At 43.2% G+C, this 125,947-nt stretch overlaps 3 protein-coding genes across 5 annotated transcripts; 2 read left to right on the top strand and 1 right to left on the bottom strand.

The window, feature by feature from the left end:
• Positions 1-1,953: 1,953 nt before the first annotated feature.
• haox2 (Hydroxyacid oxidase 2) lies at positions 1,954-7,506 on the bottom strand. 3 transcript variants are annotated; one of them, XM_082966889.1, is made up of 8 exons: positions 7,488-7,506; positions 4,870-5,022; positions 4,585-4,736; positions 3,865-4,148; positions 3,312-3,536; positions 2,503-2,661; positions 2,345-2,414; positions 1,954-2,212 (listed from the first exon to the last, which is right to left on the bottom strand). In XM_082966889.1, the coding sequence occupies exons 2-8, from the start codon at positions 4,998-5,000 to the stop codon at positions 2,157-2,159; spliced, it is 1,077 nt and encodes a 358-aa protein (XP_082823015.1). In that variant the 5' UTR covers positions 5,001-5,022; positions 7,488-7,506; the 3' UTR covers positions 1,954-2,156.
• Positions 7,507-33,141: 25,635 nt separating this feature from the next.
• Positions 33,142-107,320, top strand: LOC106582036 (tryptophan--tRNA ligase, mitochondrial). Its single transcript, XM_082967295.1, has 4 exons — positions 33,142-33,222; positions 95,138-95,440; positions 106,516-106,597; positions 107,231-107,320. Exons 1-4 carry the CDS (start codon positions 33,142-33,144, stop codon positions 107,239-107,241), a joined length of 477 nt encoding a protein of 158 aa, XP_082823421.1. The 3' UTR covers positions 107,242-107,320.
• Positions 107,321-116,936: 9,616 nt separating this feature from the next.
• On the top strand, positions 116,937-118,073 carry LOC100195675 (T-box 15). Its single transcript, NM_001140704.2, is given in 1 exon segment — positions 116,937-118,073. A coding segment is annotated over 1 exon segment (369 nt). The 5' UTR covers positions 116,937-117,217; the 3' UTR covers positions 117,587-118,073.
• Positions 118,074-125,947: the final 7,874 nt, after the last annotated feature.

The raw sequence follows: 125,947 nt of genomic DNA, 5'->3' as shown, positions 1-125,947 counted from the left end.
ACTGCAAAAAATGTTGCAAAGCAATTCATTTTTTGTCCTGAATACAAAATGTTATGTCTGGGGAAAATCCAATACAACACATTCAGCGTCTTTCAGGATAAAAGATTTACAGAATGGAGCTAAGCAAAGTCAAAATCCTAGAGAAAACCTGGTTCAGTCTGCTTTCCACCAGACACTGGGATATTTATTCACCTTTCAGCTGGACAATAACCTAAAACACAAGGCCAAATATATACTGGAGTTGCTTACCAAGAAGACAATGAATGTTCCTGAGTGGGCAAGTTACAGTTTTGACTTAAATCTGCCTGAAAATCAAAGGCAAGACTTGACAGATCTTGAAGAATTTTGAAAAGAATAATGGGTAAATATTGTACAATTCAGGTGTGCCAAGCTCTTACAGACTTACCTAGAAAGACTCACAGCTGTAATCGCTGCCAAAGGTGATTCTAACATGTATTTACTCAGAGATGTGAGTGTGAATTCTTATGTAAACTTGATATTTCTGTCATGCCTGATCCCACTCTTCCCCCCCCCGGCGCTCAAGGGGCCAGGCTGCCCTGCATTACGCACTCCTGACACCATCATTACGCCGTCCCTCGTCACGCGCATCAGCGATTATTGGACTCACTTGGACTCAATCACCTGTTTATTACCTCCCCAATATTTGTAAATTCCCTGATGCTGCATTGATTGTCATCTGTCTTTGTGTCTCCCAGTTCTGACGCTGTTCCTTTCCTGTTACATGTCCGTTCCTAATTAAATACCAACTCCCCGTACCTGCTTCTCTTCTGCAGCGTCGTTCCGTACAGAATGCAGCCACCATCAAATAAAGCATCAGGGAGTGCTGGCGGTTCAGTTGGTGGTGACGTTGGGTCCGGGGGTTGGCGCCGATGGAATTGGGGGTGCTTTAGCTGGATTGTTGGGCTTCCATGCCCTAGCCGGCTTGCTAGGTTTCCTTGCCCAGGTTGGCTCGGAAGGCGCATATCCCACGTCAGGTCTCAGCCGGATCGTCAGGTTTTTACGCCAAGCCGGCTCATCAGGCTGCTACGCCTCAGCTGGATCATCAGGCTCCTACGCTTCAGTGGGATCGACAGGCTCCTATGCCTCAGCTGGCCCGCCAGGCTCCCACGTCTCTGCTGGTTCGTCGGGATTCTACCCCCAGCCGGCTTGTCCAGCACCCGTGTCTCGGCCGGCCCGTCAGGCTCGCCCAGGTGGGACGCCGGGTGGTGCCCCTAGAGGGGGGAGGGTACTGTCACGCCTGCTCCCACTCTTCCCCCCCGGCACTCGAGGGCGCCAGGATGCCCTGCATTATGCACTCCTGCCACCATCATTACGCACATTTGCTTTCCTTCGTCACACGCATCAGCGATTATTGGACTCACCTGGACTCAATCATCTGTTTATTACCTCCCCTATATTTGTCAGTTCCCCGGTGCTGCATTGATTGTCATCTGTCTTTGTTTTTCCCAGTTCTGACGCTGTTCCTGTCCTGTTACATTTCCATTCCTAATTAAATGTCAACTCCCCGTACCTGCTTCTCTTCTGCAGTGTTGTTCCTCACAATTTCTTTATTTAGTTTTCACTACATTTTCAAAAAGAAATCTAAAAGCACGATTTCACTTTGATATTATTGTGTAGATGGGTGAGAGAAAATATATTTATTCCGTTTTGAATTCTGGAAGTAACACAACAAAATGTGTAATAAGTCAAGGGGTATGAATATTTTCTGAAGGCACTGTATTTTAGTCACCATATTCTCTGCCACCCCTGTTCATCAGAGACACAATATCAGGCCTCTCTCACTCATAGATGGGTTGACAGGGGGCCGGCAGCCATTGAGAGTTAGGAATAGCTGAGTGAAAACCATATTTTGTTGCTTATATCATATGGAAGATGCTTATATTTAAATATGTCTGGTTATTTTTTCACAAGAACTAAGGCAGCCACATTGGATAAAACTATTCAGATTTATTATGATTTCAGGATTTATTTGATTGATGTCAGATTCAGTTTCAGTTCATTATGATTCACATGAGAGGTTTCATTTTGTTGTCCCAAATTCTGGTTTAATTGGAAGTTCTATTGATTGAATGGATAGCGCTGTATTGCTTTCGTCGTTATTCGTCAAGCTGGTTCTGGCGCCCCCTGCTGTCAAGTCACAGTTTGGAGAACTGGATGAGGTTCCTGTTGATCTCAGCCACGTTCCTGCACCCTAAGGGAGGAAAGACCAACAAAACATTAGTGTTGCAATGTTATGAGGTTGAGGTAATGATAGCTAAGCAAGGGGTTTGAATCTCAGACTGGAAAAAATATGATTATGTAAGAAGTTTGGTTCCTCATTCACCAGACAGAGCCATTGACAGACGGAACTCATCGTTGAGGATATGAAGTACCTCCTTCAACCCCTCTTCACCCTGAAGGAACAGACACAGGCAGCAAGACAGTTTGTTATTCTCAGTTTCTCAAGTTAATAGGTTGATCTCACACAATGTTAATTGTTACCTTATAGGCGAGGCCCCACACGGCAGGCCTGCCGATGAACACACACTTGGCTCCCAGAGCTACAGCCTTCAGCACGTCACTACCAGTGCGGACGCCCCCGTCCAGATATACCTCGATCCGCCCCTGCACTGTGTCCACAATCTCAGACAGGGCATCTATCTGGGTGGTAGAGAAGAGAGCAGAGGAAACTTCCTATGGAATATTAACAGTATCATTTAAAACAACTGATATTCAAATCAACATTCTATGATGTGTGGACCTCCAACCATCTTTGTGGTACCATTTGAAAGTGAACATTTATATTGGATTCCCTTTTAGTACATTTATCAGCCAAAACATGACACCCACCCTGTATTCAAGAGCATGCTGTATCTAAACAGATGGCTGGCACAACACAAACACTTCAGATTATGTAAAATAGGGTCTAGGCTAGGAAATAAAAAAAAGTATAGAATAGTTTGACAACCCTGTTTCTAAGATCTTCAATGATAAACTCAATTGTTTATCTTTTCCAGTGATGAGGACACGGATGTCTCATGGTATGGTGGGTTTTGCAAAAAGGGTCAACTTTGAGCACTTCTATGTCTTGAATGTGTGGGCATTCAGGTCCAAAATTTCACTTCTGACCACTTCTAAAATGGGAAAATATGTATGAAAAGGGTTGTGGTCAAAAGTGATTGAAATCAAATGGAACGACCTTGTCCTTTAAAATCAACATTTCATAAACAAAATGGTGTTTGGCTTGCTGACTGTAGGGTCAAATAGAGGTGAGATGATGATGAAGTGATATACTCTGTGCCCATTCTTACTGTGGCGGGCCCTCCGTCCAGCTGGCGTCCTCCGTGGTTGGACACGATGATGCCCTGGACGCCATGCTCCACGGCCAGCTCAGCGTCCTCCTTTGTCAGGATGCCTTTGATGATGATGGGCAGGCGGGTGAGAGACTGCAGCCAGTACACGTCCTTCCAGCTGATGGAGGGGTCCAGGGTGTTAGCAGGGACCCCATACTCCTCACCCGCAGGACCTGTAGCCTCCTACAGAAGTAGTCAGAGGGACACCCACCCAGACACGACAGATGCATACAATACAGAACACAATACAATACAGGAGACAGTACAGTACAGAACAAAACACATACACACAGAAGGAGGCCTCATGGGAAATACATTAGTTGGATTATTCTTAAATAATTCTAGAGCAGCTACTGTCTCGCTACTATGGCACTATGGGCTGGTTTCCCAGACACAGATTAAGATTCTCCATTGACAGTGTTTTTTAGTCCAAGACTAGACTTAATCTTTGTCCAGGAAACCATCCCTATATGATTTTACGGTAAAAATCATTACTGTTAAAAATATTGACCTGGAAGACACCGTCAAAGTTCTTGACCTTGAGGTGTGGCGGGAGCTTGAACTGGTTGCGTATATCGTTGCGGCGCTTCCCAGTGTAGGGCACGTCGACGGTGAGGACCAAGGCCTTGTAGCCCAGGGCCTCCACACGGTGAATGATTGATTCAGACAGCTTCCTGTCCCGGTACACATAGAGCTGAAACCAGCGGTAGCCGTTAGGCGCTGCAGCTGCGATCTCCTCCACAGAGCAGGTGGAGTAGGTACTGGTGATGTAACATGTGTTCACTGCCTCCGTAGCTGAGGAGAGAGAGAGTTTCAAGTAGAACATATATATTTTTTTGCACAAGTATAATACAGGAAGGCACAATTTATTTACACATGCATCAGGGAAGGGGGTTTTGGGGGGAAAGTGTTTAAATTGTGCAGTATTAGCAATAGTAAAGAAGAGCAATAGTAAACAAGAGAAAGAGATTTTGAGTGGACCACCCCTTGGATACTCAGTGACAACAAAGCTATTGGTCTAAAGAGCTCTACAGCTGTTAAAGCCCTCCTAGTCCTCACCCCTAAAGAGCTCTACAGCTGTTAAAGCCCTCCTAGTCCTCACCCCTAAAGAGCTCTACAGCTGTTAAAGCCCTCCTAGTCCTCACCCCTAAAGAGCTCTACAGCTGTTAAAGCCCTCCTAGTCCTCACCCCTAAAGAGCTTTACAGCTGTTAAAGCCCTCCTAGTCCTCACCCCTGGCAGTGGCCATCTCTCCCTCATGCCAGGCCAGGCAGTGGAAGGCAGTGGGGGCGATGCCCACAGGGAAGCTGATCTCTGTGCCCTGCACCGTGGTCCTGGTGTCACTCAATGACACGTCCCGTAGAATCCGTGGTCGCAGACGGATCCTGGGACCGAGACAAAGTGATTATTTTGGATCTTCCAAGCACTACAGTTTGAGGTGTGCTGTTATTGAGTGATGTTAGTGACCGACATTGAATCGTGGGTACTGTAGTTTGCAGGATTGGGAGAGGTACCTACCGTTTGTAGGCCAGCAGATTGTCATCCCTGGTGCAGCACTCGTCTGCTCCGGCTGCGTAGTAGTCCCATGTGGCCTTGGAGAGGTGCTCCTTCGCATACTCCTCAAAGTCTGTGAGACATACCATAGCCATCTCAGCACAGCAGGTCCCCTCTCTGTAGGATATATGATCATTGTCAGGGACAGCAGTTGTAAAGAAATGCTATCAATATGTCAATTACACTATCAGGTAATCCTGTATTAAAAGCGGAATGGATAAATACTTATGGCATTTGTGGAGATTTAAAATAGTAAAAACACTGTTCTTTGTTGTAGGCTGAGTTGTAAATTGTGCAATTTAAATGCATACAATAACTGCAAACATCTTCTGGTGCATATTTTACACAAATACACAAATACATTCAGTGGCGTCACCAGAACCTGGGGGTGTCACGTATACTCCCTCTCTGGCGCTCTAGGTCACGAGGCTGCTCTTTACGCACACCTGTCACCATCGTTATGGCACCAGCGACAGCATCAGACTTACCTGGACTCCATCACTTGCCTGATTACCTTCCCTATATATGTCACTCCCTTTGGTTCCTTCCCCAGGTGTTATTGGTTCTGTTTCAGTTTCCTGTCTGTGTGTTGTTCGTGTTTCTTGTTTGGTATTATGTTTAGTTTATTTATTAAATTATTCACTCACTGAACTTGATTCCTGACTCCCAGCGCACACGTTACAGAGGGCTAATGCTGCGTTCGTAACCAAGAAGGAAGTGGAAACGTAACACATACGACTGGTAAAAATCCACTTGAATGGTCCTCCATGTAGACAACTCGTCTATCATCCTGAGCTCCCACTTCTCCCACATGCTGACCTCTGATTTCACCTACTAAGGAAATTAACTCGATAACAAATGCAACAACAAAACATTATGTATAAAAAACAATCTATTAATATTAATTACAAGCATGATAGTTGTACTTTTAGTTTATGGTTTACGCAGCTTTTTGGCCATTAGCCAATCTGCGTTTCTCAACGAGTTCAAAGCATGTGAATGCATCCAACTGGTATTTACGACTTTACAACTGGTAAAGTCCCACCTCCCACTTGGTTACGAACGCAGCATTAACCCCAAATGATTTTGGGATTGGGATCTTGCATGTGGGAACACCCCGAGCATCCCATTGGTTACTGCATGAACACCCCCCTCCCTTGAGCATCCCCTTCATTCCCCCCCACTCCCCGAACATGCCATCTTCATACTTGTGTGACACTTTTGATGTTCTGGAGTTTCCCTGATTGTCTATATGATTATTTTTATCAGCCTGCTGTGTACCGGCGTCCTAGCTCGCTAGCACACGGTGTCCTTCACTTCTGTCTGCCAATACCTGACCTCGCTGTTGTTATGACATACCTGTGTCCTCGCTAACTAGCTACCGTTGTCATCCCTGCCTATTTTTCTTCTGTAAGGTTTATCGGAGGTTGGCAACCAACGTTATTGTGCATTAACTCCACCTACTGTACTGGATCGCCCCCGCCTCCCGCCTGTGTACCGGAGTCCTAGCTTAAAAATGGACCAATATATGTATAAAGAGGAGTTCCTGCAGATGCAGGAATGCCCACATGCAGGAACACCTTGAATTGTGGATTGCAATTAACCCTTCTCAATAAAACTAGGCTACACTGCATTACAAACTGCATTGAAAATACAGCTGGGCTTGGATCGGTGCGCACAGGGATGACCTCAAATTACCCAAAGAAAATTAAGGACAACATACAAAACTAGCCTACTTGTCAACACCAGTTTTTTTTTCATTTGTAAAAATGCCTACTGGACTAGCACAATACTAAACAATTACCATGACAGAGCAAGAAATCTACACAATAAATGTGTTATCCAGAAAACATAACAGTGCAGTCACTTTCATCTTTTTTCCTTATCAAACAAAATTACTACAGTAGCCTATGAATCTCCTTTCCTTCAGTTGAGTAGCGTAACTAGTTTGCCGCGTTAACAGGCTATGTATTCACCTAGTAGTTGTCATTTCACGAAATGTCAATCGGTGTCTGGAAAAAAACTTATTTCGATGCAAACTTAAGTCGATAGAGGTGCACACGAGCGAAACAGCAAAGAATGCAACACACACAGCGACGACTGAACACAGACAGACAGAGGGCGGGGTGTAAAACTAAAAATAATGTACATCATTTATCAATGCAGCAAAAGTATTAGGGGAAAATATAGACCTACCTTCTCACACATTGGCTATGGTGAATGATAACACAAATAGCAACCCTAGCATGCCCTAAAAACCAGGCAACTGCTTATTCTGAAAAGAGCTCTGTAAAAGTGTCAACAAACGGTTAACAGTATATCTCTCATCTTGGCAGTGTTGTACTATGAACCCCATTAAATATTAACCATTTTCAAGAGACTGAGGCCATCTTAGTCCATTTGTGAAACACCAATGCACCCAAACACATTTTGATTGGCCTAACCTGAGAATGAACCTCATAACAACATAACGGATTGTAATTTTAGTAGATCTCAACAACATTTCATCAATTCCACTTGCTTCAAAATACATTTAGGTATTGAGTTGGAAGGATCTACTAATATCATTCTCTATTACTCACCACTCTAGTCCTTATGACACCAACTCCATTCTGAAATGTCTGGTGTCTGACGATGCAGCTCATAGTTAGTTCTATTCCTATTGTGTGATTGTATGCTTTTGTGTGAGTTCAATAAAACTATCACAGAGATTAACACTGACAGTGAGTGTGACCCCGCAGAGGCTAGAAATGTGCTGATGCCACAGTGATCCATAGAGAGGGTGGGGGGGGGGGGGTCGCACATTACATACTACAGCACAGATGGGGACATACATACTAGGCCTACATATAAAACACACAGAATGTGGCAAACAGTACCATGGTCAGTAACACACAGCATTACAGTAATAGTACTGTAACAGCAGGGTGGTCAGTGACTTCTATAGACCTACTGTTCATCATACACAATAACTTGCAGCGTCACTGTGGCCTACATACCAAATGATCACAGGGTTGACAGTGTATAAAACTGCCCTAGGTTTATCTTTGAGTTTGCCTGACTGAGATTATTACTCTACAGTTTTTTCTGAGTATACTGTATGTGACTGTATTTGACCCGCTGACCTGAGCAGCCATCCATGGAGGACCACTCACCGATTACAGCTGAGTCTCTGAATGGCAAATCATAAAAACTCATTCAAGTTTTTGCTATTGTGCAGAGCGTTTATCTTTTGGCCTGTACGTCTCCAATGCTATGTGATAACAATGTGATCTATGAACACTTGAGGGCAGTGCAATACTGAATAAAGGTATTATACACAGAACTGTTCAATCTCAACCTGTATAATATCCCAGGCCATCACACATTCAGTGAGAGAACATGACATGTACAGTACCTAATGTTCAGCAAGTACACTGAATTTCCATTCAAATGAAAATGGCCATTGACAATACTATATGTCAGATGCATAGGGACCTACTGTAAAATGCATTGTGTTGAATTTAGATTAGTTTAGATTAGTTGTTCAATCAATGATCATACTATTTCTGATCAATTCTGTCTTCTTTAGAATGTGCAAGATAGACTTGCATGTGATGTTCAGATCCGACCAGGCCTATGTTAACGTTTCTCCACAAATAACAGTTGAAGTAAGATGAACACGATGTTAAATTAATTTTTGCCTTTGTCCTATAGATTATGAATGTTAAACTACCTACAGTACCTCTCTACACCTGTCAATACATACAATACCTTTCTAGAAAAGCAGCTGTGTGTATTATAAGTAAAGAAACACGATGGAAATGTGCAAAAAAAATTATATATATATATATATATATATATATATATATATATATATAAATATATAAAAATATTTTGACTATTTATTTCAAGATTTGGTTTACTGAAGATCACACCATGTACATTATTATGACTTCAGATGTTTTGATACTAATCAAAGAAAGAAAAGCTACAAAAATAAATAGGAGGTGATGGTGTTAATGAGTAATGTACATCGGAATTTTGCCTACAGTCTCTCTCGCTCACTCCCTCTCCTCTCTCTCCCTAGCTCTGCTGTGTTAATTGGCTGTAGGCCTAACTGATATAAAAAGGCCCTGGGGGCAACCACAAACGAGGAAAATATGTGAGGTGTCTTACCTTGTCCTTTACCCTGGCCTGGTTTTCTCTTGTAGCCTGTCACCTCTCATGTGACACCTGTGCAGGGCAGGGCAGGACAGTGTCAGGGGCAGGGCAACTCTAGCTCCACACCCTTTCATTGGGAGAATCCCTTTGATACCGCCCCCCACTGCCCACTCACACACACTGGCTCAACACTAGCCTCCCCTGTCAGCAGTATCTGTCCTTGAGCAAGGCACTTAACCCTAATTGCTCCTGTAAGTTGCTGTGGATAAGAGTGTCTGCTAAATAATTTAAAAATGTAGGAGTGAGTAAGGCGACAGTCATATTGCTCACTGAACGGTGTGTGTGCATGTGTATCCTGGATACAGTCGAATGATTACCGCTTTTTGTAATTTTGATTAATTATAATCTTCATCTTGTCATGTGCACAATACCCCATTGACTCTAAATCATTACTGTCAAAGTCCTGTGGAAATGTTCAACTTGTTTTCCAACGGACTTTGTACACCCACACATACATCTTTTCATTACATAAAAAGGATGGAGTAGAGAGAGAGAGGAGAGAGAGAGAGAGAGAGAGAGAGAGAGAGAGAGAGAGAGAGAGAGAGAGAGAGAGAGAGAGAGAGAGAGAGAGAGAGAGAGAGAGAGAGAGAGAGAGAGAGAGAGAGAGAGAGAGAGAGAGAGAGAGTGAGAGAGAGAGAGAGAGAGAGAGTGAATTCAATAAATGTCACAGTGTCTGAACTTGCCACGAATGTAACAAAACGCCATGAAACGTTGTTCAAGCGTTCTAAAACAGCAGTGGGTGCAGTGGTGCTAAATTCGATTTTGTCTCTCTATTTCATTACTACTTTGGAATTTGATTTACTCCTAGTAAATGTATCTGCTGCAGTAACAGAGCCTGGCCTCTTAAAACAGCTCTTTGTAGTGTTTTATTTGGTTTAAACTCAAAGACTGTGAAGGTGCAGGCCAGGGGCTTGAGTTGAGGCTGAGGCTAGGACTGAGGCTGGTGTTGAAGCTGAGACTGGAGACCCTTCTAAGGGCCATGGGGAGGTGGCTCTGTTACCTACTCTAAGTGAAGTGTAAATTGTGTTAATCCACAGCTGGCTCTGATGCCTATCACTGCGTCTATCTCACTCCCACTCCTCAGACGTGTTAGGAGAGGACGGGAGAAAACCTCTACCACATGCTGCTTCTCCCTCAGGCTACGGCTCGGCTAGCCCAGGACATGTGTGTTGGATTGTTAGGGTGTTATCCTGCCCTGGCTAGCATTCACTACTCTTTTTATACCTAAGGCTCTCTTTTTCACATTCTGAGACAAAATAAATTACATAGGTGTGTAGTCTCAGGTGTTTGGGTCTCACTGTTTCGTTCCACCTTGCATTGAGGCCATAACACTGGCTGCTGATCCCAGTCCTTAGAACAGGGAGGAGCAACCTGTATGTTTGGGCTCCCGAGTGGCGCAGTGGTCTAAGACACTGCATCTCAGTACAAGAGGTGTCACTGCAGCACCTGGTTCAAATCCAGTCTGATTCACATCTGGCTGTGATTGGGAGTCCCATAGGGCAGTGAGCAATTGGCTGGGGTAGGCCGTCATTGTAAATAAGAATTTGTTCTTAACTGACTTGCCTAGTCAAATAAAGGTTACAAAAAATATGTGGTCAAATGTGTGGCAGAGTTGCCACCCAACAGGTTATGAACTGTACTTGTTTCTTACTACACTGAACAAAAATATCAATGCTACAAATAAAGCATTAGTCCCATGCTGAAATAAGAGATCCCAGAAATGTTCCTTATGCACAAAAAGCTTATTTCTCTCAAATGTTGTGCACACGTTTGTTTACATCCCTGTTAGTGAGCATTTCTCCTTTGCCAAGATAATCCATCCACCTGACAGGTGTGGCATATCAAGAAGCTGAACAGCATGATAATTACACAGGTGCACCTTGTGCTGGGGACAATAAAAGGCCACTCTAAAATGTGCAGTTTTGTCACACAACACAATGCCACAGATGTCTCAAGTTTTAATGGTGTGGACAATTTCTATTTGTATTTGTATTTATTAGGGATCCCCATTAGCTGCTACCAAGGCAGCAGCTACTCTTCCTGGGGTCCGAAAACATTAAGGCACTTACATTACATATAAAACAAAAGATAAAACCGTACATCATATAACATTATTACACTACAATACAAAATGTATAATACCACCATACAACAATCTTACAATGTATGTGTTTGTGTTTGTAGAGTGAGTGTGCTAGTGCTTGTGTGCGTATGCGTGTGTCTGTACCTTTGTGTGTGTCTCTTCACAGTCCCCGCTCTTACATAAAGTGTTTTTTTAACTCGTTTTCTTATCTGATTCTACTGCTTGCATCATTTACCTGATATAGAATAGAGTTCCATGTAGTCATGGCTCTACGTAGTAATGTGCGCCTCCCATAGTCTGTTCTGGACTTGGGGATTGTGAAGAGACCTTTGGCGACATGTCTTGTGGGGTATGCATGGGTGTCTGAGCTGTGTGCTAGTAGTTTAAACAGACATCTCGGTACATTCAGCTTGTCAACACTTCTGACAAAAACAAGTAGTGATGAAGTCAATCTATCTTCCACTTTGAGCCATGAAAGATTGACATGCATATCATTAATGTTAGCTCCCTTACTTTTAAGGGCCAGCCATGCTGCCTTGTTCTGAGCCAATTGTAATTTTCTTTGTGGCGCCTGACCACACTACTGAACAGTAGTCCAGGTGCGACAAAACTAGGGCCTGTAGGACCTGGCTTGTTGATAGTGTTGTTAAGAAGACAGAGCAGCGCTATATTATGGACAGACTTCTCCCCATCTTAGCTGCTGTTGTATCAATATGTTTTGACCATGACAGTTTACAGTCCAGAGTTACTCCAAGTCGTTTAGTCAAATCAAATTGCCCAATTTCCACATTATTCATAAAAATATTTAGTTGAGGTTGAGGGTTTAGTGAATGATGTGTCCCAAGTACAATGTTTTTAGTTTATTAAATATTTAGGACTAACTTATTCCTTGCCACCCATTCTGAAACTAACTGCAAATCTTTGTTATGCGTTGCAGTCATTTCAGTCGCTGTAGTAGCTGAGGTGTATAATGTTGAGTCATCTGCATACATAGACACACTGGCTTAACTCAAAGCCAGTGGAATGTCGTTAGTAAAGATTGAAAAAAGGAAGGGGCCGAAACAGCTTCCCTGGGGAATTCCTGATTTATTTTTTTAATTTAACTATTCAAGTCAGTAAAGAACAAATTCTTATTTATAATGATGGCCTACACCGGCCAAAGCCTAACCCGGACGACCCTGGGCCAATTGTGAGCTGCCCTATGGGACTCCCAATTTAGTGCTGAGATGCAGTACCTTAGATCGCTGCACCACTCAGGAGCCCATAAATGATTCTACCTGGATTATGTTGGAGAGGCTTCCATTAAAGAACACCCTCTGTGTTCTGTTAGACAAGTAACTCTTTATCCACAATATAGCAGGGGGTGTAAAGCCATAACACATACATTTTTCCAGCAGCAGACGATGATCGATAATGTCAAAAGCTGCACTGAAGTCTAAGAAAACAGCCCCTACAATCTTTTTATCATCAATTTCTCTCAGCAAAAAAAAAGTTGTCATTTGTGTACGTGCAGTGCTTGTTGAATGTCCTTCCCTATAAGCGTGCTGAAAGTCTGTTGTCAATTTGTTTACTGTATAATAGCATTGTAGTATCTGGTCAAATACACATTTACGGAATTCAAAAGTACAATGCTTATCTTTCATTATTTGGTCAGATATACTTGGATGTATAGTGTCAGTGTTTGTTGCTGGCATGTCATGCCTAAATTTGCTAATCTTGCCAATGAAAAAAATCATTACAGTAGTTGCCAAAATCAGTGGATTTTGTGATGAATGAGCAATCTAATTCAATGAATGATGGAGCCAAGTTTGCCTTTTCTCCCAAAATTAAATTTAAGGTGCAACAAAGCTTTTTACTATCATTCTTTATATAATTTATTTTTGTTTCATAGTATAGTTTATTTTTATTTAGTCTAGTCACATGATTTCTCAATTTGCAGTACGTTTGCCAATCGGTTGGGCTGCCAGACATATTTTCCATACATTTTGCCTCATCCCTCTCAACCATACCATTTTTCAATTCCTCATCAATCAAAGGGGATTTATCCGTTTTTACAGTCATTTTCTTAATGGGTGCATGCTTATTAGTAACTGGAATAAACAATTTCATAAATGTGTCAATTGCAGTGTCTGATTGCTACTCATTACACACTACAGACCAGCAAATATTCTTTACATCATCAACATAAGAATCACTACAAAACATCTTGTATGACCTCTTATACGCTATATTAGAACTTCGGTTTTCCTAGATATGGCTACTATATTGTGATCACTATGTCCAATGGATTTGGATACTGCTTTAAAGCAAATTTCTATAGCATTAGTAAAGACGTGATCCATACATGTTGATGATTTCATTCCTGTGCTGTTTGTAACTACCCTGGTAGGTTGACTGACAACCTGAACCAGGTTGCAGGCACTGGTTACAGTTTGAAGTTTGAGTGGGCAGCTTGATGAAAGCCAGTCAATATTTTAATCACCCAGAAAATAAATGTCTATCACGTCCTGACCATAGAAATATGTTATTTTCTATGGTAGAGTAGGTCAGGGCGTGACAGTTTTTTTTTCTGTTTTCTATCTCTATGTTGTCAGGTTCTAGTTTTGTATTTCTATGATGGGGTTTTGTTTGGGATGATCTCCAATTAGAGGCAGCTGGTCCTCGTTGTCTCTAATTGGAGATCATACTTAAGTAGGGTTTTTTTTCCACCTGGGTTTGTGGGAGATTGTTTTTGAGTAGTGTATGTTTCACCGCTGCGTCACGGTTTGTTGTTTTGTTCTTTAGTTTATGTATTGCATAGTTTCACAGTGTAAATAAAATGTGTAACGACACACACGCTGCACTTTGGTCCGCTTCTCCTTACGACAGACGTGACAACATCTCTGTTGATATCACATACATTATCCAGCCTTTCACACATATTATCCAGATATTGACTGTTAGCACTTGGTGGTCTATAGCAGCTTCCCACAAGAATGGGCTTTAGGTGAGGCAGATGAACCCCTAGCCATATTACTTCAACAGTATTTAACATGAGGTCCTCTCTAAGCTTTACAGGAATGTGGTTCTGAATATAGAGCGCAACACCACCCTCGTTGGCATTTCTGTCGTTTCGGTAGATGTTTTATCCTTGTATTGCTACCACTGTATCATCAAAGGTATTATCTAAGTGAGTTTCAGAGATAGTCAGAATATGAATGTAATCTATTACAAGCAAGTTATTGACTTCATTAACCTTACTTCTTAGGCTACATATGTTAATATGGGCTATTTTTAGCACTTTTCTGGGTTGCTTGATTGTTTTTAATGACTTACTGGGAAGCTTATCAGATGTAGACTAGCTCATGTTATTTATTTTGGAGCTGATAGTGTGCGGTGAGCTGCACACAGTGGATTTCCGACGTCCAAACACACTAAGACAGTCGTGAACAGGGGACGACAAAGCCTATTCACCCTCAGGACACTGAAAAGATTTGGCATAGGTCCTCAGATCCTCAAAAGGTTCTACAGCTGCACCATCGAGAGCATCCTGACTAGTTGCATCACTGCCTGGTATGGAAACTGCTCAGCCTTGGACCACAAGGTACTACAGAGGGTAATGCGTACGGCCCAGTACATCACTGGGGCCAAGCTTCCTGCAATCCAGGACCTCTATATCAGTCAGTGTCAGAGGAAGGCCCTAAAAATTGTCAAAGACTCCAGCCACCCTAGTCATAGACTGAGACAAAACAGAGGACAAAGGCGTAGGTACCTCCGGATCCGATCTCAAATTGGAAGCCCCTAAGGAAGAAGGGGCCGAAACCTCTGGATTCAGGGCTTCAAAGCCATTTCTGGTCTATGTCTGGTCTGGGCTTAACATCTCCAAGGAGGCACCTGTTACCAGAGGACGCTTTCTTCGACTTCCACCGCAAATTACATATCTCCATGGCTGTTTTTTTGAGTCGAGAACGGGAACATCCCCCAAATCATCCAGAAGCATCCTATTACCTCTGTTCTCCAGGGAAGGTGGAGACCCCTTCGGGAAGGGATCCCCGCCGAAACGGCGGTGACACTTCCACCAGACCAGAGCGGTGTCCGGCTACTGGGGTAGAAGAAAAATAAAAAGTAGGCGGGCGTGGATTTCCCAGTAGCTTGTGGAGGTTCACTACTTGTTTGCTAAGAGTAGCCACTTCGCCCTTGTAGTCCTCTGCAAGCAAACAGTTGCTACATTAAAAGTCCGGGCGGTCCACATTGTCCCGGAATGAAGAAAAGTAAACACAGCTCCTGCAGTGTTGAAAATGTTCAATAGCGACCTGCATTTGAGACTGCCGAGCTTTTCCAACAGTCTTGAAGGAATTCCCACATATGCTGCTTTTCCTTCACTCTGCGGTCCAACTCATCCCAAACCATCTCAATTGGGTTGAGGTTGGGTGATTGTGGAGGCCAGGTCATCTTATGCAGCACTCCATCACTCTCCTTCTTGGTCAAATAGCCCTTACACAGCCTGGATGTGTGTTGGGTCATTGTCCTGTTGAAAAACAAATGATAGTCACACTAAGTGCAAACCAGATGGGATGGCTTATCGCTGCGGAATGCTGTTGTAGCCATGCTGCTTAGGTGTGCCTTGAATTCGAAATAAATCACAGACAGTGTCACCAGCAAAGCACCCCCACACCATCACACCATCACACTTCCTACTCTATGCTTCACGGTGGGAACCACACATGCGGAGATCATCCGTTTACCTACTCGTCTCACAAAGACACGGCGGTTGGAACAAAAAATCTCACATTTGGACTCGTCAGACCAAAGGACAGATTTCCACCGGTCTAATGTCCATTGCTCGTGTTTCTTGGCTCAAGCAAATCTCTTCTTCTTATTGGTGTCCTTTAGTAGTGGTTTCTTTGCAGCAATTCGACCATGAAGGCCTGATTCATGCAGTCTCCTCTGAACAGTTGATGTTGAGATGTGTCTGTTACTTGAACTCTGTGAAGCATTTATTTGGGCTGAAATTTCTGAGGCTGGTAACTCTAATGAACTTATCTTCTGCAGCAGAGGTAACTCTGGGTTTTCCTTTCTTGTGGTGGTCCTCATGAGAGCCAGTTTCATCATAGGGTTTGATGGTTTTTGCGACTGCACTTGAAGACTGCACTTAAAATTTTCCGTATTGTTTGACCTTCATGTCTTAAAGTAATGTTCGACTGTCGTTTCTCTTTGCTTATTTCAGCTGTTCTTTCCATAATATAATATATATAGTATTTTTTTACCCCTTTTTCTCCCCAATTTTGTAGTATCCAATTGGTAGTTACAGTCTTGTCTCATCGCTGCAACTCCCGTACGGACTCAGGAGAGGCGAAGGTTGAGAGCCGTGCGTCCTCCGGAAGACAACCCAACCAAGCCACACTGCTTCTTGACACAATGCCCACTTAACCCGGAAGCCAGCCACACCAATGTGTCGGAGGAAACACTGTACACCTGGCGACCGTGTCAGCGTGCACTGCACCCGGCCCGCTACAGGAGTCACTAGTGCACGATGGGACAAGGACATCCCTGCTGGCGAAACCCTCCCTAAACCGGACGACACTGGGCCAATTGTGCACCGCCCCATGGGTCTCCCGGTTGCGGGCCGGCTGCGACAGAGCCTGGACTCGAACCCAGAATCTCTAGTGGCACAGATAATACTTGTTCCCGGAAGGCCGAGTGGCGCCCTCGGGAGGCCAAGTGGTCTAGCCCTATTTGGTAAAAGACCCTACTTGGTCTTATATCAAATAGGGCTATCTTCTGAATACCACCCCTACCTTGTCACAACACAACTGATTGGCTCAAACACATTAAGAAAAAAAGAAATTCCAAAAATTAACTTTTAATAAGGCACACCTATTAATTGAATTGCATTCCAGGTGACTACCTCAAGAAGCTGGTTGAGAGAATGCAAAGAGTTTGCAAAGCTGTCATCAAGGCAAAGGGTGGCTGCTTTGAATAATCTCAAATATTTTAACGGCTGTCGTAGGAGAGAGAGGACCAAGGCGCAGCAGGTTGCGTGCTCATCATTATTATTTATTATAATGTGAACACGGAAAAAACAATAAACAAAGAAACGACAGGAACAGTTTTACAGGCTATAATAACAAGCAGTGCAAAATCAACTACCCACAATTAACAACCCCAAACACATACCTATATATAGGACTCTCAATCAGAGGAAAATAGAAACACCTGCCTCCAATTGAGAGTCCACATCCAAACCTAAACATAGAAAAACTAAACTAGACAGAACGTAGAAAAATAAAACCTAGAACATACCCAACACCCAGAACTAACAAATCACACACCCTAAACACAACCAACCACCCCGAACCAACCAAAACAAATACCCTCTGCCACGTCCTGACCAAACTACAATACAAATAATACCTAAACTGGTCAGGACGTGACAGTACCCCCCCCCCAAAGGTGCAGACCCCGGATGCACCTCAACAAAAATAAAACCCAAAATAAACCCCTAACTAAAGGGAGGGAAGGGAGGGTGGCTGCCGTCAACGACGGCACCTGTGCTACACCCCCCCTCCCCAACCCACCTATACTGGAGGTGGCTCAGGTTCTGGCCTACTGTCCTCCAGACTGTAGGCAGGCTTTCTTGACTCCGGACCGTAGGCAGATTCACTCGGTTCCGGGCCGTAGGCAGACTCATTTGGTTCCGAGCTGTAGGCAGACTCACATAGTTCAAAGTTATAGTAAACTTCATTCTGATCCGGACCGCAGGCAGACTCACTCGGTTCCAGATCGCGGGCAGACTCACTCGGTTCCGGGCCGCGGGCAGACTCACTCGGTTCCGGGTCGTGGGCCGTCTCACCTGGTTCCGGACAGTGGGCCATCTCACCTGGTTCCGGACACTCTGGACGAGACACTGTTGCCGGACACTCTGGACGAGGCACTGTTGCCGGACACTCTGGACGAGGCACTGTTGCCGGACACTGGACGAGGCACTGTTGCCGGACACTCTGGCCTGGCCTGACGCACTGGAAGCCTGATGCGTGGGGCTGGTAGTGGAGGTACCAGCCTGGGGACACGCACCTCCGGGCTAGTGCGGGGAGCGGAACAGGCTGAGTTGGACTGGGCTGACTCACTGGAAGCTTGATGCGTGGTGCTGGTACTAGACGGGCCAGCCTGGAGACACGCACCTCAGGGCTAATGCGGGGAGCAGGAACCGGCCGAGTTGGAGTGGGCTGACGCACTGGAAGCCTGATGCGTGGTGCTGGTACTGGAAGTGCCAGCCTGGAGACACGCACCTCAAGGCTAGTGCGTGTAGCGGGAAACACTGGACCGTAGAGGCGCACTGGCGGTCTCGAGCGCAGGACTGGCATCACCCCTACTGGCTGGATACCCACTTTCCCCTGGCACATGCGGGGCGCTGGTACTGCGCATACCGGCCTGAAAATACCCGGCCTCCCCACAGCACCCATCACCCCAAAGCACGAGACCTGTCCAGTCATATGTTGCCCAAAAAAGGTACAGAGATTTTGCCTGGGGCTCAACCCTCGCCCAGCCAAACTACCCATGTGCCCCCCCCAAAAAAAATTATTGGGGCTGCCTCTCGGGCTCCCTTAACTCCTCCATAGCCCTGGAAATGCTTATCCTCAGTTCTGCCCATGTCTCACGATAGTCCATCTGTTGCTCCCTCCTCCGCTGCTTGGTCCATTTTTGGTGGGTAGTTCTGTCACGCTTATCGTTGGGAATGGATGACCAAAACGCAGCCGGGATATGAATGCTCATCTTATTATTTATTTGAATAAAGAGAACACCGTAAACAAGAAAACAAATAAAGACAAGGAACAGTTTTACAGGCTATAATAACAAGCAGTGCAAAATCAACTACCCACAATTAACAACCCCAAACACATACCTATATATAGGACTCTCAATCAGAGGAAAATAGAAACACCTGCCTCCAATTGAGAGTCCACACCCAAACCTAAACATAGAAAAACTAAACTAGACAGAACGTAGGTAATACAACCTAGAACATACCCAACACCCAGAACTAACAAATCACACACCCTAAATACAACCAACCACCCCAAACCAACCAAAACAAATACCCTCTGCCACGTCCTGACCAAACTACAATACAAATAATACCTAAACTGGTCAGGACGTGACAAATATAAAATATTTGTTGATTTGTTTAACACTTTTTTGTTTACTACATGATTCCATATGTGTTATTTCATAGTTTTAATGTCTTCACTATTATTCTACAATGTAGAAAATATTAAAAACAAAGAAAAACCCTTGAATGAGTAGATGTGTCCAGACTTTTGACTGGTACTGCACATAACACTCAATTGGCATGGTGACTGCAGGAATGTCCACCAGAGCTGTTGCCAGAGAATTGAATGTTAATTTCTCTACCATAAGCCGCCTCCAACGTTGTTTTAGAGAATTTGGCAGTACGTCCAACCGGCCTCACAACTGCAGACCACGTGTAACCATGCCAGCCCAGGACCTCCACACCTCGCTTCTTCACCTGCGGGTTCGTCTGAGACCAGTCACCCAGACAGCTGATGAAACTGTGGGTTTGCACAACCAAAGAATTTCTGCACAAACTGTCAGAAACTGTCTCAGGGAAGCTCATCTGCGTGCTTGTCGTCCTTACCAGGGTCTTCACCTGACTGCATTTCTGCGTCATAAACGACTTAAGTGGGCAAATGCACAACTTCAAGGGCCACTGGCACGCTGGAGAAGTGAATCCCGCTTTCAACTGTACTGGGCAGATGGCAGACGTTGTTTGGGCGAGCAGTTTGCTGATGTCAACGTTGTGAACAGTGCCCCATCGTAGCAGTGGGTTTATGATATGGGCAGGCATAAGCTACGGACAACAAACACAATTGCACTTTATTGATGGCAATTTGAATGCACAGAGATACCATAACGAGATCCTGAGGCCCATTGTTATGCAATTCATCCCCCACCATCATGTTTCAGCATGATAATGCACGGCCCCATGTCGCAAGAATCTGTACACAATTCCTGGAAGCTGAAAATGTCCCAGTTCTTCCATGGCCTGCATACTCATCAGACATGTCACCCATTGAGCATGTTTGGGATGCTCTGGATCGAAGTTTACGACAGCGTGTTCCAGTTCCTGCCAATATCCAGAAACTTCGCGCAGCCATTAAAGTGGTGTGGAACAACATTCACAGGCCACAATCAGCAGCCTGATCAACTCTATGCGAAGGAGATGTGTCGCACCGCATGAGGCAAATGGTAGTTACACCAGATACTGACTGGTTTACTGATCCGTTTTCTGCCCCAACCTTTTTTTTAAGGTATCAATGACCAACAGATGCATATCTGTAGTACCAGTCATATAGATTAGGGCCTAATGAATTTATTTCCGTTTTTGTTTATATTTTTGTTCAGTGTAAATTGTGAGGGGAAAAGTTGGAACAAATGATGGTGAAATTGCAGGACAATAAAAGTTCCTACAAGTTTTACTTTAATAAAGTAAATCAAATGGGATACCTGTTTTCAGAAGGCATCAATCAAAACAAACACGTTATACAGAAATCCACAATGCATTGACAAAAGGTGTAATGCATCTGTTACACAGGCACAGATATACAGTATGTGTTGTTTCTCTTTTTTCTACTGTGAACAGTAACGTGAATAAGCCCTAAAATGAACACATGAATGGCTGTAAATGTAATGTAGTGGATGAGTGATGGATGTCTCCAGTGTTTGACATTTGGGAGCAACTGGGAGCGAAACTCACAGTTTAACTGACAATGAGCCTTCGTGATTAAATTAATTCTCTACTGTATTATCAGGCCTCTCATCTACAGTATGTCTTACTGCAGGGGAGACTTAATACTGCTCCCTAAGCTGTCACCGTTTTTTAAGGTTGGTTCAGGTTGGTTTCAGGGTTCTTTTCATGTTCTTGTGCTGAGAAAGGTTGATCAGTGGTGTTCAGCACTATGGACAGCTCTCATGTGGGAAAAGGGGAAACCAAAAAATTGCTCTGGCCAAAAGTAGTACAGCATACAGTATTTCGTAGTGTCTGTGTGTATGTGTTTGTGTGTGTGTGTGTGTGTGTGTGTGTGTGTTTTCTCAGGACTGTCTGTCTGGTCGGTTTGTGTCCTGTGTGTTAATGCCATCTGTGGAGACTTCCCTGTCACTTCGGGTAGTTTTACAAGAGAGCCTGAAGACCACAGTCAGGGCCAGAATCTCTCTACCCCACCCCTCCAGTCTCTATACTGGATATCAGTGCCTTCTGAAAGTTTTCAGACCCCTTAACTTTTTCCACATTTTGTTACGTTACAGCTTTATTCTACAATTGATTGAATAATTTTTTCTGCTTTTCAATCTACACACAATACCCCATAATGGCAATGCAAAAACAGGTTTTTAGAAATGTTTACTAATTTATTACAAATAAAAATCTGAAATACCACATTTACATAAGAATTCAGACCCTTAACTCAGTACTTTGTTGAAGCACCTTTGGCAGCGATTACAGCCTCCAGTCTTCTTGGGTATGATGCTACAAGCTTCGCACAACTGCATTTGGGGAGTTTCTCCCATTTTTCTGAGCACATCATCTCAAGCTCTGTCAGGTTGGATGGGGAGTATTGCTGCACAGCTATTTTCAGGTCTCTCCAGAGATGTTCGATCGAGTTCAAGTCCAGGCTCTGGCAGGGCTACTCAAGGACATTCAGAGACTTGTCCCGAAGCCACTCCTGCGTTGTCTTGGCTGTGTGCTTAGGGTCGTTGCCCTGTTGGAATGTGAACCTTTTCCCCAGTCTGAGGTCCTGAGCTCTCTGGAATAGGTTTTCATCAATGATCTCACTGTACATTGCTCCGTTCATCTTTGCCTCGATCCTGACTAGTCTCCCAGTCCCTGCCGCTGAAAAACATCCCCTCAGCATGATGCTGCCACCACCATGCTTCACCGTAGGGATGGTGCCAGGTTTCCTCCAGACGTGACGCTTGGCATTCAGACCAAATATTTCAATCTTGCTTTCATCAGACCAGAGAATCTTTAGGTGCCTTTAGGTGCCTTTTGGCAAACTCCAGGCTTCAGTCTGGCCACTCTACCATAAAGGCATGATTGGTGGAGTGCTTCAGAGATGGTTGTCCTTCTGGAACGTTCTCTCATCTCCTGTCAGAGTGACCATCAGATTCTTAGTCACCTCCCTGAACAAGGCCCTTCTCCCCCGATTGCTCAGTTTGGCCGGGGGGCCAGGTCTAGGAAGAGTCTTGGTGGTTCCAAACATCTTCAGTTTAAGAATGATGCAGGCCACTGTGTTCTTGGGGACCGTCAATGCTACAGAAAGGTTTTGGTACCCTTCCCCAGATCTGTGCCTCGACACAATCCTGCCTCGGAGCTCTACGGACAATTCCTTCGACCTTATGCCTTGATTTTTACTCTGATATGCACTGTCAACTGTGGGACCTTACATAGACAGGTGTGCGCCTTTACAAATCATGCCCAATCAGTTGAATTCACCACAGGTGGACTCCAATCAAGTTGTAGAAAGATCTCAAGGATGATCAATGGAAACAGGATGCACCAGAGCTCAATTTCGAGTGTCATAGCAAAGGGTCTGAATACTTATGTAAATAAGGTATTTCTGTTTAAAGACCTGTTTTTCGCTTGGTCTTTATGGGGTAATGTGTGTAGATTGCTTAGGTTTTTATTTTATTTAATCCATTTTAGAATAGGCGCTGTAACGTAACAAAATATGCAAAAAGTCAAAGGGTCCGAATACTTTCCGAAGGCCATGTATAGACCAGATCTCCCTCATTGTATTCAATGGAGATCTATTTGTCTGCCTCTCACTTTCAAAGTGAAAGACTAAAGCCAACCATAAACCTCACATGACTTCTTACCTTAGTCCACTTTTTTACTGGGGTGAATATTTTTGCTTGCTTCTAGAGACAGACAAAATCAAAGCAGACATGAAAGACATGGAAAAGACATGATGACACGTGACTCATTATAACTTTGTCATTTGTTGTAAATATCCTGGAATGAATCTGTCAGATCATCCAAAATCAATCAAATTTCAACATTATTTTATTTTATTTAGTATGCCTATGAAATAAGAGCACGGTAACAGTACGCCTACTCTTTCTCTCTCTCTCGCTCTCTCTACAACTTTCCAATACTTTTCATGTCGTTCGGGCTAATTTAGGAGCTTCAAGGTCAATCAGTTGCTGCTGAAATCAGAATCTACTGTGACATCTCCTCTAATCAACTCCCTCTGCACTCACATATTATGCAAATTACTATACGCTATACTGGCCAATTAGAATCAAACCCAACTGCTGATTCAAATTACTCATTGACCCTCGGCTTCCTCATCTGGAAGTATGCAAAGGACACTATCACAAGTCAAATAAAATCAAAATGTGTCACATGCGCCAAATACAACAGGTGTAGACCTTACAGGGAAATGCTTACTTACAAGCCCTTAACCAACCAGGCAGTTTTAAGAAAATACCACAAAAAAAGCAAGCGATAACAAAAACAAATAATTAAAGAACAGCAGTAAAACCTTTTGAGGATCTGAGGACCCATGACAAATATTTTCAGTCTCCTGAGGGGGAATAGGTTTAGTCGTGCCCTCTTCAAGGACAATGTGCTCTGAGCTTAGAAAAGGACTAAAAACTCAATCAAGGTCAGATTGTTATATCCCAGATTAACTTGTACACGTGACATGTGATGTGCTCCGTTTGTCTGAATCGGTCTTTTTTGGTCTCGACCATTGACGCAGTCTCGAGTCAAGGTCTGACTGCATCAATTTTATTTTATATTACTCAGTATCTTGGCTAGTCTTGGATCTTTAGTACTTAAGCTGGAGCTGCCAATATTTTCTAAACTCTTAGTTCTTTTCTAAGCACAAGTGCACATTGTCCTTTCATTCTGTCATAGTCTAGTATTTGTATTTCTCTGGCTTTATACTGTATTAATAACCTTTTACTGCAGTGGGCTAGATCAGGGTCACACAGAGTGTTTCTTGGTAGTCTTAAGCAAATCTACATTGAAACAAAAGTATACGCCTCACACACATGGTTATGTTCTTACAAAGAAGAATAAACCTGCACCATGTCAGATATATAGTTGAAAAGTATTATTGATTTTGTATCCCAATATTACACTTTATATACAGTGGGGGGGGGAAAGTATTTGATCCCCTGCTGATTTTGTACGTTTACCCACTGACAAAGAAATGATCAGTCTATAATTTTAATGGTAGGTTTATTTGAACAGTGAGAGACAGAATAACAACAAAAATATCCAGAAAAATGCATGTCAAAAATGTTATAAATTGATTGGCATTTTAATGAGGGAAATAAGTATTTGACCCCCTCTCAATCAGAAAGATTTCTGGCTTCCAGGTGTCTTTTATACAGGTAACGAGCTGAGATTAGGAGCACACTCTTAAAGGGAGTGCTCCTAACCGCTGCTTGTTACCTGTAAAAAAGACACCTGTCCACAGAAGCAATCAATCAATCAGATTCCAAACTCTCCACCATGGCCAAGACCAAAGAGCTCTCCAAGGATGTCAGGGACAAGATTGTAGACCTACACAAGGCTGGAATGGGCTACAAGACCATCACCAAGCAGCTTGGTGAGAAGGTGACAACAGTTGGAGCGATTATTCGCAAATGGAAGAAACACAAAAGAACTGTCTATCTCCCTCGGCCTGGGGCTCCATGCAAGATCTCACCTCGTTGAGTTGCAATGATCATGAGAACGGTGAGGAATCAGCCCAGAACTACACAGGAGGATCTTGTCAATGATCTCAAGGCAGCTGGGACCATAGTCACCAAGAAAACAATTGGTAACACACTACGCCGTGAAGGACTGAAATCCTGCAGCGCCCGCAAGGTCCCCCTGCTCAAGAATACATATACATGCCCGTCTGAAGTTTGCCAATGAATATCTGAATGACTCAGAGGACAACTGGTGAAAGTGTTGTGGTCAGATGAGACAAAAATGGAGCTCTTTGACATCAACTCAACTCGCCGTGTTTGGAGGAGGAGGAATGCTGCCTATGACCCCAAGAACACCATCTCCACCATCAAACATGGAGGTGGAAACATTATGCTTTGGGGGTGTTTTTCTGCTAAGGGGACAGGACAACTTCACCGCATCAAAGGGACGATGGACGGGGCCATGTACTGTCAAATCTTGGGTGAGAACCTTCTTCCCTCAGCCAGGGCATTGAAATGGGTCGTGGATGGGTATTCCAGCATGACAATGACCCAAAACACACGACCAAGGCAACAAAGGAGTGGCTCAAGAAGAAGCACATTAAGGTCCTGGAGTGGCCTAGCCAATCTGTGGAGGGAGCTGAAGTTTCTAGTTGCCAAACGTCAGCCTCGAAACCTTAATGACTTGGAGAAGATCTGCAAAGAGGAGTGGGACAAAATCCCTCCTGAGATGTGTGCAAACCTGGTGGCCAACTACAAGAGACGTCTGACCTCTGTGATTGCCAACAAGGGTTTTGCCACCAAGTACTAAGTCATGTTTTGCAGAGGGGTCAAATACTTATTTCCCTCATTAAAATGCAAATCAATTTCTAACATTTTTGACATGCATTTTTCTGGATATTTTTGTTGTTATTCTGTCTCACTGTTCAAATAAACCTACCATTAAAATTATAGACTGATCATTTCTTTGTAACTGGGCAAACGTACAAAATCAGCATGGGATCAAATACTTTTTTCCCCCACTATACATCACAGAAGACTGAAATATAACAAAACCGTTTGACGTAGAAACACCAGATTTTCAGGGTTTCAAAATATATATAATTATGAAATTATGAAAAATATGAATAACATTCCACCCATGAGGCCATTAGAGGACGATTTGGTCATTTGACAGTAGGAAAGGGGTGGAGGTACAAACGCATCATTCTCCAGCACAGTTCACGTTTTGCGATGTGACAGTAATTCATCGCAGGGCTGAGCAAAAACACAAATGATGAAAATCTACCAGTCAATTTGTTACAGCTGCACACAGAGACAGAGAAACATCATTTTTCAGAGCCCAATCACGCCCACGTCTCCAAAAGTATATTTAGCTCAAAGAGGCAAAGGGAAGTAAATATTTTTACTGGGTTTCTCCGTTTAACGATACGCAGCAGATGTGGAGGGGAGGCGGGATGCATGGGAACCCCAGCTTTCCTGATGGCCTTGTTAGTGACAAACTAATGAGAATGAACCAACTAGACCTGTGAGCTTTGCTGACGGGTCATAGAGGCCATGAGCCCACTCTCCGAGGGTGTCGGGGGGGGGGGGGGGTTAGAGTTTTGTCCCCTCTAACTTTCAAAATAAATTAGTCAACAACTGTCTTGTTATGAAGACAAATCTGTTGAGCTGCTTTGGGTTCAGTGGTGGAGTCGATGTTTTTGTGTGTGTGTGAACCAAAATGTGCCCAAATCCCACACGCCGGCTTTCACCGAAAGCTGTCAATCACCTTTAATGCTAAAAAGATGAGTGCTCATATGCTGCACGCTACTCACTCACACGCTACAGGCCTCGATACAGCCTTGGAAGCCTACCGATCTCTCCCCTCCGGAAAATAGAACCAGGGTGACAGAGACAAAAGCATATTTGCCAAATAAAAAGTGGCGCCGGATTAGCTTTACACAATTTTCTGTTTTATTCAACAAAGCATAAAATCCCCCAAATCAGCAATATCAGATGGCAAATCGAAAACATGAGCGTTAAAGAGGGTTGGAGGATGGACCTGTGGAAGGATGAAGTGTTGTGGTATGGTTTACCGTACCCAGACAGAGAAGGGGTGTTTCATTTAACCACTGGGTAGGGAACAGGCTTCCCAACGCTGTCACACAGCCAGGAAGGAAGGCTCACCCTCAGCCTTCGCTGTAAAACAGGCAGCCAGCAGCAGCCTGCGTCAGGACCACTGGGGGTGCAAATAAGAGTGGGAGAGAGTTAGCAAGGCTATGCCACGTTGCTTTGTTGAGACACATCAGCACTCTTGGAATGAATATGAATTTGAGCTTGTTTTGAGCTTTACACACCAAACATGGTATTGATGAGTACATGAACCCACATGTGCATTAGCAGAGTGAGAATTACACCGTGACATTCAAGGGGGTCTCAAAACATTTTTATGGGCAATAATGAAGACAGAATTTAACAGTGAATTACCTTTTAATGTGGTGTGAACACAACCAGGATGGGAAATAAACGTTTTGGTACTCCAGCCACTGTGGCAGGTAGATAAAAAAAAAAACATGTTTTTGCCATAGTTACAACAACAACAACAAAAAAAAAACAGATGAGCATGCTTTCTAATGTTTTTAAAACAAGTAAATGGGTCATATTGCTTCATTTCATTTCATTTTTGTGTCCTGCATCTTTTTACCAATGAACAGTATGTTAAAATAAATAATTTAGATAAAATAGTAAAAACAGATCAACAGTTCTACAACTGAGCATCAAGAATCATCAAAGTGCCTTCCCAGCCACAAAATGCTGAGGGCTTATATATTATTATAGTTCAGGGCTCTAAGCTGACATGTTTTACAAAGAGTAGGCTACACGATGTGCTCCTAAGTAGAAATGTAAAAGCACACAAATCTAGTATAACAATTAAAGTATTTGAGTGTTTTAATGATAAGAAATTACTAAAAGTTCATGAATAATTTTTTGGGGGTGTGACCCATGCTCAATCAAGCACAACCATTGGGTGAGACAAAAATGTTCAGCTGCCCCTTTTTAAGGGACGTGCCATTACCGTGGTAACTTGGGCTGTCTGTGATGAAAAAAATCTCAGACTGCCATGTCAAATATTTTTATAACTAACCCAAGATACACTATAGCCTGTCATTTCCAATGGGAGCAAATTAATTATGGTGGGCAGAACGATCAAGGAGGTGGGCAGAGCCAAGCACAAGCTAGTGAGATCGTATTTGCATGTTCTATCATATTACCATTAGGGAACGACTACTCTGTGAAGTATGCGTTTGCAATAACTCAAATGCACTCCTTCTAAACAACACAATTTTTTTAACTCTGTCAGGTTCTGACCAGTAAAGGGGTTATTTGTTATTGTAGTTTGGTCAGGACGTGGCAGGTGGTGTTTGTTTTATGTGGTTCGGGGTTTGTTGGGATATGTGTTTATGTAGAGGGGTGTTTGTTTAGAGTGTTCCGGGTTTTGGTTAATGTTCTGTTAGTATATTTCTATGTTCTAGTCTAGTCTTTCTATTTCTATGTTTAGTTGATGGGGTTGACCTTCAATTGGAAGCAGCTGCTCTTCATTGCTTCTAATTGAAGGTCTTATTTAAGAGGGGTGTTTTTGTCATGGGATTTGTGGGAAGTTGTTGTTGCACTGCTGTGTTAGCGTGCAATACTGTTCGTTCGTACGTTTTCTTGTTTTGTTAATTAAGTGTTCTAAATAAAAGATAAAAATGAGCACTCAACCCGCTGCGCCTTGGTCCACTATATACGACAACCGTTACAGAACTTCCCACCACCAAAGGACCAAGCAGCGGGGTAAGGAGCAGCAGAGGAACTATATGGACTATGGGGAATCATGGACATGGGAGGAAATTCTGGACGGGGCTGGACCATGGCACCAGGCTGGTGAATACCGTCGCCCACCAGAGGAAATAGAGGCAGCCAAGGCGGAGCGACGACGCTATGAGCACTCCCCGTGCTTATTATGGGGAGCATAGGGAGTGGAGAGCGCCGGAGTATGCGGAAGTGCGCACGATCTCGCCCATGCGCACGCACAGTCCGGTGCGAGCGATCCCAGCCCCTCGCAAGTGCCGTGCTAGATTGGGCATCCAGCCTGGAAGGAGGATGCCTGCGCAGCGCATCTGGTCACCAGTGTGCCTCCTAGGCCCAGGCTACCCTACGCCTGCTCTACGCACGGCAACCATCAGGCCTCTGCACAGCCCAGTTCGCCCTGTGCCAGCACTCCGCTCGTACAGGGCTACTATTACCATCCAGCCAGGACGGGTTGTGCAGGAGGTACGCTCCAGACCTCCAGTGCCTACTCATGGCCCGGTGTATCCAGTTCCCACTCCTCGCACTAGCCCTGAGGTGCGTGTCTCCAGTCTGGCGTGTCCAAAGCCAGCACCACGCACCAGGCCTCCAGTGCGTCAGCCCAGTCTAGTACATCCTGTTCCCGCTCCTCGCACTAGCCTTGGGGTGCGTGTCTCCAGTCTGGTACCTCCACTACCAGCCCCACGCACCAGGCCTCCAGTGCGTCAGCCCAGTCCAGCTCGTCCTGCTCCTGCTCCTCGCACTAGCCCTGTGGTGCGTGTCCCTAGGATGGTGCTTCCTAAGCCAGCCCCATGCATCAGGCCTTCAGTGCGCAGTCCCCGTCTAGAGCTTCCGGCAACAGTGCCTCGTCCAGAGTGTCTGGCGACAGTGCCTCGTCCAGAGTGTCTGGCGACAGTGCCTCGTCCAGAGTGTCCGGCGACAGTGCCTCGTCCAGAGTGTCCGGCGACAGTGCCTCGTCCAGAGTGTCCGGCGACAGTGCCTCGTCCAGAGTGTCCGGTGACAGTGCCCCGTCCAGAGCTTCTGGCGACAGTGCCCCGTCCAGAGCTTCTGGTAACAGTGCCTCGTCTAGAGCTTCCGGCGACAGTGCCCCGTAGAGAGACGGCCCACAGTCCAGAGCCAGCAGAGACGGCCCACAGTCCGGAGCCAGCAGAGACGGCCCACAGTCCAGATCCGAGAGAGACAGCCCACAGTCCCGAACCGAGAAAGACGGCCCACAGTTTGGAACCGAGAGAGACGGCCCACAGTTCGGAGCCGAGAGAGACAGCCCACAGTCCGGAGTCGGTGCAGCGAGTCGCCCTACAGTCCGGAGTCGGCGCAGCGAGAGTCACCCTACAGTCCGGAGTCGGCGCAGCGAGAGTCGCCCTACAGTCCGGAGTCGGCGCAGCGAGAGTCGCCCTACAGTCCGGAGTCGGCGCAGTGAGAGTCGCCCTACAGTCCGGAATCGGCGCAGCCAGAGTCGCCGTTCAGCCCGAGGTCTCCAGCGACGCGCATCAGCCTGAGGTCTCCAGCAACGCACATCAGCCCGAGGTCTTCAGCGATGCGCCATAGCCCAGAGACTTCGGGAGGGGTAATATTTAATGGGTATTTCTATGTTCTAGTCTAGTCTTTCTATTTCTATGTTTAGTTGATGGGGTTGACCTTCAATTGGAAGCAGCTGCTCTTCATTGCTTCTAATTGAAGGTCTTATTTAAGAGGGGTGTTTTTGTCATGGGATTTGTGGGAAGTTGTTGTTGCACTGCTGTGTTAGCCTGCAATACTGTTCGTTCGTACGTTTTCTTGTTTTGTTAATTAAGTGTTCAAAATAAAATATAAAAATGAGCACTCAACCCGCTGCGCCTTGGTCCACTATATACGACGACCGTTACAAACTCTGGCAAAGGTTAAAGTCTATAACTAGAATCTGTTTGTTACAGATTCTAGTTTTGAAAGCAGAAAACTGTATGGAGTTCAAATGTTTAATTGATGAGTAAATTAGCAGCATGTCGGCCAAAATCCATCTCGCTTCACTCTCCCACTGCCGGCCACTGGGCTTCCTCTCATTACCAAATTTGGTAGTGAGTGGAAATGCCAACTGGATGTTTCACATTTATACATCCGGTGAAATATCTGTCTCATCGTTCCATCTGTGGCGATGTCTTCTTAGCAGCAAACAGTTGCAGCAAACTCAAACTAATATTGAAAAATAACCTAGCGTGTGAACAAAACGATGTAACTGGCCAAGAAAAACAAGGACAAAGTCACATTTCATTCACCTTTCTTGTGAATTCGACCAACTTCTACATATTTGGATGACCACCCTACACATGTGACCACCCTCCAACGTGGCTGGTGAAATACACATTCTTACAGGCAATGACAAAATGTACCCACATGTAATGTAACGCCCAGGCCAGCAGCCGATCCTTTATCCCTGTGAAAATGTAGATGCGCCCAGGAGAACAGGTAGTGGGTGCTGGCTCCCTCTCCAGAGCTTGGTGAATGTCCACATCTACCTCCAAGACCACAGAGGCTCGAGAGGAAGGGATTATGGGTGCACTCTGGACAGCACCCTCTTCCAAATCGTAGAGATGGGACAGGGCATCGGCTTTGGTGTTCTTTGAACCTGGGCGATATGGCCAGCGTGAAGTCAAATCTTGCAAAGAAAAGGGCCCACCTTGCTTGGCGCGGATTCAGCCTCCTCGCTGTCCGTATGTACCCCAGGTTCCGATGGTCGGTGAGAATGACAAAGGGGTCCTTGGCGCCCTCCAGCCAGTGTCGCCACTCCTCTAATGCCAACCTAACCGCCAGGAGCTCTTGATCGCCGACGCCGTAATTCCTCTCTGCAGGGGAGAGTTTCTTAGAGTAATACACAGACAGATACCATTTTTGTGGATAACCTTGTTGAGACAGAACTGCCCCCACGCCCACCTCTGAAGTGTCCACCTCCACCACAAAGGGTATCATGGGATCTGGGTGTTTGAGCAAAGAGGCGAAAGTGAAACATCCTTCAGTAGGTGGAAGGCCTCGTCAACTGATGAAAGTGGCACTTCCCAGCCTTGACAAACACTTGGTTATCCAGGAGGTGTTCCAGGACTACTCGGATGTGAGCAATGTGATCCTCCAAGGTAGCTGAATAGATCAGGATGTCGTCGATATACACGAGCACCTGGCGTCTGAGCATGTCCTGGAAGACCTTTGATGAATGCCTGGAAAACTGATGGAGCATTGGCTAAACCAAATGGCATCACCAAGTACTCGTAGTGACCAGACAATGTGCTAAAAGCGGTCTTCCATTTATCCCCCCCAGATGCGGATGAGATTGTAAGCACTCTGCAGGTCCAATTTGGTAAAGAACCGAGCCCCGTGGAGCTGTTTGATGGCTGCCGGCACCAACAGGAGAGGATAACGGTACTTGGTGGTGATCTCATTGAGTCCACTGTAATCAATAGACGGGCGTAACTCTCCATCCTTCTTGACCACGAAGAAGAAGCCTGCAGACGCAGGAGAAGTGAACGTGCGGATGAAACCTTGTTGGAGAACCTCATGGATGTACTCCTCCATGGCCTTGGTTTCAGTCACCGATAGAGGGTAGATGCATCTGTGCGGTAGCGCAAAGCCTGCAAGCAGGTCGATGGCACAGTCTCAGGGGCGATAAGGATGGAGACATCCTGGACGTATACCGCAGGTCCTGGTATACCTCCAGGATGTTGGGCTGAAGGGCAACCACAGGACTCTCAACCGACGTGGAACCACAGCGGACGGGAAGGCAGGTCCTCTGGCATTCGGGTGCCCAGTCCTTGATTTTTATCCTCAACCATGAGATTATGGGGTTATGGCGTTGAAGCCAAAGCAGGCAGAGGATGATCTTGTGAGCTGCTGCACTGGTGATGATGGGAATGTTCCCCTGATGGATGGACTCCATGGTGAGGGTGAATGGATGTTTGTGATGGTCCCGGGACCTAATGGCCAAGTATCGAGGGCTTGAACCGGGAAAGGAGAGGAGAGCGGGTATGAGGTGATGTTAAGAGACAAGGCAAGGGTCTGGTCAATAAAGTTCCCCCACGGCACTGGACTCCACTAACGCTGCAGACAGTACATGAGGGACAGTCAACTAGTGTGATCGACACCAAAAAGCGTTTGGCAGAAAGTGATGAAGAAGGGATACTCACACCTGCCCCAGGAGGTGGAAGATCACGTGATCGTCCCTCTGCTCTTGTGGATCCCGAGCTGGGACGTACTGGACACTGCTAGAGCCCTACTTGACCACAATAGAGACATAGCCCCAGCTGTCTCCGTCTGCGTCACTCCACTGCGGGTTGGTGTGTGACCTCTACCTCCATGGGTTCAGGCTCTGATCTAAAGTGTTCACTAAGGGAGGGAAAGAAGTGATGAGATGCCGACGCTCCCGAAGTAGGTCATCCAGATGGATGGCCATCGCCATGAGTGCGTCCAAGGAGAGGTTGTCGTCTCGACAGGCCAGTTCTGTCTGGACCCCCTTCCGCAGTCCTCTTCTGAATAACGTATGAACCGCCGGCTCATTCCATCTGCTGGATGCTGCTACTGTCTGGAAGGTGAATGCGTACTAGTTGTCCCTAGTTGTGCCAGCTGGTCGTGGTGTTGACGAAGAAGGTTCCCTGCTTGTCGACCGTCTGGGAGATGTCCTGATTTCCTGCTGCTTCCATTTTATGAGACAGTTTTCTGTAACGTACATGCTGGGAGTCGAGAATCAGGTGCAGGTGGTAAGTTTAATATAACAAAGAACATGGAACGATACAACATAGGAGTAGCGTCTTGACATGACACACAGAAACAATACTGCCTGGGGAAAGCACCTAAGGGAGTGCCAAAAAAAGGGGGAGGTAATAAGTGAGGTAATGGAGTTCAGGTGTGCCTCATGATGAAGCACAGGTGCGTATAATGATGGTTGCCAGGAACAGTGGTTAGTAAACCGACGACGTCGAACGCCGGAGGGGAGGAGCGGGAGTAGACATGACACCACGTATTTTCCAACCCTGAAAACAACCAGTCATGATGTTTTCATCAGATTATCAAACAAACCACTTTAAAAAGTAGGTTACCTGTGCATGTTCATCCCACTCCAAAATAATCCAAACAGTGCAATGCATGTACACTCGCACCATCTGATGAATGGAAATATACATCTGTTTACAAAATACCAAACAATGTGCCTAATGACATTCAGTGATTGCCATTGATTAGACCTACATTAATGCTACATTAATTGATGCGTCTTGCTGACAAATTGACCATTTTTGTAGACTGAAAGTAGGGACACCGTAAAATGTGGCTGAAACTGTCTCGGGAAAACAGGATGGTCACCCTAACACACATGGTCAATTTACTAGACTACAATGTGTAGGCCTATTACCTTGAACTTCTAATAAGCCTACCGGTAACCAGTGATGTAGTGGTACAAAAATTGGTTGGTAAACTCTGATTGCCGGTCGCGGTGGAAAAAGTTATGCTCCCTACACTTTTAATGATTTTTTTTCTGAAAAAGGTAGGTAAACTGCATTGGCTTGCGTTTATCCTTTACTATGCCTACACCACTGTTGGTAGCCTACCCTCTCAGGCAAGGCAATTTTGCACACATGAACACACACAGAACAGATAGCCTACATTCAATATAATACATGAGATGAATCAAAACATGTTTACACCCTAGTTTTAGAGTTGTCCATAATTCACGAGTTGAGTGCTTGGAGTCTTCCCAGATCGTGTGACATAAAACACCACCTTTCTTTCCTTACATTAATTACATTCATGACAGTGTTATTTGTCATTATTAAGCATTTGACAATTGAATTAGAACTTAAACCCTGTATGTCACGTATACACAGGGAGTCAGGAAGCAGGTGCAGAAGGAGAGTTTAATAACAAAGGTGCAAGGTAAATGAACAAAACAGAAGATGCGTACTGAACATGAAAACAAACTAATACTGCCTGATGAGTGAGGCTACTGAGGGCTAAATAAAGGGAAAGTAATCAAGGTGATGATGAAGTCCATGTGTGCGTAATGATGGGGAGCAGGTGTGTGTAATAATGGTTGCCAGGGCCGGTGTTTAGTCAACCGGCGACGTCGAGCGCTGGAGAGAGGGAGCGGGAGTAGGCGTGATACTGTATGATTCCTGAATCTTGGCGATCTCGGAAAGTGCATTGGAATAAAGGCTATTTTTTTTTATCAAGGGTGCATGGCAAACAACTGGCAAAAATGATCAGGTACAAAGGAACATCTATGCGTTTAAAGGAACTCAGCTGAGGCCGAAATCCAGCACTACTGAGTGGACAGCGCTTTGGACAGGGAGATGGTTTGTGCAGCCACATAGAATAAATGGTTTAAACCATGGCAGAAAGGTGGGGGTGTTCGTTTCATTTGGAAGCTTTAATTTTCATATTTAGCACTGCATTTAAACAAATAGAAGATTGGTTAAATTAGCATTATTTAGAGACACCCCCCAAGTTGGACTTTTGTTGCATTTAGGGGAGCTAATGTCTCAGTCAGGGGAGCTGAGCCCCCCCCTGGATCCCCCATAACTCGTACCCTGTGCATTAATGCAGTGTAAAAATATATATATTCTTGACTTATCCCAGAAAAATTGGTATCTGTACTTGATTAAATATCAGTCCCCTGTCAGTGGTCTGGTGTGTAACAGCTGGATAGCGAAAGATGGCGCTGACAGGTTAACACACTCAGTAGGGATATTCTCTCTCTCTCTCTCTCTCTCTCTCTTGTTATTTCTCTTTCTCTCGCTCTCTCTGGGGTTTCCTTTTCCTCTCCCTCTGTGTTAAGCAGATCTACCTGGTCAGAACTCCCCTGGGTCTCATACAGTACAGTCCAGTCAATGTCCCCCACCCCTCCCCTCCACCTCACCACCCCACGTCTCACTGACAGGTGAGGACATAGTTCCTGCAGAGAGAAAGAGTGTGCACGAGGCATCAGGTTTAACAAGCTGTCACTAGGCCTTAGAAGATGGAGAAATGATGATGATGGTGTGTGTGTGTGTGTGTGGGGGAGGGGGGGGGGACGCTCCAGAACACAGGAGAGTTGAGGGAGACCTGTTTCCAGTTAAAATCAGAAGCTCCCACAACAAAGGAATCGGCCGGGGGAGTCGTAACGAGAGGAATATCATTTTTCTTGGCCTCTGTGATCTGCCACTCTAGTGTTTCACTTTCAAAGCTCTGCTCGCTGGCAAACGTCCTCAGCGCTGCATCTCTGGTGGAAGGAAGGAAAGCTCCTATCAACTCCTCCCTGTTTTTCCAAAGAAGAGAAGAGCGGAGACATGAAGAAAAAGTGTAATTTACTCCTCATATTCAACCTGGCTCTGTGATAAAGACAGGATAAAGAATAAAGGAAGCACCATGGTTGTTTAAGGCCCATATTTCCCCTCAGTGGTCTTGGCTCAGCCAGAGAGGATACTGGGGTAATCCTCAGATGAAGTGTTTAAGGCCACTGGGCTCTTTGTCTGGTTAAGACGTCTTAGAAGATTCCCCTCCTCAGACTCAGAACGCACAGAGATCAGATAAACAGACAGACGTTGGGTGGTTGGTTGGAGCCCTCCGGGGTTGCAGCCAAAGCTGCAGTAAGTCAGGTGTGACCTCAGCTTCCGTCTGTCAGAGCCCACATCAAGGTTATGTCATTATCATAGAAATAGAGCCGCTAGATGAGTCACTAACTTTCACTGTTGCTCTTCGACAGATTCCTACTTACTATGCAATTAGTTCTCGATAATCAGCACCAATCTAGCTAGTCCATTTTTATACTGTGGGTAAGTGTTGAATGTCTTCATGCTCAATCAAATAACTGGACTTCAGTCTCTGTAGGAGGGAGTGGGGAGCTCATGTGTTGTCCAGATTGGAGGTTTTCCATTGGATTGGTATTTATGAGGAGAAGGAAAGCGTCTTTGATAGAGAGCCTCTTTACTGCTCCTCTAGAGCAGAGATACTCATGTCCTGAACCTCCTGGCTCTTCCCCTCTTCACCTTTATCTTTATTTTTATTAAACACTTGGTTACCCAGCTAACAATTGTAGGGAGAGGGAACGTTTTTGTTGTTACCTGTAGTGCTGAGCAATTAACCAAAATGTTGGTTTCTTTTCCGTTTTTAAATAACTAATTGACCAAAGTCGGTTCAATTATTTTAATTCCAAATATTAGCTAGAAAGCTAGATAAGCAGTCATCATCATGAATCACTTCTACAGTCTACTGGCAAATCCTATGAAGAGAAATTACAGATAAAACGTATCGGGGCTCATCGGTCATTGGACATAAACATTACACAACAAGTTGGAAATCGCAAATTCAACAATATGTGGTTTGGAAGGGATCATCGGCTAACTGCAAGTGTTGCAAAGAAATCACTAGCCTGCTATTCAGCGGAGTGGGTGTGTGTGGTCCAAGTCTGGGTTTAAGGGTCTCTTTCCAAGCTTAAAATTCTAAACATTCAACACCATGGGCCTGAAAAGGTTGAATACATTGGTCATGCTGTCAATCCAGCATGATTTCTGCTGCATTCAAAACAACTGGAAACTCAGAACTGGGAAATCTCAGACTTCAGTGAGTTCAAGACAACTGGGGATTCTGAAAAAAATTATTTTAGACTGGGAAAGTACGTTTTGAACGGTCATCCAACTCAGAATTCCAAGTCGGTAACTCTGGCCTCTTTCTAGAGCTCCGACCCGAAGATCACTGACATCATGATTCGACCTTGTTTTTTTCCGAGTTCCCAGTTGTCATGAAAGCACCATAAATCCAGAGAATTACATTTTATGATGACAAAGTTTGATGACAAAATGTGACCACAAGAAGAACCGCCATGCCACCTTCTGTTCAAGTGAGCACAGCACAACAAGGTGAGTCCAAAAATGTATTGTATGCTGCTGCATAAATGATCTAATATGCCAAGGAGATATGTATACTGTAGCTAAGAAAGTAATACTAAGCTTATGTTGTGTAGTAAGCTGTTAGTAGCCCATGTGCCTCACCCTAATAACCCCTGTGCGGCCTCGGGACGGACATCCAGCGAAAAATCCTATCTCCATTAGCATAACAAAATGTAATACTTTTTTTTTTTCAATTTTTTTTCAAATTATATCGTTTTATAGATACACCTCTCCTGAATCAAACCACGTTGTCCGATTTCAAAAAGGCTTTACAGCAAAAGCAAAACATTAGATTATGTTAGAGGAGTATATCGTAAAAGTAGCCACATAGCCATTTTCCGACCAACCACATGCATCACAAATAACCAAAAAACAGCTAAATGCAGCACTAACCTTTGACAATCTTCATCAGATGACACACCTAGGACATCATGTTACACAATACATGCATTCTTTTGTTCGATAAAGTTCATATTTATATATAAAAACAGCATTTTACATCGGTGCGTAACGTTGACTAACTATTTTCCCTCAAATGCATCCGATGAAACAGCGCTACAATTTACTAAATTACTATTCGAAAACATTTTTTAAATGTAATATAGGCATTCTAAGATTTATAGATGAATATCTCTTGAAAGCACCTGTAATGCCAGATTTAAAAATAACTTTACTGGGTAATCACACTTTGCGATAAAAGGGGATGCGATACTCAGAACAATAGGCTAGCAATAGCAATAGGCTAGCCATCTTGGAACAATCGCATATCAAATCTAGTCTTGTATACTATTGTCAATAATCCCTTACCTTTGATTATCTTCATCCTTAGGCACTTCCAGGAATCCCAGGTCCACAACAAATGTATTTTCGTTCTAAAAAGTTCATCCTTTATGTTCCATTAGCTTGATGTTGTTAGCGCGTTCTGAAGGCTGCACCAAAAGTTCCGACGTGCGCGGGGCTACTCTTTCAACAAAATGGTTTTTTTTCTTATTTAGGTTCGTTCAAACATGTCAAACGTTGTATAACATAAATCTTTAGGGCCTTTTTCAACCAGAGCTCCAATAAGATTCGAGGGAGACGATTGCATTGTGTTTCAAAACGTTTCGAAAGGGGAGGGTAACCAGGGGCGCCGGCGTCATAATGGTGATGGCCCTCTCCGTGTGACCACGTTCCACAGCGTGTCATTCTGTCAGTTTTCACAGTAGGAGACTCAAATCACTTTGTAAAGACTGGGGACATCTAGTGGAAGCAATAGGAAGTGCTCAATGAACCATAGCTCACGGTGTGATTAATAGGCAACGTGATGAAGTTGAGTTCGCAATTCAGAATTCCACTTCCTGTTTCGATCTGTCTCGGGGTTTTGACTGCCACATGAGTTCTGTTATACTCACAGACACCATTCAAACAGTTTTAGAAACTTTAGGGTGTTTTCTATCCACAAGTATTAATTATATGCATATCCTAGCTTCTGAGTTTGAGTAGTAGGCCATTTAAAATGGGCACGAATTCTTTTCAAAATGCGCTGTGGCGCCCCCTATCCTAGGCGACCGTCAAGAGGATAATTTGGTCCCTTTCCCCCTCATAACTTAGCCTACTGTTCTGACTTGATGGTGCACATGTAGCCTATAGCCTGTTTTAGATAAATGCAATAATTTAATATTGTAAGAGCTTTCATTGTCTGCTTAAATGCCCCCCTTAATTTATCCTACGGCTCTGACTTGGTGTACAGGGAGAATACCTTCAGAACGGCCCATGTTCTGAATTCTGTGCTGAACAAATAGTTATATTGACTACGTCCATCCTAGCTCACTCATTAATGTCTTAATAGAAATTACGGATTGCCTCTTATCCGCTCATCGCCCCCTTATGCCATAGTTTGTACATCTCAGTTGTCAGTAGAAACCACATTTGTTTAACCTCTATGGGATTGGTGTCCCTCCACCGGGATGGTTGAGCTAATGTGTGCTAATGTGATTAGCATGACGTTGTAAGTAACAAGAATATTTCCCAGGACATAGACATGTCTTATATGGGAAGAAAGCTTAAATTCTTGTTAATCTAACTTCACTGTCCAATTTACAGTAGTTATTACAGTGAAGAAATACCATGCTACTGTTTGAGGAGAGTGCACAACAACAAAAAACCCTCATCCTGAGGGTCCCAGAGATAAAATGTAGCATAGTTTTGTTTGATAAAATCAATTTTTATTTTCAAATTTAGGAACTGGGTTCTAAAGTTTGAACCCCTGCTGTGTCTGACTCCTCACCTACCCCGCCCAGCCATCTAGATGTGTGAAAGTTAGTGTATATGCTAATGATCCATCATGTGTGACATTCCTGGGAGTGTGTAAACTTAAATTTAGTATTGCCATATAATTTTTGTATGTTCTCTATAGCTATGTACTTGAAAATGTATCAATTGACCAATTCGGCACATCTGGGCAGACTTTATACAAAATATTGTCCAGTATTGCAATGCTTCACTGGAACAATCTGAAACGTTGCACACACACTGCTGCCATCTAGTGGCCAAAATCTAAATAGCGCCTCAACTGCAATATTACATTATGGCCTTTCTCTTGCATTTCAAAGATGATGTAAAAGAAAATAAAGGCATGTTTTTGGATTGTATTATCTTTTACCAGATCTATATATATTCTCCTACATTATTTTCACATTTCCACAAACTTCAAGCTGTTTACATTCAAATGGTATCAAGAATATGCATATCCTTGCTTCAGGTCCTGAGCTAAAGGCAGTTAGACTTGGGGATGTCATTTTAGGCGAAAACTGAAAAAAAGGGTCCAATCCTTAAGAGGGAAAGTCAGCCATATCAGTTAGTTAAAAAAAAGGCAGTAACTTTTTCGCTGCCAGACAAGGCTTCACTGATAGTCAGGTGTGGCAGTGGTAAGGATTCACTCCATGGTGAATCCAAAAAATGATATACACAAGAACCTAAATATTTTATTAAAGTAAAGTAATGTGAATAAATGATGGTTAGAGCCTAATACGTGATAGTAATGGGCAGTGACTACCATCATTGTTTTATTCTGTGTTTTTACAGCATTGAACCCCCATAATGCATTTATTGTTTAAAAAAAATCTAAACAGAAATTGAAAACCCTGATTATTTTTCAAAAACCAATCCGAAACCGACCTCAGAAAGCAGTACTCGCTCAGCACTAGTTACCCGTAATGTTCCCGTTATGTTTAAGCGTCCAGTTTTCTGTTAGTTAGGTGAACCTATTTAGCATGTTTTGGCGTTAGAGTTCCTTTAATGTCAAACAGAACTTACCCAGAATGTGGTTACCATGTTCTCAGATAGTACAATATTAATGTTCAAGACATGTTTCATGGGACGTTGCAAAAACATTAATAAGTCTAGTTTTCTGAGGGTTAGGAAAATATTTCATCAACGGCACACCAAACATACACAGAACATGGTTGCCATGTTCTTACAATATAAGATATGAATGTTCTTGGAACATTGCATGAACATTCTGTCCTGGTCCCCTAGAGGTTTTTGTCTAGTTCCTGGCTTGTTCTGGGGATGTCCATAAAGATGTTTTTATGTCGCCTGATGGTCCCAAAGTAATGTTCTCCTCCAACCAAAAAAGTACACATCACCCCTTGTTACTTTTGCCGAGCCCATCAAGGCCCTGATTGGTGAACCACGGATCCATTCACAGCTCTTTGCCTGTTGGCAAGGTTAGGGACATCCACACAGTGCTTTTAACATACAACCATGTTCTGTGTATGTTTGGTGTGACGTTGAGGCAGTATGCAAGCAAATACTTAATTGTTTGAAACCTGAATGTTTTACATCAAATTATGAGGCATGTTTTACCTTGCTTCAAAGTAAAATCCAACCATAGAAACATGGAGGGATTTATTTTATAAAGACTTCCATATGCCATTGAAACCAGTAGCCTATTTCTCTAATGTTCTATTGGATTACAAATCAACATTCTTTCATTGTACAGTAGCCAAAGGCACAATCCTAGTCATATTAGCAACCCATGCTAGTTGTTGCATCTTTAGATCTTCCCTCTTTCTAAATTTCAAACTGATATTTTAATCTCTGTCATATGAAACCTCTCGCAGGTGGGGTGTGATTTTGACAACAGTGTTTTCCGTTAATTACATTATGGAATGAACATTCGTGCGCAGCCTTTTAAGCTAAATGTTCTGATGTGTTGCATCAGACTTATTGCTTTAAAAAAAATAATTTTTATGTAGCCTACCTACTGGTTCTATGAATTTGGGATCTATCATCCCACAACTGTCCTTTCTCGCACAGAATGACAAGCTGACCAGTAGAATGGGTAAACTTTTCTACTATGGGGGATATTAGTATGGGGGATATTAGATTGACATAGGCTAGTGATTTTGCTGTTCGTTACTGGTCTTGTTGGCTGAGGAAAGTAAATGTGGACAGTTATTCTAACATCTTCAAAGTGTGCATTAGAATTCGATAAGAAGGACACATGCCATTGCAACCTCGAGTTCTACGTTTTGTTAAGATTAATAACAATAATGTAAATGTGATTTCTGTCATTCTGAGCATCATGGGTGGACACCCTAATCAGGGTACGCACCCAATGCATATGGGAAATGCTGCCGGTCAAATGTCCGGTGCCATATTTTCCTATCGGAAACCCTGACATGAATGTTCTTTCAATGTTCCTATGAAACATATCTAGAACATGAATATCTTATATTTGGAGAACATGGTAACCATGTTCTTTGTATGTTTGGTGTGACGTTGTTGGAATATTCCCCTAACCCTCAGAAAACTGGACACTGGAATGTTTTTGCAACGTTCAAATGAAACATGTCTAGAACATTACTATTGAATATTCGGAGAACATGGTAACCACGTTCTGGGTAAGTTCAGTTTGAATGGTCTCTTGGAAACAGACCTTGCACATCATTGGAACATTCCTAAGAAAACGTTAGGTAATGACCTAATGAGACTTACGGGAACATTCTCTAAAGAGTGAGAGGTGGTGTGGACTGGACCAGAGAGGGTATGCGAGGGTATCTACCAGACTTCAGACTTGTTTCATGTTTTGATCCTCTCTCTCTCTCTCTGATCCTCTCCTTATCTTGGGCTCCATCTCAGTCTGAAACCTTGACGGTAAACCTCACAAAAGTGTCCGATACGCCAGTAAAATCTGGCAGCTTCACATTTGAGTTTTTTTCAGTATTCTCAGATATAAATGTGAACACCTCATGCTGTGCTGAATTGGTAACTCTGGTAGCACACATCTGTAGAGCACATTGAGTATCGGGGTGCTCTGCTGCATGTGGACATCGATCTGCCTCAGGAGTCTGTCAGGCATGTGTGTGTCAGTGTGTGAACTGTATTTGGGAATGTGCTGTGTGTGTGTGTGTGTGTGTGTGTGTGTGTGTGTGTGTGTGTGTGTGTGTGTGTGTGTGTGTGTGTGTGTGTGTGTGTGTGTGTGTGTGTGTGTGTGTGTGTGTGTGTGTGTGTGTGTTTTTGTTGAACTATCTTTGTGGGTACCAAAAGTCCTCACAAGGATAGTAAAACAAGGAAAATTAAGACAAGTGGTGACATTTTTCCAGTCCCCACAAGCAAAAATTATATTTTAGGTTAAGGGTTTAGGTTTTGGGTTACAATTAGAATTAGGGTTAGAATTAAGGTTAGGGTTAGGCCTAGTTTTAGGGTTAGGGGTTCAGGTTAGGTTTAGGGTTAGGGTTATGGTTTGGTTAAGGTCAGGGTTAGGGTTAGATTTAGGGGTTAGGGAAAATAGGATTTTGGATGGGAATCAATTCTATGGTCCCCACAAGGATAGCAATACAAAACTGTGTGTGTGTGTGTTTTGTTCAACTGTTGAGATGCAGCTGCATTCCTACTCCCAGGCATCTCTTTCTTTTGTAAAAAAAAAGGTCAAATTAACAAGTCAACACGTAACCTAAGACAGGAGAACAATCCCAAATCATTTAGACAGAGAGTGAAGAAGAACCACCGTGAAAACACCTCTCTCTCCCCAGTGTCCCCCTCTATCCTCCCTTACTGTAACACGTCGCCCCTCCCTTCCCTCCCCTACTGTCCCCCCTCTCCCAAGGGGGTGACCCAGCAGTAGTGAGGAGAAATTGGGGAGATTGGAGCTGGCACCTCACACACTGCGAGAGCTCCATGGGGAAGAGGCCCTGCCCCGGGCGGTCTGTGCCCAGTGAGGGTGAGGGATCGTGGGGGAAAGGGGACCTGGCAGCTCCACTTCCTCTTGGCTCTGTGGAGGAGGCCTAATTAGTGCAGAGCCTACTCTCAGCTTTCCCCGGATCTGGCCTGGCTGGCTTGCTGGCTGGGAAGACGCTGCAGCACTAAGAGACTGAGGAGGAGAGAGAAATTAAGACCAGATGAGAACGAAGGAGGAGAGGGAGACAACAAATATCATCAGCGCTGATAATCTGCATCTATTCCCAACACACACTCCCTAACTGGTCTCTGTCAGCATTTTATGCTGAACATAAATGTAAATGCAACATGCAACAATTTCAACAATTTTACTCAGATAAAGAAAATCTGTCAAATGTTAGAGAAATGGACATCAAATTCTCTGGCAACAGCTCTGGTGGATATTCCTGCAGTCAGCATGCCAATTGCACACTCCCTCAAAACTTGAGACAATTTTGAAGATGCTCCAGAGCAACATACAGGAGCAATTAGGGTTAAGTGCCTTGCTCAAGGGCACATAAACATAGCCTTGTCGGCTCGGGGATTCGAACCAGCAACCTTTCCATTACTGGCCCAACGCTCTAACAGCTAGGCTAACTGTGGCATTGTGTGGTGGCTTTTTATTGTGCCCAGCACAAGGTGCACCTGTGTAATGATCATTCTGTTTAATCAGCTTCTTGATATGCCACACCTGTCAGGTGAATGGATTATCTTGGCAAAGGAGAAATACTCACTAACAGGGATGTAAAACAATTTATGCACAAAATATGAGAGAAATAAGCTTTTGTGCATATGGCACATTTCTGGGATCTTTTATTTCAGCTCATGAGACCAATATTTTACATGTTGCATTTATATTTTTGTTTAGTAGAGATTGATAATTGAAACATCAGCCCACACAAATCCAGCCTGCTTTTTGGAGAATTCCAGGCCCGCATTTAGGGCTTAGCTTAGATGTTACACTGATGGTGGTGACATGCTGATCCACTGAGCTGTGTTGTGGACAGGTTCCAAAGACACTGTGCTGACTCTCTCTCTCCATTTATGCCTCTGTTCCTCTGGTGTTGATTGGAGAGGTAGAGCAGAAGCTGTGGAGGGGTGGAAGGGTAGATAGGATGGGGGTGTAGATGCCTCGGTCAAGTTTTTGGTCTCACTTTCTTATCTCCTGTCTGCGATCTGGGCCTGTCATCTCGAGTGTGTGTGTGATAGCTGGCAGTTTTCCCCTCGCTCCCCATCACTGCCCTGATTGGTCTTTCCTGGCGCTGACACACACATGGGGGCTTTGAGGTTGGCAGTCCGCTACAATCAGCAACAAACACAGAGCTGACCTACTCTCCCAAGACTAACGCAGGACTGCAAAGAACATTTGGCCTACTGATCTGTGCGGGGAGAGGATTGAACATAAAACCAGAGGAGTCTGAAGAGTCAGAAAGAGCAGCAGAGGCCCCAGAGGAGGCTACACAGAAGAGGTACAGTACAGCACAGCAGGCCTCTGGACATGGCTCGGATGGAAAAAGCATGCAGTGAGCAACTAACAGTAGATAAAGATTCCTCCTGTTCTGTTGATGGAGAGGCCAGAGCCAGTCTTCCCCAACTACAGCTCCCACTGGGGGAAGCTCTTGCTATGGCTGACTGAGAGGTTATTGGGTGTAACACGAGTTTGCTTGCCTGAGTGTTTTTGAACAGTAACAATGACACTGATCGGTTGGTACGAGAGGAACACAGAAAAACAAAAAAAAGTCAACCTGAAGATAGACTGGTAGAGTTATTGACCACATATGATAAGAGGAAGAGAGAATGCTAAAGAATGAGAAGAGAGAGAGAATGGCGTTCTTCTGAGAGCAGGAGTGAGGTAGAGAAGGGAGGAAGAAAAATAAGGAATGTAGAATGCTTGAGAGCTTCCCTCAGAAAAAGTTGGACTGACTCAGAACATGCTTGTATGAGGGCATACATATATGCTGTAAGTATTCTTTCTTTCTCTCTCTCCATCTCTTTTTCTCCCTCACATCAGATTTTTAAAGCTATGATAAATACTTTGGCCAGGGCCCTCCCCCTCGCTGTGCACAAAGCAGAGAACTCTCCCTCTCTTTCTCTAGGTCTGGTTTACATTTCTGGAAAATGAAGAGGTTGTGAAAAGGACAAACTCATGACTTGTAAATCCATTATTGTTCGGGATATAACTGAGATCCATCTTTAATAGCTCTGTTTGTTTAGGATATACTCTCAATCCCCCACTACATAATCTCATTCGCCGACCAGGGTTTAGCTGCACAAATAAATACCGTAATGGATCCCTTCATATAGAGAGAGGAAGGCAGCGACGGCACCATGGTCCAATCTATTCCAGATGGCACCAATAGATCGCATTATTTACATGTACTGTATTTGGTTTCCACGGCAACCCGGCTCCATTTAGATGGCTGCTGACCCGATTCCTCTTCTTCAAGGGCCCTTGATTAGCGGGATCGAATATGGTTTTCATGGAGGGATGGGACTGCTGATGCGCAGATGTAGTGTCACACGGACGTACCTTCTCTTGAATACAGTACACCCCTCCTTCCCTCACACATACACATACACACACACACACACACACACACACACACACACACACACACACACACACACACACACACACACTTTCCCTCCCTATGATATTCAATCCCCCTGGGTTGAGAACACATTAAAGCCTGATCATTCTGTATCGTTTCCATTAGCGTAGCATGCCTTCGCTTCGCTCACCCGTAAACTGTGGTCAACGTTGGAACTCATTACCCTATCGCTCTCTCAGAGCTGCCATGGATGGTAAACTCTCTTCATGACACTTAATTGTTTCTCTCTGTCTCTTCTGCTCAGGGAAGAGCCCGGTGGATCAGGCCCTGCTCTCTGACGCACTTCTCAGTCTGGCCACTAGGCGGAGGCCTTCACACAGGAAAGATACCGTCTGCTTGTCCAGTACATGGGCCTACATGTCTTGGGAACGCCACATATTGTGTAAAGGTTTTACTCGTGATGTGTTTACTCTGTTCAGTAATCACATTTAATATTTTAGTGAAAATAATGATTTTGTAAAATTTGAATACCACTTGAATATATGGTGCATTACAGTATATACAGTACATCTTCTGCACTATTTGGGAATTGATCAAATCTGTTATTTTTCCACTATCTGAAGTGGATGATTGTTTGACATTGCTTTAGTTGCAGTAGTGCTCTGCCAAGGCTTGCTGTCTGCCTCTGGCATGGAGTCAAGGCTTCAGCCTGCTGGCACATGCATCCCTCCTAGAGAGGAAACCTGCAGAGGAAATGTGACATTACTGAGGAGAAGACAAGCAGAGAGGACTTAGGTTGTAGAAGTCTGTTAGGCCTACAATATGTCTCTGCTTTTATGACCTGACTATCTCTGTCTGACTCATGGTGCCAGAGAATATATCTGAAAAAGATGTGTGTGTTTGTGTATATTGAAATATTAAATGGGTAATATCTTTACCTTGACCTCTGATAGGCTGATAGAACCTTTAAAGTTTAGGGGTGGAGGTGGTTGGATTTGGGATTGATGCTGTATTCACGTGCCATTTGGAACTAGGAAACTCAGAAATGTCTGACTTGCTAACTGGTTGTAGTTATACAAGTACAGCATTCAACCAGTTAGCAAGTCGAAAATGTCTGTGTTTCCTAGTTCCGACTAGCACGTGAACACAGCATTAGTGTAGGACTACAACATTCGGACAACCCCAGCCAGTAGTGTCAGGAGAGACCAGCTGACCAATCAGAACCAGTAGAGGTCCCAACCTCTCTCTCCTCTTTAAACTAATTAAACTATAACATTATTAAATGTCATACCTCCATGAACCAAATAAATCACCACTCTAAAGACAAATACATTATTCAGCCGTAAGACATGAAGTGACTCGATTAAATGGGAAAATCAGGAAATGTAATTGTTGTTAATGTTTTTGCTCAGGCTGCTGTGGGCAGTAAGCAAAGGCAGTCTGTACTGATCCTCGGGCCAGAGGGTTGTGGGTGTGAATCCCTTGTGAGGTGAGAAGCTGTTTAACCTGAGGTAGGACCCAGCTGAACAAACGGCTGGAGGAATGTGGGAGATGTCTGAAATACTAAGTGAATAGAGTCATTGGGTAACATACATAACCCACATTAGAGGATGTGGGTTACAAAGGCAGGCAGGCTGTTAGGAAGCACCACTGCTGAGACCAGGCAGATGTATAGGATCCATTTCTCTGTTTCCCTTTCTGTGAGAACACGATCCCCCTACCCGTCAGTCGTTTTGAAATGTAAAAGGGCTGGTTTCTTCCGCTAGCTGACCACTAGCGGTTCTGCGGGGGGGGGGGGGGGGGGGGGGGGCGGTGCCCCTGTGACAACAATTTAGGACCCCCTTGTGGCCCCCCTAAATGTGGAGTATGAAATAATTTTTACATAACTAATTATTGCTGTCGTTCTTTTTTTTTACATCTCTTATTAGTCAGTGGCAATAAGTGAATGAAATGTATTCATAATTTATATAATAATTATATAATTTGGATTCGTCTATCAATCCTAACTGGCCACGGTCCTTCTCTTTAAAACCAGGAAAGTGTCAGCTACAGTGGCGGTTCTAAACCATTTCAGCTGGGGGGGCCAAGCTGGGGCCAGTTGTACTGTTAGAGGGGCCAGTTACATTAGACGTTATTGTTGTCATATCATTTTCTTCACTGCATTGCAGGCATTAGCAGGCAAACGACCATGTTCATAATTATCATCGTTGCCACTGTCTAATAACGTATGTAAAAAAAGAACGACAGCAAAAATTTGTTATGTAAAAATTATTTCATACTCCACATTTAGGGGGGCCACAAGGGGGTCCTAAATTGTTGTTACAGGGGCACTGGCCCTGGGGGGGGGGGGGGGGGGGGGGGCCCTGTAACAACAATTTAGGACCCCCTTGTGGCCCCCCTAAATGCTAAATATGGAGTATGAAATAATTTTAGGACCCCGTTGTGGCCCCCCTAAATGCTAAATATGGAGTATGAAATAATTTTAGGACCCCCTTGTGGCCCCCCTAAATGTGGTCTTTTTTTATTAGACTATTTCAGTTTGGTATCTATATTTTGCACAAGTAATTTCTGAAAATGAAGAATATCTTTGCAAAAATATTAGTGCAAATACAAATTTGCTCAAATGTTGTGTCCATTTTACTAATTTGAGATGTTTTATTTTCAAAAGAAATGTAATCAATAAATATATAGAGCAAAATTGAACAGTAAACTAACAAAGTTAATGCTTCAGACTGAATTTTAATTGAAAGAACAACAACCTGTGAACTTGTGACTTTTAGACAGAAACATAAACAACAACGTTTGAGTTGATGATCGTGTTAACTAATGATCGTGTTATCTGCAATGTTTACAGTTGTTTTAAAAACCTGTTAATCTGGGAGCAGTCATATTTAGGATATGAGTAGAAACTCCAGCTGGGGCAGGTATGCCTGGGCTCCTCTACGCTTCATTATTAGAGAGAGAACTGTAAACAAAGCAGCCTGTAAAAGCAGCCAGCAGATCCTGTGTCTCAGAGCCATCTGTTGTGTGCTGTAATTTCGCAGCTAATTACATGCCAGTGCTGGAGGACTGTAGGTCTCTTTCTGTTGGTGGCAGTGTTTGTCGGGCCTAAGCCTACTAATTTTCTAGGAGAGTTTTATTTGTGATTGGGCACATCAGAAACCTTGAGAGAGAGAAGCAGAGGCAATTGCAGAGAGCGACAAATAAGTATCCAGACAGTGACCTGAAATTTGACAGAGATTATTGACCTCATATCCAGTGTTAATCATGTGTTCGGGCCTTAATGCGACTTACTGTATTTGCTGTCTCCTATACTAGCCCAGCAGGATGTCAGACCTTAACAAACATTACCACAAAGGCAGATAAGAGACTGCTTGTTTGGTTCTCGGCAAAGTCAAAATACTTAACACACTTTACTCCCACAAGAATCTGATCATTACAATGTCACTTGACATTAAATCACCTGTGCTCCATGCAGCAGTCTCCTAGGACTAGACCCAACAACCATCTGGCCCCAAATCCCTGAGCCCTGACTGCAGCTGGGCATCCATCTGACAGCTGGTCGGTCCTTACTGGTCCCCCTCGCTCCACTCCCCTCCACACACTAACACCAGGTCTGTTTTCAACATGGAGAATGTAAAGAGATTACACCAAAATTAAATGCAAATTGAAATTACAGGGTTTGGTGCAGAGAGAGGGAGGAGGTTCCAGGGCTATGAGGACTTCAGTGTAAAGTGATACCCTTCCTAGACTGAAGAGCAACGTGCTGACAGCGATGGGCCCCACAGCATATATTACACATAGGCGCACAAACACATGTAAACACACGCATGCACACGTGCACAGACAGACACACGGAAATACACACAAATGTTACTAGCTTAAAACAGTCTCCATATTGATTTGTGCTTACTCATGAACGTGAACCATGAACCAGATGATGCCAGACTTTTGCACCAGGTGAGCTTGGAGCAGGTAACGTTCTAGGGACCAGTTAAATTAATGTAGATATCAAAATCTTGTTAATTAGTTGTTAATTAATCATGAATTAACCATCACTAATTCATGTAGATAATTGCAGCTGAAACTTCTCTGTAAACAGACGGAGTGTTTTGAACATCTGTATAGTGAAAAAACGTCTGAACTTTCCTTCACTCCCTCTGACTTTTAAACTAGAGAAAATGAGATGTTATAATGTTGAGGGTGTTTGTTTTTAGCAACCCTTGAACATACACATACACACACACACTCCTGCTAGTACACACTGGATTACTGACACTTTGAGGGAACAGTGTTTGCAGTGTTCTGACGCTTCATCAGTCATCAGGTTGTGAGAGAGGCGGGCGATGCTGTCGTCATTGCCGCCCTCCACCATGTGTTAATACAGGGTAATGATTTAATCATCAGAGACATATAGGCTGAGCCAAAGTAAACCCCATTCTCTAGCTGGGCTCGACCACAGTCCCTCGCTCCATGCAGAGTTCATTCACTGTGTGTGTGTGTTTGTGTGTGTGTGCGTGCCATGCAAGGCTGTTTAGCTACAACTTGTAAAAACTCTCTTTTCTTTTTCCTCCCACATTATTGAACCCACTGTCACCCAAATTGAGTTTGGCTCTGTGGAACCCAGTCTCAGCGTGGATTCAGGGAGACTTCACATCTCCCTGAATTATTTTACTGCATGGACACTAAATTAATAATGTTATTCTGACTAATCCTGGTCCTCAATTGTGGTCAAATCAGGAGACGTCTCATTCTACTAGCATCAGTCGTTTTCTGATAAACCCGAGCATTGATTTATGCAGGAGGCTGGCTTTGATTACACGCTAACTGACATGTAGTCATCCCCAGACCTTTGATATTGTGGAGATGAGCAGCGAACACACACCCTTGTGTGTTGTCTTGATCCAACTTGACACTTCCTCTCTTGTAGAAATAGCTTTCATGGAAATTCACACCTATTAGATAGGCCCATAATCTTAAAATCCCACTAGAGCAAACCTACTGGACACAAATTGGTTGAATCAATTCTATTTTCACAATATTTCAACAACAAAATATACGTAATGATGATAGATCAACGAGGAAAGGTCTTTGGATTCACGAAATGTCACCAATGTAACCCATTTTTCGAAAACAATGCAAAACAGGTTGTATGTTTCATTTTCGGTGTAGACATGCTAACATTACAGTACCTGCTCACTCATTGTGTAATGAATATATACCTATACAAAAGAGATGTTACGGTGCTGTCTAGCAGGTTCTAGTCCTCTGGACTGAGTAGCAGGGAGTGAACCCCCCCCCCCGCCGCTCTGTCAGCACTACAACAGACAACAAGACAAGGTGCTGAAATAGAACCCCCTCAGGGACCCCCTACCCCCCTCCCTCTTTTCTCTCTCTCTCTCTCTCTCGCTCACTCGCACAACACAAGTGAGAGAGAAAAAGAAAGAGCCAGAGAATAAGAGAAAGAGAGATTATGACTATCTCTCTTGCTTCATGGGGGTTGGTTGATGTCCAGGCCCAGGTGACCCCTGGTCGTGTGGTTGGTGTTCTGGTGTCAGTCATATCCGATGCTGCCTGTGACAGAGATAATTCACTTTAAGCCCCTCTCTGTCAGGCCTGGGGGGTTCTAGCCCTGTTTCTCTGCTCTGCCTGTCTCTCTCTGCTGCCTGCCTGCAGGCTACAACAGACAGACAGACATGCTGCTGCTTTAATAAAAGCCAGACCCTCCTCAGGGAAGAAAACATTGCTTTACACAAAATACTTTAGTGCAAAAAATGTTTATTATTCTTCCAGAGACTTTCACTCTAAGAAAATAATAGAAGGAGTTTGGGGAATGTTCCTGCAGGCCTTACGCGGCCGGTCCATAGAGGAACCTTCCATTAAATAAAGCAGTAATTTTCATATTTTTTTTTTCTGACCTTCCCAGCCCCCTCCTTTTCCTCAATCCATCCATCCCTCCACTCATCTGTCCATCCACTTGGGTGGCGGATACCCCGTGGTCTCAGCCGGCCACAGTGTCAGAGGGGAGGGCCTGTCTTTCAGTGTCAGGACACAGCCGTGTCGGGGATCCGTTGATCCACACTGAGGCTAATACACAGCGCTGCAGAGCCCCAGGCCTCCCAGCCCAGGCCCACGGTGGGCCGCTGCCCCCTGCCTGGGTCTATTATCACAGGTGGGCCGTCGGTCGCCACCACCCTGCCCTTTCTTTCCTCATCTCAGGAGGGGTGGTCAACAGGTCTCTGGCCCAATACATATGCCTGGACAAGGGGGTTAGGACCCAATACATAGCCTTTTGGAAGTTGATAGGGCCCCAAAATTGCCTATTGAAAGGTTGGTGATGGTCGTGGAGGAGGGTGAGGAGTCGAGTCGTGGAGGATCAAAAATAAATCCCCCAAATGGTTGTGTGGTGAAAGGACAGACAATTAGTGATCTGTGGAGAGTGATGAAAGGGTGAGGCTGTCACTCATCGAGCTGGCAGCTTCTCACAGCTTTACAGCAGGCTGCTGGACAGGCAGGAGGGGCCTCAGGATTTCTGCTGACTCCAGCCCAAAATGGTCCTTGTTGTTTTTCCCTCCATTTTCCACAGATGGACTGTCTTTCAAAATTAAATTGAAAAGTCTGCAAAAATCCTGTAGATGGCAATGTACAGTACACAGTCAATGAAGGAAGGCCCAACCTCCATACATTTACTTAAACTCAAATATGACTTGGGTGCTAATTTAACAAACCATGTGTGAGAAGAAGAGAGGAGGGCAATAACAAAAAGAGGGGATTAAACAAAACCCTCCTTCCCTGTCCCAACAGAGATGAAGTGGAAGAACCTGCAGACACACTTTGATACAAGGGGATGAAATTCTTATTGAGTGAGGGAGGAGGAGAGAAGAGTAGAGGAAGAGAGACCAACCTCACGTGGGTGGCCAGGAAATGGGGGCTAGAGCAGGAGATATGGTAGAGCAGGAGAAACCAGCTGACCTACACCGGGCCCATCACACACACACACAAACACATATACTCTAGCAAAGCGCATGCCCCGCCCACCTGAGGATCTATATTTTTCAGTCATCTATTTCCTGTGTTTGAGGGCTGCAAAATCCACTTGTCACTTAAATCTCGCTGGATTGATTGCTTTCATTTTACTCCTGCTGTGCATGTCGTTTTTTCCCGTTTACGTGACGACTGCGAAGATTGTTGTAATGTCAAACATCCTGGTAATGGCTGAAATGAGAAGATTTTGATGGATGTTAATTTCTTGTGAAAGAAATCATTTAATTCAGTTCAAATGTTTACAAATTAGATGCTCTGAAATTAAAGCAACTTCCAAAAATGAACACTTGGATTTTAGTAATATTCGCAAAAAACTTTAAGTATGTATAGAATAGATAGGTGTAATCTAGAGCCAAGCCTGTTGATTTTTAATCTGAGGGTATCCTGCTATTGACACACTTGTTGAATTATGCAAAAGAACGTGACAACAACAGTAATTAATGAGGCAGTCTCGACAGTGCAGGTAAGTGCAAAGAGGAAGTTGTTGGTGGTTGCAGCCCTGTTCCACCCCTTTACGTTAATTTATTCATATTCGCAAATTATGTAAATTAGGCACATATACAGTTGAAGTCGGAAGTTTACATACACCTCAGCCAAATACATTAAACTCAGTTTTTCACAATTCCTGACATTTAATCCTAGTAAAAAACCCTGTCTTAGGTCAGTTAGGATCACCACTTTATTTTAAGAATGTGAAATGTCAGAATAATAGTAGAGAGAATGATTTATTTCAGCTTTTATTTCTTTCATCACATCCCCAGTGGGTCAGAAGTTTACATACACTCAATTAGTATTTGGTAGCATTGCCTTTAAATTCTTTAACTTGGGTCAAACGTTTCGGGTAGCCTTCCAAAAGCTTCCCACAATAAATTGGGTGAATTTTGGCCCATTCCTCCTGACAGAGCTGGTGTAACTGAGTCAGGTTTGTAGGCCTCCTTGCTCGCACAAGCTTTTTCAGTTCTGCCCACGAATGTTCTATAGGATTGAGGTCAGGGCTTTGTGATGGCCACTCCAATACCTTGACTTTGTTGTCCTTAAGCCATTTTGCCACAACTTTGGAAGTATGCTTGGGGTCATTGTCCATTTGGAAGACCCATTTGCGACCAAGCTTTAACTTCCTGACTGATGTCTTGAGATGTTGCTTCAATATATCCACATCATTTTCCATCCCCATGATGCTATCTATTTTGTTAAGTGCACCAGTCCCTCCTGCAGCAAAGCACCCCAACAACATGATGCTGCCACCCCCATGCTTCACGGTTGGAATGGTGTTCTTCGGCTTGCAAGCATCTCCCCTTTTCCTCTAAACATAACAATGGTCATTATGGCCAAACAGTTCTATTTTTGTTTCATCAGACCAGAGGACATTTCTCAAAAAAGTACGATCTTTGTCCCCATGTGCAGTTGCAAACCGTAGTCTGGCTTTTTTTATGGTGGTTTTGGAGCAGTGGCTTCTTCCTTGCTGAGCGGCCTTTCAGGTTATGTCGATATAGGACTTGTTTTACTGTGGAAATAGTTACTTTTGTACCTCCAGCATCTTTTGTTTCCTCCAGTCTTGGCTGATTTATTTTGATTTACCCATGATGTCAAGCAAAAAGGTAGGCCTTGAAATACATCCACAGGTGCACCTCCAATGGACTCAAATGATGTCAATTCACCTATCAGAAGCTTCTAAAGCCATGACATAATTTTCTGGAATTTTCCAAGCTGTTTAAAGGCAAAGTAAACTTGGTGTATGTAAACTTCTGACCCACTGGAATTGTGACACAATGAATTATAAGTGAAATAATCTGTCTGTTAACAACTGTTGGAAAAATGACTTGTGTCATGCACAAAGAAGATTTCCTAACCGTCTTGCCAAAACTATAGTTTGTTAACAAGAAATTTGTGGAGTGGTTGAAAAACGAGTTTTAATGACTCCAACCTAAGTGTATGTAAACTTCCGACTTCAACTGTAGCTATATTTTAATACAAAATAATTTTTAAAATACCTGATACCATTATAAAATGTATATATGAGAGCGTTCTAAGATAAAAAAAATAAAAAATCTACTATAGGCCTACTGCTGGCCAATTGGATGGCTCAGATGACCATGTCTGCAGGATTGTGAGCATAAAGGAAAGCTACAGCAAAGTTTAGATCTCAAAACCACGACTAGAGAGAGACTGTCAATGAATACAGCAAAGTTTAGATCTCAAAACCACGACTAGAGAGAGACTGTCAATGAATACAGCAAAGTTTAGATCTCAAAACCACGACTAGAGAGAGACTGTCAATGAATACAGCAAAGTTTAGATCTCAAAACCACGACTAGAGAGAGACTGTCAATGAATACAGCAAAGAGCTGCTGTTTTTATGAGTGAGTTCATGTTTAAGTTCTTACTCAGCACTGTCAACACTTTGTATTCAACACTTTTATAAGGCATAAAATGCGCGTTCTTCCTATTTCCACTCAGCGCTACAACAAGCACTGCATTAGTGATGAATGAGTAGGAAAGTGTATCTATAGGATTGCGTTGTTGTTATTATTAGCAGATTGTGTCTTTTTTAATATCAATGAATATTTCAGTTTCTCTGTTCATAGGAGTAACAACATGAATTTGTGCATGAGGCAGAAATAATGCAGTGCGACTTGAGTTTGGCCATCAGCTGGAAGATGGTGTCCCTTTTTGGTCAGTGTCGGTGGATGAAAGAGAGAGCGGAGGGACGTTGAGAGGCGGACCCTCAGTCTGCTGCTCTCTTCCCTCCACTGAGACTGACCATCAGATGAAGGCACCATCAGCCCAGTAAAATGATTTGAATGTATGCTCACTCAGCTGTGCTTCACAAGTAATACAACAACAGATCTATTACTGGTGTGATCATATAGCCTACCTCAAAATGGCCCAAACAACAATGAATTCATTGGCAGGGCAATTCAAGCAAGGCCAATATGCGGTGATAATGTATTGGACCTATAGCTTACTGCACAAACCTCATTGCTACAATACTGTTTTTAATTGATTAATGTTGCACAGGCTTACGTTTAAAAAAAAATCTGAGCGGCAGATCTCGACATGTATTTGACTCAAAGCAATTTTGACTCAGAAAAGGTAAGGTGACCACTGTTCTAGAGTTTTCCCTGTTAACACTATCAACGCTTCCCTTTACTGTGGCAATTGTGATAGAATCAACGCAATATTAGCCACTTTCAATGCAACATACCAAAACAAAACTTTACATAGACCGATGTGGCATAAACCAACAGACCACTGCCATATATGGATCTGTGCCATTTACTTTGAAATGGACTGTGTTTACAGCATGAGCGGTCGTGAGTAAATGCGCTTGTTTTGAGATCAAAACGAAGGCTGCATGTAGCCATGTGTGCACATTTTGTTCATATCCTTCGCTAGTTAGTGAGTTATTAGCCCAGTTATAGATCATTTGTAGTCAGCAATAAGGGAGTAATTGCTTCCTACAAGAACACAAAACATGTATATTTCCAGACATCTTTGAAAAGGGAGTCAGGTAAAGAGCTTTATTGTCTTAAAGGGTTAGTGTTGTATTTTGAGACAGGCTTGAATAAACTAAGTGAACAATAGGCAGAGGGTAGCATAATTTGAATGATTCTCTATAATAATGGTATGGGAAAAACAATGCATTTTATTTTGTAAAGTGGTTTCTTGCATCAAACAACGCAACCACATTTTCAGTCACCTCCTTGTCTGAAGGACAAGTGGATAAAAAGGTTAATGTCAAGCGCTGCATGTTTTTTTTTCAAAGGTCTCATGGATTGTAGGCCTATGTTGAACACCACACATTGGCTGCTACGATAGGCTGAATGATAGAACAACTATTTCCATGTTAAAATGTTATGGGATGCATTTTCTCCATTGTTTTTGATGGTAGGCAATTCTGGTAGGCCTACATTATGATCAAATAGCCACAGTAGCCTACATGGCCACTGTTAAAACTGTAATTTAAAGCCTAGAGCTTCAGTGTTCACAGTAAACACGTGCTGGAAGTTGCACAGAACTTTCACAACATTTAAGTTTGTGCTCAGCAGACCTGTAATTTTCCCCAGTGCCAGAGAAAATTTGAGGGAACATTGGTTTAAAGTATCTTCATCCATGGTCCAACTGCTGCATTTATTAGAATTGTTTTTTAAACGTTTTAACCATTTTGATGACCATTGCTATACACACATATGCTGCTAGCCACACCAACCTCTAACCCAGATGGGAGAGGATCCCCACAGAGACCTTGTGCATTAGGAGCTCCGTGCCTCAGGAACTAATAATGAATATGGAATGATATTTGTGCAAATACAACCAGATGCAAAGGTGGGGAAAACCAGGAGCAGATGTTGGTTACGGGAACAAAACAAGGGGTCTGAAGTGAACTCTGAGGACTCAGAGGACCGAGCGTGCCCTCCAAACATGTGAAATCCAATCCGCCTCGGTATATAATCATATCGCCCTCATAATGAGGGAGGTATGGAGCAGAGTTCTGCAGCTGCTGGGGAAGGTTTAGGAGCTGGCCAGACACAACACCAACCAATTAGACATAGGTTTCAGTCAGAGAGGAAACCACACGTCTGTCACACAACTATTCATGTGTATAAATATGGTAGGAGGATAGCGTAAACTAAAGCATAGCCTATACTGTGCCTACCAAATACACAAGAAAAATACATGCAAAAGACAAACAACATTCAAAGGAATTGAAAATATCGTAGGGTTTTTACATAATACACGGTTTTTGTTCATTATGACATTTTTTTTTTTTACCACAGTCATAAGAATCATACAAATAGCCTGTGTTTATTAAAACATGTATCATTAAAGGGCTCAATTGTATTTTTTAACCATGAAATCATTTAATGGCTCAGAAATAATTCTATTATTGCCTACAAACATTTGCTGTCTCCCCATATAAAAGGGATAGACAAATTGAGAGCGTAGGTTAGCTTTTCTGAGCGATGACTGCGGATTCACTGTTTTAAGTATACTGGGATTGAGTCTTCATGCCTTTGTGATCGAGCACATGGTTTGAAAACGGAGTATAGACCAGAGATCCGGGAATGATTACACCACAGGGCGTAGAATGTCCCTCGAGGAGGCAAGAAAGGGATTTTGAATGGGAAAAGTGGAATATTTTCAGAAGGAGTCGGGTAATTGGTTAAGAGAGGTGGATTGGAGGGAAAGAGAGATGAGGTTGAAAAGACTGAGGGAGGCAGAGGATGGGTGTGAATTTGTTGAAGCTAGCAATAACAAGGGAGAGGGTATGTTGAGCAAGATTGGTGTCAAGTTCAAACAGAGTGAGCCAGACACCAGTTCGAGTTCTGGAGGTAAAATGAGGAGGAAGGTGTGGTGAGAAGCTCGGAGCCTGAGCCTTGCATTGATGGATATGGTTATAATAGAGATAACTTTGGTCCAGTGGGAGTGAGATTTTTGAAGAGGGTGGATCCAGGCCTTTTGGCTGATCCATGGGTGGTTTTAGGTTGGGTGTAAAACCCAGGTTGGGTGGGTCCTGTTCAGTCGATAAAGGTAACCTGAAGTGGACTTGTGATTTTTGTTTGTGTTTCTTTAGATCAGAGAGAGCAGGCACTCGGAATGACGCAAATTGGGGAAAGATCTTTGTCTTGCTTTGCGCTTAGGTGCAGGGCACCATTGAAGGGAGTGATTTCTGGGGTAGCATTAGGTGTAGAGGTGGAGCAATTGAAATGGAAGATTCCTGTGAAGCTTGTCGTTTGGTGCGACGCAGACCCGGCGGAGGGAGTGGTGAAACGGAGGTGACACATTCTGTTATTTGAGCTTTTATTTTTCTTTATGTATTTTTTTTAATTTTTTTAAGGCTTTACCTGACAAAGTAATGTTAGGATAAATTAGTTATACTGTTAGAGCTTTTGTGCCGATGTTATAGGTGTCACGTTTATGGGAATGTCACAGCAGTGTCTAGGAGGGAGATTCCAAGATGTGGGAAGTTTGCAGGAGGACATGGGACAGAGGAATGTGTCATTTCGGTGAAAACGTGTGTTTCAACTGTAGGGGTATGTTGCAGTGGATCAGAGGTGTCCTGTGCGAGAGAGACAGATTGAGGTGGCAAGGGTCAGAGTAGTGCAGAAGGTACAGAGGCTGAGGCAGTGAAGAAAGTAGAAGATGATGGATCAAGGGTGAGGGATTCTGAGAGGATCCCTGTGAATAGTATATCTGTGCCAAAACAGAGGGATTGGCCAATGTTTCAGTAAGGTTGACTTCTTAGCGTTCATAGCAATGGTTATTAACTATACCACAGAGATGGAATGTAAGTGGTGGAAAAAGTACCCAATTGTCATACTTGAGTAAAAGTATAGATACTTCAATAGAAAATAACTTAAAAGTGAAAGTCACCTAGTAAAATACTTAGAGTAAGTCTAAAAGTATTTGGTTTTACATATACTTAAGTATCAAAGCAAAATGTAATTGCTAAAATATAGTATCGAAAGTAAAAGTATAAATAATTTCTAATTCCTTAGACTAAGCAAAGCAGACGGCACTATTTTCTTGTTTTTAAAATTTACAAATAGCCAGGGGCACACTCCAACATTCAGACATTATTTACAGAAGATGCATTTGTGTTTAGTAAGTCCACCAGAACATAGGCAATAGGAATGACCAAGTTTTCTCTTCACAATTTTCCTGCTAAGCATTCAAAATGTAATGACTACTTTGGGTAGTCAGGGAAAATGTAAGGAGCAAAAAGTACAATATTTTCTTTAGGAATGTTGTGATGTAAAAGTTGTGAAAAAAATAAATAGTAGGCTACAGTAGCTGAGTATTATTTTTATTGCACTGATCAAATCATCAAAGCCAATTGTTTTGGTCACAAACACATGGTTAGCAGATGTTAATGCGAGTGTAGCGAAATGCTTATGCTTCTTTGTGACGAACGTCAAAAAGGAGTAGACCAAGGTGCAGCTTGGAAAGTGCTCAAATTTATTGTAACTCAGAACACTCAAACAAAATAACAAACCAAGGAAAAATGAACGTCACGTTCTGCAGGCTTCCTGAGCTAACAAAAACAAGATCCCACACTGAAGGAGGGAAAAGGGCTGCCTAAGTATGATTCCCAATCAGAGACAACGATAGACAGCTGCCTCTGATTGGAAACCATACTAGACCAATCAAAGAAAAAAAAAAACAGAAATATGACACATAGAATGCCCACCCCATGTCACACCCTGACCTAACCAAACAGAGAAAAACGGCTCTCTCAGGTCAGGGCGTGACAGTACCCCCCCCCAAAGGTGCGGACTTCCGGCCGCAAACCTGAACCTATAGGGGAGGGTCCGGGTGGGCATCTACTCATGGTGGCGGCTCCGGTTCGGGGCGTAGCCCCCACTCCGCCCGCTGATCCCTCTGCTTTTGTGTCGCCGGAGGAACCAGACCGTGGATCTTTGCCGGAAGCTCCGAACCGTGGATCGTCGAAGGAACCGGACCGAGGATCATCGCCGGAGGTTCTGTACTGCAGGCCGCCGCTGGAGGCTCTGGGCTGCAGGCCACCGCTGGAGGCTCTGGACTGCAGACCGTCTCAGGAGGTTCCGGACTGCAGGCTGTCCTGGACTGCAGGACATCTCAGGAGGTTCCGGACTGTAGGCCGTCGCTGCAGGCTCCGTGCCATGGATCATCACTACAGGCTCCGCGCCATGGATTATCACTGGAGGCTTCGTGCCATGGATCATCCCTACAGGCTCCGGGCCATGGATTATCACTGGAGGCTTCGTGCCATGGATCATCTCTACAGGCTCCGGGCCATGGATCATTACTGGAGGCTTCGTGCTATGGATCATCACTGGAGGCGTCGGACCATGGATCATCACTGGAGGCTTCATACGTGGAGCCGGAACAGGTCTCACCGGACTGGGGAACGTCGCTGGAGGCTCCAGACTGGGGAACATCGCTGAGAGCTCTGGACTAAGGAACGTCGCTGGAGGCCGAGTGCGCAGAGCAGGCACAGGGTATACTGGGCCGTGGAGGCGCATTGAAGGTCTGGAGCTTATGGCTGGCACAACCCGTCCTGGCTGGATGCTTACTTTAGTCCGGCAAGGGCGGGTCGCTGGCACAGGATGAACTGGGCTGTGCAGGCGCACTGGCGACACAGTGCATAGAACTGGTGCAGGATATACTGGGCCTTGGAGGCGCACTGGAGGTCTGGAGCTTATGACTGGCACAACCCGTCCTGGCTGGATACCCCCCGTAGCCCGGGAAGCGCGGGGCGTTGGAACAGGTCGCACTGGTTTGTGCTGGCGAACTGGGGGTACCATGCATAGAGCTGGCGCAGGATAACCTGGGCCGAAGAGACGTACCGGAGACCAGGAACACTGAGCCGGCACAATCCTTCCTGGCTGAATGCCAACTCTAGCACGGCCACTGCGGGAAGCTTGCACAGAGCGCACTGGGCTCTGGCTGCGCACTGGAGACACTGTGCGCATTAACGCATAACCTGGTGCCTGACCAGTCCTATTCTCCCCCAGTGTGCCCCCCCCCCAAAAAAATAATAATTGGGGGCTGCCTCTTGTGCTTGCCTCGTTGCCGGGCTAGTTCCTCTTCTTGTTGCCGTTCTGCTCTCGCTGCCTCCACCTGTTCCCATGGGAGACGGTCCCATCCAGCCTGGATCTCCTCCCACGTCCAGGATCCCTTGCCGTTCAGAATGTCCTCCCAGGTTCACTCCTGATCACGCTGTTTGGTCCTTTGGTGGTGGGATCTTCTGTGACGAACATCAAAAGGAGTAGACCAAGGTGCATCGTGGAAAGTGCTCATATTTATATTTATTGTAACTCAGAACACTCAAACAAAATAACAAACCAAGGAAAAACGAATGTCACGTTCTGCAGGCTTACTGAGCTGACAAAAACAAGATCCCACACTGAAGGAGGGAAAAGGGCTGCCTAAGTATGATTCCCAATCAGAGACAATGATAGACAGCTGCCTCTGATTGGAAACCATACTAGGCCAATCAAAGAAAAAAAAACATAGAAATATGACACATAGAATGCCCACCCCATGTCACACCCTGACCTAACCAAACAGAGAAAAATAGCTCTCTCAGGTCAGGGCGTGGCATTCTAGTTTCTACGTTTGCAGTAATATCTAACAAGTAATCTAACAAATGCACAACGACTACCTTATACACACAAATGTAAAGGGATAAATAAGAATATGTACATTTAAATATATGGATGAGCGATGGCCGTGCGGCATAGGCAAGATGCAGTAGATGGTATATAATACAGTATTTATGGTACATATGAGATGAGTAACGTAGGAAATGTAAACATTATTAAAGTGGCGTTATTTAAAGTGACTAGTGATACCTTTATTAAATCCATTTATTAAAGTGGCCAGAGATTTGAGTCTGTATGTTGGCAGCAGCCTCTATGTTAGTGATGGCTGTTTAACAGTCTGATGGCCTTGAGATAGAAGCTGTTTTTCAGTCTCTCGGTCCCAGTTGTGATGCACCTGTACTGACCTCGTCTTCTGGATGATAACGGGGTGAACAGGCAGTGGCTGTGGTTGTTGTCCTTGATGATCTTTTTGGCCTTCCTGTGACATCGGGTGCTGTAGGTGTCCTGGAGGGCAGGTAATTTGCCCCTATTGATGCGTTGTGCAGACCGCACCACTCTCTGGAGAGCCTTGCGGTTGAGGGCGGTACAGTTGCCCGGCAGGATGCTCTCGAAGGTGAATCTGTAAAAGTTTGTGAGTGTTTTAGGTGACAAGCCAAATTTCTGAGGTTGAAGAGGTGCTGTTGTGCCTTCTTCACCACGCTGTCTGTGTGGGTGGACCATTTCAGTTTGTCCGTGATGTGTACGCCGAGGAACTTAAAACGGGGGGGGGGGGGGGGGGGGGGGTGCTCCCTCTGCTGTTTCCTGAAGTCCATGATCATCTCCTTTGCTTTGTTGACATTGAGTGAGAGGTTATTTTCCTGACACCACACACCAAGGACCCTCAACTCCTCCCTGTAGGCCGTCTCATCATTGTTGGCAATCAAGCCTACCAGTTGGAGGCGTGCATAGCCACGCAGTCATGGGTGAACAGGGAGTACAGGAGAGGGCTGAGAACGCACCCTTGTCGGGCCCCAGTGTTGAGGATCAGCGGGGCGGAGATGTTGTTTCCTACCTTCACCACCTGGGGGCGGCCCGTCAGAAAGTCCAGGACCAAGTTGCACAGGCCGGGGTCGAGACCCAGGGTCTCGAGCTTAATGACGAGTTTGGAGGGTACTATGGTGTTAAATGCTGAGCTGTAGTCAATGAACAGCATTCTTACATAGGTATTTCTCTTGTCCAGATGGGATAGGGCAGTGTGCAGTGTGATGGCGATTGCGTCGTCTGTGGGGCGGTAAGCAAATTGGAGTGGGTCTAGGGTATCAGGTAGGGTGGAGGTGATATGATCCTTGACGAGTCTCTCAAAGCACTTCATGATGACAGAAGTGAGTGCTACGGGGCGATAGTCATTTAGTTCAGTTACCTTAGCTTTCTTGGGAACAGGAACAATGGTGGCCATCTTGAAGCATGTGGGGACAGCAGACTGGGATAGGGATTGATTGAATATGTCCTTAAACACACCAGGCAGCTGGTCTGTGCATGCTCTGAGGACTGCTCTGGTTTTCTTTTTGTAATCCGTGATTGACTGTAGACCCTGCCACATAAGTCTCGTGTTTGAGCCGTTGAATTGCGACTCTACTTTGTCTCTATACTGACGCTTTGCTTGTTTGATTGCCTTGCGGAGGGAATAACTACACTGTTTGTATTCGGTCATGTTTCCAGTCACCTTGCCATGACTAAAAGCGGTGGTTCGCGCTTTCAGTTTTGCATGAATGCTGCCGTCAATCCACGGTTTCTAGTTAGGGAAGGTTTTAATAGTCACAGTGGGTACTACATCTCCGATGCATTTGCTAATAAACTTGCTCACCGAGTCAGTGTACAAATCAATGTTGTTGTCTGAGGCTACCCGGAACATATCCCAGTCCACGTGATTGAAGCAATCTTGAAACGTGGAATCCGATTGGTCAGCATTGGATAGACCTGAGCATGGGAGTTTAGGAAGCCTTATTCTCAGATTAGCTTTGTTAAAATCCCCACCTACAATAAATGCAGCCTCAGGATATATGGTTTCCAGTTTACACAGAGTCCAGTGAAGTTCTTTCAGGGCCGTCGAGGTATCTACTTGGGGGGATATACATGGCTGTGACTATAATCGGAGAGAATTCTCTTGGGAGATAATGTGGTCGGCATTTGATTGTAAGGAATTCTAGGTCAGGTGAACAAAAGGACTTGAGTTCCTGTACGTTGTTACGATTACACCATGAGTCATTAATAATAAGGCATGCACCCCAGCCCTTCTTCTTACCAGAGAGATGTTTGTTTCTGTCGGCGCGATGCATGAAGAAACCAGGTGGCTGTACTGACTCTGACAACATATCCCAAGTAAGCCAGTGATGTCTCTCTGGAAGCCAACTTGTGCCCTAATTTGGTCCACCTTGTTGTCTAGAGATTGGACATTGGCGAGGAATATGCTCGGAAGCGGCGGATGGTGTGCTCGCCTTCTAAATCTGACCAGTAGGCCGTTCCGTCTGCCTCTGACCGCGTTGTTTTGGGTCGGCCTCTGGGATTAGATCCCATGTCCAGGGTGGCAGTCCGAACAAAGGACCCGCTTCGGGAAAGTCGTATTCCTGGTCGTAATGTTGGTAAGCTGACGTCACTTTTATATCCAATAGTTCTTCCTGGCTGTATGTAATAACACTTGAGATTTTCTGGGCGAACAAGGTAAGGAATAATACATTAAAAAAAAAAAGAATTACTGCATAGTTTCCCAAGGACCTGAAGAGAGGCGACCATCTCTGTCAGCTCCATCTTGCTAATCAATCTTGCTAATCAATGGCCAGTGGGAGCGCCGTAGTTCCTGTCATATTCCAAGATGGCGCTGCCCATCAGGGGTAACGTGAAATATCTCCTTAAATTCATTCAAAAGTATCGTTCTCCAAGAAGAATATTCTGCGCTGGAGAATGTGCGGAGAGAAAGGTATTGTGTTTCAAATGCACATTTGTTTTATTGTACTTAGACCAGGAGAAAAGAGTAGGGTGCTGATGTTGACAGCTCAGGTTCATAAAACAGTCACTGCTAGCTGATACAAGCATTCCTGGCTTGTTGGAGAAATGTAGCTCTGATTTCTAAATGAAATGTATCATTATTGATTTGTTCAAGTGTACAACCAACCAGTGGCGATTTTAGCGTGTATATCTTGGTGGAGAAAAAAATTTTCAAAGTGGGATGCATGCCTGGAAAGCCAGTACACAACACAACACTAAACAATACATTAATTTCTCTATATACCCGTGATAAACGGTGCCCACAAACTGTTAGGGCCTACAAAAAGCTGTCCCAACAGCAGAGTCCCAACAACAGTCCCAACACCTTACCACTCACTGCTACACCTGGCTATCAGCGAAGCCTTATCTGGCTGCAAAACAGTTAATTCAGCCTCATTTACTGCCTTTAAAAAACATAGCTGATATGGCTGACTTGCTTAAACAAATGTGGCTTCTACTGACAATTGAGATGTACAAACTACGGCATAAGGGGACAACAAACGGATAAGAGATCATCCGTAATTTCGATTAAGACATTCATGACCGAGCTAGGCGGATGTAGTCAATATAACTATTTGTTCAGCAATTCTGAATTGTACAGTGACAGAATTCAGAACATGGGCCATTCTTACAGTGTTCTCCCTGTGCATCAAGTCAGAACCGTAGGATAAATAAAGGGGGCATATAAGCAGAAAATGAAAACTCTTACAATATTCAATGATTACATTTCTCGAAAACAGGTTATAGGCTACATGTGCACCACCAAGTCAGAACAACAGGCAAAATTAAGAGGTGAAAATAGACCAAATGATTAGGGTGAGGCACATGGGTGTAACGGCTGTCGGGAGAGAGAGTAGACCAAGGCGCAGCGGAGTTAGTGTTCATCATGATTTTAATTGAACAACGTGAACACTATACAAAAACAAGAAAACTGACAGCCAAACAGTCCTGTCAGGTGCAAAACACTCAACAGAAACAATTACCCACAAAACCCAAAGGAAAAACATCCTCCTTATGTGTGACTCCCAATCAGCAACAACGAACTTCAGCTGTGCCTGATTGGGAGCCACACACGGCCCAAAACAAAGAAATACAAAAAACCTAGAAAACGAACATAGAACGCCCACCCAATGTAACACCCTGGCCTAACCAAAATAAAGAACAAAAAACCCCTCTCTATGGCCAGGGCGTTACAATGGGCTACTAACAGGTTACTACACAACATACACTTGGTATTACTTTCTTAACTACAGTATACATATCTCCCTGGCATATTACATCATTTATGCAGCAGCATACAATCAATTTTGGACTCACCTTGTTGTGCTGTGCTCACTTGAACAGAAAGGTGGCACGGCGGTCCTTCGTGGGCACATTTGTTCATCAAACTTTGTCATCAAAGTCTGGCATTCTCTGGATTTACAGTGCTTTCAAGACAACTGGGAACTCCGGGGGGAAAAAAGGTTGAATCATGATGAGGTCAGTGATATTCAGGTCGTAGCTCTAGAAAGAGGTCTGAGTTCCCGATTTACAATTCTGAGTTGGACGAAAGTTCAAAATGTATTTTCCCAGTCATAGCTCATTTTTCCCAAGTTCCCAGTTGTCGTGAACTCATAGTTAGCCATTGATTACTTCCAAACCACTCATTATTGAATTTGTGATTTCCAACTTGTTCTGTACTGTTTGTCCAATGGCCGATGAGCACCAATAGGTTTTATTTTTAAATTCTCTTCATTTTTTTCTCTTCATATGACAAGGATTAAAAAGGATTTGCCAGTAGATTGTCGACTTGATTCATGATGATGACTGCTAGCTAAGATTTTTCAAGTATAGTGTTGACATGATCAGTCTGTAGATTTAACATGATTTGGCGTCATTTTATCTGTGGCCAATGGCCTTGAGCGTTCTTGGATGGGCACTTCTAATGTAACTCTATGGCAGCACCCAAGGGGCTAGAATTTTAGAAGTCTACTCTTACATGCTGACCAAACAAAAGCCATTGCGCTCATGTTGATTTTGTACCCCCACACCAGACATGATCAGGACATGCAGGTTGAAATATCAAAACAAACTCTGAACCAATTCTATTAATTTGGGGACAGGTTGAAAAGCATTAAACATTTATTGTAATTTAGCTAGCTAGCTTGTTGTTGCTAGCTAATTTGTCCTGGGATATAAACATTGGGTTGTTATTTTACCTGAAATGCACAAGGTCCTCTACTCTGACAATTAATCCACGGATAAAACGGTAAACCTTGTCATCTCTCTTTCCTTCCTCAGACTTCTTTTTTATTTCTTTGGACTTTATATGGCGGTTGGCAACAAACTTTAGTGTATTTCTACAACTGACTGGAGTGTCAATGTCAGTTCATCTTTCAATCACCCACATGGGTATATGCTCCTAAACACCAATGAGGAGATGGCACGTGGGTATATGATCTTAAAAACCAATGAGGAGATGGGAGAGGCCGGACTTGCAGCGCATTGAGCATCACAAAAATAACCTATTTCTATTTTAGCCAGGCCATGCAGATGCTCGCTGAGGCGCTGGAGCAGTGTGGGGGCAATGATTGAATAACATGTATGTGTACATTTATTTTGCAACGCGAGCGGTGTGGTCAGCATCTTCGACTTGACGGTGATGTAGTTTACTCAAGAAAACAAAAAAAGAGACCATGTTTGTATGCAGCTTTGTTAACTCAATGATATACACTACCAGTCAAAAGTTTTAGAACACCTACTCATTCAAGGGTTTTTCTTTATTTTTACTATTTTCATCATTGTATAGATAATAGTGAAGACATCAAAAGTATGAAATAACACATATGGAATCATGTAGTAACCAAAAAAGTGTTAAACAAATCAAAATATAGTTGGCCCAAGCAAGCCTCTTCTTATTGGTGTCCTTTAGTAGGGGTTTCTTTGCAGCAATTCGGCCATGAAGGCCTGATTCACACAGTCCCCTCTGAGCAGTTGATGTTGAAACATTTATTTTGGCTGGTAACTCTAATCAACTTATCCTCTGCAGCAGAGGTAACTCTGGGTCTTCCATTCCTGTGGCGGTCCTCATGAGAGCCAGTTTCATCATAGCGCATGATGGTTTTTGCGACTGCACTTCAAGAAACTTTCAAAGTTCTTGAAATGTTCCATATTGACTGAACTTCATGTCTTAAAGTAATGATGGACTGTCGTTTCTCTTTCCTTATTTGAGCTGTTCTTGCCATAATATGGACTTGGTCTTTTGCCAAATAAATCAAATCAAATGTTATTAGTAACATAAGCCGAATACAACAGGTGTAGGTAGACCTTATAGTGAAATGCTTACTTACGAGCCCCTAACCAACAATGCAGTTTAAAAAAATAACGAATAAGAATAAGAAATAAAAGTAACAAGTAATTACAAAGCAGCAGTAAAATAACAATAGTGAGACTATATACAGGGAGGTACTGGTACAGAGTCAATGTGCGGGGCACTGGTTAGTTGAGGTAATATGTACATGTAGGTATCGTTATTAAAGTGACTATGCATAGATGATAACAACAGAGAGTAGCAGAAGTGTAAAAGAGGGGGGGTGGGGGCAATTCAAAGGCAAAGGCTAGCTATTTCAAACAGAAATGTGCATCCTGTAGCACAAATTTCCAAAAGTTTTGGGACACTGTAAAGTCCATGGAGAAAAAGAGCACCTCCTCCCGGCTGCCCACAGCACTGAGGCTAGGAAACACTGTCACCACCGATAAATCCACGATAATTGAGAATTTCAATAAGCATTTTTCTATGGCTGGCCATGCTTTCCACCTGGCTACCCCTACCCCGGCCAACAGCCCTGCACCCCCCGCAGCAACTTGCCCAAGCCCCCCCCACCCCGCTTCTCCTTCACCCAAATCCAGATAGCTGATGTTCTGAAAGAGCTGCAAAATCTGGACCCCTATAAATCAGCTGGGCTAGACAATCTGGACCCTCTCTTCCTAAAATTATTGCAACCTCTATTACTAGCCTGTTCAACCTCTCTTTCGTATTGTCTGAGATCCCTAAAGATTGGAAAGCTGCCGTGGTCATCCGCCTCTTCAAAGGGGGAGCCACTCTAGAACCAAACTGTTATAGACCTTTATCCATCCTGCCCTGCCTTTCTAAAGTCTTCGAAAGCCAAGTTAACAAGCAGATCACCGACCATTTCGAATCCCACCGTACCATTTCCACTTTGAAATCTGGTTTCCGAGCTGGTCATGGGTGTACCTAAGCCACGCTCAAGGTCCTAAACGATATCATAGCCGCCATCGATAAAAGACAGTACTGTGCAGCCGTCTTCATCGACCTGGGCAAGGCTATCGACTCTGTCAATCACTGCATTCTTATCGGCAGACTCAACAGCCTTGGTTTCTGAAATGGCTGCCTCGCCTGGTTCACCAACTGCTTCTCAGATAGAGATTAGTGTGTCAAATCGGAGGGCCTGTTGTCCAGACCTCTGGCAGTCTCTATGGGGGTGCCACAGGGTTCAATTCTCGGGCCGACTCTTTTCTCTGTATATATCAATGATGTCGCTCTTCCTGCTGGTGATTCTCTGATCCACCTCTACGCAGACGACACCATTCTGTATACTTCTGGCCCTTCTTTGGACACTGTCTTCACAAACCTCCAGACGAGCTTCAATGCCATACAACACTCCTTCTGTGGCCTCCAACCGCTCTTAAATGCTAGTAAAACTAAATGCATGATTTTCAACCGATCGTTGCCCGCACCCGCCCGCTCGACTAGCATCACTACTCTGGAAGGTTCTGAATTAGAATATGTGGACAACTACAAATACCTAGGTGTCTGGTTAGACTGTAAACTCTCCTTCCAGACCCATATTAAGCATCTCCAATCCAAAATTAACTCTAGAATCGTCGTCCTATTTCACAACAAAGTCCCTTTCACTCATGCTACCAAACACACCCTCATAAAACTGACTATCCTACCGATCCTTGACTTTACAAAATAGCCTCCAACACTCTACTCAGCGAATTAGATGTAGTCTATCACAGTGCCATCCGCTTTGTCACCAAAGCCTCATATACTACCCACCACTGCGACCTGTAAGCTCTCGTTGGCTGGCCCTCGCTTCATATTCGATAACCACTTGCTGCAGGTTATCTATAAGTCTTTGCTAGGTAAAGCCCCGCCTTATCTCAGCTCACTGGTCACCATAGCAACACCCACCCGTAGCACACGCTCCAGCAGGTTTATTTTCACTGGTCATCCCCAAAGCCAACTCCTCCTTTGGCTGCCTTTCATTTCAGTTCTCAGCTGCCAATGACTGGAACGAATTGCAAAAATCACTGAAGCTGGAGACTTATATCTCCTCCACTAACTTTAAGCATCAGCTGTCAGAGCAGCTTACCGATCACTCCACCTGTACACAGGTCATCTGTAAATAGCCCACCCAACTACCTCATCCCCATAATTATTTTTATTTTTGCTCTTTTGCATCCGTGTATCTCTACTTGCACATCATCATCTGCACATCTATCACTCCAGTGTTAATGCTAAGTTGTAATTATTTTGCCACTATGGCCTATTTATTGCCTTACCTCCCTAATCTTACTACATTTGTACACACTGTATATAGATTTTTCTATTGTGTTATTGACTGTACGTTTGTTAATCCCATGTGTAACTCTGTGTTGTTGTTTTTGTCGCACTGCTTTGCTTTATCTTGGCCAGGTCGCAGTTGTAAATGAGAACTTGTTCTCAACTGGTCTACCTGGTTAAATAAAGGTGAAATAAAAAAATAAAAAACAGTCTGGGTAGCCATTTGATTAGATGTTCAGAGGTCTTATGGCTTGGGGTAGAAGCTATGTAGAAGCCTCTTGGACCTAGAGTTGGCGCTCCGGTACCGCTTGCCGTGCGGCAGCAGAGAGTCTATGACTAGGATGGCTGGAGTCTTTGTCAGTTTCTAGGGCCTTCCTCTGACACCACCTGGTATAGAGGTCCTTGTTGGAAGGTGGCTTGGCCCCAGTGATGTACTGGGCCGTACGCACTACCCTCTGTAGTGCCTTGTGGTCGGAGGCCGAGCAGTTGCCATACCAGGCAGTGATGCAACCAGTCAGGATGCTCTCGATGGCACAGCTGTAGAACATTTTTGAGGATCTGAGGACCCATGCCAAATCTTTTCAGTCTCCAGAGGGGGAATAGGTTTTGTCGTGCCCTCTTCATGACTGTCTTGGTGTGCTTGGACCATGTTAGTTCGTTGGTGATGTGGACAGCAAGGAACTTGAAGCTCTCAACCTGCTCCACTACAGCCCCATCGATGAGAGTGGGGGCGTGCTCGGTCCTCTTTTTTCTATAGTCCACAATCATCTTCTTTGTCTTGATCACATTGAGGGTGAGTTTGTTGTCCTGGCACCATACAGCCAGGTCTCTGGCCTCCTCCCTATAGGCTGTCTCGTCGTTGTCGGTGATCAGGCCTACCACTGTTGTGTCATCGGAAAACTTAATGATGGTGTTGGAGTTGTGCCTGGCCGTGCAGTCATGAGTGAACAGGGAGTACAGGAGGGGACTGAGCACGCACCCCTGAGGGGCCCCTGTGTTAAGGATCAGCGTGGCAGATGTGTTGTTACCTACCCTTACCACCTGAGGGCGGCCCATCAGGAAATCCAGGATCCAGTTGCAGAGGGAGGTGTTTAGTCCCAGGGTCCTTAGCTTATTGATGAGCTTTGAGGGCACTATGGTGTTGAACGCTGAGCTGTAGTCAATTAATAGCATTCTCACATACTGTAGGTGTTCCTTTTGTACCAGCTGGGAAAGTGCAGTGTGGAGTGCAATAGAGATTGGACAGTCTGTGGAGCTGTTAGGGCGCTATGCAAATTGGAGTGGGTCTAGGGTTTCTGCGATAATGGTGTTGAAGTGAGCCATGACCAGCCTTTCAAAGCACTTCATGGCTACAGACGTGAGTGCTACTGGTCGGTAGTAATTTAGGCAGGTTACCTTGGTGTTCTTGGGAACAGGGACTATGGTGGTCTGCTTAAAGCATGTTGGTATTACAGACCCGGACAGGGAGAGGTTGAAAATGTCAGTGAAGACACTTGCCAGTTGGTCAGCGCACGCTCGCAGTAAACGTCCTGGTAATCCGTCTGTCCCTGCGGCCTTGTGAATGTTGACCTGTTTAAAGGTCTTACTCACATCGGCTGCGGAGAGCGTGATCACACAGTCTTCCGGAACAGCTGGTGCGGTCATGCATATTTAAGTGTTATTTTCCTCGAAGCGAGCATAGAAGTAGTTTACCTCGTCTGGTAGGCTCGTGTCATTGAGCAGCTCTTGGCTGTGCTTCCCTTTGTAGTCTGTAATGGTTTATAAGCCCTGCCACATCCAACGAGCATCAAAGCCAGTGTAGAATGATAAGGCTATCTGTATACCCCCCTACCTTGTCATAACACAACTGATTGGCTCAAATGCATTAAGAAGGAAAGAAATTCCACAAATTAACTTTTAAGAAGGCACACTTGTTAATTAAAATGCATTTCAGGTGACTACCTCACGAAGCTGGTTGAGAGAATGCCAAGACTGTGCAAACCTGTCATCAACGCAAAGGGTGGCTATTTGAAGAATCTCAAATATAAAATATATTTTCATTTGTTTAGCACTTTAGTTAAAACATGATTCCATATGTGTTATTTCATAGTTTTGATGTCTTCACTATTATTATACAATGTAGAAAATACTAAAAATAATGAAAAACTCTTGAGTGAGTAGGTGTTCTAAAACTTTTGACCGGCAGTGTATATTTTTTTTACATTCTTTGCAAACTGATATTTGACACGTATTAATGCCCAAATAACATGCACAACAGGCAAGCCCCCCCCAACAAAACAACATGCATTTTATTTATTTTTGCAAAAAATGTGTTACTCAAAACAGGTGGGGCTCTCAGGAAAGGAACTTATCAAGGCGTCAAGCTCATTGATGAACTCTCCAAGGGAACCTGGAGGGCGATAAATGATAAGGATGTTAAGCTTGAATGGGCTAGTGACTGTGACAGCATGGAATTCAAAGGAGGAGATAGACAGATGGGTCAGGGGAGAAAGAGAGAATGTCCACTTGGGAGAGATGAGGATTCCAGTGCCACCACCCCGCTGACCAGATGCTCTCAGGGTATGCGAGAACACGTGGTCAGACGAGGAGAGAGCGGTAGGAGTAGCAGTGTTTCTGTGGTAATCCATGTTTCCGTCAGCGCCAAGAAGTCAAGAGACTGGAGGGTAGCATAGGCTGAGATGAACTCTGCCTTGTTGGCCGCAGACCGGCAGTTCCAGAGGCTGCCGGAGACCTGGAATTCCATGTGGGTCGTGCGCGCTGGGACCACCAGGTTAGAGTGGCAGCGGCCATGCGGTGTGAAGCGTTTGTGTGGCATGTGCAGAGAGGAGAGAACAGGGATAGACAGACACATAGTTGACAGGCTACAGGAGAGGCTACGCTAATGCAAAGGAGATTGGAATGAAAATTAACTAAACAACTGGGGAAGCGAGAGAGCAGGGCCTCCCTCACTAACCATTCACTGAAACACTCAAATATAACTTTTCCAACTTCCACTTTAGAAATTATAATTGATGTAAACTACAGTGGTTCAATGTTTCCAGGAATAGGCTCAAACTTAGTTTATTCAGCTAGATAACTTGGTACAGTATTCTTCCGTGAAACCCACCCAGTGCACCGTGTCCTATGACGCCGTAGCTAACTAGCATCCTAGCATCCAATAACACACGGTTAGCACCAATACTTGGTTTCAACAAACTACCAATGGATCATTCGTGTCCGTGTCTAGTTCCTTTCATAACGCAGAAGTAATTAAACGTTGGCTAGCTAACACAAAGTCAGTCCTGCTAGCTACACAAGTGGACTACACAACTCGAATGTTCAGAAAGTTAAGCTTACGTTGCAAAAATCTTATTGACTAAAAATGATACAGTAATGCTAGCTGCTAGAGTTGGCTAGCTAGCAGTGGCTGCGTTTACCTTTATCTTTTATCTTTGATACATAGACAACTATGTAGCTAGCTAACATTACACTAATCAAATCGTTCCGTTGTAATGTATTTAGTTTCTACAGTACTGCTAGTTGGTAAAGTTGGCTAGCTAGCAGTGGCTGTGGTGTTGTGGTGTTGACGCCATTTGGAAAACGGCGCGAACGAACGAATACAGCTGGCTAGCTAACCTTGTTAGTTTCTCAAAGCTACACCTACACCTTTAGCTACACCTTTATCCTTGATGCAAAGACAACTATGTAGCTAGCTAGCTAACATTACACTAATCAAATCATTCAGTTGTAATGTAATGTAATGAAATGTAATGTAATATTACCCGCGGAGCGAAGTACAGCACGACTACTCACTCCAGCATCCGGTCTTATGTTACTGTTATTCTTATTGTGTTACTTTTTATTATTACTTTTTGTTTTAGCCTACTTGGTAAATATTTCCTTCTTCTTGAACTGCACTGTTGTTTAAGGGCTTGTAAGTAAGCATTTCACAGTAAAGTCTACACTTGTTGTATTCGGCGCATTGATTTTTGATTTGAGCCTGCCACGCTAATTATCCGAACCTGCCACTTTAGTGTCTACTGTCTTAATAAAACACAATTTTCTACCACCAGTTTTGTTTTCTGAAGGCCCGCCTTTAAAGCTAGTTGATGCCTTTGCAGCTTGAATGTACAAGCCAGTCCATAGGGGACACGAGTGTATTACCGGCTGGGCACAAATCCTAGACAAATGTGCAGATCTAGCACCTACTATTGGCTGCCTTGGCTACATCTTCAAGCCCCCCCCCCCCCCCCCCCCCACATCTTTAGGATAAGGTTCCCCTCCTCCAAGCTTAACCTTAACATGGGGAAAATGCAAAACTGACTCACTCAAGATTAGCATCTAGGCGCAACTTCACCCTACTCCCATCTGCCAATTCAAAAGGGAATATAACGTTGTGAATTTATAAATTCGGAATTACACTTTAATGTGTACAACATCTGAAGACCTGTATCGCTATACTGAGAGCTTTTCCATTTCTAAAATGACGTATTTGGGTGTTTTTTGACCATTTGTTCATGTTTTTTCAGGGCCCCCATTCTACACAATGAGGATGAGGAAGTGATTTGCTGTTGGCCTAAGTTTATCAAGAACAAGTGAAATCACAAAAAAGGTGTCTGTTCCCTTCTATAACATAACATTTACATTTGGTTGTACATAAACCCCATTTAAAGTCATAAGTGCATACATTGTCATACTTTTTCATACTGGACCCCTGTGAGAATTGAACCCACAAATCTGGCGTTGCAAGTGCCATGCTCTACCAACTGAGCCTCATGGGACCTAATCTTAGTTCTGGACCATAAAAAAAAGGGGTTTCATTGAAACCACTTTACAGTCCAGGACTAGGCCTAATCAGTGTCTGGGAAACCAGCACTTAGAATCTATAATGTAATTTATAAACTAGGCTACTTATAAATAAACCCTTCATAATATATGATCATGTTAAGTAAAGGGATTCTCTGGTTCTTTTGTATACTTTTTAGCCAGTAGTTCTGAAAGTAGCACTCACGAGCCAAAAGTGGTCCCCAAAAATTGCCAACTACGTTTAATACTGTATATGCAGATTTGTGCAGCACGTCTTTTGCTCTCTCTCTCGCTCTGTTGTGGGTGCAAGATTTCATATGGTCAGCCCCTCACTCATATGGTGAGGGGCTGAAGTTAATTGATTGAAATCGAATTGCTAAGGGACTGGTCCATGTGGGGGAAAATTTTGGGGAAATGGTGCAGCGTAGCTTCCAGAAAAAGTTGCTTTCAAACTAGGGATTTCATGGCTACTTGAGGTACGAGAATAATTCTGCTCATAGATTATGCATGTATGAACTAAGCTACACATTGACACATCCATCCCAAAGCGGGAGGTTTCAAAAAATACATAGTAGTCGCCAACGTTCCGGAACATGTCTTCAATTTTAGTGTATTTGCTTGAACAGTGGTCAGTCATCAACCCTGGTACTGGTCATGCATGCTTCTAACCTACCAGTACCACACCTGATGCAAACCCTCAGGTGTATGTGTATTAGTACTAGGCTGGAACAAAATCCTGCACACTGGAGTATGGAGTTTTGAACAGCATGGCCCACTTAACTCACTTAGCTTGTGTTGGTATGCTCAAACTGCTTATATAGTAATGATTTGGACTGTTGTTGCATAAGGACATGTCCTCAGAAAATATGACATTTTTGATAATACATTTTGTCATTAATTTCAGGTCACTAGAATATTACCTAGAGTGGCCAACCTTGACTCAGTAGAGTGAAGGCAATACCTGTAAATACTGACCTCCTCAACCCAGGGTTTCCGGCCATGGAACGAGCCCCCGGGACAAGCTAATGGAGTGTTAAATCCGATAGCTAGTACCTCGTTGCAGGTAACAATAGTTAGAGCGTTTTGGCACAGCAAGGACGCTAATTACTACGACCCAGTTAAAACCCCCGTATACCGAATAATAAGCCTACAACAGGATCCACTTCTCACTCGGTGATGTACGAGCTGCCCGCCTTAATGACTGCCTGGTGGTGCCGAGGAACGGAATGCGCGCTCACCGCCGTCTGTGTCTGTGTTTTGTTAAGGCGATATCTCTTGAGATGTTGAGAGGTGTATGCCGAGGCGGGAGGCTAGATGGAAGTGGAGGAACTGAAAGCATCACAGCACTGCTTCATGTCCAGAAATAACATTTGTTAAAATGTTCTCCACACAGATACACAATGCCCGAGGTGTGATGTGTGTCAAGACATTGAGCTGGAAATAGTCACTGAACCTCAGCAGACCAATAGAGAGATGAACTATAACCTGTATGACGGATCTAGAGCAGACCAGACCTTTTAACATGACCTTCATAAATCGGACTTTAGCACATTTTGTAGCCATATTGTCTTGATAACCATTTCATTGAAAAACACAACTTATAGTGAGTCTCTTTTTGTGCTTATAGTAAGGAATATTGTAGAGCTATTTTCAGTCAACGTGGAAAAGCATGGAACCTGTGCATAGAACAGTCATCCTCATCCCTAAGGTTGATGTTAAAACGCAGTGACAGTTTTTGTATCTGTCGATTTTTACCTCAACATGTTAGTGTGTAAGCATGTTTTCATTAAGTATATTACAGCATGAGATTGTGGGCAGTTGATGGACTTGAATATATTACTGGTCTGAGAGAGCCATAATGGTGAATCTATTTTGGGTCAGGATGTGATGTAGACAGAACTGATATTAAATCAGTTGATAGGGGCAGAGAGACTAACCTGAGTGCAGACTTGCAGCAGCTTTGGGTAGACATGATTCCTTACAGCTCTGTGTAACATGGTGCTCCATCCATTCCTCTCTGTCCGCTCCTTAACTTGACTGTGGTCCCAGTGGCTGATATCAGTCATCTCAACCCAATGCTCCAGGAAGGAGGGAGTGACTTCTAATTCATCTCTGTGCTCCGCTCATTTCCATGTTCACTCACTGTGGTGTCAGCAAAAACCATTAGAACAGCTCCCCAGCCCCACATGGGAGGGAGAGGGGAACAGGGAAACATCATGGACTTTAGGTTGAGTATATTCATTAATTGCCCTATTTATTTTAAACTGTCAGAAAAGCCCACTAATTCTCACCAGTCCCCTCCATACAGGATAATTAGGTATGTCACAGTCCTGCTAGGCCCACGAATGCTTTGCACATTAACCATTTGTCCAAATTTCGTTTTTTGACATACCTAAGCTGAATTACAGAATAAGTCTGTCTCTGTAATATGTCCATCTTAATACCAAGGGAGCCTTACACGTTTCCCAATCCCATGTTTTACACTGTGGAGACCCAGAGATTGGACAGAAGGCCTGACACTTTTAATTAAAATGTACCAAGTATCTTGTATCGCACTTTTGGGTCGAGCTCAAGTCAACAGATGCTGCCTGTGCAGGAGGAAATTATTAGAAAGAGAGAGGGATGGAGAGAGAGAGACAGCTGACAGTGGTTGGCCCTGGCCTGAGTGTTACCATAATTATAGATTGAATAATTTATGAAGTGTGTGAAGGTTATTTTTGCTGTGTTTTGACTTATGTGCTTATGGTATTATTAGTTCCACTTTCGTTTTCCCTACAGTCTGTGGAGTAAAATTAAACAACTCCATCATTAAGTCATTGAGGGAGGAAATATTTTTATAGAGAAATTCTAAACCCTCATTATTTAATGCAAAGGCCTATTAATGTTACCAAATGCTATTGGAAAGGACTTAATTTGTCCAATGTCTTGATTTGGACACGTTGTGCCCAACAAAGCTGTAGCCGTATAAGGTTAGCTAGGCCTGGGCTGTATCGGGTTAGCTAGGCCTGGGCTGTAGCTGTACCAGGTAAACTAGGCCTGGACTGTAACAGGTTAGCTAGGCCTGGGCTGTATCAAGTTAGCTAGGCCTGGGCTGTATTAGGTTAGCTAGGCATAGGCTGTAGCTGTATAAGGTTAGCTAGGCCTGGGCTGTATCAGGTTAGCTAGGCCTGGGCTGTATCAGGTTAGCTAGGCCTGGGCTGTATCATGTTAGCTAGACCTGGGCTGTAGCTGTATAAGGTTAGCTAGGCCTGGGCCATAGTTGTAGCAGGTTAGCTAGGCCTGGGCTGTAGCTGTAGTGGGTTAGCTAGGCCTGGGCCGTAGCGGTATTGGGTTTGTTAGACCAGGGCTCTAGTTCTGGCAGTATTGGGTAGGCATTCGGTTAGGACTGAGCTCAGACTGTATCTATAGCTTTGTATCGCGGTAGTCTTGGGTCTAGGCTTTAGCCGTAAATATATATTGGGGTAGTCCTGGGCCTAGGCATTAGCAGTAGCTGTCTGTATATTCGGGCAGTCCTGGGCCCGGGCTTTAGCAGTAGCTGTCGATATACAGTTGAAGTCGGAAGTTTACATACACCATAGCCAAAAACATTTAAACTCAGTTCACAATTTCTGACATTTAATCCTAGTAAAAGATTCCCTGTCTTAGGTCAGTTAGGATCACCACTTTATTTTAAGAATGTGAAATGTCAGAATAATAGAAGAGAGAATGACTTATTTCAGCTTTTATTTCTTTCATCACATTCCTAGTGGGTCAGAAGTTTACATACACTGAATTAGTATTTGGTAGCATTGCCTTTAAATTGTTTAACCTCTATGGGCTAGGTGGGACGCTTGCGTCCCACCTACTCAACAGCCAGTGTAATCCCGTGGCGCGATATTCAAATACCTCAAAAATGCAAAAACTTCAATTTTTCAAACATATGACTATTTTACACAATTTTAAAGAAAAGACTCTCGTTAATCTAACCACACTGTCCGATTTCAAAAAGGCTTTACAATGAAAGCAAAACATTAGATTACGTCAGCAGAGTACCCAGCCAGAAATAATCAGAAACCCATTTTTCAAGCTAGCATATAATGTCACATAAACCCAAACCACAGCTAAATGCAGCACTAACCTTTGATGATCTTCATCAGATGACAACCCTAGGACATTATGTTATACAATACATGCATATTTTGTTCAATCAAGTTCATATTTAAATCAAAAACCAGCTTTTTACATTAGCATGTGACTAGCATGTGACTAGCATTCCCACCGAACACTGCCGGTGAATTTACTAAATTACTCACGATAAACGTTCACAAAAAAACATAACAATTATTTTAAGAATTATAGATACAGAACTCCTCTATGCACTCGATATGTCCGATTTTAAAATAGCTTTTCGGTGAAAGCACATTTTGCAATATTCTCAGTAGATAGCCCGGCATCACAGGGCTAGCTATTTAGACACCCAGCAAGTTTAGTACTCACCAAAGTCAGATTTACTATAAGAAAAATGTTATTACCTTTGCTGTTCTTCGTCAGAATGCACTCCCAGGACTTCTACTTCAATAACAAATGTTGGTTTGGTCAGAAATAATCCATTGTTATATCCAAATAACGGCGTTTTGTTCGTGCGTTCAAGACACTATCCAAAAGGGTAAATAAGGGTGACGAGCATGGCGCATTTCGTGACAAAAAAAATCTAAATATTCCATTACTGTACTTCGAAGCATGTCAGGAATCTGCGTTTAGGTAAAAAGAGGAAAGAAAATAAAGCACGGGGTCGACTCGTGCACGCGCCTAAGCCCATTGTACTCTGATCGGCCACTTGCCAAACGCGATAATGTGTTTCAGCCAGAGGCTGCCTCGATATCATTCAGCTTTTTCCCGGGCTCTGAGAGCCTATGGGAGCCGTAGGAAGTGTCACGTTACAGCAAAGATCCTCAGTCTTCAATAAAAAGAGCCAAGATGAACAACAACTTGTCAGACAGGCCACTTCCTGTTCAGAATCTTCTCAGGTTTTTGCCTGCCATATGAGTTCTGTTATTCTCACAGACAACATTCAAACAGTTTTAGAAACTTCAGGATGTTTTCTATCCAAATTATATGCATATTCTAGTTACTGGGCAGGAGTAGTAACCAGATTAAATCGGGTACGTTTTTTATCCGGCCGTGTCAATACTGCCCCCTAGCCCTAACAGGTTAACTTGGGTCAAACGTTTCAGGTAGCTTCCCACAATAAGTTGGGTGAATATTGAGTCAGGTTAGTAGGCCTCCTTGCTTGCACATGCTTTTTCAGTTCTGTCCACACATTTTCTATAGGATTGAGGTCAGGGCTTTGAGATGGCCACTCCAATACCTTGACTTTGTTGTCCTTAAGCCATTTTGCCACAACTTTGGAAGTATGCTTGGGATCATTGTCCATTTGGAAGACCCATTTGTGACCAAGCTTTAACTTCCTGACTGATGTCTTGAGATGTTGCTTCAATATATCCACATAATTTTCCTCCTCATGATGCCATCTATTTTGTGAAGTGCACCAGTCTCTCCTGCAGCAAAGCACCCCCACAACATGATGCTGCCACCCCCGTGCTTTCCAGTTGGGATGGAGTTCTTCGGCTTGCAAGCCTCCCCCTTTTTCCTCCAAACATAAGGATGGTCATTATGGCCAAACAGTTCTATTTTTGTTTCATCAGACCAGAGGACATTTCTCCAAAAAGTACGATATTTGTCCTCATGTGCAGTTGAAAACCATAGTCTGGCTTTTTTATGGCGGTTTTTGAGCAGTGGCTTCTTCCTTGCTGAGCAGCCTTTCAGGTTATGTCGATATTGGACTCGTTTTACTGTGGATATAGATACTTTTGTACCATCTTCACAAGGTCCTTTGCTGTTGTTCTGGGATTGATTTGCACTTTTCGGACCAAAGTACGTTCATCTCTAGGAGACAGAACGCATCTCCTTCCTGAGCGTTATGACGGCTGTGTGGTCCCCATAGTCTTTATACTTGCGTACTATTGTTTGTACAGATGAACGTGGTACCTTCAGCCATTTGTAAATTGTTTTCAAGGATGAACCAGACTTGTGGAGGTTTACAATTTTTTTTCTGAGGTATTGACTTATTTCTTTGGATTTTCCCATGATGTCAAGCAAAGAGGCACTGAGTTTGAAGCTAGGCCTTGAAATACATCCACAGGTACACCTCCAATTGACTCAAATGATGTCAATTAGCCTATCAGAAGCTTCTAAAGCCATGACATCATTTTCTGGAATTTTCCAAGCTGTTTAAAGGGACAGTCAACTTAGTGTATGTAAACTTCTGACCCACTTGAATTGTGACACAGTGAATTATAAGTGAAATAATCTGTCTGTAAACAATTGTTGGAAAAATTACTTGTGTCATGCACAAAGTAATGTCCTAACCGAGTTGCCAAAACTATATTTTGTTAACAAGAAATTTGTGGAATGGTTGAAAATTTGTTTTAATGACTCCAACCTACGTGTGTGTAAACTTCCGACTTAAACTGTATAATGGGGTAGTCCTGGGCCTGGGCTTTAGCCGTAGCTGTAGATATATATTGGGGTAGTCCTGGGCCTAGGCTTTAGCAGTAGCTGTAGATGAATATTGGGGTAGTCCTGGGCCTAGGCTTTAGCAGTAGATGTATTTGGGGTTGTCCTGGGCCTGGGCTTTTGCATTATAGCTCTGTATTGGGTTAGCTAGGCCCGGGCTGGGCTGCCTCCTGGTTATTTTTGGAGTGCTGTCAGTCTGTCTGCAGGGAGTACTGTTTTTGAAGGGCCTCCAGTCTCATTAATCAGCCAGGGGACCCCACGGCGTGAGTGGGCCCTGTTCCCTGGCTCGCCACACTGCCACGTTCTGTTCCTACCCCTCCCCCCCCCCCCCCCCGCTCTCCGCACAGTGTGAAGCACAGAGGAACCTCATCAATCTCACCTGTCTCACACGTCAACCACAGATTTAATCAAACGCTCCGTTTGGGCCCCCCGCTCCTGCATCCATACCAGTCACACCAACTTTTCAGAGAAAAATAAACTCTCTCTCTCTCTCGCTCACCCTGACCTACTCACTCTTTCTTTCCCTCTAGCTTCTCCATTGCTCCCTTTCATTTTGCCCCTGTGTTTTCTCTGTGGTCATTCACACTTTGTTTCAAGCTGGGGTGTGATCTGAAACAGGCTACACACACACACACACACACACACACACACACACACACACACACACACACACACTGCTCTATCACCCTCTAAAAGGGAGGATGTACATTAAACACCATTTCCTGCTCAATAGCTCACTGAAGTGGGGCTCTGTTGATCGCCTGCCTTAACAGGTCCCGATGCGCGATAGAGAGAAAGAGGGATGGAGGGGGGAGATGAGGAAGGCAGTAGTGATAGCTGCAGAAGCGGCTAGAACAAGGCCTGTTTTAGGGGTTGGTTCAGCATGGTGTCTGTGTTTTAATGGGGTGTGCGGGTTTGAGGGGGAACACTGGACCCTGTGTGTGTGTGTGTGTGTGTATCAGTTGGAGAGAGAGAGAGAGTGAGAGAGAGAGAGACCCAGGCAGACGGACACAAGAACCAGAGAGGGCCTAATCCCCTCTGCTTAGGCCCAGCTCAGTGCTCCCCATGCTGGGTCTGATCTGGATAGCTTCCCTGGGCTCACGAGAGGCTGATGGTACCCTGCAAGGGTGGCCGGTGCCCCCGGTGGCGACTCTGAGAAGTGTTGAAATTGGCATACTGGAGTGGTGGCCCCTGCAGCGGCCGGTCTTCTGGAAGCCCTGTGAGGGGGATGTCAGTGAGCCACTCTGATATGATGTATGAGGAGAAAATCCCTGAGAAGAGAAACTGCCTCTTGCCCAATCCAATGACCAATTAGGTGATGTATGGTGTTGGCTGGCTGGACAGCAGTGATAAGGGAATTATATGCTTAAAGGTAATGACTAAACAAATTCCACCCTGAAACGTAATTATGACATGATGTAACAGATATAATGAATAATTAGACAAATGTAACTATTAGTAATCATTCGATTCTGTAACATGTATAATGAATTAGAATGGTAAGCTTCAGTGTGACTAAGGAGAGACCGGGTACCATTGAACTATGCATGACCTGACCTGGCTAGAACTCTGAGAAACTTATGATAGGACAGGGAGTCCTTTCAAGGTTCCTCTAATCTCGGGGGAATGGAACTGCCAGCTTGGTAGTGATAAAGAGTGGATACAACTCACCTACTGTTCGTGTGTATGTATGTGCGTAGGATATCTACTGTTCGTGTGTATGTATGTATGTGCGTAAGTAGAGAGTGAACTATAAAATGGATGTCTTTGTATTATGGACTTCAGAGCGCTCTCGTGAATAAACTGTACGAACCTTTTGCATAAGCTGAGTCTTTGCCTAATTATTATTAAACCCAGGGTCTTACAAACCTCGGGGATTGGTCAAAGCTTATTGATTGTTAGTTATTATCATTGGGATTGAAAATTCTCCTGACAAGCAGCCAGTCAACTCAAATGACATTGGAAGTCTAGATCTTGCAATGTAGGCCTACACAACATACTTGGAAAACTGTTAAGAAAGCAGACTTATATTTTTGTGGTAACTTGAGAGCTGTCACGCCCTGACCTGAGAGAGATGGTTTATTTCTCTATTTTGTTAGGTCAGGGTGTGGGGTGGGCATTCTATGTGTTGTATTTCTTTGTGTTGGGCCAAGTATGGTTCCTAATCAGAGGCAGCTGTCTATCGTTGTCTCTGATTAGGAATCATACTTAGGCAGCCTTTTCCCACCTGTGTTTTGTGGGTAGTTGTTTTCTGTTTTGTGTTTACCTGACAGAACTGTGTGCTTTCGTTTCCATTGTTGATTATTTTCTTTTAAGTGTTCTGAGTAAAAATAAATATCAAGATGAACACTTACCACGCTGCACCTTGGTCCACTCATTGCGACGGTCGTTACAAGAGCACAATATCCATCATTCAGTAGCTAGGTTTCCAACCAACTGGCGACCCGAATTTCATGTGATTATTCTAAAATCTGCATTAAAACAATATGTACATTTTCCCACCAGTGATGTGTTTCCATCAAATTGACTTGTTGCGGATAAAAGGCTGTGCATGATGACGTAGTGCACATAAAAAATACCTTTTGTGGTTAAATTCCCATGTACCCAATAAAAAATACAAGTTAAATGGGTTTCTATCGCATTTTTAACTCACAAAATAAATTGCGTTATATAGCAAGTGTGCCCATTCTGATATAGGCATGTGCACTCTAGCCAACAGTTTACAGATACAATGCGGGTATTGTCTACAGGATGAGATTATTATTGTCACAGAGTTCGTTGGGTTGTACAGACCAAAACGCAGCCGGGATGTGAATGCTCATCTTCATTTAATAGAATAAAGAGAACACAGAGAAAAAAACAAGAAAACGAATAAAGACTAGTGACAGTTTTACAGGCAGAATAAACGCAGTGCAAATACAACTACCCACAACCTACCAAACAAACACACACCTACTTATAGGACTCCCAATCAGAGGCAACTAGAAACACCTGCCTCCAATTGAGAGTCCAGCACCCATAACTACACATAGAAAAACAAACCTAGAACCTATACCAAAACTAACACACCCCACTACACCACACACAAAACCCCACAATACAAAACAAATATACCTCTGCCACGTCCTGACCAAATATAATACAAATAATACCTAAATATTGGTCAGGACGTGATATCACCCCCCCCCCCCCCCTAAAGGTGCATACACCGAATGCACCAACATAAAGAAAATCCAATACAAAAATAAACCCCCTAAACTAAAGGGAGGGAAGGGAGGGTGGGTGGCTGCCGTCAACGACGGCACTGTGCTACACCCCCCCCTCCCCAACCCACCTATATTGGAGGTGGCTCCGGTTCTGGCCTACTGCCCTACAGACCGTAGATAGACTTGCTTGGCTTTGGACAGTAGGCAGACTCCTTCGGTTCCAGGTCGTAGGCCGACTCCTTCGGTCCCGGGCTGTAGGCAGACTCATTACATTCACAGTTAATTAATTCTATTTTGGGATCGTAGCCAGACTCACCCGGTTCTGGGTCACAGGCAGATTCCCTCAGTTCCGGGTCACAGGTAAACCCCTTCTGTTCCGGGTCGCAGGCAGACCCCTTCGGTTCCGGGTCGCAGGCAGACCCCTTCGGTTCCGGGTCACAGGCAGACTCCGGACAGGCGGGCCACTCTGGCAGCTCCGGACAGGCGGGCCACTCTGGCGGGCCACTCTGGCAGATCCGGCGCGGCGGGCCACAGATCCGGCGCGGCAGGCCGCTCCGGGCAGACGGGCCACTCTGGCAGCTCCGGGCAGACGGGCGGCTCTAGCGGCTCCTGACTAGCGGGTGGCTCTGGCGGCTCCTGACTGGCGGGCGGCTCTGGCGGCTCCTGACTGGCGGGCGGCTCTGGCGGCTCCTGACTGGCGGGCGGCTCTGGCGGCTCCTGACTGGCGGGCGGCTCTGACGGCTCCTGACTGGCGGGCGGCTCTGGCGGCTCCTGACTGGCGGGCGGCTCTGGCGGCTCCTGACTGGCGGGCGGCTCTGGCGACTCCTGACTGGCGGGCGGCTCTGGCGACTCCTGACTGGCGGGCGGCTCTGGCGACTCCTGACTGGCGGGCGGCTCTGGCGACTCCTGACTGGCGGGCGGCTCTGGCGACTCCTGACTGGCGGGCGGCTCTGGCGACTCCTGACTGGCGGGCGGCTCTGGCGACTCCTGACTGGCGGGCGGCTCTGGCGACTCCTGACTGGCGGGCGGCTCTTGCGACTCCGGACTGGCGGGCGGCTGTGGCGACTCCTGACTGGCGGGCGGCTCTGGCAGCACCTGACTGGCGGGCGGCTCTGGCGGCACCAGACTGGCGAGGCTGGGCTGACGCACTAGAAGCCTGATGCGTGGGGCTGGTACTGGACGTGCCAGCCTGGAGACACGCACCTTAGGGCTAGTGCAGGGAGCGGGAACAGGCTGAACAGGACTAGGCTGACTACTGGGAAGCTTGGTCTGGGTTGCTGGTACTGGTCGTGCCAGACTGGAGGTACTCACTTCCGGAATAGCACGAGAGGCAGGAACCGGAAAGACTGGGCCATGGAGGCGCGCAGGTGGCCGTGATCGCACCGCCTGCACAACCCGTCCTGGCTGGATGGAACTAGTAGCCCTGCACGAGCGGGGTGCTGGTACAGGGCGGACTGGGCTGTGCGTGCGTATGGGTAGCTGGCTTATGGCTCTTCCTTGGCCTAGCCAAACTACCCGTGTGCCCCCCCCAAAAAAATTATTGGGGGTGCCTCTCCGGCTTCCTCGCCAGCGCGTACATAGCCTCATACCGCCGCCTCTCAGCCTTCGCCTCCTCGATCTCTTCCCGTGGGCGACGGTATTCCCCAGCCTGATGCCAAGGTCCAGCCCCGTCCAGAATCTCCTCCCAAGTCCATTCTTCGCCATAGTCCATGTAATACGTGACCTGCTCCTTCTTCCGCTGCTTGGTCCTGGTATGGTGGGTAGTTCTGTCACAGAGTTCGTTGGGTTGTACAGACCAAAACGCAGCCGGGATGTGAATGCTCATCTTCATTTAATAGAATAAAGAGAACACAGAGAAAAAAACAAGAAAACGAATAAAGACTAGTGACAGTTTTACAGGCAGAATAAACGCAGTGCAAATACAACTACCCACAACCTACCAAACAAACACACACCTACTTATAGGACTCCCAATCAGAGGCAACTAGAAACACCTGCCTCCAATTGAGAGTCCAGCACCCAAAACTACACATAGAAAAACAAACCTAGAACCTATACAAAAACTAACACACCCCACTACACCACACACAAAACCCCACAATACAAAACAAATATACCTCTGCCACGTCCTGACCAAATATAATACAAATAATACCTAAATATTGGTCAGGACGTGACAATTATGGACAAAAGAGCAAGATTATTTTAATTTGTCAAACTGCAGCCAACCGTCGATGATCATGTCACCAAAATAAGACCCAAAATATTTATTGGAAAGAAGGAGCATCATCACCGTGCACTTTAACCACCCTGTGAATTCATCATAACTTATTTAATCTGTAGTCTAATAAACTGCTATCCAGACGAGCCGTGGGTGGAGGCGAGTCATCGCGTGACTCCAAGTTTACGTCGATATGATGGTTATATCAATATTTGCACATGAAAGCGTTACCACCGACATTTCTCGCATAATTAATTTTACAGACACAAAAAGATCCCACCTTGTCTAGCGTAATATGTTTAGTCAATATTTGGTAAGTTTACCAACACATTTTTGGTTTCCATCAGGCCTGTCATTACTTTCTTTTTATCTGAGATGTACTTTACTCGCATAAAAAGTTGGATGGAAATCTGGTTAGTGAGACATTTTTTCACTCTCTGTCCTGGCAGATCCTCCCATTGTATAGCAATGTATTTGACATCTTTACACATTCTAGTGGAAAGATGTCACAGGACTTTACTTTGCACTGAGTTAAAGATTTCTGGCATTCCTCTTCATCCATATGCTATGATCCACATGTGTTTCAAAGATCTGGGAGAGTGCGGAAAGAGAAGAGACTTGTGCTCCTTCATGGAATTTTGGCCTGAGGTCTTCTCATAATAAAGAAAAAACTGTTGTTTTCTCAACTAACTGAATCAGTTTCAAAATGTCCAATCAACGATTGTTTGTTTTTAAGCCGCGCTGTAGAAGAGCGTCTGCTAAATGACCATTATTTTTTAAATGTATGCTTAATAGAAGCCTTGCATTACATTCCTGTGTAATGTCATTAGTGCTGTTTTCATGACAGATGTGACTGCCTTTCCCACCTGTGATGAGTTCTGTCATTCCTGCTTCACTCAGGTTGATCAGACACACACACACACTCCTGCATACCCTCCTACACGTAAGGACACATAAATATACACACACACATATGAACACACATTATATGAACACACATTCCCGGAAAGTGTCTGCAAGTGTGAAAACACGGCCTGAAAGTGTACGTAACCCTTCTAGCTGTTGGCGTTAATGTCACACTCGCACACAGTGTGTAATGTATTCACCGTATGCTAGATGTGGATGAAGAAACCTTTCGTCACCTAGGCTACACTGTGGTAGGACCGCGACGCACCTGTCAGAGTAAAATATGAGGAGAGAACACCCAAAGTTACCGCTGCTGCTACGTGTCATCAACAGGGCCACATTTGGTGGGAGAGATGGAGTAAGGGAAAATGGAGAGACACAAATGAGTAAGGAGAGAGTGCAGGAAGAGCGAGTGGGGGAGTGAGAAACAGTTGGACAGGTTGAGGGGGTTTGGTTATGAATGGAAGAGATTCTGCATCGTCTTTTAATCTTTTCTTTTCAGTTAATCGCAACGGCGAACCCTCAAATAATGTTTACCTTAAACTTACACCAATACTGTTGTGCTGTCAACATTTATCAGATTTTCCAAATTCTCTGTCTCTTTCCTCATAACTGTAGTGGCACAAGTTAAAAATAAGTTTATTTTCTCTGACCAAATGCAACGCAGATCAGATGTGTCAGGCAGGCGCTGTGACGTGTGATAGCCTGATTACCCAGTGGCTAGTTAAGAGTTAGCACTGACTCAGTTAGCCTGTTATTGTCTCAAATGACACCATTACCATGTCTGCATGGCTAAAAGCCTCCCCCGGGGCAAGGGGGGAACATGCGTTTGGCGTGTCAACACGAGGTGAGAACACACATGAGCCAGATTCAGGCCGTCCGCACCCAAATCACTCCTGACACCTCTGAAGGGGCCCTCAGCATCAATGGCTCTCTGCTACAATTACCCCCTCAGTAATAATGACATAAGCACCCAGTTCCTTCCTGCCATCGCCTTTTACTGACCTGAAATCTGATACCAGACGGTAGTTATCTGATCCTTTAGGCCCAAAAGAACGAGACAGACAGGACTGTTCTCAGAACAGTGGTTATCTGATCCCAGAGGCCGTGGAAGGCTGTTGGTTCCTCAGATAAACTGATTGTGATTCAGAGTACTATTGCTGTTTGCCAGATTTACAAGAGCGAGAGTATCCTCTGAGTGTTTTGTAATTAGTTATGATAACCTAAAAAAGAAAATACTGTACAATTTCCTGCACAAACTTTGAGATTAAGTTTCTAAAGATTTGTAAAGATAAAGAATTTCAAAGATGGCAGCACAAGTTACACAGCAGGGATTTCAAAATGATTTTCTTGGTTGCAAGCAGGGCTCTAAATGAACACTTTTCATATGTAGCACTGGTGCTCCCAACTTAAAAGTTACAAACACAACATAAAATGTAGGAGCACCAGAAAATATGTTTTTTGAATTGATTGAGATATAGCCTATATTGGGCCTAGCCTATATGAATTATAGCTATTTCTGAAGCACATGTTGTGCACTAGAAACCTAAACCCTAATATTTAACAGTGTAAAGACATTTGTTTATTATAAAAAGCTAAAATAGTGATACAAAAACCTGTATTACAAAGTTATTTGTTGAAATATTAGGTTTCTACATTGTGTAAAAGCACTACCTACTGAGATGCATTACATTGGAAATCGTACACGGTTTCTTTAAGAGTATCAAGTTTGTGAGTGAAGACATGCAAGAGATCGTCCCACCTTCAAGACAACTCGGAAACTCGCATATGTCCGACTTGGAAACTTGTAGAAAGATGAGGTACGAGTTTCCCACTTGGAAAGTATCAGAATCAACCAATAGAAAGCTCTATGCAAAAACAAGTATGTACAGTTTACCTCTGAGTTTCTGAGTTGCCTTGTACGTGGCACCACTGGCGTAGCACACACTCCTGCAACCCCTTCAAGATGGGGGGCCCATGAGTTTTGGGAGCCCTGATCCCAAGAAAAAAATATAATAATCACAATGGTATTATTTTTTTTAAATTGGGGTTGGGGTCCCCCCAGAGGTTGGGCCCCCCAGATAGCATATGAACACGTCATAAGCCATGAAAATATATTTTGAATAACAGGGAATTAGCTTTAAAACAGCTCAGGGATTCATGAAAGTTGGGACAATCTGTAACGGCTGTCTTCGTGAAGAGAGGACCAAGGCGCAGCGGGTTGCGTGCTCATCATTATATTTATTGAATGTGAACACCAAAAAAACAATAAACAACAACAGGAAACAGTTTTGCAGGCTACACCAACACAATGCAAAAAAAAACAACTACCCACAATTAACAAACAAAACACATCCCTATATATAGGACTCTCAATCAAAGGCAACTACAAACACCTGCCTTCAATTGAGAGTCCAACACCCAATTACCTAACACAGAAAATACTAAACTAGAAAGAACATAGAAATACAAAAACATAGAACATAACCCAAAACCCGGAAATAATAAATCAAACACCCTTCTAAACAAACCACCACCCCGAACCACATAAAACAAATACCCTCTGCCACGTACTGACCAAACTACAATCACAAATAACCCTTATACTGGTCAGGACGTGACACAATCCTTGTCCGGCAAGGAAACTTTTATTTTTAATTCGATTTTGATGCATTATTTGAGTTAACAATTTATATTTTGGGGAATTTAAAGGAAAAGATTTGGAGAAAATATTTGTTTTGGGAATTTTCTAAATGTTTTAAATATGATGAATTTAATAGGCTCTATGCCTGGACATGCCCTTGTCCGGAGCAAATGATCTACATTTCAAACTCTCCAAAAAATGACAATAATGGATATTATAAGAAAAATTATATTATGTAGTTTCTTGCAATAGCCCTCTGTGACTTTAAATAATATTTATCTCAAAACTGTGATTCCTAAAAGATGTCAGATTTTTATAAAATCCTAAATTAATCAGGAATGAGCAGGGTCAGCTATACCATAAGGACCCCTTATTCATGTCCTCATTACATGTAGTGCAACAAGACCACTCATGGTCTGTAAAGTTCTCTACTTTTTATCAAACAATATTGGAATCACCTTGGTCACAACCATACGTATAACTCCATCTGCCTGATAGAATTTGAATTTTGGTTCCAATATGTTAGGCCTACATTTCTTTAGGTTTTAGTCAAAGGGCATAGGGATGTAACATTTAAACAACCATTTTTATATCGGTTTTCCGTTAAAATTCCATGTGAATTCACAATTCTGCTGCCAGCAATGGTTTGGGTCTCACGATGTGTCCCTTTTCAGATGGTTAAGCACTGCACCTGTACTGCCATTACTGTACCCCAAATCGACCTCGCAATGTTTGCATTTCCTTCTCCTTTAACTTCTCAAAAGTATTACCATACAGGATGTTGGTGCTGTCGCTTGCATTTTTCCAAAGTTACTGACGATGACTTGGTGATTGAGAGTCGACTGCAAAATAATTGATTCCTCGACTCCTCGACTTGCATGTCCACTGCCATTTCTGAGTGTCAACAGAGATCTGTATATGATGACGAGATGCTCATGTCTCCGCCCTAACAATGGGAGTCGTCCTAAAGGAGGGAAGGCAGGTGACAAGCTTAGGTCCGAAACAAGTCCATAGAAATACATTGGGCTTATTTTGGCGAGAGTGAAACCTCTCGCTTCACCTCTTCTTCTCTGGAGTCAGGATTAAATTCAAATCAAATCAAAGTTTATTTGTCACGTGCGCCGAATACAACAGGTGTAGATCTTACAGTGAAATGCTTACTGACAGGCTCTAACCAATAGTGCAAAAAAGGTATTAGGTGAACAATAGGTAAGTAAAGAAATAAAAACAACAGTAAAAAGACAGTGAAAAAGGTGGTGGGTGGTGGGACACAATGCAGATAGCCCGGTTAGCCAATGTGCGGGAGCACTGGATGGTCGGGTCAATTGAGGTAGTATGTATATGTACATTCCGCTAATAATCGCCTCCTAAGATTCAGTGTTTTTGAAACGGAGGAGACTGATTTAGTTGCCGTACTTCCGAGAACACAAACACTCGCATCTTTCATAGTGAGCTAGCAAGGGACAGAGAGAGAGCGGAGGGGCACAGAAAGGGCAGGTTCAGCCACCAGGCAGAGGGAGTCAAAACTGTGCACTAGGCCTATCTATCGGCAATCAAAAGCTCTATCTTACAATGGAATGTTGTATATTGCAATTTATTGGCTTGCAATGTCTCGCAATTTCTGTAAAGCAGGGCCTGTCATCAATGAATAGGCTAGGATATTCTACACGCAACAGACTGAAGTCTGAACATGCTCGCGTCATTAGCGATGCGCAAGGGCAGGCGAGCAAGCGTGAGGGAGAGAGAAGAGGGGCAGACAGAAAGAATGTCTTGGTAATCTGTATCGCAACGTCTTGTTTTGTATGCCTAGCAAAGTAGCCTAAAGTTAGCCTTTTTCTCTTGGTTTAATTTAATTACACAACTTTCCCCTGGCCTTTATAGCCTCCTGTCTAAGTAGGCTGTAACACGGAGAATAATGTTTTGTGATAACAAAATTTTAAATCACAGTGCAGTTAAAAAAAACAACAACAATTGAAATCGGTTAGGGATTTTTCTTAACGTTAAAGGATCCCAATTTTAAAAAGCACCTATTCCTCAACTCCCACCAAGGCTTTAAAATAAGGTCTTCATGTAATTTTTTCTGATAGCTGTGGTTTATGATGCTCTTGAGTATAGACTCTCACTCACACACACCCCACACACTTGATTTCTGCTCTGACTATATACCTAAACCTACATTTTTTTTCAACTCTTATTGGTTTATTTTCCATTCTGCCCTGCTTTCATTGGCCATTTGTAGTTGTTGCTCTGGCTTCATTGGCTGTCTGGAGAGTGTTCTATATTTTTATTGGACATATGGGGGTTACGTTCTCCCATTGACTGTTACAGAGGTGCTAGGTATGGATTTTATTAAGCATCTCCATAACAGCAATACAACCATGACCACTGCCTCCCAATCTGCCAGTTGGCAGCATACAGTACAAACACCTCTGCAGATGACTTCACGTTTTCTTTCTCTCCTTAATTTCGTATTTTCTTTCTCTTGATGTTGTCTTGAAGTCTGTTACTTTTATTACTCTTGTTCAAATCAAGGCAAACTTTATTTGTCACATGCACCGAATAAAATAAGTGTAGACCTTACCGTGAAATGCTTACTTACAAGCCCTGACCAACTGTGCAGTTCAAGAAGAGTTAAGAAAATAAATACCAAATAAACTAAAGTAAAAATAAAATTAAAATAAAAAGTAACACAATAACATAACAATAACGAGACTATGTATAGGGGGTACCGGTACCGAGTCAGTGTGTGGGGCTACAGGTTAGTTGAGGTAATTTGTACATGTAGGGAGTGAAGTGACTATGCATAGATAATAAACAGTGAGTAGCAGCAGTATACACAACAAATGGAAGGGGGGGTCAATGTAATTGTCCGGTGGCCATTTCATTAATTGTTCAGCAGTCTTATGGCTTGGAGGTAGAAGCTGTTAAGGAGCCTTTTGGACCTAGACTTGGCACTCCGGTAACGCTTGCTGTGCGGTAGCAGAGAAAACAGTCTATGACTTGGGTGACTGGAGTCTCTGACAATTTTATGGGCTTTCCTCTGACACCACCTATTATATAGGTCCTGGAGTGCAGGAAGCTTGGCCCCAGTGATGTACTGGGCCGTACGCACTACCCTCTGTAGCGCCTTACGGTCAGATGCTGAGCAGTTGCCATACCAGGCGGTGATGCAACTGGTCAGGATGCTCTCGATGGTGCAGCTGTATAACTTTTGAGGATCTGGGGACCCATGCCAAATCTTTTCAGTCTCCTGAGGGGGAAAAGGTTTTGTCGTGACCTCTTCATGACTTTCTTGGTGTGTTTGGACCATGATAGTTCATTGGTGATGTGGACACCAAGGAACTTGAAACTCTCGATCCGCTCCACTACATCCCCGTTGATGTTAATGGGGGCCTGTTCAGCCTGCCTTTTCCTGTGGTCCACGATCAGCTCCTTTGTCTTGCTCACATTGAGGGAAAGGTTGTTGCCCTGGTACCACACTGCCAGTTCTCTGACCTCCTCCCTATAGGCTGTCTCATCGTTGTCGGTGATCAGGCCTACCACTGTTGTGTCGTCAGCAAACTTAATGATGGTGTTGGAGTCGTGCTTGGCCACGCAGTCGTGGGTGAACAGGGAGTACAGGAGGGGACTAAGTACACACCCCTGAGGGGCCCCGATGTTGAGGATCAGTGTGGCAGACGTGTTGTTGCCTACCCTTACCACCTGGGGGCGGCCCATCAGGAAGTTGCTTCTCCCTCTCAAGTTCCATCTCTTTTCAAACTCTTCTCTTTCCTCCGCTTCTCAACAGGAGCCTCCAAGAGGGTGTGTGTTCTCTGGGATCCAGCCCACGTCTGTGCCCCACCTAGGGAATTACCTTGGGGCTCTGGAGAGCTGGGTGTCCCTACAGAGCCAGTACCCCTCAGTGCTCTACAGCATAGTGGACCTGTACTCCATCACCCAGTCCCAGGACCCCGCCCTTCTGCGGGTCAACATACTGGTCATGGTTGCCAGACTGCTGGCCTGTGGCATCGACCCAGAGACATCTATCCTCTTCCAGCAGTCACAGGTTAGTCAGACACACATCCAGGCAGGTACACACTCATGCATACACACACACACACACACACACACACACACACACATAATCACTGCTCTATTAAAAGAGTTTGAGCATTTTCTAATGTGGTGTTGCAAACAGTTGGAAAAGCTGAGAGTGTGTTTGTGACTTGGCGGTCTGAGCAGGCTGCTTTGGATCTGTTTCCCAGCATGTCATCAAGAAAGTCAGCTGAAGTGGCGGCCATATTGGAATGTTTATTTTATCATGGCAAGCTCTGAATGGTTACCTAATGCAGGCAGTTTAAAACGCTTCTTTTATCACTCCAATCCTTATCTTCACTGTGTGCTCTGTAAATTCACAGGGATTATGAAAACACATACCACCATTTACTTCAGAGGAAGCCACATGAAGGGGATACATTTTCTTTGGTAAACTCCTGAGTTAGGAAAGGAAGTGTAATCCGAATAGACATTTTCTTCTCCCTGGACACTTAAAATGTGTGTTTGTATGTGTGTGTCAGAATATCTCTGCAAGTGACATATGTGTTTTGATAGTGTGGTCCATCTGTGATATTTCTCTCACACACGCGCCGAGGCCTATTTTTATTCCCATTCATGCCACATATATTGGCAGCAAAGGGGATCTCCTATTGAACAAACTAACCAGAGTCTGTTCCACATGTACGAATACCACTACCGCCCAAAGAAAACACTTGACTTCATTGAAAAAATGGTAACCAGTTGAAATACTAAGGCAGAGATTGTCGAGTGTAGGTCTTTCAGAGCATGCAGTTGCATGGTTTGTTAACTATCTGTCTGATAGAACTCAGTGCACTCAATTTGATGGGCTTAGGTCTGTTAAATTGTCTGTCTTAAATGGTGTGCCCCAAGGCTCTGTACTTGGTCCTCTCTTATTCACTATTTATATAAATAATTTAGACAAAAATGTCCAAAATGCACAACTTCATTTTTATGCTGATGATACTGTTATTTACTGTTGTGCTTCATCTCTTACAAAAGCTTTCCAGAACTTGCAAACTGCTTTTAATACTGTTCAACATACCTTGTCTCAATTGAAGCTTATCCTCAATACTGACAAAACTAAACTTCTGGTGTTTTCTAAAGCAAGAAATAGACCCCTGAACCTTTCACCTATTACTACCTTTCAGGGCAAGGAGATTGAGGTTGTAACCTCATATAAATATCTTGGAATTTTGATTGATGATGGCCTCTCTTTTAAAATGCATATTCAACAACTTACAAAAAAATTGAAGCTGAAATTAGGATTTTATTTTAGGAATAAGGCTTGTTTTTCTTTTGAAGCCAGAAGGAGGCTAGTATCAGCTACATTTATGCCTTTACTAGACTATGGGGATATTTTATATATAAATGCTTCCGCTCAGTGTTTGAGATCAATTGACACCCTTTACCATGGCACTTTGAGATTTATTTTAAATTGCAAAACCCTTACGCACCACTGCACTTTGTATACCAGGGTTGGCTGGCCTTCTCTAGTCACTCGTAGGCTCAGTCACTGGTATACTTTTATTTACAAAGCCATTTTGGGTTTACTACCTTTTTATTTGGGCATTTTTATTGTTCAGAAATGTGGTGGGTACTCTCTTCGTTCGAGGGACTTTATCTTGCTAACTGTTCCAAATGTCCGAACTGAATTTGGTAAAAGGGCTTTTATGTACTCTGCGCCATCGTCTTGGAATGCCTTACAAAATACTTTTAAACTGGAAGAACTTGTCCCGATTGGTATTTTTAAATCACTGATGAATGATCTTGAGACTGATTCCCTGACCTGTCAATGTTTTTAATTTGCTGTTTTTGATTTTGTTATATTCTTTGTTAATTTTATGGTTTTTACTAGATTACTTGTAGTTTTTCATGTTGTTTGTCTAATTTTTGTAATGACTTGGCGCTGCCTATCTTGGCCAGGACGCTCTTGAAAAAGAGATTTTAAATCTCAATGAGCCTTTCCTGGTTAAATAAAGGTTTAAAAAAAAAAAAAAAAATGAACAAAAATAATAAAAAAAAAAAATCAATAGTGTCTTAATTGAAGGGCCTTCAGCTTGAAAAGATTGTGTGAGTGTGTGTGCGTGGGCATATGTGTGTCCGAGAGAAAGACCATAGTAAAGTTACACCAGTGGAAGCTCCTCAGAGGAGGAAGGGGAAAACCATCCTACTCAGTGAACTTCATAAAATATAAAAATAGTGAAACGTCTGTTATCCTTTTTAGATAAAACTAGACTAAATATATTCACGTCACCAAATAATTAATTAAAACACAATGTTTTGCAATGAAGGTCTACAGTAGCCTCAACAGCACCCTGTAGGGTAGCACAGTGTGCACAGAGTGCTACCCTACAGGACAGCTATTTTCCGTCCTCTGGGTGCATTGACTTCAATACAAAACCTAGGAGGCTCATGGTTCTCACCCACTTCCATAGACTTACACAGTAATTATGACGACTTCCAGAGGACACCCTCCGACCCATCAGAGCTCTTGCAGCATGAACTGACATGTTGTTCATCCAATCAAAGGATCAGAGCATCAATATAGTACTGAATTCATAAGCTGCAGCTAGCTAGCACTGCAGTGCATAACATTTGGTGAGTAGTTGACCAAATGTTATGCTATAGATAGATAGATAGATAGATAGATAGATAGATAGATAGATAGATAGATAGATAGATAGATAGATAGATAGATAGATAGATAGATAGATAGATAGATAGATAGATAGATAGATAGATAGATAGATAGATAGATAGATAGATAGATAGATAGATAGATAGATGACCCACCGCCAAACTGGTCATGCTGGAGGATGTTGCAGGCAGCAGAACGTTCTCCACGGCGTCTCCAGACTCTGTCACATCTGTCATGTGCTCAGTGTGAACCTGCTTTCATCTGTGAAGGGCACAGGGCGCCAGTGGCAAATTTGCCAATCTTGGTGTTCTCTGGCAAATGCCAAACGTCCTGCACGGTGTTGGGCTGTAAGCACAACCCCCACCTGTGGACGTCGGGCCCTCATACCACCCTCATGGAGTCTGTTTCTGACCGTTTGAGCAGACACATGCACATTTGTGGCCTGCTGGAGGTCATTTTGCAGGGCTCTGGCAGTGCTTCTCCTGCTCCTCCTTGCACAAAGGCGGAGGTAGCGGTCCTGCTGCTGGGTTGTTGCCCTCCTACGGCCTCCTCCACGTCTCCTGATGTACTGGCCTGTCTCCTGGTAGCGCCTCCATGCTCTGGACACTACGCTGACAGACACAGCAAACCTTCTTGCCACAGCTCGCATTGATGTGCCATCCTGGATGAGCTGCACTATCTGAGCCACTTGTGTGGGTTGTAGACTCCGTCTCATGCTACCACTAGTGTGAAAGCACCGCCAGCATTCAAAAGTGACCAAAACATCAGCCAGGAAGCATAGGAACTGAGAAGTGGTCTGTGGTCCCCACCTGCAGAACCACTCCTTTATTGGGGGTGTCTTGCTAATTGCCTATAATTTCCCCCTGTTGTCTATTCCATTTGCACAACAACATGTGAAATGTATTGTCAATCAGTGTTGCTTCCTAAGTGGACAGTTTGATTTCACAGAAGTGTGATTGACTTGGAGTTACATTGTGTTGTTTAAGTGTTCCCTTTATTTTTTGAGCAGTGTATATATATTTGTTCTTCTTCTTAGTTAACCTTTCACTTACTTAGCTAATGCAGCTAATTTAGCCTACTCAACAACTTGACTCAAACAGAGAGGAATGCTATTTCTGTTAGCTAGCTGGCTGAGGCCATCCAACACTATATCTCTTCCAAGTCAAAGTAAGCTTTTGGTTTTATAAATGTATTGCCACCGGTGTAATTGCAAACTGCTTACTGTACACTGTTATGCCTGATTGTGCACATGGATTTGATTGTGGGTTTACTAAAGCGTTAGTTTTACTTCAGTTTATTTTGGTAAATACTTTCTTAACATTTCTTTTTTTTCTTAAAACTGCATTGTTGGTTAAGGGTTTGTAAGTCTACACCTGTTATATTCGGCGCATGTGACAAATACAATTTATTTGATTTTGAGTTTGTTGACTCTGACGTTAGCTAATTATGGTTACAACGATGGAGAGGTTTTTGTGCCTTGTCACAGATTGCTTGTGGACTTCACTGCACAACACAACAGCTAAGGGAAAAGGTGAGAGGAGGAGAGCGCGCAGATGGGATAAGAAATTATACAATGAGCAAAGTGATGATGCTGTACGTGGCTGCTATGAAAGTGAACTGTGTGTGACTGGTGATCAGGAGTGTATTCATTCTGCCGATTATGGATGGACCTACCTGAATTTGTCCAAAATAAACACATTTTGGACTAATGATTACTCCCCAGATCAACTAGATGCAGGCAAGAGGTAGCGGTGCCGCACGGCAAGACATACCGGTCATCAAGTCTGACACCAACAGTCTCTTAAACAGCTTCTATCCCCAAGCAATATGACTGTTAAATAACTACCAAAATAGCTTCACGGACTATCTGCGTTAACCTTGCATCTTTATTGACCTTTTATTTCAATCTTTGCACTGTTGTTATGCATACTCAGATGGTCTTACTCACTCACACACACTGTCACTCCAACACACATACAAACACTCACTCCATAATTTGCTCACTCACACATAATATGCACATATATTTATACTCAATCAAATGAAATTGTAATTGTCACATGCGCCGAATACAACAGGTGTAGAACTCACCGTGAAATGCTTACTTACATGCCCTTAACCAACAATGCAGTTCAAGAAATAGAGTTAAGAAAATATTTACAAAAATAAAAAAGTTGCAATAATAAGGCTATGTACAGGGTGGGTACCGGTACTGAGCCAATGTGCTGGGGTACAGGTTAAACAAGGTAATTTGTACATGTATGTAGGGGTAAAGTGACTATGCATAAAAAATAAACAGCGAGTAGCAGCAGTGTAAAAACGGGGGGTGGGGGGAAATCGCCTGGCTGGCCATTTGATTAAAACCTATTGAGGACAGACGTTCCGCTAGCGGAATGCCTAGCCAATATCCAATGGAACAGCGTGTTGCGAAATAACAAACCTCAAAAGTCCAATAATTTCAATTTCTCTAACATACGACTATTTTACACCATTTTAAAGATACACTTCTCCTTAATCCAACCACATTGTCCGATTTCAAAAAGGCTTTACAGCGAAAGCAAAACATTAGATTATGTTAGGAGAGTACATATACCAAAATAACCACACAGCCATTTTCCAAGCAAGGACATGTGTCAATAAAACCCAAAACACAGCTAAATGAAGCACTAACCTTTGACGATCTTCATCAGATGACACCCCTAGGACATTATGTTACACAATACATGTATGTTTTGTTTGATAAAGTTCATATTTATATCCAAAAACTGCATTTTAGATTGGCTCGTGATGTTCAGAAAATGTATTCCCAGCAAAACGTCCGGTGAATGTGCACATCAATTTACAAAAATACTCATCATAAACGTTGACAAAATATATAACAATTATTTAAAGAATTAGATAGACTACTCCTGGATGCAACCGCTGTGTCAGATTTTAAAATAGCTTTACGGAGAAAGCACATTTTTCAATATTCTGAGTACATAGCTCAGCCATCACGGCGAGCTATACAGACACCCGCCAAGATCTTCGTCAGAATGCACTCCCAGGACTGCTACTTCCACAAGAAATGTTGTTTTTGTTCCAAATAATCCATATTTATGTCCAAATACCTCTGTTTTGTTCGTGCGTTCAGAGCACTATCCAAAGGCATAACGCGCGAGCATGGAACCAGAGACGAAAAGTCCAAATGTTCCATTACCGTACTTAGAAGCATGTCAAACGCTGTTTAAAATCAATCTTTATGGTATTTTTAACGTAAAATTGCGATAATATTCAAACCGGACAATAGCGTATTCATTAAAGGAGAAAAAGAAGGAACAGCGTGCTCGCGTTACTGCACATATCAAATCCCTTTGTTGCCAGGCAGTCCACTCAGAAACTGAGCTCCTATTATCTGCCCAGTGACAGGAGAATGCTCAAACCACTTTCTGAAGGCTCCAGACAGCCAATGGAAGCCTTAGGAAGTGCAACGTAACCCCACGGATACTGTAGTTTCGAAAGGGACTAGAAAGAAGAACTACAATTCTCAGATCCTCCACTTCCTGGTTGACTTTTTCTCAGGTTTTTGCCTGCCATATGAGTTCTGTTATACTCACAGACACCATTCAAACAGTTTTAGAAACTTCAGAGTGTTTTCTATCCAAATCTACTAATAATATGCCTATTCTCATGTCTGGGCAAGAGTCGTAACCAGTTTAAATCGGGGACGTTTTTTTCATCCGGCCGTGAAAATACTGCCCCCTAGCCCAGACAGGTTAAAGGTCTTGCTCACATTGGCTTCAGAGAGCGTGATCACACAGTTGTCCGGAACAGCTGGTGCTCTCCTGCATGCTTCAGTGTTGCTTGCCTCGACGCGAGCATAAAAGGCATTTAGCCCATCTAGTAGGCTCACGTCACTGGACAGCTGGGTTTCCCTTTGTAGTCCATAATAGTTTGCAAGCCCTGCCACATCCGACGAGCGTCAGAGCCGGTGTAGTAGGATTCAATCTTAGTCCTGTATTGACGCTTTGGCTGTTTGATGGTTTGTCTGATATAAGTGTCCAGATTATTGTCCTGCTCCTTGAAAGCGGCAGCTGTAGCCTTTAGCTCAGTGTGGATGTTGCCTGTAATCCATGGCTTCTGGTTGGGTTAAGTGCGTACGGTCACTGTGGGGACAACGTCGTCAATGCTCTTCTTGATGAAGCCGGTGACTGAGGTGGTATACTCCTCAATGCCATTGGATGAATCCCTGAACATATTTCAGTCTGTGCTAGCAAAACAGTCCTGTAGTGCCAGGGTTGGTTTGTGGTCGTAAATAGATGGCTACGAAAAATATAGATAACTCTTGTTAGATAGAGTACCTCATGATAAGCTGTAGACCACACTACCTCAGGCGAGCAATACCTCGAGACTAACTTAAAATCTTCGTAAGGCTAGGTGGGACGCTAGTGCCCCATCTCGACAACATCCGGTGAAATTGCAGAGCGCATAATTCAAAATACAAAAAATACAAGTGTCATACATCATTTAAAAGCTTAACTTCTTGTTAATCCAGCCGCTTTGTCAGATTTCAAAAAGGCTTTACGACGAAAGCATACCATGCGATTATCTGAGTACAGTGCCTCACATACAAAATCATTAAAAACATTTTCCAAACCAGCAGAGGCGCCACAAGTCAGAAATAGCAATAAAATAAATCACTTACCTTTGAAGATCTTCCTCTGTTTGCAATCCCAAGGGTTCCAGCTACACAACAAATGGTTGTTTTGTTTGATAAAGTCCTTCTTTATATCCCAAAAAAGTCAGTTTAGTTGGCTCGTTTGATTCAGTAATCCACCCGTTCCAGTCGTTCAACATGCAGACAAAGCAATCCCAAAAGTTACCAATAAACTTCGTCCAAACAAGTCAAACAACGTTTCTAATCAATCCTCAGGTACCCTAATATGTAAATAAACGATCAAATTTAAGACGGAGAATAGTATGTTCAATACCGGAGATAAATAACAAAGTGCGCGCCCTCATCCACACACGACACAAGACTACAGTCCATATGAGAGCCACCTTGAAAAACTACAAATTCTAGCTCATTTTTCAATAAACAAAAAACAGCCTTTCTAAAGACTGTTGACATCTAGTGGAAGCCATAGGAACTGCAATCTGGGAGAATTTCCTTTGAATATCCCACAGACAAGTATTTGAATGGGTGGTGACCTCAACAACAAAAAATTCAGGATGAATTCTCCTCGGGTTTTCGCCTGCCATATCAGTTCTGTTATACTCACTGACAGTATTTTAACAGTTTTGGAAACTTCAGAGGTCTTCTATCAAATACTACCAATTATATGCATATCCTAGCTTCTGGGTCTTAGTAACAGGCAGTTTACTTTGGGCACGTCAGTACTCTATACACACGCACACCCATTCACATACAAGCTGCTACTACTCTGTTTATCTTATATCCTGTTGCCTAGTCCCCTTACCCCTATCAATATCTACCTCCATCACTCCAATATCCCTGCACATGTAAATATGGTAGTGGAACTGACTTTTTAAATATTTCCTCTATACAGTATGCTACTTACTTTGTGTGCAAGGCCGTATTGAATGTGTCACTGGCTGTCTGAAATATGTTTTGCCTACTACTTACTTAAACTGCATACTGTGTACTAATTGTACTACATACTATTTAGCACGTACTGTTTAGAAAAAGTATGCAGTATGCCACGCCCGAAACGTCTTACTTTTGGTGCATTCAAGACAACTAGGAATTCGGCAACAAAATGCACAGCTCAGACTGTGTAAAATCAGGATGTCGGTGACCTTCAGGTCGAAGAAGTGCCTGAGGTTCTGACTATTTGGATGACCGTTCAAAACTATTTTTCCCAGTCGGAGTAGGTTTTTTCCAAGGTCCATCAGTGTCGGCTTCACATATGAACCGGAAAGGATGGTCTGTAGCCCAACCCAGTGACCTTTCGTGTTATTGTTGTGGGCTAAGTAGCTAGCATTTGGAATTACGTATTTGGAGTGAACTTGAGTGTACCGTAGGCCTACACATGTATCAATTGCAGTCACCTGGAGCTTGAGAGGAATGGGAAAAGCAGTAGAGGAATGCAGTGGTGAGGCAAAGTGCTCGTAATGAGGACAACTGGCTACTACTCTGAACTGTGTGCTGAGATTTCTGGCGCCCAGAGCTGGGTGGGTGCCATACATTGTGAAGGATGCTAGTGGCTACATGACTCAGGCTGGTTAACAGAGTAGCTATTCCTCTACAAGATACTCACCAGACTCCATCTTCATCACCCGTCTCCTTGACCACCTTCCTCTGATCAAGCCATGAGCTGTCCCTCTCCATCTTTGGAGGATGCATACACTCAAAGACTTGGCCTCTATTGGTTGACCTAACTATAGCTATGTGCTTTAGTAGCTAGCTAGGACTAGAAGTTATAACTGTTCGAACAGTAACGTTTGCTAGCTACATGATTACTTGCTGTTCACCGTCAACTTCATATTTAACTTTAGCCTAGTTAGCTAGCTGGTTAGTTTCATTGCACATATGGGTGTAATCATTACCCCAAACAGTTGCAAAATATTCTGTTTTGCAATGAAAACTAGTGTTTCTATTGGACAGATTCAGGCAGGTTCCCTCCTCGTTTGCTGAACCTTTCCAATAGAAACGCTAGTTTTTGTTGCAAAACGTTTTGCAAATGTTTGGAGTATACACCCCTGTTAAGGTAAAAGTAATGGTAAGCTGCACTCATTACTGTTTCACCTTGGCACTTCAATTTTATAAAGTATGTGGCCATCTAGCTACATAAAGTTCAAACAACTCTACTTTACTCATGTTTTGGTTAATGTACTTAATCTCATGTCTTTTCAGGATCTAGATAAAGGAGTGTGAGCTGGGGGGGCAGCTGTCACCTGCATGGGTGAAAAAGAAGTGAGAGAACCTTAGGCTTAAGCAAAAATACATTGCAGATGTGGGCTCCTCTTTCTCCCCAAAGGGTCCAGATGGGGAGGTGGGAGAAGGTGACCACCTGTGAGGCACTCCTTATGGCCATTTTAGAGGCCATGATTAAGAAGTCGTTTTATGTATTTTGTATGCAATTTATTTATAGCTGTTAATGTATTCATTTTTTACTGAAGTTAGTTTTTTTAAAACCCAAAGTGGATTTCTGTTCTCATTGAAAGTGTTTCTTGTTTGTAATATTTTTTATTTATTTGATACCGGTACATTTACTGTTGGTGTGTTTTACTTTCAACATTAAAAAATGCACTCACAGCTATCTTGTTGCAGGTGCATGGTAACAATTAGAGAAGTTCAAAGTAAAAAGAAACCCTGCACACTGCTGTCGCTTTGGTATAATAATAAATTGTATTTCTATAATGCTTTTCATAACAATCTCAAAGCGCATCAAAAGCAAAAACAAACAAGCAATATCATGAGTAGCCTAGCTAGTTAAACGCACAGCAGGCAGCTACAGATCAGCTACAAAGCCAAAATGAGTATAACATCCTAGCATTTACAGCATACTCTATTTTTTTTAATTAAAAAGTTACATACTATAAAACATTCTATTTTTGTATCATGAGAATGCGTCATGTGTGATTGTGTTGTTTCACAAAATCCATAACATTACTAGTAGTGTGTTTGTTTCAGATACTATGAAGAAAGATCACATTCAATATGAATGGAGTTGATGTTCATTCTAAAATGTATTTTATTGCACCTAGATCTATATCAGTGTCTCCTTCCTTACTCTGCTGTCATCAACATCTGTCCTATTTCACGTTCATAGTCTGTAACAAATCCCCCCCTCTCTAGCTACATGTATTCAGTGTAAAAATGTTGTTTATGTCCGTGCTGTCTTGAGTTTACGTCACACTCTTTAGAATCCGTTTTAAGCGGAGAGGGATGGCAGTCACTTCCCCAGCACCCATAAACTTTAAGTCTCTGAAGCAGAAGGATTTTGCGCCTTTTTTTCCACCAATGAGAGTTGTTGGCAAGCCCCATAGGTTTTAGAGAGACCCATGTTGAGAGAGAGAGAGAGAGAGAGAGAAGTATGGGATGGCTGTAGCGTGATGCAGAGAGGGAGTCGTTAAATCCAACCCTGCTAATGTCCAGGAGATTGGAGTTATATAATGGCTCTAATGCCTTGTCACTGATTTAGTATAATGGAGTATGGCTATTGGCTACGCATCTGGGCAACAGAGCACTTGGTTGTTAGGGCACAGGGAAGATCCAGTATAGTTCCTATCTCTGCCACATGGTGGGGCTGAGGAGTCCCACCATGTGAGGATCTGAAAGGTTTTTAGTTATGTTAATTTGAGGTGGTGGTGAAGAGACTTGATTTTTAATTTTACACGTGGGCTTAGTTTAAAACCAATAATAATATTTAGGCTTGGACCATGTTGCGTGACTGGTTGTGGTGTCTCCCTCCCTTCCACAGGTCTCTGAACACGCTGAACTGTCCTGGATCCTGGGCTGCCTCACCAGTATTCCCCCGACTCAGACACCTGCCTCAGTGAAAGGTACATAACAGCTTGGGAATACTGTAGGATTTGAAATGCAGTGATACAACCACTGAATGAGTTTACATGGGGACAAATCCTGACTTTTTGTGTAAATTATGCATTAATATCAATGGCTGCACAATTGAGTTGATGATCAGTTAAATTGTTAGTCAAGTTACAAATGGTGGAAAGTTCAATGGTATCCTTCCATTTTCCTCCATTTCCTTTCTCATGTTCAGCATCCTGGCTATTGTTAGTCCTGTTTGTTTCTCATAGCAGCACCTCACCTGCCAGATCTGTTTAAATGTTCTCATAATGATTTCCTTGGCCGCATGCAGTTTTACTAGGAGGCCAGAGGGAAGGAAAGGACGGCCAGCAGTGTTCTGGTTCTACACTGAAAACACCTTTTGTTTACTCAACAGCTGACTTCACGTCAAACGTGGTGGAAAATGTCCTGTGATTCAGCCATGTTGAGTTTGTATGAGCGAGTGCTCGTCACTTGTAAAGAGAACATGCCGCCTTAAAGAGAAGCTAACCTGTTTTCTTTTTCTTCTTTTTGTCTTTCATTTTCTACTTTTCTCTCCTTGCAATGTTTCTTTCTCTTTCTTCTTGCTACACCCCTCTCCCCTATTTCTCTTGCTCTCTCTCCAGCTGAAAAGTAAACAGAAGAATGAGGGGAGTGTGGGGCTGTAGTCTTTCCCTGTCCTGCAGGCTGCGGATAATCTCCTTTACAAGTGAGCTCAGTCTCTATTAAGTGTGGGTGTGCTGCAGCAAATAAATTAAATTCATATTTAAAAAATGAATTCACTGAGTGTGAGGTTTTCTATGTTGTATGTTGTGACAGGTCCACTAATAGGATAAGATCAGGTCCAACATCTGCAGTTGGCTCAGGACCTAGCGGATAATAGGCCTTCAACAACACATACGGAGACTTATTCCCTGAGCCACGCGTTCTGCTCAGTAAGTTACTGTGTACCACACAGGGGTTACATCTATGGATGCAGGCAGTGTAGTACATTTTCTCTTACTCAGACACTCACTCAAATGTAAACATACTCAAAATCCAACTCTCTCTTTCTCTTTTTCTTTCTCTCAAACACATAGATATACCCATATGGATACATACACATATGTCCAGATGCACATGCACAAAGACACATGGCCAGCATGTTCTACTGATGGATACTTAACCCCACTCTGATATACTCCGTTTTATACTCCTTCATTATCGCCATCATGAAAGCACAAGATGTAACCAACCATGCGTGCAATGGAGCTTTGATTAAAGGACCGTTCCCTTCCTCATATATCTGAGAAATAAAGTGATAATATATTTGGGGAGGCAGGAGGGGGTATGTCCTCAAGACGACTTCAGAGATGTGTGTGCACCCGCGTGTTGAGATGGATAGATAAAAGTGTGTGTGTATTACAGGGGCGGGTTAGGGACAGTGGTTGGCTCAGGCTGATTGATGCTGCCTTTTTGTGCTGTCTTTGGCTGTTTACCGATGGACGTTTTGTTGGAAAGAGACCAGAGCAACAGCTTCTGGCAGAACTGCCAGTCATCCGCCGCCACTTTGAAACCCAATCAAAGATGCCCTTTTAAATCACCCTGAAACAAAGAGCTCATCAGGAAAGAGACCCTCCTCCCTTCATCCTCCAGTGCCACCCCCCATGCACCCCTGACTTCTCTGCTGACAGCATACCGCCAGGACCTGGTTCTTCTTATCGGGATATGATTAACTGATGTAATGATATCCCATGCATACATTCACCTTAATAACAATAATAGCCATATCGCTGCCAAACCCAACCCAGCCTTAACAAGGCCTATTCTCTTTTCATCCCAATCAAGCTCCACACGGAAGATCACATCCCTCCGCGACCCCTCCTCCAAGATGTCCAAGTCAGACCCCCAGAAGATGGCCACCATCAACCTCCTTGACTCGCCCGTACGACATCGTCCACAAAATCCGCTGAACCGTTAGACTTCACCTCTGTGGTGACCTTTGACCCTGCGGCGCGCCTGGGTGTGTCCAACCTGGTGCTGATGCACGCAGCAGGTTGCACGATGGAGGAGGCGGTGGGGCTAGACACGGGGTAGTACAAACAGCTGGTCCCGGAGGCCATGGTGGTGCGGCTCACACCGATCAGGGAGGAGATTGAGAGGCTGAGGGGGGACAAGAGGCACCTGGAGAGGCTGCTGGCCCAGGGAGCCCACAGGGCCAGGGAACTGGCTGGGGGGGGGGGGACGACTTGTTAAACTGTTTAAAAAAGTAGAGACTGGCACTCTGTGTATGGGGAATGGAAGATTCTACTGGTGCTTGACTACGTTTGCTTGAGTTACGTATATTGTTGTTGTCATTTATTCGGCTCTATGCCTTGCTTCAAATGAATGGCAAGATATTTTTTACTTAAACAGTAAATATATGTATAGGATATGCTATGGGTTTTCTGTGGAAAGTCCAATAAGAACTCTCAAGCTCTAATACAATAAACAGACACACACACACGTCACCAGACACAGTCTGTGGGCAGTGAGTAATGAGTAGGCCAATGCCCTGTCAATAGTAGGCATTCTGCCTGTTCAGTTCTGGGCTCTTGTCTGCAGATGGAACATAAAGAAGAGCTCAGCCTCACTGTGATACTTGGATAGACTAACCTGGGATCCAGACTGCTTAGGATAATATTTTCACCCTCTTCGCTCCCACAATCCTGGTGATGGAGCAGATCATCTGTGGGAGCTGGACTCTGATGTAGTTTTCCAGATCCATATTTACCTGGGAACTAACTAGTCAGATCACATCCAACTGCAGTTTATTTCAACTTTAGTATTTGCAGTGGCATAAGCAGCAGACTGAAAATACAGCCTATTCATATGAGCCAATAATAGCCTACAATGACTAAGGACTATAAGCTACCAAATGTAATTTCATTCTAGACTCAGCGAAATGACGTTGGCACGAGCAGCACTGCAGATATTGAGATCAGCGAGATGCAACACTTTGCTCTCACACAGTATCTGTGCATGTGCAGAGATTCGCTTCACGCTGTTACAGCATGGTAGCCACAGGACTTTCTTTGCATTTATTTTTTTGTCAACGATCTACACAAAACCCTCTTAATAATGTCAAAATGGAAGAAAAATTCCAACATACATTTTTTTAAATATGAAAAATAAAACGGAAATATCTTCATTTAGATAAGTTGGCCTATTCAACCCCTTGAGTCAATAAATGTTGGAATCACCTTTGGCAGTGATTACAGCTGTGAGTCTTTCTGGGTGAGTGTAAGAGCTTTGGTTGTTGATCATTGCTGAACAAACATTTTCAGATCTTGCCATAGATTTTCAAGCAGATGTAACTCCAAACTGTAACTAGGCCACTCAGGAACATTCAATGTCATCTTGGTAAGGAACTCCAGTGTATATTTGGCCTTGTGTTTTAGGTTATTGTCCTGCTGAAAGGTGAATTTGTCTCCCAGTGTCTGTTGGAAAGCAGACTGAACCAGGTTTTCCTGTAGGATTTTGCCTGTGCTTAGATCCATTCTGTTTCTTTTTACCCTAAAAAAAACTCCCTAGTCCTTGCCGATGACAAGCATACCCATAACATGATACAGCCACCACCATGCTTGAAAATATGATGAGTGGTACTCAGTGATGTATTGAAATTTGCCCTAAACATAACACTTTGTATTCAGGACAAAAACTGAATTGCTTTGACACATTTTTTGCAGTTTTACTTTAGTGCCTTATTGCAAACTGGATGTATGTTTTGGAATATTTTTATTCTGTACAGGGTTTCTCCTTTTCACTGTCAGTTAGGTTGGTATTGTGGAGTAACTATGTTGTTGATCCATCCTCAGTTTTCTCCTATCACAGCCATTAAACTCTAACTGTTTTAAAGTCAACAGTGGCATGAACGGGCTCCCGAGTGGCACAGCGGTCTAAGGCACTGCATCTCAGTGCAAGAGGTGTCACTGCAGTCCCTGATTCGAATCCAGGCTTCATCACATCCGGGAATGATTGGGAGTCCCATAGGGCGGCGCACAATTGGCCCAGCGTTGTTTGGCTTTGGCCGGGGTAGGCCGTCATTGTAAATAATAATTTATTCTTAACTGACTTGCCTAGTTAAATAAATTAAGAAATTATGGTGAAATCCCTGCGCGATTTCCTTTCTCTCCGGCAACTGAGTTAGGAAGGACACCTGTATATTTTTAGTGACTGGGTGTACTGATACACCAGCCAAAGTGTAATTTATAACTTCACCATGCTCAAAGGGATATTCGATGTCTGCTTTTTTTTTACCGATCTACCAAAAGGTGCTCTTCTTTGCGAGGCACTGGAAAACCTCTGGTCTTTGTGGTTGAATCTGTGTTTGAAATTCACTGCTCGACTGAGGGACCTTACAGATAATTGTATGTGTGGCGTACAGAGATGAGTTAAACACTATTATTGCAACTTATGTGACTTGATACATTTTTACTTACTCCTGAACTTATTTTGGCTTGCCATAACAAAGGCTGTGTCTAGACTTGACAGTTCATGCCGCTTTAGTATTCTGATCATAGAGTTCTGATCATGGAATTCCGTACACGTCATGCGTCTACCCCTACAGTTAAATGTGTCTACCGTGTCCCCAGTGTGTCCGGATTCCCTTTTCCCCCTCTATATTCAAATGTCAGTATGCATCTACAAACGGTGGAATAGGCAAAATATGATAACACAACAACAACTGGTGGCAGTAGCTAACTACTGTAGCTAATTAGCCAGCTTACCTCTGTAGCCTGCTAAAGGGATTGCAAATGGGTTAGCATAACTCGAGCCTAAGAAATATTGTTTTTCTTCTAAATTTTAGCTAGCTGGCTAGCATTTATGAGACCAGCAAACACGTTCCTCACAAGCTAGGAATGTATTTCCTCCAGCGTTATAATGAAAAGGTGCCTCTCAGTCTCAAAACACACATTTTCTGGAGACTTGTGGGAGGAGTGCTGATGATGTCACCCACAGTATGCGGTGTCAGTAGCCTGATTGCGTCCAGACTGAGAAGAAATCTGCACACGATGCATCCCTGACCGGAAGTGGTCAGCCAGATCTGAACACAATCAGACCGCAAAGCGACTTTTGCGCATCTTCATCTTTTCAATCATATCTTCATATTCTGATAGCAGAAGTCGCATGTAAGTGTCAAGTGTAGACATGACCAAAGGGGTTGAATACTTATTGTCTCAAGAGATTTCAGCTTTTTATTTTTTATAATTTGTTTTTTTTAAATGTTTAAAAATAATTCCACTGACATTTTGGGGTATTGCGTTTAGGCTAGTGACAACAAAATCTCAAAGTAATCAATTTCAAATTCAGGCTGTAACAACAACAGTGGAAAAGGGGTGTGAATACTTTCTGAAGGCACTGTAATAGTTGACTATATCAATCATTTCAAACCTTGCTTACATTTGTATGTCTCTAATGTGTGTGGGAATATTTGTGAAACGATTTTCAAAATGTAAATCAATTGGAGCGGATTTCCTGGTGTTTAGTATTTTATGTCCAACAATGAAAAGGATTATAAGAATAATGATGATGATAATAAAAACAAATTGCTCAGAACTTGGGGAGCCAAATAAAAACACCTGCGGGCCAAATTCAGCACGTGGGCCGCTAATTGAGGAAACCTGATCTCCATCACATGGCTGACTCTACCTTTAAGACATACAGTATGATATGCTATTTTTATAGAATATTAACTTGCAAAATCTTTCAGTAGGCTATAAAACATTTCATATATGTCAAGGTCATTTGAATATAAATGTAGGCCTAATGGGATCGAGCGTACTTGAGTACACATAAAAAGGTCTCGATTCGAATTTCTAATGTTTTTACGCAGGTCGACTTGATTTATTTAAAAAAAATATAGGCCTTTTTTGTTTTTTTGCCTGGCTCGGCTGAATCTCTCTCCTCTCGGTCTTATATTCTGTCCAGACTTCATATGTAGCCGAAATATGTCCGGTTTATAGGCATATTTATAATACACTGTGAAATGGAGTGTATGCCCAATTTGCCCACCTGAAAAGCTGTACATGTATCTCAATGGAGGCTATATTCCATCAGTGCATAGGCCAAAACTTGGAAAAAGCCTGCACCCCCAGAGCCGCTGAAGTACTCTGACTGGACTATAAGGCACTTTCATTCGCAACACATGTAGCCGGACTCAGATACTTTATGAAGTGTTAGATTCATTTAATTTAAATTGAAAAACGTAACGGAGGCAAATGCACTTTCAAAATGAATGTTTATTTCACCTTTATTTAACCAGGTAGGCCAGTTGAGAACAAGTTCTCATTTACAACTGCGACCTGGCCAAGATAAAGCAAAGCAGTGCGACAAAAACAACAACACAGAGTTACACATGGAATAAACAAACGTACAGTTAATAACACAATAGAAAAAGTATATGTACAGTGTGTGCAAATGTAGTAAGATTAGGGAGGTAAGGCAATAAATAGGCCATAGAGGCGAAATAATTACAATTTAGCATTAACACTGGAGTGATAGATGTGCAGATGATGATGTGCAAGTAGAATACAAAGTTTATGAAATGTAGCCAATTTAATGTACATTTTTATTTGACGTTAGTCAATTAAACTAAAAACAAACATTGAGGGTTTTATATGTATGTTTGAATTTGTGTTTGACTTTTGTACTATAGTCCTATTGGTAATATATTTGTTGATTTACTCAGAAGTTTGAAATAACATAACCCTGAAATAACCCACTGGGCAAAAACTGCATGAATCAACGTTGTTTCCATGTCATTTCATCCAAAAACAACGATGACATTGAATCAACGTGGAAAACTAACTGCATTTGCAAAAAGTCATCAAGGTAAGGTATTTTTTATTTATTTTTTTTACCCAACTTTTAACCTAAATGCAATTACATGGCGAAATTGTTTGTTGTATTTCACGTTAGTTGACGACTCAATCAAAGTAAATCAAAACTAGATATGTAACTGACGTCCGTGCAATTGCATTTTCTTCCCAATCGGAAATATTTGTCGGCGCAAACAATCACGTTCAGAAAATAAACGGATTATTTCCACGCTCCCTAAAATTCCCTTGCATGGTCAACTCAAAATAGTATTTGTATAGGTCATTCTGTTGTGTTATCTGAAGGCATAGGTCGAAACCAGATAATAGCCTTGAACCTCTCCCGATCGTGTTTTCATTTGTTATACCCTGCAGCAGCTCACTGTGTAAAGACCGAATACACTGAAGAGATCTGCGTGATTTCTATGATTTGTCCCTTAATTCCGAATTTTGCGTTCAGTGTTTGGAAATACCCGACCTGTCAGTTAACGGGTCGCCGATAGCCTGAACTGCCAGTTCATTTGGACGTTTTTTAAACAGCCGATGTGTCGTCATTTTGGATGGTTTACTGCGCCCGGACATGTTTCCTCTGTTGCATGGTTTATTTCCCCGAGGTCACGGGGTCAAACGACTTCTTGCACAAATTGAATGTGAACGGTGGGTGTTGAAGTCTTTAACCACTTCATAATCAACAAAATGATATCCGGCTACAGTGAAAACTGAAAAGTAACCCATATCTTATTCCGCTGATTAGCTCAAATAGGGCCGCTATGAAAAACCCTCATGATCATCTGAAATGGAAATCCTGCACACTTTCTAGTGAGACATTTTACATTTTCCAGTAACAGAAATTGGGATCTAAATGGTTTTAGAATGGGCAACAGTGCTCGAGTATTTTGATATTATAGGCCCAATTCTTCCCTGAGGCTCTGAGGGATTTACACTCTTTGTCCTGGAATATTGGACATTAATGCACACATTTGCCTTGTGCAATTTTAGGGCTATAGGTGTGAAATACTCTACATGGCCACCGTATGGCGGGAGACACTAAAAATCCAGGCATGATGGCAACATGCTTACCACATTTTAGGTATAAGCGTTTGCACATTGCCTAATGTTGTTAATATTCCTATCTCAAAGTTTGTTTGATGGTATCATTTCAATATTGTTAGCCTATATGACCATGTTCATCACAATTGATGCTGCTACACCCACCGGTTTGTTATACTCTTATTACAAACCTTTCCTTGCAAATATTAGGCTAGCTATTATTTACTTCACCTCGTTCCCGTTTTTAATTATGGTTGACAAATCGTTTTCATTTCACGTGTAGCTCAATAGGACTGTAGCCTATGCGATAAATTCATATTTGGATGCGAAAGGACCACGACGATTGATTGTTTTTATGGTATTTTTGTTCATTATTATTTTAATCTTTTCAAAGTTAATGGATTATGAACTTCAAGTTCTACATTGATAGTCATTCAGCAATCACGTCTTGAATTAGAATGATCTTCGTTTACTACTTTTATTTCTAATGAATTTCAGGATTAATTAACATGTTTCCATCTTGTTGTCGTTAATGATCATTTAGACTGCTTATTAATTATTATTTACTCTGAATTAATAGCTATATTCATGCATCAATAAAGCGTCAAGCTCAGGTGGTGATTGAAATTAAGTTTCTTTAGCCTGACACAAGTAGTCCGGTTTGTTTCGTTGATGCACCAGGTTTGCATTTAGGCTAGGATGATTTCATAATCAGACGATAATATGCAGCCAAAAGTAGCTAATTTTGTAGGTATATGAAATCATAGTTTTACCACGACTCGAAGACTTTTGTTAACATTTTGATATAGACTAAGTTTTAGAATAATTAATTTAATTTCTACAGCACTTTTCATTGCAGAGGCATCTCAATAGGCTACTGTATGCAGAAAAATACAAAATATATAGTCCTACATTAATTCGAATAATAAAATAAAGGTTATGCTTGTTTGAAAATGAATGGTTTACCAAGCGACTGTATTTTCTGTAGTGCGGACTTGGCCCAGGGAACGCTCGTTCGATTCAAGTCAAGGGGTCTAATACTATAACTTTCCTAATAAAAAACAGTAATCTAAAAGTGTTTATTCATGGTGAATTTTGTGCGCTGTGGTTTTATTTCATACTTAACGTTTGCACAAATGCTGTATATACATCTAGAGAAAGATAATGTATATCACTTCTTAGTTCAACATTTTATTTAGATCATGGCCTATGTATATCATAGGACATATATGTTTCGGTGTTTGCCCAGTCTCTCTTTTTTCTAAAGAGGCACACTTCTGAAAAATCCTGACTTTATTCATGTAATGATTAATAGAAAAGATGATTAGGTCTACCATAAAAACCTTGTATAACTCAATAATTACGTTTTCTATTCCGTTTTGTTACATCTTCTCCACGTTGAAATATATGATAACAAAGCATTGGCTATCCTTCGTTTTAAACGTGTGAGTGTGTAAACGTTATTCATTAGATAAGCTATTTAGGTTGCTTTACTGAACTGATTTTAATATTTAGGCTACCAGCGATTGCGCACTGACCGCACCAGCATCATGCACGCGTTAGGATTCAAACAATCGAGGCAAATAAAACTAAAACTTCAGTGTCTTCTACAATCTAATGCACAGTGCACAGCTAGAGGCTACATATCACCGGTTTCAATTACCCAATAAAGATAATTATTGTCGTCTATATTTTTCCCTCAATCAAATAGGCTTATCTTGGTTCTGACCAGGCCACCTGTCACGGTCTTTGAGCTCGCTCTGTTTTTCAGCTGTTCATGAAGCTGTAATGTAACTTAATTAAATCTGGTAATATTGAAATCAATAAAGCCCTATTTATGCATTAGAGTAGACTATGATACGTGGTGATAAGAAGTAAGTGGACAGTGTTCCGACATTGTATGGACCCTAATACAAATTCGGAAACATAGCCAACCTTTGTATAATATCGCATTATAAATGTGGTTAGTTGGAAACATCACTTGTTCTGGGCCCTTTATGCATGTCTTCGCACATTCAGTAGCTGTGCGTGGAGGCTTTCAGTGACAGTTTATCATTGCACAATGATTTCATACAGGTAGTTCAAGTAAATCTTAGTAACATATTTGTAGAGGGGGTAGGAGGTCCGGATGGGGGGGGGGGGGCAGGACGGGGACAGGGGAGCAAAAATATTTATAAAATACGTTTAGTTCTATTTTTCCCCCATAAAGCCCTGACGATGTTAATTCAGTGTTGGATGGTCAGTTACAAGGGTCGGGTTTAGGATTCTTGCTTCAGGAGTTGGTGTTTCTCTCATTTGCTATTGGTTAACACATTTTGGTTCTCTCTCTTTCCAAACTTCTCATTGGACGTGTGCGATTTGACAGTGAGCGAAAGGGTTGCCCTTAACGCTTCAAAAAAAAAGTTATCCAGAAGTGAGTATCAATCAGAGAGAGGGGAGAAGGACAGAAAGGGGAAGAGAAAGAGGCAGGAAAGCAGGACGGAGAGACAGAAAGCGATAGATAGCCAGGAATATATTTAATGCTAACTTTCGAGCAATTAAATGCGCCGAGGGGATGGCGTATCATATCTTTAGAGGTTTGAAACAACATTTCTAGTCATAGTTTTTGGATTACTTTCGTCATTGGCGACTTTTGCACCGTTTTAAACATTGACGTGTGCATTTTCCTTGTGCTCGCTGCGTGGACGGAGTTTTTGTTTTCCCTCTGGTGGATTTGCCTTGAGAGAAATGAGTGACAGAAGGCGATCTGCTGCTGCTCTGAGCTCAAGAGCGCACGCCTTTTCGGTGGAAGCCCTGATCGGGTCAAACAAGAAGAGAAAGCTCCGGGGCTGGGAGGAAAAGGATCTGGAGTTGTCTATGGAGAGCCTCGCCAACAACGGACAATTAGGAGACGGCGACGACCCTGTGCATTGTCTGGATATCGACCCCGGTCAGTGCATAACCACCATCACTTCATATTTTGGGTTTTTTGAATATTGTTATGCTTCCAAAACAAAACTACGGATTGGTCTATCTCGCGGAAAAGAGGAATACAGAAAAGGCTACTATTTCATCACCATTTCAAAGATAACTAGTTATAACGTTTTCCTCAGATAGGCCTACTAATGTGGAATAATAACATCTGTAGGCTAATAGTTTCCATAAATAATATGGATGTAGTTTAAAACGGCGTAACTATTATACCGTAATAGTAGTGTTTTAACTTTGCATAAATTATCAAAGGAGTTAACCAACCCCAAATTATTGATTTTGTATAAATGCCATCACTTTAACAAACGAATAGGCCTGTCACTCCTCGGTCAGACCGACAGGGACAATGCATCAATGCATAATACATTCTGCAGTCAAACTTTATTCATAAATACACATTTTTTACTGGATATGTGAGCAACAAAAGTTCAACATTCACCTTTTGCTGCTGTACTAAACAAAAATATAAACGCAACATGCAAGAATTGCAAAGATTTTACTAAGTTACAGTTCATATGAGGAAGTCAGTCAATGGAAATAAATGCATTAGGCCCTAATCTGTGGATTTCACAGACTAGGAATACAGATATAGATCTGTTGGTCACAGATAATTAAAAAAAAAAGGTCTTCACATTGGTCCTCAGGATCACATCACAGTATTTTTTGTGCATTCAAATTGCCATCAATAAATTGCAATTGTGTTCATTGTTGGGAATTTATGCCTGCCCATACCATAACCCCACCGCCACAATGGGACACTCTGTTCACAACGTTAACATCAGCAAACTTGGTCTGCGGTTGTGAGGACAATTAGGCATACTGCCAAATTCTCTAAAACGATGTTGTAGGTGGCTTATGGTAGAGAAATTAACATTAAATTCTCTGACAACATCTCTGTTGGACATTCCTGTAGCCAGCATGCCAATTGCATGCTCCCTCAACTTGAGACATCTATGGCATTGTGTTGTGTGACAAAACTGCATATGTTAGAGTGGCCTTTTATTGTCCCAGCACAAGGTGCACCTGTGTAATGATCATGCTGTTATAATCAGCTTTTTGATATGCCAAACCTGTCAGGTGGATGGATTATCTTGGCAAAGGGAAAATGCTTACTAATAGGGATGTAAACAAATTTGTGCGCACAATCTGAGATAAATAAGCTTTTTGTGCATATAGACAATTTCTGGGATATTTTCTTTCGGTTCATGAAACATGGGACCAACACTTTACATGTTGCGTTCATATTTTTGTTCAGTGTACTTCTGTCACATCTACGCATGCAATTTGATGCATATTTGGATAAATGGAACTGAATGCTCTTCTGGTGTATCAGAATGCAAGATCATTGTCGGTCTGATCGAGGCGTCACTAGACCATGACGCACGCAGAAAAACGCGGTAGCCTATTGCAGCAGAGCACGGTTCATTTTCTTTTTGCGCAGTTATATTCCTTAATTTAAAAAAAAATCCTTTATTTTACTAGGCAAGTCAGTTAAGAACATATTCTTAATTACAATGACGGCCTTCCCCGGCCAAACCTGGATGACGCTGGGCCAATTGTGCTCTGCCCTATGGGACTCCCAATCACGGCCGGATGTGATGCAGCCTATGATCAAAAATATCATAAGCGGTTACGTTAAAAGTTATATTACCATTGTTTCACAAATTACTACACATTGGTACAAAATGAAGGCTGCATGTGGGGCCATTGTCCCTTCTCCATTTGCAGAAGCCTAGCTGCATAAAATTGCCCCGTCTCTCTTTCACGCGTGCCTCTCTTGATACAATACAATTGGCCATGCCAGTGACTCAAGTGGAGACATGGTCAGTTGTAATTCATATTCACTTAAGATGGTTTTGAATTGGGAGAAATGTTTTGCTGAGATTATGAAGGCCTACATTGGTTTCTGTGATTCAATGCAAATTATGCATGTTTGGAGCATGGCACAACATATAGAAATTAGCCATCACAAGCCACACCTGGGTTACTTATACCTGTTTTTGTGTGAGTCCAAATATAATATGAGACAATGCGTGTGTTTTCGTGTGAAGAGAGTTTGTTTGAAGGTAGGCCTGTTGTGTGCTTGTTGTTTTCACTTGGTTGGCCTGTGTGCCCTGTATTTTCTATTCTAATTTCGTGAAGCATATCTATAGGCCTATAGTCTAACGCCATAATTTTTCCTATGTGGGAAACAATAGGCCAAAAAAACGTAGACCTACGCTCAAACTATTTTTATAATTATGTTTTAGTACTTTATTTTTCCAATAATATAGGCTAAACTATTTATCTATATGAAATGGAATGGACACGCAACCTCTGCCTGTGTTTGTGTCCTAGCCCACTCAAACTGGGTTCATTGGAAAATTTTAAGGCTAAGGAAAATATCAACTCAGCTTTCAGCCAATTCTTGACAATTTAATCAATCACCTATAAGGATAGTGTAAAGTAAAATTGGATATCAATGTTTATTTAATTCAAATTGATAATATTAATTTTGTAATCTGAAATCGCAAAATCAAAAGGCTCAGGCTAATCTTTAAGGCCTATGAACCACGCAGGCTTTTTATTACTGTCAAAACACTTGATATTCCTAAATCGCAATTATATTTAGGTAAACCATTTGTTTTCGCTTTTCTTTGTTGCAAATGTTGTAATAATAAGTAGCCTGGGCTATCCCGATGTTCAATAGGCCAAAGTTATTGCATGCCTATGACGCAAATCACATTAGATTCAAGATGGGCATATCCTATCATTTTTAATTCTAGATTTTTCCAAATTATTTACAAAGACGTCTAGGACTTCATTTTTATACAAATTTAAAATGAACTAATACGTTATTTAATAGGCTATATGTCACAAAATCAATTGACTGTCTCTTCTTTTCTAAGTCTTGGGGGATTTGGGGTAGGTTTGAATTTAAGAACATTGAACTCATCGAAGAGAGACTGATGTCAAAAGCTAGCATGAATGACTCAATCTCGAGGCTTTGAGTTTGAATATCCTTACTTTATTAAATACATCAGTGAATGATGATGGATATATTCTATATCCCATTCTAACCCTCCCAGGCCGCAAATATGAATCAGAATCCGAATATGAATTGATATCTCCTCTCAGCTCAGTATAGCCTACATTGAATTTCAACAGACGCCTAAACCAACATCTCAATATTACAATCCCCATTACAATTGGATTCACAATAGGCCTAGTAGCTATAGACAAAGCGCGAAGTCCCACCTGCTTTTTATCAAATAGGATATAGGCCTAAAAAAAGGGTATCTAAAAGGATCTCAAACTAATAGCCTACCCGCATTATAGACTATATGGCTATACATAGAAAATATATATCTTATTTGATTCATTAGAACCTAATTTAGCGTCACGTGCATGGCTTAATGATCTAGGCCTACACATTTCTTTTCTAATTGTACAGTTCATTTTAGAAGCTGGAAAGCTTTGTGGTTTGCCTTCAGCAACATGACTTGAACCTCATGCACAGAGGCTCTTGTCTGACGCGTGATGTGCAGCAGCAAGTGTTGTGCGTTTGGGGGATGCCTCACAAATGCGGAGGACCGAACTAAATTTGTTCACAGCTGAGATGCAGGGTTTCAGTACTACCATTGACTGCGATTCAGTCAGTTAAGGAAATGTTATATATCCTCCACGGTTTCACATTAAGTTAGAGTCGTCGTTGATTGAAAAGGAACGTTGTCTCGCGAGCTCCAAGTCATTTAGGAGCCATATTCCTGGCAGCGTCGCAAGTAGTTTGAGTATCCAACCTTGACTCGCCTCCAGTTGACATGTATAGACCAGCCATCACTGATAACATCTAGTCTTTGTGGTCAGTTTGTGCGGTTTATATTTTTTACATAATGATTTTGCCTCCATGTGAGGCTTTCAAACCGACATGGTCAAATAACATTCTCATTGAAAGACACCTTCATGGGAAAAAGATCAGGTGTAAGAAAACCACCACCACACAATAGTTCAATTGGATTAATAACAATTCCGTTTCCCAGAGAGACAGCATGTATGACACATTACCTTTGTTTCAGACAAGCACATGTAGGCCTATCTGCAGAATTAACCCCTCCAATATTAAATTGCCTGCCTTAAATGTAAACATCAGCACTGTCAGCAGTTTGTGTGTGTGCGCGCTCTTGCTTGTGTCAGAGAGAGAGAGACTGCTTTTCTTTTATGGATTTACAAATAAATGTAAACATCCAGACTGTGAAATATATCACTACAGATGATCTTTAATCTCACTCTTGAACCTATTACTGGCCTATATGGCCTGGACAGTAGTCTGTCTCACTAGGAATCTGTAATTATATTATGGATAACCATGTAGACTGTTTTATATTTTTAGTCTATGGAGTGACACTGATTTTTAAGTGACAGAATGTTTCATCTTATTCTGTCCGTACTTCATATAGCTCTGAGGTTTCAATATTGTTAACCTATTCTATATAATAATATATGATATAGCCTAATATATGATATATAATAATATATGATGTATAATAATATCTGATATAGCCTAATATATGATATATGATATATAATAATATATGATATAGACATTCTCACTTGGTACTTCTGGGGTGATGATTCCTCTTTCACAAAATGTAAATGGCTGCTGATCATCTCTGAATGATTTTGTATGTTAGAAACCCAACTTTTAAAATGATGCCTCTGAGAAAAGCTTAACTCTAAGCCAACAGATGTTTGTACTATTAAAAGGGTTTAATCCTTATTTTATTGCCTCTCCCTAACATAGGCCTGAATTAATTACAGGCGGAAACAGGTGGTTCTGATTCTTGTGGATTGGGTTACTCTGCAATTTCAAGGTTGGTAGATTGCTACTTACCCACTCTGTTACAACTGTATTAAATGCATTTTCTATTCATAAACCTGTTTCCATAGAAAGGTCTTTGCGATTTTATTTGTAACATTTTTGTCCAAATTAGATAATCACATAGTGAATAAGTTTGTGTAAGAGTAATTAGCTGAAATCCATATTCTTTGCACCTACAAGCTGTTGTTATTCACATTCATCTAGCTGAATTTCTTGTGTGTACCCAAGCTTTGACAAACAGAAGATGGCATTATTGTTATTTTTTTACACTTGGTAGACATATCAGTTGAGGAGATCTATGTTCTCCATTGAGGCTCACCGCAAGTTGATTTCTCTGTGCCTAACCACAAGATAGTTCATTTGGGTTTTGAAAAAGTGGTTGCTGCTCTCCTCAGTTTAGCAGAGGTTGGCTACTGTCTATGATTGGCTAGTTAGTCAGCATTAGTCATGCACTTAAGGTTAGCACCAGATTTCTGACTCTGCTTCCACCTTTCTATCTGTAAGCTGCCATGAGGTGCTACTTCCTTCAATATATTTATTTATTTGTCGCTCACTCCATCTCTCTCATTCTCTCCCCTTCTCTCGAGACATGCGTCTTTCTACCCAGCAATATCCTGTGTAATGTGGTACAGATGTGTGTAGTTCTTCTCACACTTTTGTAGCTCTGCTCTGTTCCTGCTGGTTATAGTGGGTGTGACTGAAAGCAGGCTGTACGTGTGGAGGGGAACAGTGGGTTAGCGGTGGAGGACAGGGACTGGTCTGGTGACATGTGAGGGACAGCACAGTGACTCAGTGAGTGCTAGTGGATGGACGTGGTGTAGCTTGATGACAGTGAAGTGCTGAGACAACAGCAGCAGCAGCAGCAGCAGCCATGATGGCTCTGAGCAGGCCCAGATCTCTGGCCTGGCCCGCTGTGTGGCTGATGGCTGTTGGATGCATGATGGCTGTATGGGCCAATCAACAGTTGCACTGTCTTGCCATGTTCCTTGCCTCACACAGAGAGAGTCATCACTGCCATCATACTGAAAGGATCTCTCAAGAGGACTATGCAAATAATCTTTTCTCCTCTCACACTTTCGCTCCCCTTCTCTGGACCTCTCTCATCTCCCTCTCTGTCTCTGTGGTGGAGCTGTCCTGCCTGCAGTGTCTTCATGTCTCCACTCCATGCTCTTGTCTCTTGTTTTGGGGTCGTGATCACATGGTGGTTAGGCCTGGGCCACGCTCCAGTCTCTCAGCAGTCCTGAATCTGCATAAAAGCCTGTTTGCCTGGTGTGTCCTGCCAAAGCAGCCTACTCATGTCAGGGCCCTCAATAAATCATATCATATTACCTATTGGCACATAATAACAGAGGAGACAAGCACATTAATAAGACATTGAAATATACAATTCATAACTTTACTGTGTGCTGTATAGAATAAAAAAATATATATTTATGAGCTGATACATGGCAAAATGTTTTTTTCACTACATAGTGTTGTCAATGTCGAATATAAAATGCTGCAGCCTAATAGTAATGTAAGCCTATAGGTTTATTTGGAAGCTAAGATCTGGAACAGCTATTCTGGAAAATGTCTATATGCAGGCTATACATTTATTTTGCTATAGTAGTTGTTCTTATTGTGTTGCCAGAGATTCCATTGGGGAAAATATAACTTTTTCCTAACTTTGATGTGGGCCCTTTTCATAGCTATGTGACATAGTAATATATTATATTTGTAGACATAGTGATATGAATGATAGTTTGTAGTTGGCATGACAGTCAGTTGGGCTAAATATAGCTTTTAGAATTTTGTTGGTGGGCGTTTTTTCATGTAAAATGCACATTTCGTTTGATGCCAGCGTTACCCTTGTGGACACTTTATGGCATTTCAAACGTAAATGGAATAGTTTTAGAGTCAGATTTCTTTTTTATTATTTGAAATCCAACCAAACCCATATGATTTGCGTGAGTCAGATTCGGTGCTTTCTCGGGGTTCATGCTACAGATTATTTGGCCTCAACGGTCACTACTCAACTAATTTTCCTGAGGTCCCCGCTTTACCGCGGCTACATTATTTCATAATCCTGTTAATCTCCACAGATTCGGAGGCGAGCCCGGGTTCAGATGGCGAGGGTCTGGCGGAGAGGACGTCGTGCTCCTTCGGCTCCCCTGAGGACCTAGCCCCGGCGGCCTGCGAGCTGTCTCCCGCTGCCTCAATGGAGGAGATTCAGGTGGAGCTGCAGTGTGCGGACCTCTGGAAGCGCTTCCATGAAATTGGCACGGAGATGATCATCACTAAAGCCGGAAGGTAAAGCAGCTGCTGCATATTTATGATTTAAAGGACTCCGCTGATTAATATTTTTTTTTCTTGGAGTTCATGCTCTTAGAAAAAAGGGTTCCAACGGGCTCATTCGGCTGTCCCCATAGGATAACTATTTTTGGCTCATGGTGGAACCATTTTTAGTTCCTCTGTGGAAAGGTTTCTACATGAAACCCAAAGGAGTTCTACCTCGAACCAAAATGGTTCTACCTGTAAAAAGGGTTATTCAAAGGGTTCTCCTATGGGGACAGCCGAATAACCCTTTTACGTTTGATATCACTTTTTTTTTTCTAAGGTGACACACACGTAGCCTACTTTTGCGCAAAAGAGCCCCGTGCGCTATGCATTACCCCTTGTTTTTGAGGGGTGCTAATGTGTTGCACATTGGGGCAAGGGCTCCGGACGCGCGAGGGCCGCTCTGTAATCACAGGCCATAAATGACGTATGAGGGTATTCCATGGCTGATGTCAGAGAATAGCCGGGGAAGAAAGGAACTGTTTCTAATTAATCTCTTTGAAACATGTTTTCGGTTCTTGCTCTTTTGGGCAGTGTTACGTACTGGGGAACGTAACAGGCAGCAATTACAACCCAAACCGAGCATATAACTTAACCTACACTGTTCTCATGAAGACTTCCCCCCCCTCGCCAGGAACACCAGGTATTTCCCGTCCATTTTGAATTTAACGATCAAGGAATAGGCGGACGACGAATTTATGTAGTCGACTGATTCACGAAGTAGGCCTAGCAATAAAGCGGTCGAGGGTATGACGTTTTCCTCCATAAAACAAACGAAAAACAATCTGAAAGCATATGGTCTTCTGTAGGCCTATAGTTTATAATGCATCATTTGTTTATTTCAAAACTAGGTTTAATATAGGTTAAGGTGTTAATCTTAAATCTATCCTAACAGGTTTTAGTTTTAAAGGCCATTTTATTTTACTCTGGATTGTGAAATTCGACTTAGCCAGTTGCCCATTTCAAAATAATTGTAATTAATTAGGAATATTAGTTATGTTTCAAGCTCCCATTTAATGTCAATCAGCATCAAGCCTTTTGATTTTTCCACATTTATAACCATTTATGGTCCTGTATTGCTTAGTTGATAGAGCATCTCGCTTGCACCACTAGGGCCTGAGTTCGATTCCCGGGGCCACCCATACGTAAAATGTATGCACGCATGACAGTAAGTCGTTTTGGACAAAAGCGTCTGCTAAATGGCATATATTATTACTATTACTTTTAGGCTAATATAGGCCTACTACCTTTAATAACAGAACATATTATGAAGTTTAACAACAGAAAATAGTATGATATTAATCACATTTAAC

Source organism: Salmo salar, chromosome 21 (assembly GCF_965601325.2).
Source record: "Salmo salar chromosome 21, fSalSal1, whole genome shotgun sequence".
In the NCBI taxonomy this organism is placed as follows: Eukaryota; Metazoa; Chordata; class Actinopteri; order Salmoniformes; family Salmonidae; genus Salmo; species Salmo salar.
Note: the sequence above shows the minus strand (reverse complement) of the source record. Positions and strands in the feature narration are given on the sequence as shown.

What these genes read in the sequence shown, in the direction of transcription:
- haox2 (XM_082966888.1), bottom strand. An exon ending in AATCTGCTGGCCTACAAACG is followed by an intron (nt 4,737 to 4,869) that starts GTAGGTACCTCT and finishes TCTCGGTCCCAG; the next exon opens with GATCCGTCTGCGACCACGGA. An exon ending in TCTGTCAATGGCTCTGTCTG is followed by an intron (nt 2,213 to 2,344) that starts GTGAATGAGGAA and finishes TTCCTCCCTTAG; the next exon opens with GGTGCAGGAACGTGGCTGAG.
- LOC106582036 (XM_082967295.1), top strand. Translation starts at nt 33,142, where the DNA reads ATGAGTGCGTCCAAGGAGAGGTTGTCGTCTCGACAGGCCAGTTCTGTC. An exon ending in GCAGTCCTCTTCTGAATAAC is followed by an intron (nt 33,223 to 95,137) that starts GTATGAACCGCC and finishes CTCCCTCTCAAG; the next exon opens with TTCCATCTCTTTTCAAACTC. An exon ending in TCCTCTTCCAGCAGTCACAG is followed by an intron (nt 95,441 to 106,515) that starts GTTAGTCAGACA and finishes TCCCTTCCACAG; the next exon opens with GTCTCTGAACACGCTGAACT.